At 47.1% G+C, this 144,179-nt stretch overlaps 1 protein-coding gene across 1 annotated transcript; it reads left to right on the top strand.

Moving 5' to 3' along the window:
* Positions 1 to 65,123: 65,123 nt before the first annotated feature.
* Positions 65,124 to 129,033, top strand: LOC145337367 (atypical chemokine receptor 3-like). Its single transcript, XM_080182159.1, has 2 exons — positions 65,124 to 65,778; positions 128,138 to 129,033. The coding sequence occupies exons 1-2, from the start codon at positions 65,124 to 65,126 to the stop codon at positions 129,031 to 129,033; spliced, it is 1,551 nt and encodes a 516-aa protein (XP_080038285.1).
* The last annotated feature ends 15,146 nt before the right edge of the window (positions 129,034 to 144,179 follow it).

Here is a 144,179-nt window from a genome sequence, read left to right as displayed (position 1 = left end):
GAAGATTTTCTAACAGAGAATTTTACCTCGGCACACCAACCATGCTTTCCCATGGCTAATCAATCTAACCTGGTCACCTTGAGAAAGTAAGGGACAATTTAGCATGGACAATCGACTGAACGTGCACATCGTTGGCTTTTGAGAGGAGACCAAAAGGGGAGTTAGAAGGAGGAAAAGGGGGCATGAAAAGGCTTTGGCTGGTAGGATTTAGGGAAACCCAAAGGCATTTTACTCATATTAGGAACAAGAGGTTCGAGGGAAAATTGGTCCTCTTAGGGACAAAGGAGGGGAACTATGCATTGAGTCTGAGGGAATGGGGGAGATCCTGAATGAATGCTTTGCGTCGGAATTCTCAAAGGAGACGGGCTTGGTGTCTTGTAATGTCTTGGAGGGAGCTGTAGACCAGTTGAAGGAAATATCCATTACGAGGGAGGAAGTATTAGGGTTTTTAGGTAGCATAAAAACTGATAAAACTCCGGGGCCTGATGGCATTTATCCCAGGCTGCTGAGGGAGGTGAGAGATGAAATTGCTGAGCCTCTGACGCAAATCTTTGTGTCTTCTTTAGACACAGGTGAGGTCCCAGAGGACTGGAGGATAGCGAATGTGGTACCGCTGTTTAAAAAGGGCAGTAGGGATAACTCTGGTAATCATAGGCCAGTGAGTTTGACATTGGTGGTAGGAAAATTATTGGAAAAAATTCTTCGGTATAGGATGTATAAGTATTTGGAGCGTTGCGATCTGATTAGGGATACGCAGCATGGTTTTGTTCAGGGGAGGTCTCACCTTACGAAGCTGGTAGAATTTTTTGAGGAGGTGACAAAAACGGTTGACGATGGACGAGCCATTGGTGTCATCTATATGGATTTCAGTAAGACGTTTGACAAAGTCCCTCACGGTAGGCTGGTAGAAAAGGTTAAGGCACATGGGATACAGGGACAGGTATCTAGATGGATTGAAAACTGGCTACGCAACAGGAGACAGAGGGTAGTAGTGGAAGGGTCCTTTTCTAGCTGGAGGTCAGTGACCAGTGGTGTGCCGCAGGGCTCAGTACTGGGACCTCTTCTCTTCGTAATATATATAAACGACTTGGAAGAGGGCGTACATGGTGTGATCAGCAAGTTTGCAGATGACACCAAAATGGCAGGATTGGCGGATAGCAAGGAGGATTGTCAGGTGACACAGCAGGATATAGATAGGCTTGTATATTGGGCAGATAGATGGCAGATGGGATTTCATCCTGACAAATGCGAGGTGATGCATTTTGGAAGGAATAATGCAGGGAGGAGTTACATAAAAGGTAGACCAATTAAGAGTGTAGAAATGCGAAGGGACCTGGGAGTGCAAGTGCACAAGTCTCTGAAGGTGGCAACCCAGGTGGAGAAGGTTGGGCAGAAAGCTTACGGAATGCTAGCCTTCATAGGAAAGGGTATAGAGTATAAGAGCTGGCGTCTAATGCTTCAGTTGTACAGAATGTTGGTTAAACCGCATTTGGAGTACTGCATCCAGTTCTGGTCACCTTACTACCGGAAGGACGTGGAGACTCTGGAGAGAGTGCAGAGGAGGTTTACCAGGATGCTGCTTGGTATGGAAGGACTGGGTTATGAGGAAAGATTGGATAAACTGGGGCTCTTCTCCTTAGAAAGACGGAGATTAAGGGGTGATCTGATAGAGGTGTATAAAATAATGAAGGGTATCGATAGAGTCAACAGTGGCAGGCTTTTTCCAAGATTGGAGACAAATATCACGAGGGGTCACGAGCTAAGGGTGAGGGGGGAGAGGTATAATTTGGATACTAGAGGGAGGTTTTTCACACAGAGGGTCGTGGGGGTATGGAATGCACTCCCAAGTAAGGTGGTGGAGGCAGGCACGCTGGACTTGTTTAAGGTTTACTTAGATAGGCACATGAGTGAAACAGAGATGGAGGGTTATAGGAGACGGTTTTAAAAAGGGTCAGAGCCTCGGGACGATACTGGAAATCTAATGCTGCATGTTAATGTTTTGTCTCTTTTAATCCGCAGGTGTGTCGGTCCACCTTGTTGTCTAACGAGGGGCATGCACACAGTGGGTCGTGCATGGGCTGCTCTTGGATGTTTCGAGAGTGGCCTAGTACTTCACGTCGTTGTGTGTGCTTAAAACTGGACCAGCAGATGGGCACCACAACAGCTCAGTGACTATCACTGCTAGCTGTGCAGATACATGGATTTGAGCCTGTGTCTGTGGGAGTTTGCACATTCTCCCTGTGGTTGCGTGGGTTTCCTCTGGGTGCTCCGGTTTCCTCCCACACCCCAAAGATGTGCTCTTAGGCTGATTGGTGTAACAAATTGTCCCTAAACTATTCTCCCCTGAATCTGGTTACAATAGGGGTACCATACGCATACACACGGGTCAAGGTAGGTGTAGGAAAATGCTTTGTTACGATGGCGGCGAGGGCTCGTTGGGCCGGAGGGCCTGTTTCCCGTGTTGGGTTGTTCTTTGTTCTTTGTTTTGTTTTTGTTCTAAGCACCCAGAGGAAAAACATGCAAACACGGAGAGAATGTCAAGCTCTACACAGTCACCCACAACAGCAACTAAATGCAGGTCCTCACGCAGGGAGACTGCTGTGCTATTAACTGTGCCACCACACGGCCCTCTCTGTCACCTCAGCAACTGTGTTATTGCACCGTGAGACATGATACACAGGCCAAACGGTCCCTTGTTTCTGGGCCCGATGACCTCACAACCTTAGTTAAAAGGACACGTGTTCTATGTCCTGCATGTTCATGGGAAGGAAGGGGAGGAGGGTTGTGTTGGCTGGAGTTCGGTGGACGTCTGCAAATAATCCTATCCTGGGTGTGATTGAAGACTCTCTATTGTTTTGAAATTGAGGAGGAACAGGGACAGACCCGAGCTTTTTTTCCGCTCACCGCCAGGTTTGGGAAAATGGTCAACGTACCAAAGACCCGGAGGACATGTTGCAAAAAAAAATCGGAGGCACCAGCCCCACAAGGTTCCCCAGTACAAGAAGGGGAAGGATTCCGAATACACACAGGGTAAGAGATGTTATGACAGAAAGCAGAGAGGTTATGATGGACTGACAAAACCTAAATTTGGGGAAAAGGCTCAGACCACAAAGAAGATTGTGCTGAGATTGGAGTGTGTGGAGCCCAACTGTGGGTCAGAGAGAATGCTGGCCATGAAGAGATGCAAGCACTTTGAGCTGGGAGGAGATAAGCAGAGGAAGGGCCAAGTCATCCAGTTCTAAGCTGCATTCTTTGTTTGTTGGAGAACCAATTCACAATAAAACGTCTCCAAAGTTAAAAAAAAACACAGGGAGAGGCCCGAAAAGAAAATGTTGTTTGTTTGGTCAAGCCTGTGCCGACAAATGATACTTTTCTAAATTAATGATTTTGTTTTGCATCTACGCAGCCTGTATCTCTGTATTCCCTGCTTATTCATGTATCTATCTGTCAAGATGTTTTTTTGTAAACATTGCTATTGTATTTGCTTCTAACATCCCCTCCGTCAGCGAAATACTCTCTGTGAAGAAAAATCTTGCCTCTCACATCTCTTTTAAAGTTTCCCCGTTGTGACATTAAAATATGTCCTGTAGCAATTGGCATTTATACCCTGAGATAAAAAAACTCTGACAAGACATTCTGCCGACTGGTCTCATAATTGTGTAAACATCTATCAGGTCGATTCTCAGCTTTTACCAAAAATAATCTAGTGGTTGGTGAGTGAAGTTGAACATTTTGAGATTGGAGCTTCAGATGTGTTGCATGTGGTGGAGTTGAGGTTTGAAGGAACGAATGAGTGAAATGCTAGATTCCTTTCTGGAGGGCAAGGGATGAAGACAGTATTCTGGGAAATGCAGCATAACGGCATCATCTTTTCAAACTATAGTGCGGGGAGTCAACTTCTGAGGTTGAGAAATCAATGTCAGAAGCTCAGACGTTGCATCATCCAAACACACACACAGGTTAAGGGAACATTATTCAAAGGCTGTATAGAAGCAGACTAAGAGGAAGTTCGGTCAATGTCCATTTGGAATTCTGGTTTATAGTAAGTATCCATCCGAGTCTATTCACCGATATTGAGATGGAGAATTCAGGAAAGGGAAGTGTCATACCTGAAAAGTGCAAATGTGACGGGGGGACATCAATTTGATTTTAAAAAACTGACCGAAATGTGCAGCCTTGCCAGAAAGATGGAATGATAGAAACTGAATTTTTAACGTTTCTAATAAAGAGATGAAACGGCGACATCATCAGACCAGAGACTGCTAAGAATAGAGGGCAATTTAAAATCAAACTATTTGAGTTCAGTGGAAATGCAAGGATAATATGTGTCTTGGAATGTTTCCTCAGGGGGACTCAGGAGATTTTTAAAATGAGTTTCAGATTTCACAGTCCATTATCCTAGAATTGTGCAATTATAGAATGTGTGCAGAGCGAAAAGAGTCTAAGAATCTGAATAACTTATTGAAATCGACGTATCTGCAGGGACATTTTGAATCAGACAGGGGAACGTATCCCGTGGTATGATGAATCACGCTACTGTGTCGGGCAGATTTATTTTCATTTAATGGAGGGCGGGTCACTTCAGAAAAAAAAAGGCTGATATGGAATATTCACACGAGGACAAAACATGATCAAACTGTCGTTTTGCGGTAGAAAGATTCTATTCGAACCTCTATAGTTATTCGTTCACCCTATAAACAGACCACAAGTCATTGGGAAATCTTTTCTGTGAGTCCAAATACATTCTTCCCATTGCCAGCTAATCAGGACCATATTGTGCACAGAACAGGGGAAAACAACGAGACTGTGAATGTGTTGAGTCATCTCCCTTTCTTGGATTTGCCATTCAAGGCATTGTGTCTTCCCATGGTATCTCTTTTTACTGGAAACATTTTCCATTCTCCAAAACAGATTCAGCAGTTGAGGGACAGAGACTCTGTTCTGTCAAAAGTTAATCCATTTGTGTTGCAAAGATAGGCAACTATCATAGAGGATGAGTTATGTATGCAGGATTGATGCATACTGTGGGGATCATGGATGGCCGCTTCGACCCTGTTTGGGAGCAGAATTCATGATTAATATAACAGCTCTTGTTAAAGTGAAAATCTACATCAAATATTTGCAATTCATGGGCAACCTGATGCGTCTGTTTTGGATAATGGAGCTGCGTACACAATGTTTTTTTTCAAGAATTTATGCAAAACAATGGCATATACTATTTCTGTACTGCACCATTTCATGTGATTTCAAATGGTTTGGCAGAGCCCTGAAGTAGGGATTGAAAAAAAACTGGTAGATGATTTGTTGAGTACAAAGATCTGAAGATTTTTGTTCCAGTATTGTTTCACGCTACAAACGACAACTGGGCTATTTCCAGCGGAACTGCTGCTATGTGGATGGTCAAGTGTCACGTGGATCTGTACCATCGAAATCTCATAGCAAAAGAGAACAAGAGACAAGAGAAGCCGGAACAGTTCAGGAGGGCAAAGTATTACTGATTCTCCATTTAAGTTCAGTATGTTCCTGAGTGGTTTTATTGGATGATAATTGTTTTAACGGTGTTGAGGGACTTAAGCATCTGTGAGTTTTGACTTTCTTTTTTGGTTTTGATCTACAAGAGCGTGATCTGGAAACAAAGAGAGAGAGGGATGGAGAGAAAAAAATAATTGCAGATTTATAGAGGGACAGACAGATAGGTAGAGGAATGGATACAGAGATAGATAAACAAAAAGGTAGACAGACAGACAGACTGGCATACACGCAGACAGACAGTCAGGTTGACAGATAGATAGATGGATAGATAAATAGACAGATAACCAGATGGACGGGTGCATGGGTGGGCAGACGGATGGACGGACGTGTGATGGATGGACAGATGGATGTTAGAAAGACAGACAGACAGACAAAAAGAGCTCCCGTTATTTCCTTCTCATAATCTGCATGCGACCACTAGCCATTTTGCTGCGTCACTTTGGTGTGTCCGATTCCACCTGCTACCAATTTGTAGTTGCTACAAATCATTCAAACTTTTCCCGTGTGTTTATCGATCTGTTTATTGTTTTGCCTGCGTTTTTCCACTCATTGCTTTTTTTCCCAGTCCTTGAATTGGTTGCTGTTTGTCCGAGGTCATGGACTGATCCTGTGTACGTTACCGACTGCGATTTTGTTTCTCATCCTGCCTCTCTCTATTGCCCCCTGACCCATCGTTAATAGTACTTCCACGTTTTTGCCCTTCCAAATGTTTTACTTCTGGTTCACTGAAGATCACCTATTGCAGCACACCAATGCTGGGAGCTGTTTTCATTGTTTGCATTTATTAATTAATTTAATAATTGATGTAGCAGGATATATCACTGCTCCCTTGAACTGTTCTCTGAATTTCGACAGAGTTGCTACATAAATAAATGTGTTTGTGCAGCAACTTAAATTGCGCAGCATATATGCAATCTTTTCAAATATATAAAATGAAAGATCATCTAAGCTAATTGGAACATTAAAGAAGTATAAAACGTACAGCAGCCACAGAAAGATAAAGCTCCCGGATATGGTGAATAGTATAACTATAGATTTCCTTCTGCTCTCCATTTCTGGATCATTGCAATTATCTGTCTTTTTCTGACCCCTTAATTCCTTGCGGACTCGACTGGCCACTAAAATGTGTCTGACAGTCAGAGCGTTGAGCAACAGAATTAACCCGAATGGCATCAACGGGTTTAAAATCTTTTCAAAATTTCTGAACCCAATCCATCTAGGGTCAGTGAAATAGCTTCGCTTATTGAAACAGTACCATGGTACATTGTCAACAATTATTCTGGGTTCAAATCTAAAATAGATAGGAATATTTTTCAAAACAAACAAAGTGCTGGCTGTCCATAGAACTACGGACGCAGTTTTCTTGGTGCAATATTTTGATGCTAACCTTTGGCAACAAATGGCAACAAATCTATCAAAAGTGAAAGCGACTGTGAACCAGACAGAACAGTCTGTGGCTGCACGGAGCAGGACATAGCGAACACTACACACAGGCGTTATTGCGAGGAAATTCCGTGGTAAATAATAATAATTGATTCGATAGAGAATGACCTCAGTAATAATGACCAGTAGATCCGCTATGGCCATTGCCATCAGGTAGCACGTGGTACAACTGGAAAGGCCGCATTTCCCATTGGCCAGAATGATGATTGCCACTGAGTTAACTGCAAATAAAAACAAGGAACATACATTATAAGCCACCAATAAGCATCTTCCCTTTCTGCACAGAGCATACTTTTCTTTTTGCAGCAATGAAGCGTGCATGGGGATTCCGACGTTTCCAGATTCCCTTGCAAACTCAAAACACTCCCTCAATCAGAGAAAACGATTCGTTTTGGGCCATTCCCTGGATTCTGGAACGGAGCTGTTGAAGTTTCAGTGTTTTATATTCAGAAGAATAATAATGTTAGTATTCAGGCATGATCAAAGTTCAGCATTATTTTCCACATGGGAGATTACTAAATTAAGAGAAGTTGTGTTCTTTTTGGTTCGAAACCCTTTGCCTATTGTTTGTGTTCCTATCTTCAGGTGATTTTTTTTGCGGCGCAGTTGTATTATTACGGAAGTCACGCCAAAACTGTGGAGGTGTGGATTAGCTAAAAATAACGCGTCTCTATAATATGGAGACGAGGAGGATAAGGGGTGACTCAACAGAAGAAATTCAAATTTTCGAGGGGTTTGAGATTTTGAATGTGGATAAAATACCTGTAACTCTTATGAGGCTGTGCAAACCTAAATTTCATCAAAACTAGGCAAAACTATTTATGAATCCACAAAGATATATATTTCACAGGCAATCTTTTATTCCATGAGTGGAGTAAAAGTACATTTGCTACGACATAGAATCATAGAGTACTGAAAGTATGGAAGGAAGCCTTTCGGCCCATTATATTGCAACTGGCTCTCTGAAAGAATATTCAACCTCGTATCAGAGCCATGACCTAGCCCCGTAACTTTACACTTTACTGCTTTTAGTTTGCATGCCGATTTCCTATTCCATGCCTTGAAAGGATATTCCTCTATCATTTGTTTCATGGAAATTCAATCCAGATTCCAGCAACAGTCTGAGTGAAAATAAACTCACATTCTCTTTCGAACTCTGTGCCCATTATGTTGCATCTCTAGTTTTTGCTGCTCTCTCAGTTGGGAACAATTTCTCATTATTTTGTTCTATCTGTGTCCCTCGGCATCTTGAACAACCAGATCAAGTGGCGCCTCAGCCTTATTTCCTCCGCAGATGATAGACCACTCTCTCCAATCCATCAAAATAGCTACAGTTCGTTTGGCTTGGAATCAGGCTTCTGAATTTCCTCTATACACTTTCCAAAGCCTTCACATCCTTCTCAAGTATTGTACACATACATGGACGGAGTGTATTTCAAATGCTTATGAAATGTGAAAAAATGTTCACGGAGTGAGTTTGAACCACGGTGAGGAAGGAATGGAGATTAGACCAGCTGTAATAAAGATAGACTGAGGACAAAATAAAGATTGAAGTAAATCAGTTGGGGCGAGTTTCCATGTTTTAACATCCGAAACTTGAGTATTACATGGTCAGAGATATTAATGTTTATTTCATGACATTTGTAGAGATAACCTCTTAAAAACACTGCGCCCAGGACCACACTTGGAGAAGAAGATCAATCGTTACAAGGCAATTCAGTCATTGACTTTCCTTAGTATGAGTGAAGTTTCTTCCCAGATTGAATTGTATTGTCCATTGACAAGTCTTTATCTGCTATCCAGTTACCACCCCAAAAACAAGATTATTTTAACTTGACAAACATTTTTTTTTCTCATTACTGAAGCCAGATGCCACATTCTAATTGCTTGCCATATTCAGTATAACTTTTGTCAACTCGTCACCTTGGAAATTCATGTTCCTGATGATTTTTTTCCCCCTACTTCGATGTTTGGATCAACAGAAACAATATTCCACTGAATCCAACAACTGAAAGTCATGGGTGAGATGGAAATAGTTCGTCCAACACAACACGACTACAAGAATAATTCAGGAAATTTATTTTCTCCAGATTATTTATTTCATTAGAATCCAACTAATTATGTCACTTCAATGCAATGCAACATGACAAGAAACAGATTTATAGCAGAAACAAGCTTATGCATAGTTACAGTATATAATGTGTTTTAGCTACGTACCAGGAACACCAACTAAGGCAAGCAACAGACAGAATATTTTCCAGACCAATTCAATAGGTCGATGCATTTTCTGCGTGGAATGGCCCTCTTCCTTTGCTGAGCAAGTTATTCCTCTGAATTAAAATCTGTAGTGACACGTCCCTGTGCATTCACCTTTATGCGTTCCCTCGATCTCCATGGAGATACAGCTGTTGCAAAAGTGTTCTAAAAATTGTTGTCTTTATATTAGAACAAACACATTAGGACAACGGGATAAATTCCCTGTGGATTGAATACACGAGATGCTGAGACTAAATTGAATCAATGTTTTTTTTTCATTTACTAAGCAACCGCCATTATATGCAATGCTTATTCATAATTGTAGACTATATTTAACAGCAAACGAAAGTGATATCATTACCCTCCAACCACCATGATCCCATGCCTTGACCTCATGTCAGGAGTGCAAGGACTGGGAGTTGAATGTCCAAAGCTACTCAGTATTCTAAAAGAATATACATGGTAGAACACGAGCTGGGGTTGCTTTACTGGTTAAATATAACATCAAAGCTCCATGAAGAAATTATATTGACATTAAAGACAAAAATGTTGTTTCTATCACGGTGGAAATAAAAAAAGAAAGAACATTCTGGTAGGAGTAAGTTGAGGGCCCCGAGCTTTAATTCCAAAGTAGGGTACAGTATATAACAATAAAAAAAATGCTCCTGAGAAAAGTGCAGCAGTAATCACGGGTGATTTAAATATGCATCTTGACAGGATTAGTGAAATTTGCAAAGAAAATCTCCCTCTTAATGCCAGCAGTTATTCAGACAATATCTCCCACCTAACTTGCATTGCAGGTGTTCTGCGCCAAATGTCTTCTCATTCTATCATTAGAGTTCACTAATCATGATTGGAATCATCCCTTGTCCTCCCGAATTATCAACATCAACCTAATGATACAACATTGCTGTCTTTCACATTTTCCGTATACTCAGCTCGGCTCACCTCATCCAGGAATGTTTCCTTTCTCTTTAGATGATACGGTTCTTGCCGTAAACTTATCCTGAACGAACTCTGGAAACTCTTGCCCACTTCTGCCCTTTACAGTAGTATTAACACTCACGTGTAATCAAATAAATGAAATCTCAAAATATAACGATCAGTCAAGCCTCTTACGAACGTGTAAATTCCTCATAAATGTGTTCATCTTTGTATTTCATACCATCGGGTGACATGGACAGCGCACTGGGGGAAATGGAAGGTGGAAATTGAAAAGGAGAGAAAAGGGCCTGAAATATACTTGTGCCAAATAATCCAAGTTTCATGCATCTGAGGCCTGCAGTCGAGAGGGTGCAGAGGTACAGTCCATATTATTGATTTCAGAATCGCGATTCTGAAAAATTCAATGTTTTGGAAAATGGCACCGTCACATGTCTGTCCATGAAATGAGGAAGACAAAACACAGAAAATTCCACGACAATTGGCCTCATATCTGTCAGTGGGCAAATACCTGAATTCATAAGAAGATAAGAACATAAGAAATAGGAGCAGGAGTTGGCCATCTAGCCCTTCGAGCCTGCCCCGCCATTCAATAAGATTATGGCTGATCTGTCGCTGCTCAGTTCCACTTTCCCGCTTTCTCCCCATAACCCTTAATCCCCTCTCTTATCAAAAACCCATCAACCCGCTTCTTAAAAATATTTAGCGAGGCAGCCTCCACCACTTCAACGGGCAGAGAATTCCAGAGATTCACCACCCTTTGAGTGAAGAAGTTCCTCCTCAACTCCGTTCTAAACCGCCCCCCTTTTATCTTGAGGCTCTGCCCCCTAGTCCTACTGTCTTTTTTGAGCGGGAAGAGTCTCTCCACCTCTATCCTATCCATCCCATTCATCATCTTATATGTCTCAATGAGATCTCCCCTCATTCTTCTAAACTCTAACGAGTACAAGCCCAGTTTATTCAGCCTCTCCTCATAGCTGAACCCCCTCAACTCCGGTATCAGCCTAGTAAACCTCCTCTGCACTCCCTCCAAGGCCAAAATATCTTTGCGCAGGTGCGGTGCCCAAAACTGCACACAGTACTCCAGCTGCGGCCTCACCAATGCCCTATACAGCTGCAGCAAGACCTCCCTACTTTTATATTCAATCCCCCTCGCTATGAAGGCCAGCATCCCATTCGCCTTCCTGACCACCTGCTGCACCTGCAGGCTGGGTTTTTGCGACTCATGCACAAGGACCCCGAGGTCCCTCTGCACCGTCGCCTGCTGCAGTTTTTCGCCCCGTAAGTAATAATCCTTCCTACCATTCTTCCTACCAAAGTGGACCACCTCGCACTTGCCAACATTAAATTCCATTTGCCATTTCCTGGCCCATTCGCCCAGCCTATCTAGATCCTTCTGCAGACTCTCCACACCCTCCGCACAATTTGCCGTTCCCCCAAATTGTTTCCCCCAATTCATTAAAGGAAAGAGCAGCAGGAAACTTAGAAAATTAGAACACCATCCAGATTTGGAAATGTGGTTTCACAGAGGAGATTTACAAGGATGTTGCCTGGACTTGGAGGCATGCCTTATGAAGTTAGGTTGAGGGAGCTGGGACTCTTTTCCCTGGAGAGACGAAGGTTGAGAGGCAACCTGATAGAAGTTTATAAAATGTTGAGAGGAATAGATAGGGTGGATTCTCAGAGGCTATATCCCCGGGTTGAAATGGTCGCTACGAGAGGACACAGATTTAAGGTGCGGGGAGGAAAGTACAGAAGTGATGTTAGGGGTAAGTTTTTCACCCAGAGGGTGGTGAGTGAATGGAATCGGCTGCCGTCAGTGGTGGTGGAGGCGAACTCGCTGGGGTCTTTTAAAAGACTTCTGGATGAGTATATGGGGTTTTATGGGATTGGGGGTTATAGATAGCTGTTGATGTGATCGGCGCAACTCGTGGGCCGAAGGGCCTGTTTGTGCTGTAGTGTTCTATGTTCTATGTTCTATGTTCTGAGGATTTAGCAGAAAGATTCGGTCATGGACATCAAGTGAAGTAATGTATTACTATTATGAAACAAACAAGAATTCATTACTGTGATACATAAAAGGTTGCAGGTCTTTGTGGTAATAGATTAGCATGGATATCGGATTAGTTCACAAACAGGAATCATAGAATTGGGATAAACAGTTCATTTTAAGGTTAGTATAAAGTAAGTACTGATTTCACAGAGATTAATCCTTGTGGATCACTGACTTGCAATCAATATGAATTAATTCAATGCAGTCAACTCTTCTGAAAATTCCAAGATAGGTAGAAAAGTACATCGTTATGAGGAGACACAAAGTTCCCGTGTAGATTAAATGAAGAGGTAAAACTTGGACATGTTACATACAATGTGGGAAAATTGAGGTTGCCACATGGTTCAGAAGAATACAAAAGCAGAGCATATTTCATATTGAAAGCCACTGCAGAATGTTGTGATATAGAGGGGCAAGGATGTCCTGGTACACGAATGACAAAGTCATAGAAACATAGAGGCACACGGTGCAGATCATGGTAATTCGGCCCATTGAGTCTGCAAAGATTTTCTAACAGAGAATTTTACCTCGGCACACCAACCATGCTTCCCCATGGCTAATCAATCTAACCTGGTCACCTTGAGAAAATAAGGGACAATTTAGCATGGACAATCGACTGAACCTGCACATCGTTGGCTTTTGAGAGGAGACCTAACACACCCAGAGGAAAAACATGCAAACACAGAGAGAATGTCTCGCTCCACACAGTCAGTCACCCACGACAGCAACTAAATCCCGGTCCTCACGCGGGGAGACTGCTGTGCTAATCCCTGTGCCACCACACGGCCCTCTCTGTCGTATCAGCAACTATATTATCTCATCGTAAAATATGATACCCAGGCCGAATGGTCCCTTGTTTCTGGGCCCGATGACCTCATAACCTTATTTAAAAGGACACGTGTTCTATGTCCTGCATGTTCATGGGAAGGAAGGAGAGGAGGGTTGTGTTGGCTGGAGTTCGGTGGACATCTGCAAATAATCCTATACTGGGTGTGATTGAAGACTCTCTATTGTTTTGAAATTGAAGAGGAACAGGGAGAGACCCGAAAAAAAATGTCGTTTGTCCGGTCAAGTCTGTTCCGAGAAACGATGTTTTGCTAAAGTAATGATTTTGTTTTGCATCCACGCAGCCTGTATCCCCCTATTCCCTGTTTATTCATGTATCGACCTGTCGAGATTTTTTTTTAACCATTGCTATTGTATCTGCTTCTGTCATCCCCTCCGTCAGCGAAATACAGGTACTTACCACCCTCTCTGTTAAGAAAAATCTTGCCTCTCTCATCTCTTTTAAAGTTTCCCCGTTATGCCATAAAAAATATGTCCTGTAGCAATTGGCATTTATACCCTGAGATAAAAAGACTCTGACAAGACATTCTGCCGATTGGTCTCATAATTGTGTAAACATCTATCAGGTCGATCCTCAGCTTTTATCAAAAATAATCTAGTGGTTGGTGAGTAAAGTGGAATATTTTGAGATTGGAGCATCAGATGTGTTGCATGTGGTGGAGTTGAGGTTTGAAGGAAGGAATGAGTGAAATGCTAGATTCCTTTCTGGAGGGCAAGGGATGAAGACAGTATTCTGGGAAATGCAGCATAACGGCATCATCTTTTCAAACTATAGTGCGGGGAGTCAACTTCTGAGGTTGAGAAATCAATGTCAGAAGCTCAGACGTTGCATCATCCAAACAAACACACAGGTTAAGGGAACATTATTCAAAGGCTGTATAGAAGCAGACTAAGAGGAAGTTTGGTCAATGTCCATTTGGAATTCTGGTTTATAGTAAGTACTCATCCTGAGTCTGGTGTAACTATTGGAATCAACAGGACCATCCCTACTCCCGTACTCTTGCTAACCTCGCAGTCGGGGATCACTGGACATCCCCGAGTCATTCCTTTCAAGGTTCGCCTATCCAGCACCCACTTCTGATCTCCGAGTTGTGCTCGCTGGGTGCTGTCAATCCAATCGGGCACCTCCCCCCTGTGTACCTGGTCCAAATTATGTCTTAATTGACCTACCATCCACTGAGCGTACGTATGGTACAGCTGTCCCTGTTGTACCCGGGCAGTGTTTTCTCTCTCTCTATCAATAAGGTGGTGAATGGTCCGGGCGTGTGTTTCTAATATTGTGATTCCATCTAGTTGAGTGTGGGCACCCCTCTCCCCTAAAAGAGCCTGCTCGGCTTGTTGGGCTAGTGACCGCTGCAGGATATCTTTCATCACCCCCTTCAACTGTTCGATCTTATTATTGAGTCCCTGGATGTCAATTGAGTTAAACAGGCTGGATCCGGTGTTTATCCCTGGGAGGGTGTCATTGACTATCCCCCTTTTTGCGTGTGTGTGTGTGTGTGTTTGTGTGTGTGTGTGTGTGTGTGTGTGTGTTTGTGTGTGTGTGTGTGTGTGTGTGTGTTGTCTCTGTAGTGTGTTGCTCCCATCACATCGATAGCCCGCTTTATAGTTTCCCCGCCCAGCATTTGGGACATGTCTGGCGTCTGTTCTGAACAGTGTCCCGGTACCTGGGTCCCTGAGATATTGATCAGAACAGGCACGGTTTTGTGTTTCACATTGTCATATCCAATTTCCCCCTCGTTCCACAACACCAGTCCTCCCTCCGGACCCCCGCTCAGCAAGGGGCAGGGTAAGATTTCGGGCATCGTGGTCTTGGGGGGGGGCACGCGTTGTAGGAAGTGCAGAACATACAAATATCGAGACTACTGGAGCCTCGACTAGTCCATAGTCCCCGCAAATATCAGTGTCCGGTTTCAAAATGTCTCTTTGTGGCTGGTTTTGTGGGTCTTCGGGAAGGGCGTAGATCGTTCCAAAGGTGCAGCCAGAGTCGCTCAGTGAGTCTGGCCATTGGATACGTGTTTGGATCTTATCCAATGTGCAGGTGAAGCAGGTCACATCCAGACCTGGGTGGACTTGGAGCCATGCATTGGAATACATTCTGTTGTTCTCGGGGTATGGTGCGGCACGCACAACGCCTCAGACGTATTGAATATTATTCCCTGGGATTGTTGAGAGGTGGTGTATCCCTGGATGGCGAACCTTGACAAGAAGATCACGGATAGGGCCATCCTCAAAGTGGTTAACATTATCCTGGAGAGGGGTAGGAAGGGTACACAAAGCCTGGTGGCCCCAGGTATTAGAATCTTAGTATTAACTAATCTCTGCCCACTAATCTCGTTAGGCTTGCCTCTACATCTATATCCATATATCCACATATTAGAGCCATGGCTGGTGTGTGGCTCTCCTCCGTCCGAGAGATGAAGGTTGTTAATTCGATCTCCGCTGTGTGGATAGAGGTGGTTAGTTCTGGGTCGATACGTGGGCCGTTTATATCGATGGACTATCCTTGTCTTTACAGTCGGTCTGTCCCGTCTCCACCCACCCCACCTCCCCCACACCCCCCCGGGGTGATGTGCCTTAAGCTGTGACCAGTGTTTCCAGCGGCCTTTCCCTTTGATGTCAACACAGGCACATGTGTCGCTGGTGAGGATAATCTCATGGGGTCCGACCCATTTCGGTGCGAACCCTGTTTGATCAGGGGGCAACTCGGATCAAAACCCTGTCCCGTACCTGGGGAAGTGTGGGGGTATGGCAGATGTCATGTTTCCGAACCTGGTCTTTTATAGCCTGTTGGTCTCTGGCTGTGTGGTGTAGCTCTCTGAGTTGGTGGTCTAACTGTTGCACATATCTTCTCATTTTATCCCAGATGGGTGCCAGTTCTTCTCCTCCTACCGTTATGTTTTCTGGGAGTCTCATTGCCCTCCCCGTCATGAATTCAAATGGTGTAAGTCCTATGGTGCGTCCTGGGGTGGCTCATAGGCGCATTCAAATACAGGGAAGGACATCTACCCACCCCTGAGCTGTCTCAGCAATTGACTTGGCAATTGCGTTTTTAAGTGTGCGGTTCATTCTCTCGACCATCCCAGAACTCTGAGGGTGGGATGGGATATGGAATCGGTGTCGGATTCCCAGGGTCTTACAAGCCTGTTTCATTATCTTGCCTGTGAAGTGTGTCTCTTGGTCGGAGTTGAGTTGTAGTGGGACTCCCCACCTCGGGATGATTCCGTATGCTGGGATGGGGCTCCGGTGGTGTCTTCGCAATCCCGAGTTGGGAATGCTTCCACCCAGCGGGTGAATTGATCGATTCAGACTAAACAATATTTCTTCCCTCGGCGAGTGGGTAGGGGGCCTCTGAAGTCGATCTGCAGGTTTCCCCAGGATCCCTTTGGTCGGGGTTGGTGGGCCAGTTTGACTCTCAGGGGTCGGCCTGGGTTGTGCTGGGTGCGTATGATACAGCGCTGGCAATGTTTGGCTCCACCACGTCCCATCCCTGGCCACCACCAATCAGCTGATAGTGGGGCCAGGGTCCCATCCCGGCCGGAGTGGTGGGGCTCGTGGTGGACTCGGAGTAGTTTGGTGGGTAGACATGAGGGGGCGACGACTTGGTGCCCTCTGCGCCATACTCCATCTTTGTCCCTGGACGCCCCTGCCTGTTCCCACTGTGCCACCTCATGTGGGCTGGTGTTACCCTGCAGCTTATAAAGATCCACTTCCTCCAAGGGTGCTGTTGTGGTGGGGGCTGTGTGCGGGAGGGCTTCCCCAGCTACAGCCTTGGCTGCAGTGTCTGCGAGTTGGTTCCCTTTCTGTTCCGCTGTCTTTACCCTTTGGTGGGCTTTTATCTTCATTACGGCTGCTTCTGAGGGCAGCCTGGCTGCAGCTACCAGGTCTCGGGTTATATTTTCATGCCTTATGCACCCCCCCACCCCCCAACTCCCCGCCCCCAACCGTGCTGATAAACCCGCGCCTTTTCCAGTCCATCATGGAATCGTGGACCACCCCAAATGCATATCGGCTGTCAGTATACACATTTACTCGCTTTTCCCTTCCTGTCTTGAGGGCTTCTGTGTAGGGACATTTTGGATAAGTGTAGGAAGAATAAGGTTGTTGTAGTGGGAGATTTTAATCTCCCTGGGGTGGATTGGAAGGTGCCTAGAGCTGGGGGGTCGGATGGGGAGGAATTCGTAAGATGTGTATTGGAAGGATCCTTGCAACAGTATGTAGATAGCCCGACTAGAGAGGGGGCGATACTGGATTTAGTTCTGGGAAATGAGCCGGGTCAGGTGGTTGAGGTTGCGGTAGGCGAACATGTGGCTAATAGTGACCACAACTCCGTCTACTTTAGGATACGAATGGAAAAAGGTAAGAGCTGTCCTAAGGGGAGGGTGCTAAATGGGGGGAAGGCTAGATACAGCCAGATTAGGCAGGAGCTTAGGGATACAGACTGGGATAGGCTATTGGAAGGCAAGACCACGTTAGGCATGTGGGAGTCTTTCAAGGGAAAACTGCAAAGGGTGCAGGAAAGGCATGTGCCGGTTAGGAGAAAGGATGGGAAAGGTAGGATTAGGGAACCCTGGATTACTAGAGATATAGAAGACCTGGTTAGGAAGAAATGAGAGGCGTATATCAGGTCTAAGCAGCTGGGAACGGAGAGAGCGTTGGAGGAATACAGAGAGAGTAGGAGGGATCTCAAACGGGGAGTTAGGAGAGCAAAGAGGGGGCATGAGATGGCTTTGGCAGGTAGGGTTAAGGAGAATCCAAAGGCGTTTTACTCCTATCTTAAGAACAAAAGGATGGTTAGGGGTAAAATCGGTCCTCTCAGGGACAGACGTGGGGAATTGTGCTTAGAGGCAGAGGGAATGGGGGAGATCCTGAATGAATACTTTGCGTCGGTATTCACGAAGGAGAGGGGCTTGATGTCTGGTATGGTCATTGAGGGAGCGGTAGACCGATTGAAAGATCTATTGATTACGAGGGAAGAAGTGTGAGGGCTTTTAGAGGGCATTAAGACTGATAAATCTCCAGGGCCTGATTGCATTTATCCTAGGCTGCTTAGAGAGGTGAGGGATGAGATTGCTGGGCCTCTGACGCAAATCTTTGTCTCTTCTTTGGATACAGGTGAGGTCCCAGAGGACGGGAGGATAGCGAACGTGGTACCGTTGTTTAAAAAGGGTAGGAGGGATAGCCCGGGTAACTATAGGCCGGTGAGCTTAACGTCAGTGGTAGGTAAGTTGATGGAGAGGATTCTTAGGGATAGGATGTATGCGCACTTGGAGCGTTACGATCTGATTAAGGATACGCAGCATGGCTTTGTCAAGGGGAAGTCTTGCCTTACGAATCTGGTAGAATTCTTTGAGGAGGTGACAAAAACGGTTGACGAAGGACGAGCCGTTGATGTCGTCTATATGGATTTCAATAAGGCGTTTGACAAAGTCCCTCATGGTAGGTTGGTACAGAAGATTAAAGCTCATGGGATATGTGGTCAGGTATCTAGATGGGTAGAGAACTGGCTTGCAGAGAGGAGTCAGAGAGTAGTTGTGGAGGGGTCTTTTTCTAGCTGGAGGTCTGTCACTAGTGGTGTGCCGCAGGGCTCGGTACTGGGACCCCTTCTCTTTGTAGTGTATATAAATGATTTGGAAGAGGGAGTAGGTGGTGTGATCAACAAATGTGCTGATGACACCAAGATGGCTGGATTGGCGGGCAGTGAGGAGCAGTGTCTGGCAATACAACAGGATATTGATAGGCTGGTTGATTGGGCAGATATGTGGCAAATGGAGTTTAATCCAGATAAATGTGAGGCGATGCATTTTGGTCGGAATAATGTAGGGGGAAGTTATATGATAAAGGGTAAGCCCGTAAGGAGTATAGAGTCGCAGCGAGACCTGGGGGTGCAAGTGCACAAGTCTTTGAAGGTGGCAGTGCAAGTGGAGAGTGTGGTGAAGAAAGCCTATGGTATGTTAGCCTTTATAGGAAGGGGTATAGAATATAAGAGCTGGAGTCTAATGTTGCAGTTGTATAGAACGTTGGTTAGGCTGCATTTGGAGTACTGCGTACAGTTCTGGTCGCCTTACTACCAGAAGGATGTGGAGACTCTGGAGAGAGTGCAGAGGAGGTTTACCAGGATGTTGCCTGGTATGGAAGGACTGGGGTATGAGGAAAGATTGAAGAAATTGGGGCTCTTTTCCCTTGAAAGAAGCCGACTGAGGGAGGGGATCTAATAGAGGTATATAAGATTATGAAGGGTATAGATGGAGTAAACAGAGGTAAGCTATTTCCTATAATAGAGTCACGTAGGACAAGGGGCCATGGACTTAAGGTGAGGGGGGAGAGGTACAACACAGATATTAGAGGGAGGTTTTTCTCACAGAGGGTAGTTGGGGTATGGAATGCTCTGCCAAGTAAGGTGGTGGAAGCAAACACGTTAGAGTCCTTTAAGAGTAACTTAGACAGGCACATGACTGAGCTGGAGATGGGTGGATATAGGAGAACCTTTAATTAAGGGTCATTAGCATTGGGGTGTCCGTAGAAATGTAAATGGGTATAGTATGATAATAATGTTTTTCTCTGTTTTCATTCACAGGTTTGAAGTCGGTCCACCTCGTGTCCAATGAGGGGCATACACGCGATGGGTCGTACTGGGGCTGCTCTTCGTTGTTCGAGATTGGCCTCGTGCTTCATGTCGTTAGTGTGTGCCTAAACTGGACAAGATACTGGGCAAGACGACAGCTCAGTGACTATCGCTGATTGCTGTGCAGACACATGGATTTGGGCCGGTGTCTGTGGGAGTTTGCGCATTCTCCCCGTGCTTGCGTGGGTTTTCTCCGGGTGCTCCGGTTTCCTCCCACACCCCAAAGATGTGCTGTTAGGCTGACTGGCAGGAATAAATTGTCCCCAAATCAGATTTCCCTCAATCTGGATGGCCATAAAACATTAGATAGGGGTCATGGGTAGAGAGGTGGAGTTGAGAGGGCAGCGTGGGCTCGTTGGGCCGAAGGGCCTGTTTCCCAGGCTGATTTTGTTCTTTGACTGGTTAATGTTTTCCCCGACTGGTCAATGTTTTCCCCTCGGTTGGTTAATGTTGTGCCCCTGCTTCTCCAGGGACTGTGCCCGACTGGTTAAAGTTTTCCCCTCGGTTCTTCAGGGACCAGGTCCGACTGGTTCATGTTTTCCCCCTGCTTCTCCAGGCACCTAGTCCAAGTGGTTAATGTTTTCCCCGGTTGGTTAATGTTTTCCCCACGGTTGGTTAATATTCCGCCCACCGTTGGTTAATGTTTTGCCCCTGCTTCTCCAGTGACCACGTCTGACTGGTTAATGTTTTCCCCTCGCTTCTCCAGGGATTCAGTACACCTGGTTCATGTTTTGCCCCTGCTTGTCCAGAGGGTACAATAAAAGGGGGACTGCCATTGCCCACACCGCAGCAGCAGCAGCTGGTTAATGTTTTCCCCTGGCAAGTGGAAGCCTCCCTTCCCCCATCTGGCTGACACACTGACTTTCCCATTCCCTCAACATCTTTACAAACACTGCCTGCCATTTCTTCAAAGCTTTGTTGACAGCTGCCTGCACCGGCTTCAATACTCACCTCTCCCCCGCTCTCACTCGAACACTCAACCTGTGCCTGAACTGAGAGAGGCAGAGAGTGAGTTTTTAAAGTTTCTTAAGTGTCAGAAGTCAGGCTTACATTAACACTGCAGTGAAGTTACTGAGAGAGAGTGACAGTGAGAGAGCGAGAGACTGACAGACAGACAGACAGAGAGAGGGGGGATCGATATTTAAAGTTGTCAACTTGAATGGTTCGTACTGACAAGCAAGGCCGACATTCACACTGAATCAGCTTAATGGGACACAGAGATACAGAGGGAGAGGTGAAAGTTTTCCCCAACTGGTTAATGTTTTCCCCCCTGCTTCTCCAGGCTCCAAGTCCCACTGGTTAATGGCTTCCCCCACTGGTTCATGTTTTCCCCATGGTTGGTTAATGTTTTACATAAGAACATAAGAACATAAGAAATAGGGGCAGGAGTAGCCACCTAGCCCTTCGAGCCTGCCCCGCCATTCAATAAGATCATGGCTGATCTGTCGTGGGTCAGTTCCACATTCCCGCCCTCTCCCCATAACCCTTAATCCCCTCTCTTATCAAAAACCCATCAACCCGCGTCTTAAAAATATTTAGCGAGGTAGCCTCCACCACTTCAACGGGCAGAGAATTCCAGAGATTCACAACCCTTTGAGTGAAGAAGTTCCTCCTCAACTCCATTCTAAACCGCACCCCCTTTATCTTGAGGCTGTGCCCCCTAGTCCTACTGTCCTTTCTGAGCGGGAAGAGTGTCTCCACCTCTATCCTATCCATCCCATTCATCATCTTATACGTCTCAATGAGATCTCCCCTCATTCTTCTAAACTCTAACGAGTACAAGCCTAGTTTATTCAGCCTCTCCTCATAGCTCAACCCCATCAACTCTGGTATCAGCCTGGTAATCCTCTTCTGGACTCCCTCCAAGGCCAAAGTATCCTTGCGTAAGTGCGGCGACCAAAACTGCTCACAGTACTCCAGCTGCGGCCTCACCAATGCCCTATACAGCTGCAGCAAGACCTCCCTACTTTTATGTTCAATCCCCCTCGCTATGAAGGCCAGCATCCCATTAGCCTTCCTGACCACCTGCTGCACCTGCAAGCTGGGTTTTTGCGACTCATGCACAAGGACCCTGAGGTTCCTCTGCACCGTCGCCTGCTGCAGTTTTTCGCCACGTAAGTAATAGTCCTTCCAAACATTTACCAGGCAGGAATAGTCCCTGGAGAACCGAGGGGAAAACATTAACCAGTTGGACTTGGTCCCTGGAGAAGCAGGGGGAAAACATGAACCAGTCGGAACTGGTCCCTGGAGAACCGAGGGGAAAACATTAACCAGTCGGGCATACTCCCTGGAGAAGCAGGGGCACAACATTAACCAACCGTGGGGAAAACATTAACCAGTCGGGCAAAACATTAACCAGTCGGGGAAAACATTAACCAACCGTGGGGAAAGCATGAACCAACCATGGGGAAAACATTTGCCAGTGGGACTTGGGCCCTGGAGAAGCAGGGGGAAAACATTAACCAGTTGGACTTGGTGCCTGGAGAAGCTTGGGGAAAGCATTAACCAGTCGGACTTAGTCTCTGGAGAAGCAGGGGCAAAGCATTAACAAAATTTGGGAAAACATTAACCAACCAGGGAAAACATGAACCAACCATGGGGAAAACATTAACCAGTGGGACTTGGTCGCTGGAGAAGCAGGGGGAAATCATTAACCAGTTGGACTTGGAGCCTGGAGAAGCGAGGGGAAAACATGAACCAGTCGGACATAGACCCTCGAGAACCGAGGGGAAAACATTAACCAGTTGCACATAATCTCTGGAGAAGCAGGGGCAAAACATTAACCAGTCAGGGAAGACATTAACCAGTAGAGGAAAACATTAACCAGTAGTGGAAAACATTAACCAACCAGGGAAAACATTAACCAACCGGGGAAAACATTAACCAGCCAGGGAAAACATTAACCAGTTGGACATTGTCCCTGGAGAAGCAAGGGGAAAACATGAACCAACAGGGGAAAACATTAACCAGCCGGGGAAAACATTAACCAGTTGGACATTGTCCCTGGAGAAGCGAGGGGAAAACATGAACCAACAGGGGGAAACATTAACCAGCCGGGGAAAACATTAACCAGTTGGACATTGTCCCTGGAGAAGCGAGGGGAAAGCATGAACCATTTACAAAGAACAAAGAACAACCCAGCACGGGAAACAGGCCCTTCGGCCCAATGAGCCCGCGCCGCCATATCCTCCTACACCTACCCTGCCCTGCGTGTCTGCAAGTGGAACCGCTAACTTAGCCAGATTCAGGGAGAATAGTGTCAATTTGGTAAACCAATCAGCCTAATAGCACATCTTTGGGGTGTGGGAGGAAACTGGAGTGCCCGGAGGAAACCCACACAACCACAGGGAGACTGTGCAAACTCCCACAGACACAGGCCCAAATCCATGTATCTGCACAGCTAGCAGTGCTCGTCACTGAGCTGTTGCGGCGCCCGTCTACTGGTCCAGGATCAAGCACACACACCGACACAAAGTACTAGGCCACTCCCGGAACCTCCAAGAGCAGCCCACGCACGACCCACCGTGTGCATGCCCCTCGTTTGACAACAAGGTGGACCTCCACCTGCGGAATAAAAGACAAAAACGTTAACATATAAGTCCTCATTTCCGGTGTCTCCTGAGGCTCTGACCCTATTTAATACCCCCTACTATAACCCTCCATCCTCGTTTCGCTCATGTGTCTCTCTAAGTAAACCTTAAACAAGTCCAACGTTCCTGCCTCCACCACCCTACTCGGTAGTGCGTTCCACACCCCCACGACCCTCTGCGTGAAGAACCTTCCTCTCATATCCAAATTATACTTCTCCCCCCTCACCCTTAGATCATGACCTCTCGTAATTGTACCCAGTCTAGGTAGCAGCCTCTCACTATTGACTCTATCTATTCCCTTCAGTATCTTATATACCTCTATCATGTCTCCCCTCAATCTCCGTCTTTCCAAGGAGAAAAGTCCCAGTTTCTCCAACCTTTCCTCGTAACTCAGTCCCTCCATGCCAGGCAACATCCTGGTAAACCTCCTCTGCACCCTCTCCAGGGTCTCCACGTCCTTCCAGTAGTAAGGTGACCAGAACTGGACGCAGTACTCCAAATGCGGTCTAACCAATGTTCTGTACCACTGAAGCATTAGACGGCAGCTCCTATACTCTATACCCCTTCCTATAAAGGCTAGCATTCCATAAGCTTTCCTCACAACCTTCTCCACTTGTGTCGCAACCTTCATAGACTTGTGAACCTGCACTCCCAGGTCCCTCTGTATTTCTATACTCCTAATCGGTCTACCTTTTATCACGTAGCTCCTCTCTGCATTATTCCTTCCAAAATGCATCACCTCGCATTTGTCAGGATTAAATTGCATCTGCCACCTATCTGCCCAATGTACCAGCCTATTTATATTCTGCTGTATCACCTGACATTCCACCTCAGTATCTGCCAACCCTGCCATCTTGGTGTTATCCTCAAACTTGCTGATCACACCACCTACGCTCTCTTCCAAGTCGTTTATATATACTACAAAGAGGAGAGGTCCCAGTACTGAGCCCTGCGGCACACCACTGGTCACTGGCCTCCAGCCCGAAAAGGTCCCCTCAACAACTACCCTCTGTCTCCTATTGCCCAGCCAGTTCTTAATCCACCGAGCTACCTGTCCTTGTATCCCATGCGTCTTAACCTTTTCTACCAGCCTACTATGAGGGACTTTGTCAAACGCCTTACTGAAATCCATATCGATGACATCAACAGCTCTCCCATCGTCAACCATTTTTGTCACCTCCTCAAAGAATTCTACCAGATTCGTAAGGCAAGACCTCCCTCTAACAAAGCCATGTTGCCTATCCCTAATCAGATCGCAATGCTCCAAATGCTCATACATCCTACCCCGAAGTATTTTTTCCATTAATTTCCCTACCACCGATGTCAAACTCACCAGTCTATAATTAACAGGGTTATGCCTACTACCTTTTTTAAACAGCGGTACCACATTTGCTACCCTCCAGTCTTCTGGGACCTCACCTGTGTCCAAAGAAGAGACAAAGATTTGTGCCAGAGGCCCAGCAATTTCAACTTTCACCTCCCTAAGCAGCCTGGGATAAATACCATCAGGCCCCAGAGCTTTATCCGTCCTTACGCTACCTAAAAGCCCTAGCACTTCCTCCCTCGTAATAGATATTTCCTGCCACTGATCCACAGCTCCCTCCAGGACACCGCACGACACCGAACCCCTCTCCTTCGTGAATACCGACGCAAAGTATTCATTCAGGAGCTCCCCCATTCCTTCCGACTCAATACATAACTCCCCACTTTTGTCCCTAAGAGGACCAATTTTCCCTCTAACTACTCTCTTGCTCCTAATATAGGAATAAAATGCCTTTGGATTTTCCTTAATCCTATCAGCAAAAGCCATTTTATGCCCTCTCTTCGCCCTTCTAATTCCTCTTTTTAGCTCCCTCCTACTCTCTCTATATTCCTCCAGTGCACTCTCCGTACCCAGTTGTTTCGACCTAACATACGCATCCCTCTTCTTCCTCACCAAGTCTTCGATACCCCCTGTAATCCACGGGTCTCTAATCCTACCTTTCCCTTCCTTCCGCTTAACCGGAACATGCCTCTCCTGCAACATTTTCAGTTTGCCCTTAAAAGCTTCCCACTTGCCGACCGTGGACTTGCCAGCTAACAGTCCCTCCCAATCAGTGTCCTTCAGCTCCCTCCTAATCCGGCTATAGCTCGCCTTTCCCCAGTTCAGCACCCTCCCGTTTGGCCGGCACTCATCCCTTTCCATTTTTATCCTAAAGTAGACCGACTTGTGGTCACTGTTAGCCACATGTTCGCCTACCTCAACCTCAACCACCTGCCCCGGCTCATTACCCAACACTAAATCCAGTATAACCCCTTCCCTAGTCGGGCTAGTTACATACTGCTCTAGAGACCCTTCCAAAACACATTTTACAAACTCCTCTCCCTCCGTACCCCCAGCTCTAGGCCCCTTCCTATCCACTCCAGGAAGATTAAATTCACCCACTACAACCACCCTATTCTTCCTGCACCTATCCAAGATGCCCCTGCAAATGCCTTCCTCCACTGACCTCGGGCTGTTGGGTGGCCTATAGTATACCCCTAGCATCGTAATCTCTCCCTTTTTATTTCTCAACTCCACCCACAGCGACTCAATCCCTAACTCCTCCATATTGTCCTCCCTCTGCACTACTGTGATGTTTTCCTTTACTAACAGTGCCACCCCTCCACCTCTCTTTAACCCTCCTCTGTCACACCTATAACACTTATACTAGGAAGGTGTTTGTCTGGAGTAAGGGGAAATACGAAGAAGTCAGGAAGTTACTTGGACAAATAAACTGGAAGGAGGCGTTCTTAGGGAAAAGTACCGAAGGAAGGTGACGGATATTCAAGGAATGTGTGTCTGGAGCTCTGCACGACAACGTTCCGATGAGACAAGGGGGTTTTGGTAGGTCGCGGGAACCGTGGTGCACGAAGGCTGTGGTGAACCTAGTCAGGAGGAAAAGGAAGGTGTACAAAAGGTTCAGGGAGCTAGGAGATGTTAAGGATCTTGAGGAGTATAAGGATTGTAGAAAGGAGCTTAAAAGGGAAATTAGGAGAGCCAGAAGGGGTCATGAGAAGACCTTGGCGGGTAAGATTAAGGAGAATCCCAAGGCCTTCTATAAATATGTGAAAAGTAAAAGGATGAGAAGAGAAGGGATAGGACCCATAAAAGGTGAAGGGGGAAAGGTCTGTGTGGAACCAGAAGAAATGGCAGAGGTGCTTAATGAGTACTTTGCCTCAGTATTCACAGTGGAAACTGATCTGGGAGATTTTGCTACGGATTTGCAGCAGATGGAAAAGATTGAGTATGTGGATATTAAGGAGGAGCATGTGTTAGGACTTTTGAATGCTATCAAGATAGATAAGTCGCCGGGACCAGATGGGATGTACCCCAGGATACTGTGGGAGGTGAGGGAAGTGATTGCAGAGCCCCTGGCGATGACCTTTGCGTCGTCAATGGAGACGGGAGAGGTTCCGTAGGATTGGAGGATTGCGGATGTGGTTCCTATTTTCAAGAAAGGGAACAGAGATAGCCTGGGAAATTACCGACCGGTGTGTCTGACCTCAGTGGTTGGTAAGCTGATGGAGAGGCTTCTGAGGGACAAGATTTACGAGCATTTGGAGAGGTTTAGCATGATCAGAAATAGTCAGCATGGTTTTGTCAAGGGCAGGTCGTGCCTTACGAGCCTAGTTGAGTTCTTCAAAAATGTGACTGAACACATTGACGAAGGAAGTGCAGTGGACGTGGTGTACATGGACTTCAGCAAGGCGTTTGATAAGGTCCCCCATGCAAGACTTCTTGAGAAGGTGAGAGGGCATGGGATCCAAGGGGCTTTGGCCTTGTGGATCCAGAACTGGCTTGCAGGCAGACAGTGGTTGTGGATGGGTCTTTTTCTGCATGGAGGTCAGTCACCAGTGGAGTGCCCCAGGGATCTTGTACTCAGGCTTGTACTCGTTAGAGTTTAGAAGAATGAGGGGAGATCTCATTGAGACGTATAAGATGATGAATGGGATGGATAGGATAGAGGTGGAGAGACTCTTCCCGCTCAAAAAAGACAGTCGGACTAGGGGGCACAGCCTCAAGATAAAGGGGAGGCGGTTTAGAACGGAGTTGAGGAGGAACTTCTTCACTCAAAGGGTGGTGAATCTCTGGAATTCTCTGCCCGTTGAAGTGGTGGAGGCTGCCTCGCTAAATATTTTTAAGACACGGGTTGATGGGTTTTTGATAAGAGAGGGGATTAAGGGTTATGGGGAGAGGGCAGGAATGTGGAACTGAGCCGCGACAGATCAGCCATGATCTTATTGAATGGCGGGGCAGGCTCGAAGGGCTAGATGGCCTACTCCTGCTCCTATTTCTTATGTTCTTATGTTCTTATGATCTGTTCTAGGACCCTTGCTGTTTGTCATTTTCATAAATGACCTAGATGAGGAAGTGGAGGGATGGGTTAGTAAGTTCGCCGATGACACGAAGGTCGGTGGTGTTGTGGATGGTCTGGAAGGATGTCAGAAGTTGCCGCAGGGCATAAATAGGATGCAGGACTGGGCGGAGAAGTGGCAGATGGACTTCAACGCGGATAAATGTGTAGTCGTCCATTTTGGCAGAACCAAAGGGATGAACGAGTACACTATCAAGGGCAGGAGTCTTAGTAGTGTTGAACAGCAGAAGGATCTTGGGGTCCGGGTCCACAGGACTCTTAAGTCGGCCTCGCAGGTGGAGGATGTGGTCAAGAAGGCGTATGGTGTACTGGCCTTCATTCATCAAGGGATTGAGTTTAGGAATCGGGAGGTAATGCTGCAACTTTATAAGACCCTTGTCAGGCCTCACTTGGAGTACTGTGCGCAGTCCTGGTCGCCTCACTATAGGAAGGATGTAGAAGGTATTGAAAGGGTACAGAGGAGATTTACAAGGATGTTGCCTGGACTGGGAGGCATGCCTTATGAAGTTGGGTTGAGGGAGCTGGGACTCTTTTCCCTGGAGAGACGAAGGTTGAGAGGCGACCTGATAGAAGTTTATAAAATGTTGAGAGGAATAGATAGGGTGGATTCTCAGAGGCTATTTCCCCGGGTTGAAATGGTCGCTACGAGAGGACACAGATTTAAGGTGCGGGGAGGCAAGTACAGAAGTTATGTTTGGGGTAAGTTTTTCACTCAGAGGGTGGTGAGTGAATGGAATCGGCTGCCGTCAGTGGTGGTGGAGGCGAACTCGCTGGGGTCTTTTAAAAGACTTCTGGATGAGTATATGGGATTTAATGGGATTGGGGGTTATAGATAGGTCTATGGATTGGTAGGTGTTGATGTGATCGGCGCAACTCGTGGGCCGAAGGGCCTGTTTGTGCTGTAGTGTTCTATGTTCTATGAAATATCAGAATATATATTTAAAATATGAAATTCTGCAGAAGTCTCACTGAGACATCAAAACCATGCTTAATTGGAGAGAATAATTGAACAACATTCAATGGGCTGAATGGCCTTCTATGAATGTGCACTGTAATAATTCAATGATTAAAGTGAATTCCACAGATTCGTAACATTTGAGAGAAGTATTTTCTTCTCATCTGTTTTAAATCAGCTACCTTCCATCCGAAAGTTATGACCTCTCATTCTAAATTGCCCCAAAAGAGGAAATGTCCATTATTAACTTATTTTGTCAAAACTTTTTCTTATCTTACTTGCAAAAGATAAATTCGTCATAGTCCCAGCTAAATATAAGTTGTGACTGATGGTGATTTAACCCAATGATCACCAACCGTCAGGAATATTTGAGAAGGTGGGACTTAATGAATAATTTTAGTCAGTACGGGAATTAAATCTACGTTTTTGGTATCACTTTTTAAAATCGCTATCCAGCAGTCCAGCCAACTGAGATAAGTCAAATGGCTTATTCAGTAAGACATCTGATTATCCTGTAATTCGTACTATAATCAGAATATTGCAGTTTCCATTTCTGTGGAGATAATTTTACAGACAAATCAGGTCCAAATTAATTAAACCAAATATTCTTTACCATATTGTATACTTCATCTCCACTCATGATTCTCAATTCTAAAGAACATCAGCCTAAACTTCTCAACTTATCTTCGTAAAAGAACTCCTTGTCTCTGGAATCAATGCAGTGAATTGCCTCTGAACTGACTCTAATGTCTCTGCATCCTTCTTCAAATAAGAGAAACAAAACTTTGCATAGTATTCTGACTTGGTCTCACCAATGCCCCATGTAGTAGCAGCAACTCTTTGTTATTTTTATACTCAATTCTTTCAGCTATAAATGCCAAAGTTCCATTGGCTGTCCTTATTATCTTTTATACCAGCATACTAGTTGCCCGCAAATTGCGCACAACGATACCCAGATCCCACTGCATTTCAATTGAGAAAGAGAAATGCTACCTTTCTACTTTTCTGGTCAAAATAGGTAAGCTTACACATATCCACGTAAAACTCTATCTGCCACATTTTGGCACACTCACCTAGCCTAGTTACATCCATCTTCTAAGTTTCATATTCCCTCACTGCAAATTAGTATCCCATCTACTTCTGTGTCATCTGCAGACTTGGCTATAATACCTTCTATCCCTGTATCTAAGACATTATATATATTGCAAATAGTTTAGGTTCACTGTTTGGGAGCTCATGATATTAATCATGGGAACATGACAACATATTTTCCCATCTAAACAAATTGGTAAGGCCGATATCATGAAAGTTATTTTACCTTGACAAGAATCAGCTGAAGTAACAAACAAACTTTAATTAGTGGGATCGTCCCACAGGTAATTGATAATGTCGAGCGGTCAGGGAACAATGATGGGTCGTACGAGGGCTGCTGTTGGTTGTTTCGAGAATAGCCTAGTACTTCACGTCGTTAGTGTACGCTTAAACTGAACCAGATGATGGGCAACGCGACAGATCAGTGACTATCACTGCTGTGCAGATACATGGATTTGGGCCAGTGTCTGCAGGAGTTTGCACATTCTCCCCGTGCTTGCGTCAGTTTTCTCCTGGTGCTCCGGTTTCCTCTCACACCCCAAAGATGTGCTGTTAGGCTGATTGGTGGAACAAATTGTCCCTAAATTAGTCTTCCCTCAATCTGGAATGCCATCAGCATAGACAAGGGTCATGGGTGGAGAGGGGACTCAATGTTAAAATGGCGGTGCGGGCTCGTTGGGCCGAAGGGCCTGTTTCCCGTGCTTTTTTCTTTGACTGTCATCAAAACTTGACCATCACTCTTGAGGAACCAGTTCAAACCTCGTCATGTCCACCGACCCAATCACAGACCCATAACCGTTAAGACAATTATCTTCCAATCTAATATGACCTTCCCCAAAACTATGGACTTCGGAAAACTAAAAGCAATGCATCAATCATTTCACCAGCAACTTCATTTAAGACTCAAGAATGATGCTTCTCAGGAGGAAGCATATGCCAGCCCGTAGCTGCAACATTTTTTTCTTAACTAGCACCTTCCTGATGCAATTTTGCTGATTTCCTCCCTGCCTTCCATTCCTAGTTCATGACTGCTTCTGAGATGCTACTTGTGTCCTCTATAATGATTCATGTTGCAAAATGAATTTCAAGTTTATTCAGTTTAAGGGAAACTGCTGATGAGAATTTGAAGCCAGGTTGCTGGGTTGGAGTAGACATCCACTTTCTGGATGCAATTACCTTACTGATGTCATGGAGGGAGTTGGCAATATTGATTAGGACTGGAAGCAAAAGAAAGTGGCCAGGAACCCTGTGAAGATCGACATTGTTCAATTGAGTTGCACGTTGATCCATTTGATTTGGGCAGCTGGGCACCATCCACTTTTTTTTTATTATTAATTCATAAGATGTAGTGCTTGCTGCCTTAGCCAGCATTTATTGTCCAATTCCATGAGATGGCGGTGGTGATCTTCCTTTTTGAACTCCTGCAGTCCATGTAATATATGTAAACACGCTGTGTTGTTTGGGAAACAGTTCCAGGATTCCTCTCTAATGGCAGTGAAGGATTGGCAATGTATTTCCCGATCAGTATGTTGAGTGACTTCGAGGAAAATTTCCAGGCGGTGATTTTCCCATGTGTCAACTGCCTTTTTCTTTCTAGATGACAGTGGTTGTGGGTTTGGAATTTGCTACTTCAGAAGGCTTGATAAGATTCTGTAGTGCAACTGTTAGATTGCACAAACTGCTACCAATGCGCATTGATGATGGAGGGAGTGGGTATTTTTTGATGAGGTGCCAATCAAATGGGTTACTATGTCCTGGACGGCATAACGTGTCTTGAGCCTTGTTGAAGCTGTACTCATCCCAAAAGAAATTACAGAGTACTCCATCAAACACCTGATTCCTTGGTTTTTGAAAGTCAGGAGATGAGATTTTGCCATTGGTTATTTCTAATCATGGGATCTGAGCATCGTTGGCTGGGTCAGTATTTATTGTTCCTCTCCCATTTCCGTTGAACTGATTGGCTTGTTAGGTTATTTCAGAAGGCATTTTCAGAGACAACAATATTGTTTTTAGTCTGAGGTTACATAAAGGCCAGCCCAGGCAAGGATCATAGATTTACTTGAGTAAAGGACATCAGTGAACCAGATGGGTTTTCACAACAATTGACAACGGTTTCATAGGGTTTGAACACGGGTCTTCAGTTCAACAGCCTGGCCCTATGTCTTTGGATTATTGCACTGATGACAATACGACTGTATACTACCTCCCCTCCCACATGACCTGCTGATGTAGCAATAGTATGCATATGAGTAATCCAGTTCAGTTTCAGGCCAACAGTAAACCCCAGGGTGTCGGTAATGGACAATTCGGCGATGGTAATGCAATTGAATATCAAAGGAGGAATGATCAGATTTTCTCTTATTGGAGATAGTCATTGCCTGACACTTGTGTGGCGCTAACACTACTTGTCATTTGTCAACCCAAAAGTGGATATTGTCTATTTCTTACTACATTTGAACATGGTCGACTTCAGTATCTGAGGGTTTGCGAATGGTGTTGTGCATTGTTCAGTTATTAGTGAATGTCCCCACTTGGAAGAATAGCTAAAGGCGGGTAGGCCTCAGAAACGCACATGAGAAACTCCAGCAGTAGTGCCATGGAACGGAGATGGCTGACCTCCAACAATTACATGTGCTCGCAAAAACAGAGGTCCTGAGGATGTTGGCATGTGATCCCAATGAGGAAGGAACCAGTTTACAGAGGAGTGTTTTGGAGGTTTCCTCTGCAGTCCTGAGGAGGTGATGCTTTTAGCCGAGGGTTCGATCAAGAAATACATCTGGGTGAACAAGTTTGGGGCCTTGATACTGTTGTGACCACCAGGGTGATATCCAATTCCATCTTGGCGCTGGTAGTGTGAAGGTGAAATATATTGTTGACTGCTTTCCTGGGTTCCTATATGTGAAGACATGTCTCGTGACTGGCAGGCAGCTCTTCAATATCTAAGCCTGCATGCTAATGTAGATGATGACATCTGTGTTGATAAATCTACCAGGACCAAGTTGAAAGTCGTAATGTGATGTACAAGTGAAGATGTGTGGGGTAAATCCGAGGTAAATATTCTGTGAAGGATCTGGTTTTGTCACCCAGAAGTACCGTGAAACATCTGGACAGCAATTCAATGGTTGAGGAAAGAAAAAAACTCTTGACTGTGACAAACAGATTTAACCTGCCAGGATGTACAGCAGCGTTCAGTAAAGGAAAGGAATTGTATCCCCGACTTCCAGTTCTTTTGAAAGCCATTTTTCAGCCAATGTGAGTGTTATTAGGAGCTGAGCACCAATTGCTAATTCTTCCTTGTTTAAAGTCTGCTCCATCCACACTGATGAGAACCTTTCACTGGGGTCAAGACAGCACACTGATGAGAAGGACCTTCCTATTGGCTGGGAGCAGGTGATTGATAGCCGCTACAACAAATGGGGAGAGGGTGTAGATTGCAGCCCCGCCCTCTTCATTGTCCAGGCAGAGGCGCGCTCGGGTTGTAACCGTCTGTGCGCGAGACGGACAGCACGGAAGGAACTCCAAGACTCGCGCACTGCGCAGGCCCTTTGTCTGTGAGCGGGGGAGGGCGGGGAAACGAAGACCCAGCTCGCCGTATGCGCATGCGCCGGGCTCTTTGAGCGCGTGCAGTTTTACCTCACAAACAACGACGCGCAGTCGCAGAGTTGCTTCTTTCCCGAAGTTTCGGCGGTAGAAAGTCCGGGTGAGAAAGCGATGCAAATATTTATACTCGGTTCTGAGCAGGGAGGATTTTCAGCTTTTTTAATCGTGTTTAAGAAGCGGCCTGGTTCCTGGACCAATTCTGGGGAGAAAATGGCGAATTCCGACTTTCCCAGAAAGCAAAGAGAGTGAAGATGGAGATAGTGAAATCAGAGAGAGTAATCCCAGGGAGATAGAGATAGTGAGATCAGAGAGTGTAATCCCAGGGAGATAGAGATAGTGAAATCAGAGAGAGTAATCCCAGGGAGATAGAGATAGTGAAATCAGAGAGAGTAATCCCAGGGAGATAGAGATAGTGAAATCAGAGAGAGTAATCCCAGGGAGATAGAGATAGTGAGATCAGAGAGAGTAATCCCAGGGAGATAGAGATAGTGAGATCAGAGAGAGTAATCCCAGGGAGATAGAGATAGTGAAATCAGAGAGAGTAATCCCAGGGAGATAGAGATAGTGAGATCAGAGAGAGTAATCCCAGGGAGATAGAGATAGTGAGATCAGAGAGAGTAATCCCAGGGAGATAGAGATAGTGAAATCAGAGAGAGTAATCCCAGGGAGATAGAGATAGTGAAATCAGAGAGAGTAATCCCAGGGAGATAGAGATAGTGAAATCAGAGAGTGTAATCCCAGGGAGATAGAGATAGTGAGATCAGAGAGAGTAATCCCAGGGAGATAGAGATAGTGAAATCAGAGAGAGTAATCCCAGGGAGATAGAGATAGTGAAATCAGAGAGAGTAATCCCAGGGAGATAGAGATAGTGAAATCAGAGAGAGTAATCCCAGGGAGATAGAGATAGTGAAATCAGAGAGTGTAATCCCAGGGAGATAGAGATAGTGAAATCAGAGAGAGTAATCCCAGGGAGATAGAGATAGTGAGATCAGAGAGAGTAATCCCAGGGAGATAGAGATAGTGAAATCAGAGAGAGTAATCCCAGGGAGATAGAGATAGTGAAATCAGAGAGTGTAATCCCAGGGAGATAGAGATAGTGAAATCAGAGAGTGTAATCCCAGGGAGATAGAGATAGTGAGATCAGAGAGTGTAATCCCAGGGAGATAGAGATAGTGAAATCAGAGAGTGTAATCCCAGGGAGATAGAGATAGTGAAATCAGAGAGTGTAATCCCAGGGAGATAGAGATAGTGAAATCAGAGAGTGTAATCCCAGGGAGATAGAGATAGTGAAATCAGAGAGAGTAATCCCAGGGAGATAGAGATAGTGAGATCAGAGAGAGTAATCCCAGGGAGATAGAGATAGTGAGATCAGACAGTGTAATCCCAGGGAGATAGAGATAGTGAAATCAGAGAGTGTAATCCCAGGGAGATAGAGATAGTGAAATCAGAGAGAGTAATCCCAGGGAGATAGAGATAGTGAAATCAGAGAGAGTAATCCCAGGGAGATAGAGATAGTGAAATCAGAGAGAGTAATCCCAGGGAGATAGAGATAGTGAGATCAGACCGTGTAATCCCAGGGAGATAGAGATAGTGAAATCAGAGAGAGTAATCCCAGGGAGATAGAGATAGTGAGATCAGACAGTGTAATCCCAGGGAGATAGAGATAGTGAGATCAGAGAGAGTAATCCCAGGGAGATAGAGATAGTGAGATCAGAGACAGTAATCCCAGGGAGATAGAGATAGTGAAATCAGAGAGAGTAATCCCAGGGAGATAGAGATAGTGAAATCAGAGAGAGTAATCCCAGGGAGAAAGAGATAGTGAGATCAGACAGTGTAATCCCAGGGAGATAGAGATAGTGAGATCAGAGAGAGTAATACCAGGGAGATAGAGATAGTGAAATCAGAGAGTGTAATCCCAGGGAGATAGAGATAGTGAGATCAGAGAGAGTAATCCCAGGGAGATAGAGATAGTGAGATCAGACAGTGTAATCCCAGGGAGATAGAGATAGTGAGATCAGAGACAGTAATCCCAGGGAGATAGAGATAGTGAAATCAGAGAAAGTAATCCCAGGGAGATAGAGATAGTGAAATCAGAGAGAGTAATCCCAGGGAGATAGAGATAGTGAGATCAGACAGTGTAATCCCAGGGAGATAGAGATAGTGAGATCAGAGAGAGTAATCCCAGGGAGATAGAGATAGTGAAATCAGAGAGTGTAATCCCAGGGAGATAGAGATAGTGAGATCAGAGAGTGTAATCCCAGGGAGATAGAGATAGTGAGATCACAGAGAGTAATCCCAGGGAGATTGAGATAGGGAAATCAGAGAGTGTAATCCCAGGGAGATAGAGATAGTGAGATCAGAGAGTGTAATCCCAGGGAGGTAGAGATAGTGAGATCAGAGAGTGTAATCCCAGGGAGATAGAGATAGTGAAATCAGAGAGAGTAATCCCAGGGAGATAGAGATAGTGAAATCAGAGAGAATAATCCCAGGGAGATAGAGATAGTGAGATCAGAGAGTGCAATCCCAGGGAGATAGAGATAGTGAAATCAGAGAGAGTAATCCCAGGGAGATAGAGATAGTGAGATCAGAGAGTGTAATCCCAGGGAGATAGAGATAGTGAGATCAGAGAGTGTAATCCCAGGGAGATAGAGATAGTGAAATCAGAGAGTGTAATCCCAGGGAGATAGAGATAGTGAAATCAGAGGGTGTAATCCCAGGGAGATAGAGATAGTGAGATCAGAGAGAGTCATCCCAGGGAGATAGAGATAGTGAGATCAGAGAGTGTAATCCCAGGGAGATAGAGATAGTGAGATCAGAGAGTGTAATCCCAGGGAGATAGAGATAGTGAGATCAGAGAGTGTAATCCCAGGGAGATAGAGATAGTGAAATCAGAGAGAGTAATCCCAGGGAGATAGAGATAGTGAGATCAGAGAGTGCAATCCCAGGGAGATAGAGATAGTGAAATCGGAGAGAGTAATCCCAGGGAGATAGAGATAGTGAAATCAGAGAGTGTAATCCCAGGGAGATAGAGATAGTGAGATCAGAGAGTGTAATCCCAGGGAGATGGAGATAGTGAAATCAGAGAGAGTAATCCCAGGGAGAAAGAGATAGTGAGATCAGAGAGAGTAATCCCAGGGAGATAGAGATAGTGAAATCAGAGAGAGTAATCCCAGGGAGATAGAGATAGTGAGATCAGAGAGTGTAATCCCAGGGAGATAGAGATAGTGAAATCAGAGAGAGTAATCCCAGGGAGATAGAGATAGTGAGATCAGAGAGTGTAATCCCAGGGAGATAGAGATAGTGAAATCAGAGAGAGTAATCCCAGGGAGATAGAGATAGTGAAACCAGAGAGAGTAATCCCAGGGAGATAGGGATAGTGAAATCAGAGAGAGTAATCCCAGGGAGATAGAGATAGTGAAATCAGAGAGAGTAATCCCAGGGAGATAGAGATAGTGAAATCAGAGAGAGTAATCCCAGGGAGATAGAGATAGTGAAATTAGAGAGTGTAATCCCAGGGAGATAGAGATAGTGAGATCAGAGAGAGTAATCCCAGGGAGATAGAGATAGTGAAATCAGAGAGAGTAATCCCAGGGAGATAGAGATAGTGAAATCAGAGAGAGTAATCCCAGGGAGATAGAGATAGTGAAATCAGAGAGTGTAATCCCAGGGAGATAGAGATAGTGAGATCAGAGAGAGTAATCCCAGGGAGATAGAGATAGTGAAATCAGAGAGTGTAATCCCAGGGAGATAGAGATGGTGAGATCAGAGAGAGTAATCCCAGGGAGATAGAAATAGTGAAATCAGAGAGAGTAATCCCAGGGAGATAGAGATAGTGAAATCAGAGAGTGTAATCCCAGGGAGATAGAGATAGTGAAATCAGAGAGTGTAATCCCAGGGAGATAGAGATAGTGAGATCAGAGAGAGTAATCCCAGGGAGATAGAGATAGTGAAATCAGAGAGAGTAATCCCAGGGAGATAGAGATAGTGAAATCAGAGAGAGTAATCCCAGGGAGATAGAGATAGTGAAATCAGAGAGTGTAATCCCAGGGAGATAGAGATAGAGATAGTGAGATCAGAGAGAGTAATCCCAGGGAGATAGAGATAGTGAAATCAGAGAGAGTAATCCCAGGGAGATAGAGATAGTTAAATCAGAGAGTGTAATCCCAGGGAGATAGAGATAGTGAAATCAGAGAGTGTAATCCCAGGGAGATAGAGATAGTGAGATCAGAGAGAGTAATCCCAGGGAGATAGAGATAGTGAGATGAGAGAGAGTAATCCCAGGGAGATAGAGATAGTGAGATCAGACAGTGTAATCCCAGGGAGATAGAGATAGTGAGATCAGAGAGTGTAATCCCAGGGAGATAGAGATAGTGAGATCAGAGAGTGTAATCCCAGGGAGATAGAGATAGTGAGATCAGAGAGTGTAATCCCAGGGAGATAGAGATAGTGAGATCAGACAGTGTAATCCCAGGGAGATAGAGATAAGAACATAAGAACATAAGAAATAGGAGCAGGAGTAGGCCATCTAGCCCTTCGAGCCTGCCCCGCCATTCAATAAGATCATGGCTGATCTGTCGTGGCTCAGTTCCACTTTCCCGCCCTCTCCCCATAATCCTTAATCCCCTCTCTTATCAAGAACCCATCAACCCGCTTCTTAAAAATATTTAGCGAGGCAGCCTCCACCAGTTCAACGGGCAGAGAATTCCAGAGATTCACCACCCTTTGAGTGAAGAAGTTCCTCCTCAACTCCGTTCTAAACTGCCTCCCGTTTATCTTGAGGCTGTGCCCCCTAGTCCTACTGTCTTTTTTGAGCAGGAAGAGTCTCTCCACCTCTATCCTATCCATCCCATTCATCATCTTATACGTCTCAATGAGATCTCCCCTCATTCTTCTAAACTCTAACGAGTACAAGCCTAGTTTATTCAGCCTCTCCTCATAGCTCAATCCCCTCAACTCCGGTATCAGCCTAGTAAACCTCCTCTGCACTCCCTCCAGGGCCAAAATATCCTTGCGCAGGTGCGGCGCCCAAAACTGCACACAGTACTCCAGCTGCGGCCTCACCAATGCCCTATACAACTGCAGCAAGACCTCCCTACTTTTATATTCAATCCCCCTCGCTATGAAGGCCAGCATCCCATTCGCCTTCCTGACCACCTGCTGCACCTGCAAGCTGGGTTTTTGCGACTCATGCACAAGGACCCCGAGGTCCCTCTGCACCGTCGCCTGCTGCAGTTTTTCGCCACGTAAGTAATAATCCTTCCTACCATTCTTCCTACCAAAGTAGACCACCTCACACTTGCCAACATTAAATTCCATTTGCCATTTCCTGGCCCATTCGCCCAGCCCAGCTGGGCGAATGGGCCAGAGATAGTGAGATCAGAGAGAGTAATCCCAGGGAGATAGAGATAGTGAAATCAGAGAGTGTAATCCCCGGGAGATAGAGATAGTGAGATCAGAGAGTGTAATCCCAGGGAGATAGAGATAGTGAGATCAGAGAGTGTAATCCCAGGGAGATAGAGATAGTGAGATCAGAGAGTGTAATCCCAGGGAGATAGAGATAGTGAGATCAGAGAGTGTAATCCCAGGGAGATTGAGATAGTGAGATCAGAGAGAGTAATCCCAGGGAGATAGAGATAGTGAAATCAGAGAGAGTAATCCCAGGGAGATAGAGATAGTGTGATCAGAGAGTGTAATCCCAGGGAGATAGAGATAGTGAAATCAGAGAGAGTAATCCCACGGAGATAGAGATAGTGAGATCAGAGTGTGTAATCCCAGGGAGATAGAGATAATGAAATCAGAGAGTGTAATCCCAGGGAGATAGAGATAGTGAAATCAGAGAGAGTAATCCCAGGGAGATAGAGATAGTGAAATCAGAGAGAGTAATCCCAGGGAGATAGTGAGATCAGAGAGAGTAATCCCAGGGAGATAGAGATAGTGAAATCAGAGAGAGTAATCCCAGGGAGATAGAGATAGTGAAATCAGAGAGAGTAATCCCAGGGAGATAGTGAGATCAGAGAGAGTAATCCCAGGGAGATAGAGATAGTGAAATCAGAGAGAGTAATCCCAGGGAGATAGAGATAGTGAGATCAGACAGTGTAATCCCAGGGAGATAGAGATAGTGAGATCAGAGAGTGTAATCCCAGGGAGATAGAGATAGTGAGATCCGACAGTGTAATCCCAGGGAGATAGAGATAGCGAAATCAGACAGCGTAATCCCAGGGAGATAGAGCTAGCGAAATCAGACAGCGTAATCCCAGGGAGATAGAGCTAGCGAAATCAGACAGCGTAATCCCAGGGAGATAGAGCTAGCGAAATCAGACAGCGTAATCCCAGGGAGATAGAGCTAGCGAAATCAGACAGTGTAATCCCAGGGAGATAGAGCTAGTGAAATCAGTAAGTGTAATCCCAGGGAGATAGAGATAGTGAGATCAGATAATGTGTAATGGGGGGAGGGTGGGAATGGAGGCAGTGAGATCTGTCTGTAAACACAAGAGGATGGTACCAATATGAACAGACAGTGTCCAATCCGGGCAGGATGGAGACATGGCGATCAGACAGTGTGTAAACTGGAGAAAATGGAGGCAGCGAGTTCAGACAGTGCGTAACCCGGGAAGGATGGAAACTGAGTTCGGGGGCATGGAGCCAGTGAGATCAGACGGTGTGTAACCCGGAAGGAATGGCCGCAGTGTGTAGCCTGGGGAGGATGGAGGGTGATGCTAACGGGTAAGGCCATAAGAACATAAGAAATAGGAGCAGGAGTAGGCCATCTAGCCCTTCCAGCCTGCCCCGCCATTCAATAAGATCATGGCTGATCTGAAGTGGCTCAGTTCCACCTTCCCGCTTTCTCCCCGTAACCCTTAATTCCCTTGTCTATCAGAAATCTATCTACCCGTGTTTTAAAAGTATTTAGCGAGGTAGCCTCAACCACTTCAACGGGCAGAGAATTCCAGAGATTCACCACCCTTTGAGTGAAGAAGTTCCTCCTCAACTCCATTCTAAACCGCGCCCCCCCCCACCCCCCTTATGTTGAGGCTGTGCCCTCTAGTCCTGCTGTCCTTTCTGAGCAGGAAGAATCTCTCTACTTCTTACCCTATCCATCCCTTTCATTATCTTGTACATCTCTATAAGATCCCCCCTCATCGTTCTAAACTCCAACGAGTACAGACCCAGTCTATTTAGTCTCCCTTCATAGTCTAACCCCCTCATCTCCAGTATCAGCAGTGAACCTCCTCTGCACTCCCTCCAAGGCCAAAATATCCTTGCGCAAGTACGGCGACCAAAACTTCACACAGTACTCCAGCTGCAGCCTCACCAATGCCCTGTACAGTTGCAGCAAGACCTCCCTACTTTTATATTCTATCCCCCTCGCCATAAAGGCCAGCATCCCATTCGCCTTCTTGATCACCTGCTGCACCTGCAGACTGGGTTTTAGCGACTCATGCACAAGGACCTCCAGGTCCCTCTGCACCGTAGCATGCTGCAGCTTTTCGCCCTTTAAATAGTAATCCCTCCTACTATTATTTCTGCCAAAGTGGATAACCTCACACTTGCTAACATTGTACTCCATCTGCCAGGTCCTCGCCCACTCGCTCAGCCTATCCAGATCCCTCTGCAGACTTTCCACACCCTCCACGCAATTTGCTTTTCCACTCATCTTCGTGTCACCAGCAAATGTCGTCACCCTAAACTCAGCCCCCTCCTCCAGATCATCTGTATAAATGGTAAATATCTGAGGCCCCAGCACTGATCCCGGTGGCACTCCACAAGTCACCAACCGCCAATCAGAATAGCACCCATCGATACCAACTCTCTGCCTCCTGTTGGACAACCAATCCTCTATCCACACTAACACCTTACCCCCAACTCCATTTTTAGTCATTTATTTTTCATCAAATTGATTTTCCCCAGCTACATTTGCACTTTTCATGTGTGACACTTCCCTTCCTTTTCTGGAATTCTCCATCTGAATATCAGCGAATAGACACGGATGAACACTTACAATAAACCAGAATTCCAGAGTGAGATTGACCGTACTTCCTCTAAGCCTTTGAATAATGTTCCCTTAACCTGTGTATTTGTTTGGATGATGCAACGTCTGAGCATCTGACATTGTTTTCTCAACTTCAGAAGTTGACTACCCGCACTATAGTTTGAAAAAATTATGCCGTTTTGCTGCATTTCCCAAAATAATGTCTTCATTCGTTGGCGCCCAGAAAGGAATCTAGCATTTCACTCATTCGTTCCTTCAAACGAGGGGAGAAGTGTTAGGGCTTTTAGAGGGCATTAAAACCAATAAATCTCCGGGGCCTGATTGCATTTATCCTAGGCTGCTTAGAGAGGTGAGGGATGAGATTGCTGGGCCTCTGGCGCAAATCTTTGTCTCTTCTTTGGACACAGGTGAGGTCCCAGAGGACTGGAGGATAGCGAACGTGGTACTGTTGTTTAAAAAGGGTAGGAGGGATACCCAGGTAACTATAGGCCAGTGAGCTTAACATCAGTGGTAGGTAAGTTGATGGAGAGGATTCTTAGGGATAGGATGTATGCGCACTTGGAGCATTGCGATCTGATTAAGGATACGCAGCATGGCTTTGTCAAGGGGAAGTCTTGCCTTACGAATCTGGTAGAATTCTTTGAGGAGGTGACAAAAACGGTTGACGAAGGACAAGCCGTTGATGTCGTCTATATGGATTTCAGTAAGGCGTTTGACAAAGTCCCTCATGGTAGGTTGGTACAGAAGATTAAAGCTCATGGGATATGTGGTCAGGTATCTAGATGGGTAGAGAACTGGCTTGCAAAGAGGAGTCAGAGAGGAATTGTGGAGGGGTCTTTTTCTAGCTGGAGGTCTGTCACTAGTGGTGTGCCGCAGGGCTCGGTACTGGGACCCCTTCTCTTTGTAGTGTATATAAATGATTTGGAAGGGGGAGTCAGTGGTGTGATCAGCAAATTTGCTGATGACACCAAGATGGCTGGATTGGCGGGCAGTGAGGAGCAGTGTCTGGCAACACAGCGGGATATTGATAGGCTGGTTGATTGGGCAGATACGTGGCAAATGGAGTTTAATCTACATAAATGTGAGGCGGTGCATTTTGGCCGGAATAATGTAGGGGGAAGTTATATGAAAAAGGGTAAGCCTGTAAGGAGTATAGAGTCGAAGCGAGACCTGGGGGTGCAAGTGCACAAGCCTTTGAAGGTGGCAGTGCAAGTGGAGAGTGTGGTGAAGAAAGCCTATGGTATGTTAGCCTTTATAGGAAGGGGTATAGAATATAAGAGCTGGAGTCTAATGTTGCAGATGTGTAGAACGTTGGTTCGGCTGCATTTGGAGTACTGCGTACAGTTCTGGTCGCCTTACTACCAGAAGGACGTGGAGACTCTGGAGAGAGTGCAGAGGAGATTTACCAGGATGTTGCCTGGTATGGAAGGACTGGGGTATGAGGAAAGATTGAAGAAATTGGGGCGCTTTTCCCTTGAACGACGCCGACTGAGGGGGGGATCTAATAGAGGTATATAAGATTATGAAGGGTATAGATAGAGTAAACAGAGGTAAGCTATTTCCTATAATAGAGTCACGTAGGACAAGGGGCCATGGACTTAAAGTGAGGGGGGAGAGGTTCAACACAGATATTAGAGGGAGGTTTTTCACTCAGAGGGTAGTGGGGGTATGGAATGCTCTGCCAAGTAAGGTGGTGGAGGCAAACATGCTAGAGTCCTTTAAGAGTAACTTAGACAGGCACATGACTGAGCTGGAGATGGGTGGATATAGGAGAACCTTTAATTAAGGGTCATTAGCATTGGGGTGTCCGTAGAAATGTAAATGGGTATAGTATGATAATAATGTTTTTCTCTGTTTTCATTCACAGGTTTGAAGTCGGTCCACCTCGTGTCCAACGAGGGGCATACACGCGATGGGTCGTACTGGGGCTGCTCTTGGTTGTTCGAGATTGGCCTAGTGCTTCATGTCGTTAGTGTGTGCCTAAACTGGACAAGATACTGGGCAAGACGACAGCTCAGTGACTATCGCTGATTGCTGTGCAGACACATGGATTTGGGCCGGTGTCTGTGGGAGTTTGCGCATTCTCCCCGTGCTTGCGTGGGTTTTCTCCGGGTGCTCCGGTTTCCTCCCACACCCCAAAGATGTGGTGTTAGGCTGATTGGCAGGAATAAATTGTCCCGAAATCAGTTTTCCCTCAATCTGGATGGCCATAAAACATTAGATAGGGGTCATGGGTAGAGAGGTGGAGTTGAGATGGCAGCATGGGCTCGTTGGGCCGAAGGACCTGTTTCCCAGGCTGATTTTGTTCTTTGTTCTTTGACTGGTTAATGTTTTCCCCGACTGGTCAATGTTTTCCCCTCGGTTGGTTAATGTTGTGCCCCTGCTTCTCCAGGGACTGTGCCCGACTGGTTAATGTTTTCCCCTCACTTCTCCAGGCACCAAGTCCAGCTGGTTAATGTTTTCCCCGACTGGTTAATGCTTTGCCCTGCTTCTCTGGAGACTAAGTCCAACTGGTTAATGTTTTCCCTTCTACTCCAGGGACTTTGTCCGACTGGTTAATGACTTCCACAATGCTCCAGTGGCTTTGGCTTTCTGATTAATGTTTTCCCCAACTGGTTAATGTTTTGCCCGACTGGATAATGTTTTGCCTCTGCTTCTACAGGGACGAAGTCCAAGTGGTTAATGTTTTCCCCTCGCTTCTCCAGGGATTCAGTACACCTGGTTCATGTTTTGCCCCTGCTTGTCCAGAGGGTACAATAAAAGGGGGACTGCCATTGCCCACACCGCAGCAGCAGCAGCTGGTTAATGTTTTCCCCTCGCAAGTGGAAGCCTCCCTTCCCCCATCTGGCTGACACACTGACTTTCCCATTCCCTCAGCATCTTTACAAACACTGCCTGCCATTTCTTCAAAGCTTTGTTGACAGCTGCCTGCACCGGCATCAATACTCACCTCTCCCCCGCTCTCACTCGAACACTCAACCTGTGCCTGAACTGAGAGAGGCAGGGAGTGAGTTTTTAAAGTTTATTAAGTGTCCGAAGTCAGGCTGACATTAACACTGCAGTGAAGTTACTGAGAGAGAGAGAGAGGGACAGTGAGAGAGAGACAGACAGACCGACAGAGAGAGGGGGGATCGATATTTAAAGGTGTCACCTTGAATGGTTCGTACTGACAAGCAAGGCCTACATTCACACTGAATCAGCTTACTGGGACACAGAGATACAGAGGGAGAGGTGAAAGTTTTCCCCAACTGGTTAATGTTTTCCCCCCTGCTTCTCCAGGTTCCAACTCCCACTGGATAATGTTTTCCCCGGTTGGTTAATGTTTTCCCCACGGTTGCTTAATGTTTTGCCCATCCAGCCGGAGACTAAGGCCCACTGGTTAATGTTTTCCCCAGTTGATTCATGTTTTCCCCACGGTTGGTTTATGTTTTGCCCATCCATCCAGAGCCCCAATCCCACTGGTTGATGTTTTGCCCGGTTGGTTAATGTTTTGCCCCTGCTTCCTCAGGGACCAAGTCCAACTGGTTAATGTTTTCCCCTCGGTTCTCCAGGGGTTAGGTCCGACAGGTTAATTATTTCCCCGACTGGTTAACGTTTTCCCCGGTTGGTTAATGTTTTCTCCGACTGGTTAATGTTTTCCCCCTGCTTCTCCATGCACCAAGTCCCACTGGTTAATGTTTTCCCCGACTGGTTCATGTTTTCCCCACGGTAGGTTAATGCTGTGCCTCTGCTTCTCCAGGGACTATATCCAACTGGTTCATGGTCTCCCCAAGCTCCTCCTGGGACTATGTCCGACTGGTTAATGTTTCCCCTTCTGTTTCTCCAGGGACTAAGTCCCACTGGTTAATGTTTTCCCCATGGTTGGTTCATGCTTTCCCCACCGTTGCTTAATGTTTTGCCCATCCAGGCAGAGCCTAAGTCCCACTGGTTAATGTTTTCCCCGGTTGGTTAATGTTTTCCCCAACTGGTTAATGTTTTCCCCACGGTTGCTTAATGTTGTGCCTCTGCTTCTCCAGGGTCTATGCCCAACTGGTTCATGTTTTCCCCTCGCTTCTCCAGGCACCCAGCCCAACTGGTTAATTTTTTCCCCCTGCGTCTCCAGGGACCATGTCCCACTGGTGGATGTTTTCCCCGGTTGATTAATATTTTCCCCAACTGGTTAATGTTTTGCCCGACTGGTTAATGTTTTCCCCACGGTTGGTTAATGTTGTGCCCCTGCTTCTCCGGGGAGTATGCCCGACTGGTTAATGTTTCCCCCTCGGTTATCCAGGGACCAGGTTCCACGGTTCATGTTTTCACCGTGCTTCTCCAGGCACCCAGCCCGACCGGTTAATGTTTTCCCCTGCTTCTCCAGGAACCGAGTCCCACTGGTTAATGTTTTCCCCATGGTTGGTTCATGCTTTCCCCATGGTTGGTTCATGCTTTCCCCATGGTTGGTTCATGCTTTCCCCATGGTTGGTTCATGCTTTCCCCATGGTTGGTTCATGCTTTCCCCTGGTTGGTTCATGCTTTCCCCTGGTTGGTTCATGCTTTCCCCTGGTTGGTTCATGCTTTCCCCTGGTTGGTTAATCTTTTCCCCACGGTTGGTTAATGCTTTGCCCCTGCTTCTCCTGAGACTAAGTCCGACTGGTTAATGCTCTCTGCAAGCTTCTCCAGGCACCATGTCCAACTGGTTAATGCTTTCCCTTCTGGTCCAGGCACCCAGCCCAACTGGTTAATGTTTTCCCCCTGCTTCTCCAGGGCCCAAGTCCCACTGGTAAATGTTTTCCCCGTGGTTGGTTCATGCTTTCTCCTTGGTTGGTTAATGTTTTGCCCATCCAGCCAGGGCTTAAGTCCCACTGGTTAATGTTTTCCCCGACTGGTTAATGTTTTCCCTGACTGGTTAATGTTTTCCCCCCCGGTTGGTTAATGTTGTGCCCCTGCTTCTCGAGGGAGTATGACCAACTGGTTCATATTTTCCCCTCGCTTCTCCAGGCACTAAGTCCAAGTGGTTAATATTTTCCCCCTGCGTCTCCAGGCACATGTCCCACTGGTTAATGTTTTCCCTTCTGCTCCAGGCACCCAGCCCAACTGGTTAATGTTTTCCCCCTGCATCTCCAGGGACCCATGTCCCACTGGTTAATGTTTTCCCCGTAGTTGGTTAATGTTTTGCCCGCTCCAGCCAGAGACTAAGTCCCACTGGTTAATGCTTTCCCCGTTTGGTTAATGTTTTCCCCGACTGGTTAATGCTTTGCCCCTGCTTCTCTGGAGACTAAGTGCAACTGGTTTAATGTTTTCCCTTCTACTCCACGGACCAGAGTCTAACTGGTTAATGTTTTCCCTTCTGCTCCAGGCACCACGTCCAACTGGTTCATGTTTTGCCCCTGCTTGTCCAGTGGGTACAATAAAAGGGGGACTGCCATTGCCCACACCGCAGCAGCAGCAGCTGGTTAATGGTTTCCCCTTGCAAGTGGAAGCTTCCCTTCCCCCATCTGGCTGACACACTGACTTTCCCATTCCCTCAGCATCTTTACAAACACTGCCTGCCATTTCTTCAAAGCTTTGTTGACAGCTGCCTGCACCGGCTTCAACACTCACCTCTCCCCGGCTCTCACTCGAACACTCAACCTGTGCCTGAACTGAGAGAGGCAGAGAGTGAGTTTTTAAAGTTTCTTAAGTGTCAGAAGTCAGGCTGACATTAACACTGCAGTGAAGTTACTGAGAGAGAGGGACAGTGAGAGAGAGGGAGAGACAGACAGACAGAGAGTGGGGGATCGATATTTAAAGGTGTCAACTTGAATGGTTCGTCCTGACAAGCAAGGCCTACGTGCACACTGGATCAGCTTACTGGGACACAGAGATACAGAGGGAGAGGTGAAAGTTTTCCCCGACCGGTTAATGTTTTCCCTCCTGCTTCTCCAGGCTCCAAGTCCCACTGGTTAATGTTTTCCGGTTGGTTAATATTTTCCCCCACGGTTGGTTCATGTTTTGCCCATCCAGCCATAGCCTAAGGACCAGTGGTTCATGTTTTGCCCGGTTGGTTCATGTTTTGCCCAGTTGGTTAATGTTTTGCCCCTGCTTCTATAGGTACCAAGTCCAACTGGTTAATGTTTTCCCCTCGGTTCTGCAGGGATTAGGTCCGACTGGTTAATGTTTTCCCCTTGCTTCTCCAGGGACCATCTCCAACTGGTTAATTACTTTCCCCTCGCTTCTCCAGGGACTATGCCCAACTGGTTAATGTTTTCCCCCTGCTTCTCCAGGCACCAAGTACGACTTGTTCATGTTTTCCCCCGCTTCTCCTGGGACCAAGTGCCACTGGTTCCTGTTTCCCCCGACTGGTTAATGTTTCCCCCGGTTGGTTAATGTTTTCCCCGACTGGTTAATGATTTGCCCACAGTTGGTTAATGTTTTGCCCCTGCTTCTTCAGAGACCAAGACCAACTGGTTAATGTTTTCCCCCTGCTTCTCCAGGCACCAAGCCCAACTGGTTAATGTTTTCCCCTCGGTTCTCCAGGGACCAGGTCCGACTGGTTCATGTTTTCCCCTCGCTTCTCCAGGCACCAAGTCCAAGTGGTTTATGTTTTCCCCCTGCTTCTCCAGGCACCCAGACCGACTGGTTAATGTTGTCCCCCTGCTTCTCCAAGGATCAAGTCCCACTGGTTAGTGATTTCCCCATGGTTGGTTCATGCTTTCCCCACCGTTGTTTCATGTTTTGCCCAACCAGCCAGACCCTAAGTTCCACTGGTTAATGTTTTCCCCAGTTGGTTAATGTTTTCCCCGACTGGTTAATGTTTTCCCCACGGTTGGTTAATGTTGTGCCCCTGCTTCTCCAGGGACTATGTCCAACTGGTTAATGTTTTCCCCTCGCTTCTCCAGGGACTCTGTCCGCCTGGTTAATGTTTTCCCTTCTGCTCCAGGCACCAAGTCCAAATGTTTCAGCTTTCCCTGGCTTCTCCAGGGACAAGGTCCAACTGGTTACTGCATTCCCCACGGTTGGTTAATGTTTTGCCCACTCCAGCCAGCGCCTAAGTCCCACTGGTTAATGTTTTCCCCGACTGGTTAATGTTTTCCCCGACTGGTTAATGTTTTGCCCGACTGGTTAATGTTTTCCCCATGGTTTGTTAATGCTTTGCCCCTGCTTCTCCAGAGACTACGTCCGACTAGTTAATGTTTTCCCCCTGCTTCTCCAGGGATTATGTCCAACTGGTTGTTTTCCCCAAGCTTCTCCAGGGGCTCTGTCTGACTGGTTCATGTTCTCCCCAAGCTCCTCCAGGGACTATGTCCGACTGGTTAATGTTTTCCCTTCTGCTTCTCCAGGGACTAAGTCCCACTGGTTAATGTTTTCCCCATGGTTGCTTCATGCTTTCCCCACCGTTGCTTAATGTTTTGCCCATCCAGCCAGAGCCTAAGTGCCACTGGTTAATGTTTTCCCCGACTGGTTAATGTTTTCCCCATGGTAGGTTAATGTTTTCCCCCTGCTTCTCCAGGGACTATGTCCAACTGGTGAATGTTTTCCCCTCGCTTCTCCAGGGACTCTGTCCGCCTGGTTAATGTTTTCCCTTCTGCTCCAGGCACCAAGTCCAAATGTTTCAGCTTTCCCCGGCTTCTCCAGGGACAAGGTCCGACTGGTTACTGATTTCCCCACGGTTGGTTAATGTTTTGTCCATCCAGCCAGAGCCTACGTCGCGCTGGTTAATGTTTTCCCCGGTTGGTTAATGTTTTCCCTACGGCTGGTTAATGTTTTGCCTCTGCTTCTCCAGGGATTATGTCCAACTGGTTAATGTTTTGCCCACGGTTAGTTAATGTTTTCCCCCTGCTTCTCCAGGGATCAAGTCCCAGTGGTTTGTGATTTCCCCATGGTTGGTTCATGCTTTCCCCACCGTTGCTTAATGTTTTGCCCATCCAGGCAGAGCATAAGTCGCACTGGTTAATGTTTTCCCCGACTGGTTAATGTTTTCCCCGACTGGTTAATGTTTTCCCCTCGGCTGGTTCATGTTTTGCCCATCCAGCCAGAGCTTTCGTCCCACTGGTTAATGTTTTCCGCAACTGGTTGGATAATGCTTTCCGCAACTGGTTAATGTTTTCCCCGACTGGTTAATGTTTTCCCTGTGGTTGGTTAATGTTTTGCCCCTGCTTCTCCAGGGACTATGTCCAACTGGTTAATGTTTTCCCCTCGGTTCTCCAGGGGCCAAGCCCAACTGGTTAATGTTTTCCCCCTGCTTCTCCAGGCACCCAGCCTAACCGGTTAATGTTTTCGCCCTGCTTCTCCAGGGATCAAGTCCCACTGGTTAGTGATTTCCCCATGGTTGGTTCATGCTTTCCCCACCGTTGCTTAATGTTTTGCCCATCCAGGCAGAGCATAAGTCGCACTGGTTAATGTTTTGCCCGACTGGTTAATGTTTTCCCCAGTTGGTAAAAGTTTTCCCCGACTGGTTAATGTTTTGCCCGACTGGTTAATGTTTTCCCCACAGTTGGTGAATGTTCTGCCCCTGCTTCTCCAGGGAGTATGCCCGACTGGTGCATGTTTTCCCCTCGGTTCTCCAGGGACCAGGTCCAACTGGTTAATGTTTTCCCCCTGCTTCTCCATGGATCAAGTCCCACTGGTTAGTGATTTCCCCATGGTTGGTTCATGCTTTCCCCACCGTTGTTTCATGTTTTGCCCAACCAGCCAGACCCTAAGTTCCACTGGTTAATGTTTTCCCCAGTTGGTTAATGTTTTCCCCACGGTTGGTTAATGCTGTGCCCCTGCTTCTCTAGGGACTATGTCCAACTGGTTAATGTTTTCCCCTCGCTTCTCCAGGGACTCTGTCCGCCTGGTTAATGTTTTCCCTTCTGCTCCAGGCACCAAGTCCAAATGTTTCAGCTTTCCCCGGCTTCTCCAGGGACAAGGTCCGACTGGTTACTGCATTCCCCACGGTTGGTTAATGTTTTGCCCACTCCAGCCAGCGCCTACGTCCCGCTGGTTAATGTTTTCCCTGGTTGGTTAATGGTTTTCCCTGGTTGGTTAATGTTTTGCCTGACTGGTTAATGTTTTCCCTATGGTTGTTAATGCTTTGCCCCTGCTTCTCCAGAGACTAAGTCCGACTGGTTAATGCTTTCCCCAAGCTTCTCCAGGCACCAAGTCCAACTGGTTAATGCTTTCCTTTCTGCTCCAGGCACCCAGCCCAACTGGTTAATGCTTTCCTTTCTGCTCCAGGCACCCAGCTCAACTGGTTAATATTTTCCCCCTGCTTCTCCAGGGCCCAAGTCCCACTGGTAAATGTTTTCCCCATGGTTGGTTCATGCTTTCTGCACGGTTGGTTAATGTTTTGCCCATCCAACCAGAGCCTAAGTCCCACTGGTTAACGTTTTCCCCGGGTGGTTAATGTTTTCCCCGACTGGTTAATGTTTTGCCCTACTGGTTAATGTTTTCCCCACGGTTGGTTAATGTTGTGCCCCTGATTCTCCAGGGATTGTGTCCAACTGGTTCATATTTTCCCCATTTGGTTCATGTTTTCCCCACGGTTGGTTCATGTTTTGCCCATCCAGCCGAAGACTAAGTCCCCCTGGTTAATGTTTTCCCCCGTTGGTTAATGTTTTCCCATCCAGCCAGTTCCTAAGTCCCACTGGTTAATGTTTTCCCCCGTTGGCTAATGTTTTCCCCACAGTTGGTTAATGTGTTGCCCATCCAGCAAGAGCCCAAGGCCCATTGGTTAATGTTTTCCCTGGTTGGTTCATGCTTTCCCCACGGTTGGTTAATGATTTGCCCGGTTGGTTAATGTTTTGCCCTTGTTCCTACAGGGACCAAGTCCAACTGGTTAATGTTTTCCCCTCGCTTCTCCAGGGACCATCTGCAACTGGTTAATGTTTTCCCCTCGCTTCTCCAGGGACCATCTCCAATTGGTTAATGTTTTCCCCTCCCTTCTCCAGGGACTTTGCCCAACTGGTTAATGTTTTTCCCTCACTTCTCCAGGGACAATGTCCAACTAGTTAATGTTTTCCCCAGCTGGTTAATGTTTTCCCTGGTTGGTTAATGTTTTCCACAACTGGTTAATGTTTTCCCCGACTGGTTAATGTTTTCCCCATTTGGTTAATGTTTTCCCTACGGTTTGTTAATGTTTTGCCCCTGCTTCTCCAGGGGCTATGACCAACTGGTTAATGTTTTCCCCTCGGTTGTCCAGGGGCAAGGTCCGACTGGTTAATGTTTTGTCCCTGCTTCTCCAGGGGCTATGTCCAACTGGTTAATGTTTTCTCCTCGGTTCTCCAGGGGCCAAGCCCAACTCATTAATGTTTTCCCCCTGCTTCTCAAGGCACCATGTCCAACTGGCTAATGCTTTCCCTTCTATTCCAGGCACCCAGGCCAACTCATTAATGTTTTCCCCCTGCTTCTCCAGGCACCCAGTCCAACTGGTTAATGTTTTCCTTCTGCTTCTCCAGTGATCAAGACCCACTGGTTATTGATTTCTCCATGGTTGGTTCATGCTTTCCCCACCGTTGTTTCATGTTTTGCCCATCCAGCCAGACCCTAAGTCCCACTGGTTAATGTTTTCCCCGGTTGGTTAAAGTTTTCCCCGACTGGTTAATGTTTTCCCCAAATGGTTAATGTTTTCTCCACGGTTGGTTAATGTTGTGCCCCTGCTTCTCCAGGGATCATGTCCAACTGGTTAATGTTTTCCCCAAGCTTCTCCAGGGGCTCTGTCCAACTGGTTCATGTTCTCCCCAAGCTCCTCCAGGGACTATGTCCGACTGGTTAATGTTTTCCCTTCTGCCTCTCCAGGGACTAAGTCCCACTGGTTAATGATTTCCCCATGGTTGGTTCATGCTTTCCCCACCGTTGCTTAATGTTTTGCCCATCCAGACAGAGCCTAAGTCCCACTGGTTAATGTTTTGCCCGACTGGTTAATGTTTTCCCCAGTTGGTAAATGTTTGCCCCAACTGGTTAATGTTTTGCCCAACTGGTTAATGTTTTCCCCATGGTTGGTTAATGTTGTGCCCCTGCTTCTCCAGGGACTATGTGCAACTGGTTAATGTTTTCCCCTCGCTTCTCCAGGGACTCTGTCTGCCTGGTTAATGTTTTCCCTTCTGCTCCAGGCAACAAGTCCAAATGTTTCAGCTTTCCCCGGCTTCTCCAGGGACAAGGTCTGACTGGTTACTGCTTTCCCCACGGTTGGTTAATGTTTTGCCCACTCCAGCCAGTGCCTAAGTCCCACTGGTTAATGTTTTCCCCGGGTGGTTAATGTTTTCCCCACTGGTTAATGTTTTCCCCATGGTTTGTTAATGCTTTGCCCCGATTTCTCCGGAGACTAAGTCCGACTGGTTAATGCTTTCCCCAAGCTTCTCCAGGCATCAAGTCCAACTGGTTAATGCTTTCCCTTCTGCTCCAGGCACCCAGTCCAACTGGTTAATGTTTTCCCCCTGCTTCTCCAGGGCCCAAGTCCCACTGGTAAATGTTTTCCCCGTGGTTGGTTCAGGCTTTCCGCACGGTTGGTTAATGTTTTGCCCATCCAGCCAGAGCCTAAGACCCACTGGTTAATGTTTTCCCCGGTTGGTTAATGTTTTCCCCGACTGGTTAACGTTTTCCCCACGGTTGGTTAATGTTCTGCCCCTCCTTCTCCAGGGATTACGTCCAAATGGTTCATATTTTCCCCTCGCTTCTCCAGGCACCAAGTCCAATTGGTTAATGTTTTCCCCCTGCTTCTCCAGGGACCATGTCCCACTGGTTAATGTTTTCCCCATGGTTGGTTCATGCTTTCCGCACGGTTGGTTAATGTTTTGCCCACTCCAGCCAGAGCCTAAGTCCCACTGGTGAATGTTTTCCCCGGTTGGTTAATGTTTTCCCCACGGTTGGTTAATGTTGTGCCCCTGCTTCTCCGGGGAGTATACACGACTGGTTACTGTTTTCCCCTCAGTTATCCAGGGACCGGGTCCGACTGGTTCATGTTTTCCCCTCGCTTCTCCAGGCACCAAGTCCAAGTGGTTAATGTTTTCCCCCTGCTTCTCCAGGGACCGTTTCCCACTGGTGTATGTTTTCCCCATGGTTGGTTCATGCTTTCCCCCGGTTGGTTAACCTTTTCCCCACGGTTTGTTAATGCTTTGCCCCTGCTTCTCCAGAGACTAAGTCCGACTGGTTAATGCTTTCCCCAAGCTTCTCCAGGCACCATGTCCCACTGGTTAATGCTTTCCCTTCTGCTCCAGGCACCCAGCCCAACTGGTTAATGTTTTCCCCCTGCATCTCCAGGGCCCAAGTCCCACTGGTAAATGTTTTCCCCATGGTTGGTTCATGCTTTCCCCACGGTTGGTTAATGTTTTGACCATCCAGCCAGAGCCTAAGTCCCACTGGTTAATGTTTTCCCCGTTTGGCTAATGTTTTCCCCGACTGGTTAATGTTTCCACCGACTGGTTAATGTTTCCACCGACTGGTTAATGTTTTCCCCGACTGGTTAATGTTTTCCCCACGGTTGGTTAATGTTTTCCCCGACTGGTTAATGTTTTGCTCACGGTTGGTTAATGTTTTGACCCTGCTTCTCCAGAGACCAAGACCAACCGGTTAATGTTTTCCCCCTGCTTCTCCAGGCACCAAGTCCCACTGGTTCATTTTTTCCCCGACTGGTTAATGTTTTTCCCGGTTGGTTAATGTTTCCCTCGACTGGTTAATGTTTTGCCCGACTGGTTAATGTTTTCCCCCTCCTTCTCCAGGCACCAGGCGCAACTGGTCAATGTTTCCCCCTCTGTTCTCCAGGGACCAGGTCCGACTGGTTAATGTTTTCCCCTCGCTTCTCCAGGGACTCTGTCCGCCTGGTTAATGTTTTCCCTTCTGCTCCAGGCACCAAGTCCAAATGTTTCAGCTTTCCCCGGCTTCTCCAGGGACAAGGTCCAACTGGTTACTGCTTTCCCCACGGTTGGTTAATGTTTTGCCCACTGCAGCCAGCGCCTAAGTCCCACTGGTTAATGTTTTCCCCGACTGGTTAATGTTTCGCCCGACTGGTTAAAGTTTTCCCCACGGTTTGTTAATGCTTTGCCCCTGCTTCTCCAGAGACTAAGTCCGACTGGTAAAAGCTTTTCTCAAGCTTCTCCAGGCACCCAGCCCAACAGGGTAATGTTTTCCCCCTGCTTCTCCAGGGCCCAAGTCCCACTGGTAAATGTTTTCCCCGTGGTTGGTTCATGCTTTCCGCACGGTTGGTTAATGTTTTGCCTGTCCAGCCAGAGCCTAAGTCCCACTGGTTAATGTTTTCCACAGTTGTTAATGTTTTCCCCGGTTGGTTAATGTTTTCCCCGGTTGGTTAATGTTTTCCCCACGGTTGGTTAATGTTGTGCCCGTCCTTCTCTAGGGACTATGTCCAAATGGTTCATATTTTCCCCTCGCTTCTCCAGGCACCAAGTCCAACTGGTTAATGTTTTCTCCGACTGGTTAATGTTTTGCCCCTGCTTCTCCGGAGACCACGTCCGACTGGTTAATGTTTTCCCCTCGCTTCTACAGGGACTCAGTACACCAGGTTCATGTTTTGCCCCTGCTTGTCCAGAGGGTACAATAAAAGGGGGACTGCCATTGCCCACACCGCAGCAGCAGCAGCTGGTTAATCTTTTCCCCTCGCAAGTGGAAGCCTCCCTTCCCCCATCTGGCTGACACACTGACTTTCCCATTCCCTCAGCATCTTTACAAACACTGCCTGCCATTTCTTCAAAGCTTTGTTGACAGCTGCCTGCACCGGCTTCAATACTCACCTCTCCCCCGCTCTCACTCGAACACTCAACCTGTGCCTGAACTGAGAGAGGCAGAGAGGGAGTTTTTAAAGTTTATTAAGTGTCAGAAGTCAGGCTGACATTAACACTGCAGTGAAGTTACTGAGAGAGAGGGACAGTGTGAGAGAGGGAGAGACAGACAGACAGAGAGTGGGGGATCAATATTTGAAGGTGTCAACTTGAATGGTTCGTACTGACAAGCAAGGCCTACATTCACACTGAATCGGCTTACTGGGACACAGAGATACAGAGGGAGAGGTGAAAGTTTTCCCCGACCGGTTAATGTTTTGCCCCTGGTCTATGTTTTCCCCTCGCTTCTCCATGCACCAAGTCCAACTGGTTAATGCTTTCCCCCTGCTTCTCCAGGGACCAAGCCCCACTGGTTAATGCTGTCCCCATGATTGGTTCATGTTTTCCCCACGGTTGTTTCACGTTTTGCCCTTCCAGCCACAGACTAAGTCCCACTGGTTAATGTTTTCCCCGTTTGGTTAATGTTTTCCCCTACTGGTTAATGTTTTCATCGGTTGGTTAATGCTTTGCTCATAGTTGGTTAATGTTTTCCCCTGCTTCTCCAGGCACCAAGTACAACTGGTTAATGTTTTCCCTGGTTGGTTAATGTTTTCCCCAGTTGGTTAATGTTTTCCCAGACTGGTTAATGTTTTCCCCTGTTAGAAGGTTGAGAGGCGACCTGATAGAGGTTTATAAGATGTTGAGAGGAATAGATAGGGTGGATTCTCAGAGGCTGAAATGGTCGCTACGAGAGGACACAGATTTAAGGTGCGGGGAAGCAAGTACAGAGGTGATGTTAGGGGTAAGTTTTTCACTCAGAGGATGGTGAGTGAATGGAATCGGCTGCCGTCAGTGGTGGTGGATGCAAACTCGCTGGGGACTTTTAAAAGACTTCTGGATGAGTATACGGGATTTAATGGGATTGGGGGATATAGATAGGTCTATGGATTGGTAGGTATTGATGAGATCGGCGCAACTTGTGGGCCGAAGGGCCTGTTTGTGCTGTAGTGTTCTATGTTCTAACCGTGAGCAAAACATTAACCAGTCGGGGAAAACATTAACTAAACGGGGATAACGTTAACCAGTAGGACTTAGTCTGTGGCTGGAAGGGCAAAACGTGAAACAACGGTGGGGAAAACATGAACCAACCATGGGGAAAACATTAACCAGTGGGACTTGGTCCCTGGAGAAGCAGGGGGAAAGCATTAACCAGTAGGGGAAAACATTAACCAACCAGGGAAAACTGTAACCAACCGCGGAAAACATTAACCAGCCGGGGAAAACATTAACCAGTTGGACATTGTACCTGGAGAAGCGAGGGGAAAACATGAACCAGTTTGGCATAGTCCCTGGAGAAGCGAAGGGAAAACATTAACCAGTGGGACCTGGTCCCTGGAGAACTGAGGGGAAAACATTAACCAGTTGGAGATGGTCCCTGGAGAAGTGATGGGGAAACATTAACCAGTCGGACCTAATCCCTGGAGAACCGAGGGGAAAACATTAACCATTTGGACTTAGTCCCTGTAGAAGCAGGGGCAAAACATTCACCAACTAGGCAAAACATTAACCAAGTGGGCAAAACATTAATCAACTGGGCAAAACATTAACCAGTGGGACTTGGGCTCTGGCTGGATGGGCAAAACATTAACTAACGGGGGAAAACATTAACCAGGGGGACTTAGTCTCCCGCTGGATGGGCAAAACATTAACAAACTGTGGGGGAAAACATGAACCAGTGGTCCTTAGGCTCTGGCTGGATGGGCAAAACATGAACCAACCATGGGGAAAACATTAACCAACCGGGGAAAACATTAACCAGTGGGTCTTGGAGTCTGGAGAAGCAGGGGGGAAAACATTAACCAGTCAGGGAAAACTTTCACCTCTCCCTCTGTATCTCTGTGTCCCAGTAAGCTGATTCAGTGTGAATGTAGGCCTTGCTTGTCAGTACGAACCATTCAAGTTGACACCTTTAAATATCGATCCCCCCATCTCTGTCTGTCTGTCTCTCCCTCTCTCTCACTGTCCCTCTCTCTCAGTAACTTCACTGCAGTGTTAATGTCAGCCTGACTTCTGACACTTAATAAACTTTAAAAACTCACTCTCTGCCTCTCTCAGTTCAGGCACAGGTTGAGTGTTCGAGTGAGAGCAGGGGAGAGGTGAGTATTGAAGCCGGTGCAGGCAGCTGTCAACAAAGCTTTGAAGAAATGGCAGGCAGTGTTTGTAAAGATGCTGAGGGAATGGGAAAGTCAGTGTGTCAGCCAGATGGGGGAAGGGAGGCTTCCACTTGCGAGGGGAAAACATTAACCAGCTGCTGCTGCTGCGGTGTGGGCAATGGCAGTCCCCCTTTTATTGTACCCTCTGGAAAAGCAGGGGCAAAACATGAACCAGTTGGACGTGGTGCCTGGAGCAGAAGGGAAAACATTAACCAGTTAGACTCTGGTCCCTGGAGTAGAAGGGAAAACATTAAACCAGTTGCACTTAGTCTCCAGAGAAGCAGGGGCAAAGCATTAACCAGTCGAGGAAAACATTAACCAGTCGGACAGAGTCCCTGGAGAAGCGAGGGGAAAACATTAACCAGTCGGAGAAAACATTAACCAGTTGGACTTGGTGCCTAGAGAAGCGAAGGGAAAACATTAACCAGGCAGGAATAGTCCCTGGAGAACGGAGGGCAAAACAATAACCAGTTAGACTTGGTTCCTGTAGAAGCAGAGGCAAAATATTAACCAGTCGGGGAAATCATTAACCAGTCGGGGAAAACATTAACCAGGAAGCCAAAGCCGCTGGAGCATCGTGGAAGTCATTAACCAGTCGGACAGAGTCCCTGGAGAAGCGAGGGAAAAACATTAACCAGTTGGATCTGCTCCCTGGAGTAGAAGGGAAAACATTAACCAGTCGCACTTAGTCTCCAGAGAAGCAGGGGCAAAGCATTAACCAGTCGGGGAAAACATTAACCAGTGGGGCTTGGTCCCTGGAGAAGTGAGGGGAAAACATTAACCAGTCGGGCACAGTCCCTGGAGAAGCAGGGGCACAACATTAACCAACCGAGGGGAAAACATTGACCAGTCGGGGAAAACATTAACCAGTCAAAGAACAAAATCAGCCTGGGAAACAGGCCCTTCGGCCCAACGAGCCCACGCTGCCATCTCAACTCCCCCTCTCTACCCATGACTCCTATCTAATGTTTTATGGCCATCCAGATTGAGGGAAAACTGATTTAGGGATAATTTATTCCTTCCAATCAGCCTAACAGCACATCTTTGGGGTGTGGGAGGGAACCGGAGCACCCGGAGAAAACCCACGCAAGCACGGGGAGAATGCAGAGCATTCCATACCCCAACTACCCTCTGCGTGGAAAAATCTCCCTCTAATATCTGTGTTGTACCTCTCCCCCCTCACCTTAAGTCCATGGCCCCTTGTCCTACGTGACTCTATTATAGGAAATAGCTTACCTCTATTTACTCCATCTATACCCTTCATAATCTTATATACCTCTATTAGATCCCCCCTCAGTCGGCGTCTTTCAAGGGAAAAGAGCCCCAATTTCTTCAATCTTTCCTCATACCCCAGTCCTTCCATACCAGGCAACATCCTGGTAAACCTCCTCTGCACTCTCTCCAGAGTCTCCACGACCTTCTGGTAGTAAGGCGACCAGAACTGTACGCAGTACTCCAAATGCGGCCTAACCAACGTTCTATACAACTGCAACATTAGACTCCAGCTCTTATATTCTATACCCCTTCCTATAAAGGCTAACATACCATAGGCTTTCTTCACCACACTCTCCACTTGCACTGCCACCTTCAAAGACTTGTGCACTTGCACCCCCAGGTCTCGCTGCGACTCTATACTCCTTACAGGCTTACCCTTTTTCATATAACTTCCCCCTACATTATTCCGGCCAAAATGCATCGCCTCACATTTATGTAGATTAAACTCCATTTGCCACGTATCTGCCCAGTCAACCAGCCTATCAATATCCTGCTGTATTGCCAGACACTGCTCCTCACTGCCCGCCAATCCAGCCATCTTGGTGTCATCAGCAAATTTGCTGATCACACCACCGACTCCCTCTTCCAAATCATTTATGTACACTACAAAGAGAAGGGGTCCCAGTACCGAGTCCTGCGGGACACCACTAGTGACAGACCTCCAGCTAGAAAAAGACCCCTCCACAACTTCTCTCTGACTCCTCTTTGCAAGCCAGTTCTCTACCCATCTAGAAACCTGACCACATATCCCATGAGCTTTAATCTTCTGTACCAACTTACCATGAGGGACTTTGTCAAACGCCTTACTGAAATCCATATAGACGACATCAACGGCTCGTCTTTCGTCAACCGTTATTGCCACCTCCTCAAAGAATTCTACCAGATTCGTAAATCAAGACTTCCCCTTGACAAAGCCATGCTGCGTATCCTTAATCAGATCGCAATGCTCCAAGTGCACATACATCCTATCCCTAAGAATCCTCTCCATCAACTTACCTACCACTGACGTTAAGCTCATCGGCCTATAGTTACCCGGGCTATCCCTCCTACCCTTTTTAAACAACGGTACCACGTTCGCTATCCTCCAGTCCTCTGGGACCTCACCTGTGTCCCAAGAAGAGACAAAGATTTGCATCAGAGGCCCAGCAATCTCATCCCTCACCTCTCTAAGCAGCCTAGGACAAATGCAATCAGGCCCCGGAGATTTATCGGTTTTAATGCCCTCTAAAAGCCCTAACACTTCTTCCCTCGTAATCAACAGATCTTTCAATCAGTCTACTGCTCCCTCAATGACCGTACTTGACATCAAGCCCCTCTCCTTCGTGAATACCGATGCAAAGTATTCATTCAGAATCTCCCCCATTCCCTCTGCCTCTAAGCACAATTCCCCACGTCCGTCCCTGAGAGGACTGATTTCACCCCTAACCACCCTTTTGTGAGACGACCTCAAATATTACCGAGAGCCAGAACCGGTCCCCATCCCACACTTAGCAGAAGTACTGAGAGAGTTACGTCTCTAAGTGGGACACTCTGTTCGATTATACCACCAGTTCCAATCACATATCAAAACCCTAGAGCATGACACAGAGTCAGCCTTACAGAGCCAGACATGGGTTCGGAGGGTGTGGGACTGGGGTCTAAGTGTGGACATTCACCCCTGGATCCGGATAGTCTCGCACATACCGGTTACCATCCAACTCATACTGGCAATATCCTGGGGGGGGTCATAATGTGCTATACATCCCACCAGCACAAGAAAAATAAAACTAGGAGGGAACTAATCGGAATGGTTGGCAACATGGGACAATGAACATCTCGGGAAGACTTCTCCCACATACACCTAATTTGACAAACCCGGGGCTCCCCTAAACTGTACGACTGCAGCGTGCAAATGCAGGGAGCACCGGACATAGCATTTGTGAAGGAAATCGGTCTGAGGGAGGAGGAACAAGCCCGCTCCCGACCCACACGGGGGAACTGTTATGGGACAACAAATTTTATGAAATTGGGCTCACAAAATGGAAGCAAACTAAAGCTCCCCTCAGAGCCCCTCCACCAAGAATCACAAAGTAACAGACACCGATCTGTGGGCAAGAGCATGCTTTTACAATGCAGGTGAGGGCTGGCACATAAGGGAAGCTGGACAGGATGGCACCGACAGGAACTAAATCTCCACCCCATCAAAATCAACACCTTTAAAACAGTCAACCAACCCATGGAGACACCTAAAATTAGCACAGTTAAGGAAACATTCCTGGCCCCTCAAAACCTCTTTTGAGATCAATGACACACCTATGGTTCACACCCCGGAGATTCCAGACTACTAAATAACCAATCAGACAAAACAATTAACACACACTGAAAACAATTTCCTCAACACTTGGAAACATCGAGACAGGGTGGCTAAGGTTGAATACTGTAAATAAAGTATTAGCATTTGAATCGCACACTGCCCCGAAGTTCAGGTATAACTATAGCCTGCTGCCAGGGACGGGCAGAGCGCTTTCGGGACAGTCCGATTGGATGTCCTGACTGTGCTTTTCCGTCGACGGAAATGAAAATAAAGCTGTGCCGTTATTGAACTTCACCCTGAGTCCGTAGTGGTCGTTTCGCCCACTGGTGCTAACAATTGGGGGCTCGTCTGGGATCGCGACCGTCGCTGGAACGCCGTCCCCCGGCACTGGGTGAGTATCTTTACTCATTTCATCAAACCGGCGGAATATGAGTGTCCCAGTGTCAGAGCGGTGTTTCACGGCTGCCTCGATCTGCACTTGTGAACAGGGTACGTTCAGTAGCTGCACAGCGGGAACGTGGGTTTAAGTTTCTTTTTGGGCGGGGGGCTGGGATCGTGTTATTTTTACATTCCCGCTGAACCCCCCGACCACAGACTGACTGCCCACTAGGGGAGCCGACAGAACAGGTCTTACAGAGTAGGGATATTCCTCTGGGATTTATGGTTCAGGGACAGCACCCTGGGATTTAAGGTTAAGGAGGACGTCCAAGGTTTCGGGCCACTGGGATCGGACTCACGGAGTTCGGGACACGTCCGGAAGCTGCAAGTCGGTGAGGACCTCTGCAGGGGCGAGAGATCGGGCCACTGGGGGCAAAATCCCTCAGGAATTTGCTCCACGTCCGGGCGCTCCTAAGTCTGGAGCCTCTGTGAGTGTCTCCACCACTACAAGCAGGAGACCTCTGGTAGCGTGAAAAAACCACTACACATCAGGGGAACTCCGACCCGCGGTCGACTACACGCCAGTCTGCACCCAGGTCTCGGTGTCTCCCTGGGAGATCGGGAAACGGCTGCCCTCTGAGAGTCGATTTAGCGATAGGAGTTTGGGTAGGAGCTAGTGGCCCCGGTCACTGTAGTCGGGAGTCTCTCCGTACACTGCGGCCCCTGCGGAGAGGCTGTACAGAGCTCACCTGCCTCTGAGAGCGGCAATCTCCCCGCTACATGCAGGTCGGGCTCTGCGGGTTGTCACTGAAGGGACAAACGTACTAACAGTGGGAACATGAGACCGTAACCCAATCAGATACACACACAAGTATCTGTGAAAGCATTAGAGCCAGGGTTAGTTACACTACTGACCCCAGTAAAGGAAACTAACACGGAGAGCAACAGTACCACCTTTGAATGGGGACCAGAAGGGTCCCTCACCCGCTATCTAGCAGAGGAAAAAAACAAGAATCTAATTAAAAGCACGATGAAGGCAGGGTGGAAACCCCACGACCCTCTCGAAACCCAACGGGAGTGGTGGGTGAAAGAGAAAAGGAGCAAGGATGAGAAGGCTTGGATGCTAATATTAAAGGCTGATCTCACCCTTGCAGGACAAGTTCATAAATATGTACAAGGCAAGCAGGAACAAGCTGCACAGGGACAACACGCCGCTGTGATGGACGCTAACCCTGTGCTGCCAGCGCTGTCCGACTTCTCACACCAACCTCCCAGTGAGGAGTGTCCCGACTGGGAATGTTTAGTGGATGAGACGGGTCCATTAGGCCCAACAGGAGGGAGCATTCCACCTCCCACCGACCCCCCCATCCCAGAGCGTTATGGCAGCCCCCCCGTTAAAATTGAGTGTGTCCCTGGGGGGGGCAAGGGGGAGACGGGCGAGGGCAATCTGCCCAGGCTCGGAGAAAGATGACCCATGTATCCCTTACCCCGGGGGTGGGGGGGGACACCGTGAAACTGCTGGACAAACTCCCGACCCTCCAGCCCACACACAGTAACGCGATCTTCTGGCAAAAACACTTAAAGAGATGCAAATGTGTCCCAATTTATATCATCGGGAGATAGCAGGGCTCCTAAGAGCCAAAATGCCGGGGAATTATTGGACCCGGCTTCAGGGAGAGCACCAGAACGGGACCTGGTGCGCCAACCTGAACCAGAACCGCCCAGAGCAAGACCGAGCTCTGAGGGATTTTAAAGATGATATTACCCAAACCATGGGGCGAGTCCCCGTGAGCTGGAATGCAATCGTAGGGTTAGTGCAGGGGAAGGAGGAGAAAGCCCAGGAATACGGGCGATGGAAATTTGATGCCTTTTTGGGCCCACGGGGGAATGCCCGATGTCGATAGACAGAACCCCGTGTTCCTCCAGCTATATAAGGACGGCCTGAGCCCAGCGCACCGAGCAATCCTAAAGACTGGGTTGGTAAACTTTAACACCTTTGACGAGCGAGAGAACTGGGCTATTACTGTAGACAACCAACAGAGAAAGATCCAAAGCGCTGGGGCAAGGGTATCTTCCCTGGGAACTGACGGAGGGAGCTGCTACAAGTGTGGGAAACCTGGTCATTATAGAAAGGACGGCCCAGCCCAGGCGTCCCAACCCTCCCACATTTGCCCCAATTGCAGCAGGACTGGACACAGCGATTCAGCTTGCTGAAGCAGGAGGTTCCCAAGGAGAGAGAGAGAGAGCCCCCCCCAGGTACGACCAAACCCCGGCAAGCGCCCCCCGACCTGAAAGGGAACGAAGTCATTCCCAATCCTGCACACCTCAGCCACCAGCAGCTGCTGGATATTATCCAGACTCTGGCGGAGCGAAAGACCGCATGAATCGCGTCGGCCCCCCCCCCACCCCGGGAGCTCACCCCCACATCTGGGTTAACGCATCGTTAGGGGGGGCCGGCGATGCAAAATATTAATAGATGGGGGGGGGGGTGCGCAATATCCCTCACCAACATGGCACTTCCTACAACCCACCGTTCCATCGTAGTAGTGGGGGGGTCGGGGGAAATAGAACTACAGCTTACCAGAGCCAGGCAGTCCTACTAGAGATTGAGGACATCTTACTCCCAGTACACTTCTGGGTCTGCCCCAATCTGGAGGGAACAATCTTGGGAATACACCTCCTGGGGGGGAGTTCGGGGGCGGTGGTGGGTGCCTTTAACAAGTGCCTGCTGTGGACTGCGAGAAAGGAACACAAAAGTGGGATTCGGGGATATTGGGTCCCGAACACAAACGTGGATGCAATCCGGGCAGGAGACCACACACCCACAGCCCGAGATTGGAGAAGGGAAGGGATAGTAGGGCTTCTATGTCCATCATTACCCCAAGTCTGGGCAGCAGGGAAACAAGACTGCGGCCTGGTAAAAACCCCTCCCCTACACATACACGGGCCCATCCACACCCCTCACATACAATACCCCATAAAGCCCCAGGCACTACAGGACACTGAGAAAACCATTCAGGCTTTGGTTGCCCAGGGTATTTGAAGACCTACAGTGTCTAACACCAACTCCCCGATACGGCCAGTCCGTGAGCCAGACGGAAGTTACTGACTGGCCATAGACTACACTGCCCTCAACAAAATTACCCCAAAAGAACACCCCATAGTCGCGAGTCCATCCACTATTTTTAACGGACTCGGATCTGAACATGGTATTTTCTCCGTGTTAGACACAGCAAACGGATTCTCGTCCATCCTGCTTCACACGGACTCCCAGGAAAGGTTGGCCTTTCCCTGTGGAGGGAAACAGTACACACGGACACGCCTCCCCCAAGGGCTCCACAACATTCCCAACATTTTCCACCCAGTTATGAGTGAGGCCCTTGAGGACTGCGATCTGTCCCCATATGGAAGCACCTTCCTCCAATATGTGGACCACATCTTCATTGCCTCCACCAACCGCACAGCACATATCGGAGCCCTGTCCACAATCCTACGCGCCTCGCAGGCTGCGGGGTTTAAAATCAACCCAACCAAGGCACAGATTGCACAACAGGAGCTCCGGGATTTAGGAAACAACATAAGTCAAGGAAAGACAGCCCTCTCCTCCGATCGGAAGACCGGGATTATAAATATGCCCTGTCCAAACACAGTTAAAGGGGTGTGTAGAGTTATGGGACTATTTCACGACTGCCGGGATTGCATTGACCAGTTCGCATCTCTGTCTGAACCAATTCAGCGGCTGGTCAAAGGGGGAAAGCCAGGAGCAGGAACGATCGAGTGGGGACCCGAACAGGAGGTAGCATTCACCCGCCTAAAATCAGAACTATTAGCAGCTCCAGCCCTACGCCCGCCCAATATAATCAAACCCTTCCACCTCTTCTATGACCCAGAAGAGGGATTTTATCGCTCCGTGGGAACCCAAGAATACGGGGGGACCATGCGACCGGTGGCATATTATTCCACCCGACAATCCCCGGGAGCCCAGGGACTGCACAAGTGTGTGGCAGCTCTAGATTGCCCCTCCTGGGCAGTCAGGGTACGGGAACCGATCACTGTGTCAGGACAAATCATTTCACACGCGAAACACACCATCGCTGAGCTCCTGAATACAGGCCGACTCCGGACTGTTTCGGACGCCCGAAGGGCCAATAGGGAAGCGGTACTCCTCCCCCGAGACCGGTCAGTCCAGACAGTGCGGGACACTGGGAAAAACCCCGCTGAGGGACTCCTATCAGAGGGAAGTCCGCACTACTGCCCGATTAACCCAGACACTGAAGCGGAGGGAGGCATTAATGACCAACCCCGAGATAACCCCGACCTCATACTGTATGTAGATGGGTCCCGAAGACAAGTAGAGGGACATTACCACACAGGCTGGGCAATAGTAGACCAGGAAGGGACACTGGGAGCAAAGGACACTATGAGTGGGGAGACCTCAGCCCAAATGGCCGAACTCATAGCCCTCACGGAAGCCCTCAAGACAGGAAGGGAAAAGCGAGTAAATGTGTATACTGACAGCCGATATGCATTTGGGGTGGTCCACGATTCCATGATGACCTGGAAAAGGCGCGGGTTTATCAGCACAGTTGGAGGTGGGGGGTGCATAAGGCATGAAAATATAACCCGAGACCTGGTAGCTGCAGCCAGGCTGCCCTCAGAAGCAGCCGTAATGAAGATAAAAGCCCACCAAAGGGTAAAGACAGCGGAACAGAAAAGGAACCAACTCGCAGACACTGCAGCCAAGGCTGTAGCTGGGGAAGCCCTCCCGCACACAGCCCCCACCACAACAGCACCCTTGGAGGAAGTGGATCTTTATAAGCTGCAGGGTAACACCAGCCCACATGAGGTGGCACAGTGGGAACAGGCAGGGGCGTCCAGGGACAAAGATGGAGTGTGGTCATGTATTCGCTTGTATTCATGTATTCATATATGTATTCATATATATATATATGTATTCATATATGGTCATGTATTCAGCTTGGTCATGTATTCGCCGACTGGTTAATGTTTTGCCCGACTGGTTCATGTTTTCCCCTTGGTTCTCCAGGGACCAGGTCCGACTGGTTATTGTTTTCCCCGGTTGGTTAATGTTTTCCCCACGGTTGGTTAATGTTTTCCCCCTGCTTCTCCCGGGACCAAGTCCCACTGGGTAATGTTTTCCCTGACTGTTTAATGCTTTGCCCCTGCTTCTCTGGAGACTAAGTGCGACTGGTTAATTTTTTCCCCTCGCTTCTCCAGGGACTCTGTCTGACTGGTTAATGACTTCCACGATGCTCCAGCGGCTTTGGCTGTCTGGTTAATGTTTTCCCCGACTGGTTAATGTTTTCCCCTCGCAAGTGGAAGCCTCCCTTCCCCCATCTGGCTGACACACTGACTTTCCCATTCCCTCAGCATCTTTACAAACACTGCCTGCCATTTCTTCAAAGCTTTGTTGGCAGCTGCCTGCACCGGCTTCAATACTCACCTCTCCCCCGCTCTCACTCGAACACTCAACCTGTGCCTGAACTGAGAGAGGCAGAGAGTGAGTTTTTAAAGTTTCTTAAGTGTCCGAAGTCAGGCTGACATTAACACTGCAGTGAAGTTACTGAGAGAGAGGGACAGTGAGAGAGAGGGAGAGACAGACAGACAGGCAGAGAGAGGGGGGATCGCTATTTAAAGGTGTCAACTTGAATGATTCGCCTCACAAGCAAGGCCTACATTCACACTGGATCAGCTTACTGGGACACAGAGATACAGAGGGAGAGGTGAAAGTTTTCCCCGACTGGTTAATGTTTTCCCCTCTGCTTCTCCAGGCTCCAAGTCCCACTGGTGAATGTTTTCCCCGGTTGGTTAATGTTTTCCCCACGGTTGGTTCATGTTTTGCCCATCCAGCCAGAGCCTAAGGACCACTGGTTCATGTTTTCCCCACGGTTGGTTAATGTTTTGCCTATCCAGCAGGAGTCTTCGTAGTGTTGAAGAGCAGAAGGATCTTGGGGTCCGGGTCCACAGGACTCTTAAACCGGCCTCGCAGGTGGAGGATGTGGTCAAGAAGGCGTATGGTGTACTGGCCTTCATTAATCAAGGGATTGAGTTTAGGAATCGGGAGGTAATGCTGCAACTTTATAAGACCCTTGTCAGGCCTCACTTGGAGTACTGTGCGCAGTTCTGGTCACCTCACTATAGGAAGGATGTAGAAGCTATTGAAAGGGTACAGAGGAGATTTACAAGGATGTTGCCTGGACTGGGAGGCATGCCTTATGAAGTTAGGTTGAGGGACTCTTTTCCCTGGAGAGACGAAGGTTGAGAAGTGACCTGATAGAAGTTTATAAAATGTTGAGAGGAATAGATAGGGTGGATTCTCAGAGGCTATTTCCCCGGGTTGAAATGGTCGCTACGAGAGGACACAGATTTAAGGTGCGGGGAGGCAAGTACAGAAGTGATGTTAGGGGTAAGTTTTTCACTCAGAGGGTGGTGAGTGAATGGAATCGGCTGCCGTCAGTGGTGGTGGAGGCGAACTCGCTGGGGTCTTTTAAAAGACTTCTGGATGAGTATATGGGATTTAATGGGATTGGGGGTTATAGATAGGTCTATGGATTGGTAGGTGTTGATGTGATCGGCGCAACTCGTGGGCCGAAGGGCCTGTTTATGCTGTAGTGTTCTATGTTCTATGTTCTATCAAATATCAGAATATATATTTAAAATATGAAATTCTGCAGAAGTCTCACTGAGACATCAAAACCATGCTTAATTGGAGAGAATAACTGAACAACATTCAATGGGCTGAATGGCCTTCTATGAATGTGCACTGTAATAATTCAATGATTAAAGTGAATTCCACAGATTCATAACATTTGAGAGAAGTATTTTCTTCTCATCTGTTTTAAATCAGCTACCTTCCATCCTAAAGTTATGACCTCTCATTCTAAATTGCCCCAAAAGAGGAAATGTCCATTTTTCACTTATTTTGTCAAAACTTTTTCTTATCTTACTTGCAAAAGGTAAATTCGTCATCGTCCCAGCTAAATGTAAGTTGTGACTGATGGTGATTTAACCCAATGATCACCAACCGTCAGGAATATTTGAGAAGGTGGGACTTAATGAATAATTTTAGTCAGTACGGGAATTAAATCTACGTTGTTGGTATCACTTTTTAAAATCGCTATCCAGCAGTCCAGCCAACTGAGATAAGTCAAATGGCTTATTCAGTAAGACATCTGATTATCCTGTAATTCGTACTATAATCAGAATATTGCAGTTTCCATTTCTGTGGCGATAATTTTACAGACAAATCAGGTCCAAATTAATTAAACCAAATATTCTTTATCATATTGTATACTTCATCTCCACTCATGATTCTCAATTCTAAAGAGTATCAGCCTAAACTTCTCAACTTATCTTCGTAAAAGAACTCCCTGTCTCTGGAATCAATGCAGTGAATTGCCTCTGAACTGACTCTAATGTCTCTGCATCCTTCTTCAAATAAGAGAAACAAAACTTTGCATAGTATTCTGACTTGGTCTCACCAATGCCCCATGTAGTAGCAGCAACACTTTGTTATTTTTATACTCAATTCTTTCAGCTATAAATGCCAAAGTTCCATTTGCTGTCCTTATTATCTTCTATACCAGCATACTAGTTGCCCGCAAATTGCGCACAACGATACCCAGATCCCACTGCATTTCAATTGAGAAAGAGAAATGCTACCTTTCTACTTTTCTGGTCAAAATAGATAAGCTTACACATATCCACGTAAAACTCTATCTGCCACATTTTGGCACACTCACCTAGCCTAGTTACATCCATCTTTTAAGTTTCATATTCCCTCACTGCAAATTAGTATCCCATCTACTTTTGTGTCATCTGCAGACTTGGCTATAATACCTTCTATCCCTGTATCTAAGACATTATATATATTGCAAATAGTTTAGGTTCACTGTTTGGGAGCTCACGATATTAATCATGGGAACATGACAACATATTTTCCCATCTAAACAAATTGGTAAGGCCGATATCATGAAAATTATTTTACCTTGACAAGAATCAGCTGAAGTAACAAACAAACTTTAATTAGTGGGATCGTCCCACAGGTAATTGATAATGTCGAGCGGTCAGGGAACAATGACGGGTCGTACGAGGGCTGCTGTTGGTTGTTTCGAGAATAGCCTAGTACTTCACGTCGTTAGTGTACGCTTAAACTGAACCAGATGATGGGCAACGCGACAGATCAGTGACTATCACTGCTGTGCAGATACATGGATTTGGGCCAGTGTCTGCAGGAGTTTGCACATTCTCCCCGTGCTTGCGTCAGTTTTCTCCTGGTGCTCCGGTTTCCTCTCACACCCCAAAGATGTGCTGTTAGGCTGATTGGTGTAACAAATTGTCCCTAAATTAGTCTTCCCTCAATCTGGAACGCCATAAGCATAGACAAGGGTCATGGGTGGAGAGGGGACTCAATGTTAAAATGGCGGTGCGGGCTCGTTGGGCCGAAGGGCCTGTTTCCCGTGCTTTTTTCTTTGACTGTCATCAAAACTTGACCATCACTCTTGAGGAACCAGTTCGAACCTCGTCATGCCCACCTACCCAATCACAGACCCATAACCGTTAAGACAATTATCTTCCAATCTAATATGGCCTTCCCCAAAACTATGGACTTCGGAAAACTAAAAGCAATGCATCAATCATTTCACCAGCAACTTCATTTAAGACTCAAGAATGATGCTTCTCAGGAGGAAGCATATGCCAGCCCGTAGCTGCAACATTTTTTTCTTAAGTAGCACCTTCCTGATGCAATTTTGCTGATTTCCCCCCTGCCTTCCATTCCTAGTTCATGACTGCTTCTGATATGCTACTTGTGTCCTCTATAATGATTCATGTTGCAAAATGAATTTCAAGTTAATTCAGTTTAAGGGAAACTGCTGATGAGAATTTGAAGCCAGGTAGCTGGGTTGGAGTAGACATCCACTTTCTGGATGCAATTACCTTACTGATGTCATGGAGGGAGTTGGCAATATTGATTAGGACTGGAAGCAAAAGAAAGTGGCCAGGAACCCTGTGAAGATCGACATTGTTCAATTGAGTTGCATGTTGATCCATTTGATTTGGGCAGCTGGACACCATCCACTTTTTTTTATTATTATTAATTCATAAGATGTAGTGCTTGTTGCCTTAGCCAGCATTTATTGTCCAATTCCATGAGATGGCGGTGGTGATCTTCCTTTTTGAACTGCTGCAGTCCATGTAATATATGTAAACACATTGTGTTGTTTGGGAAACAGTTCCAGGATTCCTCTCTAATGGCAGTGAAGGAATGGCAATGTATTTCCTGATCAGTATGTTGAGTGACTTCGAGGGAAATTTCCAGGCGGTGATTTTCCCATGTGTCAACTGCCTTTTTCTTTCTAGATGACAGTGGTTGTGGGTTTGGAATTTGCTACTTCAGAAGGCTTGATAAGATTCTGTAGTACAACTGTTAGATTGCACATACTGCTACCAATGCGCATTGATGATGGAGGGAGTGGGTATTTTTTGATGAGATGCCAATCAAATGGGTTACTATGTCCTGGACGGCATAACGTGTCTTGAGCATTGTTGAAGCTGTACTCATCCCAAAAGAAATAACAGAGTACTCCATCAAACACCTGATTCCTTGGTTTTCGAAAGTCAGGAGATGAGATTTTGCCATTGGTTATTTCTAATCATGGGATCTGAGCATCGTTGGCTGGGCCAGCATTTATTGTTCCTCTCCCATTTTCGTTGAACTGAATGGCTTGTTAGGTTATTTCAGAAGGCATTTTCAGAGACAACAATATTGTTTTTAGTCTGAGGTTACATAAAGGCCAGCCCAGGCAAGGATCATAGATTTACTTGAGTAAAGGACATCAGTGAACCAGATGGGTTTTCACAACAATTGACAACGGTTTCATAGGGTTTGAACACGGGTCTTCAGTTCAACAGCCTGGCCCTATGTCTTTGGATTATTGCACTGATTACAATACGACTGTATACTACCTCCCCTCCCACCTGACCTGCTGTTGGAACAATAGTATGCATATGAGTAATCCAGTTCAGTTTCAGGCCAACAGTAAACCCCAGGATGTCGGTAACGGAGAATTCAGCGAAATCTTGCAGCCGGAGACACACAGAGCCTGTTGTGCCCAGTAGGTAGTCTGCTCAAGTCTCCGCCCCTCCACCCCAAGTGTTTATAGTGTCAGTGTTTCCTTCTAGGAAGGGGTCAGTTGGTTACTGGCAGCCTCCTGGCTGTCCCAGTCTCCCATGTCTTTAGACTGTCTTCTGCCTAAGAGAGGGGACATTTCCTGCGTTCTTGGTGCCCACTCATCATTGGACACCTGGAAGGTGATGATGAAATGAGCACTCAGCCTAACCCCTTGGAGCTGAGGTCACTCATTTTGTAAGTCAGTGTTGGCCCATAATTTACTGAGGGGACAGTAAGCCAATGGAATGCTTCACAAATCAGAAGCTAACACAGTTAATAACATATAAAAACTTTAACATTCCTGATGTTTTTGGGTGGGAAACTTGGTATGTCACAGCTGAGGGACACGGAAAATTGTGAAATGGGATCTCGCCTGTGAGCATTCTGTTCCCTGATTCAGATTTTGCAGCTTTCTCATTTTTAAGCTAATGTCTAACGTGGGCTCAGAATTCCATCTGTGGAAAAATTTTCATGAACTAATAGAAAATTAGCCATTGTTTCCAGTTAACAAATTCAGATCTTACTAATAAACTTACTAATAAATGCCATAAATATTATTATCTTACAGATAAGAGGAAAATCATAGAATCTACGGTGCAGAAGGGGGCGATTTTGCTCATTGAGTCTGCACAGTCCACAATCCCACCCAGGCCCTGTCCTGTAACTCCTGCTATTTACCCTGCTAATCCCCCTGACACTAAAGGGCAATTTAGCATGGTCAATCAGCGTAACCGGCAGCATCACACTGGCTCCATCGTTCCTGGGTTACACACTGTATGATTTTACTGGTTCAATCCGCCCCGGATTACACACAGTCTGATCTCACTAGATCCATCAACACCAGTTTACATGCTGTATGATCTCACTGGCACCATTCTCCCAGGGTTACACAGTCTAGATCACTGGCTCAATTCTACCTGGGTCATACACTGTTTGAAATCAAAGGCTCTATCCTCCCCAGGATAAGCAATATCTAGCTCCAATTTCCCTAGGTTACATACTATCTAATCTTACTGGCTCAATCCACATTGGCTTCCACCCTGACTACTTCAATCCTCCATGGACCTGCTCTTGGGAAAGGAGGTTCATTGGCTTTTTGGTCTTGGTCTGGCTCCAAAAATAAGAACATCCATTTATGATTAACCATGCATTGCAGGTTGAACTATTTAATCTGAACTGCAATGAGAGGTTAGATTTTGGACTACAGTGCCATGATTCTGTTGGAAACTGGTTTGTTATCTTCAAATTGGATAACAAAGGAAAGGAAGTAACTGTGTTATGACGAATGGGAGTAGGAATGGAAGTATGAGCATTGTTGTCTTAGAAAGCCAGCACAGATTTGATAAGCCGAGTGGCTGTTTTTTTTTCTCTCTCTGGAAACATTCCAGTATTCGAAAATTGGAAAATATTCCCTAACTAATACAGCAAAACCATAACGGATCTGTTTGAAATACTAAAAATGGTAATACTGGTCACAATTTTCTAGCTCCCTACGTTACGCTGTTTCTTCTGAGTCTGAGAAAATGGGTAGTGTTATGGATTCTGTAGTACCCTGGGAAAAATCAACTAAACGTCATAATCATACAGATAACTTTCAATTGTGGAGTACAATCGTTTTCACCTTGTTCTCTGGTGTAAAGCTCGATCTGAATTGCAAGTATTGTTTATTCTGAACTGTTTGGATACATTAATGATATTTTCAGAAAAAAAACACATTAGTCCTGTATGTGGTACCAGTGATATTACATCTTTCCCTTCAATTTGCAGTTCAGAGGACCCAATAGAGAAATCAAGTCTAGTGGGCAAGTGTGGTTGTGTAACCTCGGTTTAGTTTTAAAGTAATCTGATTTATATCAAAATAAAAAAAGACACCAGGAGGTAACGATTACCAATCAAAAGCAAAAATAATGCAGATAATGGAAACCTGAAATAGAAACGGAGAATATTGTAAATACTGACAACAGGTCAGGCAGCATCTGTAAAGAGGGAACACAATGGATTTTGATGAAAAATCATCCACCCGAAGCATTAACTCCACTCTCCAAAGAAGCTGCTTGACCTACTCAGCACTTTTTTTTTATTGCAAAGATCAATGTTTGTTTGTTGGGTTCAGACATAATCAGAAACAGTAGTGAGTTCTGAGTTCAGAGAGAGATGTCTTTGAACTTGGATCACTACCTGTTCTCACCTTTCTTAATATTAACTCTGTGCTAACATAATAGTTTTGAACATTTGTTTATTCATCTCAGGAGCCAGATTCCTGTGCCTTGAATTTGGATAACTTCCATCATTGGTTATTTTCCAATTGGCAGGAGATCACTGATTATAGTCTCCTTGATTAATCCTTAGTTAGTGTTTAGCTGCCTGGGCTGAACTAGAATGTTCGCATCAATGAACTAGTTGAAAAACTATAGAAATCTAATGGAATTAGAAAATGCTGGAAATATTCAAGTCAGCAATTTGCAACGTCTGCAGCATTTTGCAATTGTGTTGTTTCTTGGTTCCACTTCCTGGAACTGAACTAGAAAATAGGTTATGCGAATAAGGGGCATGTTTTTGTTCCCAGTTTGTTCATTTTCAGTCTGTAACGTTTCTCCCACTATTATGCAATCTTTTTCTTCACAGCCTGTCACTGGATTCAAATTGGGCAGCACGGTAGCACAGTGGTTAGCACTGCTGCTGCACAGCTCTAGGGACCTGGGTTCGAATCCTGGCTTGGGACACTGTCTGTGTGGAGATTGCACATTCTCCCTGTGTCTGCGTGGGTTTCCTCAGGGTTCTCCAGTTTCCTCCCACAGTCCAGAGATGTATGGGCTAGGTTGGTTGGCCATTCTAAATTGTCCCTTAGTGTGCCCTGTGATGCATAGGTTAGAGAGACTGAGTTCGGAGAGTGTGTAATTCGGGGGCATGGAGCCAGTGAGATCAGATGGTGTGTAACCCGGAGGGTAAATATGTAGGGATATGGGGATAGGCCTGGGTGGGATTCTGGTTGGTGCTGAATGGCCAGGAACCCTGTGAAGATTGACATTGTTCAATTGAGTTGCATGTTGATCCATTTGATTTGGGCAGCTGGGCACCATCCACTTTTTTTTATTATTAATTCATAAGATGTAGTGCTTGCTGCCTTAGCCAGCATTTATTGTCCAATTCCATGTGATTGCGGTGGTGATCTTCCTTTTTGAACTGCTGCAGTCCATGTAATATATGTAAACACACTGTGTTGTTTGGGAAACAGTTCCAGGATTCCTCTCTAATGGCAATGAAGGAATGGCAATGTGTTTCCTGATCAGTATGTTGAGTGGCTTCAAGGAAAATTTCCAGGCGGTGATTTTCCCATGTGTCAACTGCCTTTTTCTTTCTAGATGACAGTGGTTGTGGGTTTGGAATTTGCTACTTCAGAAGGCTTGATTGGTGCGAGGTTTAAAGACTCGTTGACCGTAGGGCGGTCCGGTCTCCTGCGGTCTCGTACCAGTGTCCTCAGCTACCAATGCGCATTGATGATGGAAGGAGTGGATATTTTTTGATGAGATGCCAATCAAATGGGTTACTATGTCCTGGACGGCATAACGTGAGCATTGTTGAAGCTGTACTCATCCCGAAAGAAATAACAGAGTACTCCATCAAATGCCCGATTCCTTGGCTTTCGAAAGTCAGGAGATGAGATTTTGCCATCAATTATTTCTAATCATGGGATCTGAGCATCGTTGGCTGGGCCAGCATTTATTGTTCCTCTCCCATTTCCATTGAACTGAATGGCTTGTTAGGTTATTTCAGAAGGCATTTTCAGAGACAACAATATTGTTTTTAGTCTGAGGTTACATAAAGGCCAGCCCAGGCAAGGATCATAGATTTACTTGAGTAAAGGACATCAGTGAACCAGATGGGTTTTCACAACAATTGACAACGGTTTCATAGGGTTTGAACACAGGTCTTCAGTTCAACAGCCTGGCCCTATGTCTTTGGATTATTGCACTGATTACAATACGACTGTATACTACCTCCCCTCCCATCTGACTTGCTGTTGGAGCAATAGTATGCATATGAGTAATCCAGTTCAGTTTCAGGCCAACAGTAAACCCCAGGGTGTCGGTAACGGACAATTCGGCGATGGTAATGCAATTGAATTTCAAAGGAGGAATGATCAGATTTTCTCTTATTGGAGATTGTCATTGCCTGACACTTGTGTGGCGCTAACACTACTTGTCATTTGTCAACCCAAAAGTGGATATTGTCTATTTCTTACTACATTTGAACATGGTCGACTTCAGTATCTGTGGGTTTGCGAATGGTGTTGTGCATTGTTCAATTATTAGTGAATGTCCCCACTTCTGACAGTATTTTGGAAGAATAGCTCAAGGCGGGTAGGCCTCAGAAACACACATGAGAAACTCCAGCAGTAGTGGCATGGAACGGAGATGGCTGACCTCCAACAATTACATGTGCTCGCAAAAACAGAGGTCCTGAGGGTGTTGGCATGAGATCCCAATGAGGAAGGAACCAGTTTACAGAGGAGTGTTTTGGAGGTTTCCTCTGCAGTCCTGAGGAGGTGATGCTTTTAGCCAAGGGTTCTATCAAGAAATACATCTGGGTGAACAAGTTTGGGGCCTTGATACTGTTGTGACCACCAGGGTGATATCCAATTTCATCTTGGCGCTGGTACTGTGAAGGTGAAATATATTGTTGACTGCTTTCCTGGGTTCCTATATGTGAAGACATGTCTCGTGACTGGCAGGCAGCTCTTCAATATCTAAGCCTGCACGCTAATGTAGATGATGACATCTGTGTCGATAAATCTACCAGGACCAAGTTGAAAGTCGTAATGTGACGTACAAGTGAAGGTGTGTGGGGTAAATCCGAGGTAAATATTCTGTGAAGGATCTGGTTTTGTCACCCAGAAGTACCGTGAAACATCTGGACAGCAATTCAATGGTTGAGGAAAGAAAAAAACTCTTGACTGTGACAAACAGATTTAACCTGCCAGGATGGACAGCAGCGTTCAGTAAAGGAAAGGAATTGTATCCCCGACTTCCAGTTCTTTTGAAAGCCATTTTTCAGCCAATGTGAGTGTTATTAGGAGCTGAGCACCAATTGCTAATTCTTCCTTGTTTAAAGTCTGCTCCATCCACACTGATGAGAACCTTTCACTGGGGTCAAGACAGCACACTGATGAGAAGGACCTTCCTATTGGCTGGGAGCAGGTGATTGATAGCCGCTACAACAAATGGGGAGAGGGTGTAGATTGCAGCCCCGCCCTCTTCATTGTCCAGGCAGCGGCGCGCTCGGGTTGTAACCGTCTGTGCGCGAGACGGACAGCACGGAAGGAACTCCAAGACTCGCGCACTGCGCAGGCCCTTTGTGTGTTGTGATCTTGGGAGGGGTGGAGGTGGGGAGACGGGGAAGGAAGACGCAGTTCTCCGTATGCGCATGCGCCGGGCACTTTGAGCGCGTGCAGTTTCACCTCACAAACAACGACGCGCAGTCGCAGAGTTGCTTCTTTCCAGAAGTTTCGGCGGTAGAAAGTCCGGGTGAGAAAGCGATGCAAATATTTATACTCGGTTCTGAGCAGGGAGGATTTTCAGCTTTTTTAATCGTGTTTAAGAAGCGGCCTGGTTCCTGGACCAATTCTGGGGAGAAAATGGCGAATTCCGACTTTCCCAGAAAGCAAAGAGAGTGAAGATGGAGATAGTGAAATCAGAGAGAGTAATCCCAGGGAGATAGAGATAGTGAAATCAGAGAGAGTAATCCCAGGGAGATAGAGATAGTGAGATCAGAGAGAGTAATCCCAGGGAGATAGAGATAGTGAAATCAGAGAGAGTAATCCCAGGGAGATAGAGATAGTGAAATCAGAGAGTGTAATCCCAGGGAGATAGAGATAGTGAAATCAGAGAGAGTAATCCCAGGGAGATAGAGATAGTGAGATCAGAGAGAGTAATCCCAGGGAGATAGAGATAGTGAAATCAGAGAGAGTAATCCCAGGGAGATAGAGATAGTGAAATCAGAGAGAGTAATCCCAGGGAGATAGAGATAGTGAAATCAGAGAGAGTAATCCCAGGGAGATAGAGATAGTGAGATCAGAGAGAGTAATCCCAGGGAGATAGAGATAGTGAAATCAGAGAGAGTAATCCCAGGGAGATAGAGATAGTGAAATCAGAGAGAGTAATCCCAGGGAGATAGAGATAGTGAAATCAGAGAGAGTAATCCCAGGGAGATAGAGATAGTGAGATCAGAGAGAGTAATCCCAGGGAGATAGAGATAGTGAGATCAGAGAGAGTAATCCCAGGGAGATAGAGATAGTGAAATCAGAGAGAGTAATCCCAGGGAGATAGAGATAGTGAGATCAGAGAGAGTAATCCCAGGGAGATAGAGATAGTGAAATCAGAGAGAGTAATCCCAGGGAGATAGAGATAGTGAAATCAGAGAGAGTAATCCCAGGGAGATAGAGATAGTGAAATCAGAGAGAGTAATCCCAGGGAGATAGAGATAGTGAGATCAGAGAGAGTAATCCCAGGGAGATAGAGATAGTGAGATCAGAGAGAGTAATCCCAGGGAGATAGAGATAGTGAGATCAGAGAGAGTAATCCCAGGGAGATAGAGATAGTGAAATCAGAGAGAGTAATCCCAGGGAGATAGAGATAGTGAAATCAGAGAGGGTAATCCCAGGGAGATGGAGATAGTGAGATCAGAGAGAGTAATCCCAGGGAGATAGAGATAGTGAGATCAGAGAGAGTAATCCCAGGGAGATAGAGATAGTGAGATCAGAGAGAGTAATCCCAGGGAGATAGAGATAGTGAGATCAGAGAGAGTAATCCCAGGGAGATAGAGATAGTGAAATCAGAGAGGGTAATCCCAGGGAGATAGAGATAGTGAAATCAGAGAGAGTAATCCCAGGGAGATAGAGATAGTGAAATCAGAGAGAGTAATCCCAGGGAGATAGAGATAGTGAAATCAGAGAGAGTAATCCCAGGGAGATAGAGATAGTGAAATCAGAGAGTGTAATACCAGGGAGATAGAGATAGTGAGATCAGAGAGAGTAATCCCAGGGAGATAGAGATAGTGAAATCAGAGAGAGTAATCACAGGGAGATAGAGATAGTGAAATCAGAGAGAGTAATCCCAGGGAGATAGAGATAGTGAAATCAGAGAGAGTAATCCCAGGGAGATAGAGATAGTGAAATCAGAGAGAGTAATCCCAGGGAGATAGAGATAGTGAAATCAGAGAGAGTAATCCCAGGGAGATAGAGATAGTGAAATCAGAGAGAGTAATCCCAGGGAGATAGAGATAGTGAAATCAGAGACAGTAATCCCAGGGAGATAGAGATAGTGAAATCAGAGAGAGTAAACCCAAGGAGATAGAGATAGTGAAATCAGAGAGAGTAATCCCAGGGAGATAGAGATAGTGAAATCAGAGAGAGTAATCACAGGGAGATAGAGATAGTGAAATCAGAGAGTGTAATCCCAGGGAGATAGAGATAGTGAAATCAGAGAGAGTAATCCCAGGGAGATAGAGATAGTGAGATCAGAGAGAGTAATCCCAGGGAGATAGAGATAGTGAAATCAGAGAGAGTAATCCCAGGGAGATAGAGATAGTGAAATCAGAGAGAGTAATCCCAGGGAGATAGAGATAGTGAGATCAGAGAGAGTAATCCCAGGGAGATAGAGATAGTGAAATCAGAGAGAGTAATCCCAGGGAGATAGAGATAGTGAGATCAGAGAGAGTAATCCCAGGGAGATAGAGATAGTGAGATCAGAGAGAGTAATCCCAGGGAGATAGAGATAGATCAGACAGAGTAATCCCAGGGAGATAGAGATAGTGAAATCAGAGAGAGTAATCCCAGGGAGATAGAGATAGTGAGATCAGAGAGAGTAATCCCAGGGAGATAGAGATAGTGAAATCAGAGAGAGTAATCCCAGGGAGATAGAGATAGTGAGATCAGACAGTGTAATCCCAGGGAGATAGAGATAGTGAGATCAGAGAGAGTAATCCCAGGGAGATAGAGATAGTGAGATCAGAGAGAGTAATCCCAGGGAGATAGAGATAGTGAAATCAGGGAGAGTAATCCCAGGGAGATAGAGATAGTGAGATCAGAGAGAGTAATCCCAGGGAGATAGAGATAGTGAGATCAGAGAGTGTAATCCCAGGGAGATAGAGATAGTGAGATCAGAGAGAGTAATCCCAGGGAGATAGAGATAGTGAAATCAGAGAGTGTAATCCCAGGGAGATAGAGATAGTGAGATCAGACAGTGTAATCCCAGGGAGATAGAGATAGTGAAATCAGAGAGAGTCATCCCAGGGAGATAGAGATAGTGAAATCAGAGAGAGTAATCCCAGGGAGATAGAGATAGTGAAATCAGAGAGAGTAATCCCAGGGAGATAGAGATAGTGAGATCAGAGAGAGTAATCCCAGGGAGATAGAGATAGTGAGATCAGACAGTGTAATCCCAGGGAGATAGAGATAGTGAAATCAGAGAGAGTAATCCCAGGGAGATAGAGATAGTGAAATCAGAGAGTGTAATCCCAGGGAGATAGAGATAGTGAGATCAGAGTGTGTAATCCCAGGGAGATAGAGATAGTGAAATCAGAGAGTGTAATCCCAGGGAGATAGAGATAGTGAGATCAGAGAGTGTAATCCCAGGGAGATAGAGATAGTGAAATCAGAGAGAGTAATCCCAGGGTGATAGAGATAGTGAAATCAGAGAGAGTAATCCCAGGGAGATAGAGATAGTGAAATCAGAGAGAGTAATCCCAGGGAGATAGAGATAGTGAAATCAGAGAGAGTAATCCCAGGGAGATAGAGATAGTGAAATCAGAGAGTGTAATCCCAGGGAGATAGAGATAGTGAGATCAGAGAGAGTAATCCCAGGGAGATAGAGATAGTGAAATCAGAGAGAGTAATCCCAGGGAGATAGAGATAGTGAGATCAGAGAGAGTAATCCCAGGGAGATAGAGATAGTGAAATCAGAGAGAGTAATCCCAGGGAGATAGAGATAGTGAAATCAGACAGTGTAATCCCTGGGAGATAGAGATAGTGAAATCAGAGAGTGTAATCCCAGGGAGATAGAGATAGTGAAATCAGAGAGAGTAATCCCAGGGAGATAGAGATAGTGAGATCAGAGAGAGTAATCCCAGGGAGATAGAGATAGTGAGATCAGAGAGTGTAATCCCAGGGAGATAGGAATAGTGAGATCAGATAATGTGTAATGGGGGGAGGGGGGGAATGGAGGCAGTGAGATCTGTCTGTAAACACAAGAGGATGGTACCAATATGAACAGTCAGTGTCCAGTCCAGGCAGGATGGAGACATGGCGATCAGACAGTGTGTAAGCTGGAGAAAACGGAGGCAGCGAGTTCAGACAGTGCGTAACCCGGGAAGGATGGAAATTGAGTTCGGGGGCATGGAGCCAGTGAGATCAGACGGTGTGTAACCCGGAAGGGATGGCCGCAGTGTGTAGCCTGGGGAGGATGGAGGGTGATGCTAATGGGTAAGGCCATAAGAACATAAGAAATAGGAGCAGGAGTAGGCCATCTAACCCTTCCAGGCTGCCCCGCCATTCAGTGAGATCATGGCTGATCTGAAGTGGCTCAGTTCCACTTTCCCGCTTTCTCCCCATAACACTTAATTCCCTTGTCTATCAGAAATCTATCTACCCGTGTTTTAAAAATATTTAGCGAGGTAGCCTCAACCAGTTCAACGGGCAGAGAATTCCAGAGATTCACCACCCTTTGAGTGAAGAAGTTCCTCCTCAACTCCATTCTAAACCGCACCCCCCCCCGTTATGTTGAGGCTGTGCCCTCTAGTCCTGCTGTCCTTTCTGAGCGGGAAGAGTCTCTCTACTTCTACCCTATCCATCCCTTTCATTATCTTGTACATCTCTATAAGATCCCCCCTCATCGTTCTAAACTCCAACGAGTACAGACCCAGTCTATTTAGTCTCCCTTCATAGTCTAACCCCCTCATCTCCAGTATCAGCAGTGAACCCCCTCTGTACTCCCTCCAAGGCCAAAATATCCTTGCGCAAGTACGGCGACCAAAACTTCACACAGTACTCCAGCTGCAGCCTCACCAATGCCCTGTACAGTTGCAGCAAGACCTCCCTACTTTTATATTCTATCCCCCTCGCTATAAAGGCCAGCATACCATTCGCCTTCTTGATCACCTGCTGCACCTGCAGACTGGGTTTTAGCGACTCATGCACAAGGACCTCCAGGTCCCTCTGCACCGTAGCATGCTGCAGCTTTTCGCCCTTTAAATAGTAATCCCTCCTACTATTATTTCTGCCAAAGTGGATAACCTCACACTTGCTAACATTGTACTCCATCTGCCAGGTCCTCGCCCACTCGCTCAGCCTATCCAGATCCTTCTGCAGACTTTCCACACCCTCCACACAATTTGCTTTTCCACTCATCTTCGTGTCACCAGCAAATGTCGTCACCCTAAACTCAGATCCCCTCCTCCAGATCATCGATATAAATGGTAAATAGCTGAGGCCCCAGCACCGATCCCTGTGGCACTCCACAAGTCACCAACCGCCAATCAGAATAGCACCCATCGATACCAACTCTCTGCCTCCTATTGGACAACCGATCCTCTATCCACACTAACACCTTACCCCCAACTCCATTTTTAGTCATTTATTTTTCATCAAATTGATTTTCCCCAGCTACATTTGCACTTTTCATGTGTGACACTTCCCTTCCTTTTCTGGAATTCTCCATCTGAATATCAGCGAATAGACACGGATGAACACTTAACAATAAACCAGAATTCCAGAGTGAGATTGACCGTACTTCCTCTAAGCCTTTGAATAATGTTCCCTTAACCTGTGTATTTGTTTGGATGATGCAACGTCTGAGCATCTGACATTGTTTTCTCAACTTCAGAAGTTGACTACCCGCAGTATAGTTTGAAAAAATTATGCCGTTTTGCTGCATTTCCCAAAATAATGTCTTCATTCGTTGGCGCCCAGAAAGGAATCTAGCATTTCACTCATTCGTTCCTTCAAACGAGGGGAGAAGTGTTAGGGCTTTTCGAGGGCATTAAAACCAATAAATCTCCGGGCCTGATTGCATTTATCCTAGGCTGCTTAGAGAGGCGAGGGATGAGATTGCTGGGCCTCTGACGCAAATCTTTGTCTCTTCTTTGGACACAGGTGAGGTCCCAGAGGACTGGAGGATAGCGAACGTGGTACTGTTGTTTAAAAAGGGTAGGAGGGATAGCCCAGGTAACTATAGGCCAGTGAGCTTAACATCAGTGGTAGGTAAGTTGATGGAGAGGATTCTTAGGGATAGGATGTATGCGCACTTGGAGCATTGCGATCTGATTAAGGATACGCAGCATGGCTTTGTCAAGGGGAAGTCTTGCCTTTCGAATCTGGTAGAATTCTTTGAGGAGGTGACAAAAACAGTTGACGAAGGACGAGCCGTTGATGTCGTCTATATGGATTTCAGTAAGGCATTTGACAAAGTCCCTCATGGTAGGTTGGTACAGAAGATTAAAGCTCATGGGATATGTGGTCAGGTATCTAGATGGGTAGAGAACTGGCTTGCAAAGAGGAGTCAGAGAGGAATTGTGGAGGGGTCTTTTTCTAGGTGGAGGTCTGTCACTAGTGGTGTGCCGCAGGGCTCGGTACTGGGACCCCTTCTCTTTGTAGTGTATATAAATGATTTGGAAGGGGGAGTCGGTGGTGTGATCAGCAAATTTGCTGATGACACCAAGATGGCTGGATTGGCGGGCAGTGAGGAGCAGTGTCTGGCAACACAGCGGGATATTGATAGGCTGGTTGATTGGGCAGATACGTGGCAAATGGAGTTTAATCCGGATAAATGTGAGGCGATGCATTTTGGCCGGAATAATGTAGGGGGAAGTTATATGATAAAGGGTAAGCCTGTAAGGAGTATAGAGTCGAAGCGAGACCTCGGGGTGCAAGTGCACAAGTCTTTGAAGGTGGCAGTGCAAGTGGAGAGTGTGGTGAAGAAAGCCTATGGTATGTTAGCCTTTATAGGAAGGGGTATAGAATATAAGAGCTGGAGTCTAATGTTGCAGATGTATAGAACGTTGGTTTGGCTGCATTTGGAGTACTGCGTACAGTTCTGGTCGCCTTACTACCAGCAGGACGTGGAGACTCTGGAGAGAGTGCAGAGGAGATTTACCAGGATGTTGCCTGGTATGGAAGGACTTGGGTATGAGGAAAGATTGAAGAAATTGGGGCGCTTTTCCCTTGAACGACGCCGACTGAGGGGGGGATCTAATAGAGGTATATAAGATTATGAAGGGTATATATAGAGTAAACAGAGGTAGGCTATTTCCTATAATAGAGTCACGTAGGACAAGGGGCCATGGACTTAAGGTGAGGGGGGAGAGGTACAACACAGATATTAGAGGGAGGTTTTTCACTCAGAGGGTAGTGGGGGTATGGAATGCTCTGCCACGTAAGGTGGTGGAGGCAAACACGCTAGAGTCCTTTAAGAGTAACTTAGACAGGCATATGACTGAGTTGGAGATGGGTGGATATAGGAGAACCTTTAATTAAGAGTCATTAGCATTGGGGTGTCCCTAGAAATGTAAATGGGTATAGTATGATAATAATGTTTTTCTCTGTTTTCATTCACAGGTTTGAAGTCGGTCCACCTCGTGTCCAACGAGGGGCATACACGCGATGGGTCGTACTGGGGCTGCTCTTGGTTGTTCGAGATTGGCCTAGTGCTTCATGTCGTTAGTGTGTGCCTAAACTGGACAAGATTCTGGGCAAGACGACAGCTCAGTGACTATTGCTGATTGCTGTGCAGACACATGGATTTGGGCCGGTGTCTGTGGGAGTTTGCGCATTCTCCCCGTGCTTGCGTGGGTTTTCTCCGGGTGCTCCGGTTTCCTCCCACACCCCAAAGATGTGGTGTTAGGCTGATTGGCAGGAATAAATTGTCCCGAAATCAGTTTTCCCTCAATCTGGATGGCCATAAAACATTAGATAGGGGTCATGGGTAGAGAGCTGGAGTTGAGATGGCAGCGTGGGCTCGTTGGGCCGAAGGGCCTGTTTCCCAGGCTGATTTTGTTCTTTGACTGGTTAATGTTTTCCCCAACTGGTCAGTGTTTTCCCCTCAGTTGGTTAATGTTGTGCCCCTGCTTCTCCAGGGACTGTGCCCGACTGGTTAATGTTTTCCCCTCACTTCTCCAGGCACCAATTCCAGCTGGTTAATGTTTTCCCCGACTGGTTAATGCTTTGCCCCTGCTTCTCTGGAGACTAAGTGCAACTGGTTAATGTTTTCCCTTCTACTCCAGGGAGCAGATCCAACTGGTTAATGTTTTCCCCTCGCTTCTCCAGGGACTTTGTCCGACTGGTTAATGACTTCCACAATGCTCCAGTGGCTTTGGCTTTCTGATTAATGTTTTCCCTGACTGGTTAATGTTTTGCCCGACTGGATAATGTTTTGCCTCTGCTTCTACAGGGACGAAGTCCAACTGGTTAATGTTTTCCCCTCGCTTCTCCAGGGATTCAGTACACCTGGTTCATGTTTTGCCCCTGCTTGTCCAGAGGGTACAATAAAAGGGGGACTGCCATTGCCCACACCGCAGCAGCAGCAGCTGGTTAATGTTTTCCCCTGGCAAGTGGAAGCCTCCCTTCCCCCATCTGGCTGATACACTGACTTTACCATTCCCTCAGCATCTTTACAAACACTGCCTGCCGTTTCTTCAAAGCTTTGTTGACAGCTGCCTGCACCAGCTTCAATACTCACCTCTCCCCCTCTCTCACTCAAACACTCAACCTGTGCCTGAACTGAGAGAGGCAGAGAGTGAGTTTTTAAAGTTTATTAAGTGTCCGAATTCAGGCTGACATTAACACTGCAGTGAAGTTACTGAGAGAGAGAGAGGGACAGTGAGAGACAGACAGACAGAGAGTGGGGGGATCGATATTTAAAGGTGTCACCTTGAATGGTTCGTACTGACAAGCAAGGCCTACATTCACACTGAATCAGCTTACTGGGACACAGAGATACAGAGGGAGAGGTGAAAGTTTTCCCCGACTGGTTAATGTTTTCCCCCCTGCTTCTCCAGGTTCCAACTCCCACTGGATAATGTTTTCCCCGGTTGGTTAATGTTTTCCCCACGGTTGCTTAATGTTTTGCCCATCCAGCCGGAGACTAAGGCCCACTGGTTAATGTTTTCCCCAGTTGGTTAATGTTTTCCCCACGGTTGGTTTATGTTTTGCCCATCCATCCAGAGCCCCAATCCCACTGGTTGATGTTTTGCCCGGCTGGTTAATGTTTTGCCCCTGCTTCCTCAGGGACCAAGTCCAAATGGTTAATGTTTTCCCCTCGGTTCTCCAGGGGTTAGGTCCGACTGGTTCATGTTTTCCCCAACAGGTTAATTATTTCCCCGACTGGTTAACGTTTTCCCCGGTTGGTTAATGTTTTCCCTGACTGGTTAATGTTTTCCCTGACTGGTTAATGTTTTCCCCACGGTTGGTTAATGTTGTGCCCCTGCTTCTCCAGGGATTATGTCCAACTGGTTCATATTTTCCCCTTGCTTCTCCAGGCACCATATCCCATTGGTTAATGTTTTCCCCGGTTGGTTAATGTTTTCCCCAGTTGGTTAATGTTTTCCCTGACTGGTTAATGTTTTCCCTACGGTTGGTTAATGTTTTCTCCCTGCTTCTCCAGGGACAAGGTCCGACTGGTTAATGTTTTCCCCCTGCTTCTCCAGTCACCATGTCCAACTGGCTAATGCTTTCCCTTCTGCTCCAGGCACCCAGGCCAACTCGTTAATGTTTTCCCCCTGCTTCTTCAGGGATCAAGTCCCACTGGTTAGTGATTTCCCCATGGTTGGTTCATGCTTTCCCCACCGTTGTTTCATGTTTTGCCCATCCAGCCAGACCCTAAGTCCCACTGGTTAATGTTTTCCCCAGTTGGTTAATGTTTTCCCTGACTGGTTAATGTTTTCCCCACGGTTGGTTAATGTTGTGCCCCTGCTTCTCCAGGGATTATGTCCGACTGGTTCATATTTTCCCCTTGCTTCTCCAGGCACCAAGTCCAAGTGGTTAATGTTTTCCCCCTGCTTCTCCAGGCACCAGATCCCACTGGTTAATGTTTTCCCTTCTGCTCCAGGCACCCAGCCCAACTGGTTAATGTTTTCCCCCTGCTTCTCCAGGGCCCAAGTCCCACTGGTAAATGTTTTCCCCGTGGTTGGTGCCTGGAGAAGCAGGGTCAAAGTATTAACCAACCGTGGGCAAAACATTAACCAGTCGGGGAAAACATTAACCAACCGGGGAAAACATTAACCAATCGGGGAAAACATTAACCAGTGGGACTTGGTCTCTGGAGAAGCAGGGGGAAAACATTAACCAGTCGCACTTGGCGCCTGGAGAAGCGAGGGGAAAACATTAACCAACTGTGAACAAAACATTAACCAGTTGGGGAAAACATGAACCAACCGGTGAAAACATGAACCAGTAGGGAAAAACATTAACCAATCAGGGAAAACATTAACCAAACGGGCAAAACATTAACCAGTGGGACTTGGTCTCTGGAGAAGCAGGGGGAAAGCATTGTACAGTTGGACTTGAAGCCTGGAGAAGCGAGGGGAAAACATTAACCAGTCGGACATAGTCCCTGGAGAACCAAGGGGAAAACATTAACCAGTTGCACATAATCCCTGCAGAAGCAGGGGCAATACATGAACCAGTCGGGGAAAACAGTAACCAACGGGGGAAAACATTAACCAGTGGGACTTGGAGCTTGGAGAAGCAGGGGGGAAAACATTAACCAGTCAGGGAAAACTTTCACCTCTCCCTCTGTATCTCTGTGTCCCAGTAAGCTGATCCAGTGTGAATGTAGGCCTTGCTTGTCAGTACGAACCATTCAAGTTGACAACTTTAAATATTGATCCCCCACTCTCTGTCTGTCTGTCTCTCCCTCTCTCTCACTGTCCCTCTCTCTCAGTAACTTCACTGCAGTGTTAATGTCAGCCTGACTTCTGACACTTAAGAAACTTTAAAAACTCACTCTCTGCCTCTCTCTGTTCAGGCAAACAACTGCAACATTAGACTCCAGCTGTTATTATCAATACCCCTTCCTATAAAGGCTAACAAACCATTGGCTTTCTTCACAACCTTCTCCACTTGTACTGCCGCCTTCAAAGACTTGTGCACTTGCACCCCCAGGTCTCACTGTGTTTCTATACTCTTTATAGGCTTACCCTTTGTCATATAACTGCCCCCTACATTATTCTAGCCAAAATGCATCACCTCACATTTATCCGGATTAAACTCCATTTGCCATTTATCTGCCCAATATCCCAGCCTATCAATATCCCGTTGTATTGCCAGACACTGCTCCTCACTGCCCGCCAATCCAGCCATCTTCGTGTCATCAGCAAATTTGCTGATCACACCACCGACTCCCTCTTCCAAATCATTTATATACACTACAAAGAGAAGAGGTCCCAATACCGAGCCCTGCGGCACACCACTAGTGACAGACCTCCAGCTAGAAAAGGACCCCTCCACAACTCCTCTCTGACTCCTCTTAGCAAGCCAGTTCTCTACCCATCGAGATACCTGGCCTTGTATCCCATGAGCCTTAATCTTTTCCACCAACCTACCATGAGGGACTTTGTCAAACGCCTCACTGAAATCCTTGGTCGGAGTCGAGTTGTAGTGGGGCTCCCCACCTCGGGATGATTCCGTATGCTGGGATGGGGCTCCGGTGGTGTCTTCGCAATCCGGAGTTGGGAATGCTTCCACCCAGCGGGTGAATTGATCGATTCAGACTAAACAATATTTCTTCCCTCGGCGAGTGGGTAGGGGGCCTCTGAAGTCGATCTGCAGGTTTTCCCAGGATGCCTTTGGTCAGGGTTGGTGGGTCAGTTTGACTCTCAGGGGTGGGCCCGGGTTGTGCTGGGCGCGTATGATACAGCGCTGGCAATGTTTGGCTCCATCCCGTCCCATCCCTGGCCACCACCAATCAGCTGATAGTGGGGCCAGGGTCCCATCCTGGCCGGAGTGGTGGGGCTCGTGGTGGAGTCGGAGTAGTTCGGTGGGTAGAAATGAGGGGGCGACGACTTGGTGCCCTCTGCGCCACACTCCATCTTTGTCCCTGGACGCCCCTGCCTGTTCCCACTGTGCCACCTCATGTGGGCTGGTGTTACCCTGCAGCTTATAAAGATCCACTTCCTCCAAGGGTGCTGTTGTGGTGGGGGCTGTGTGCGGGAGGGCTTCCCCAGCTACAGCCTTGGCTGCAGTGTCTGCGAGTTGGTTCCCTTTCTGTTCCGCTGTCTTTACCCTTTGGTGGGCTTTTATCTTCATTACGGCTGCTTCTGAGGGCAGCCTGGCTGCAGCTACCAGGTCTCGGGTTATATTTTCATGCCTTATGCACCCCCTACCCCCCCTCCCCCCACCCCCAACCGTGCTGATAAACCCGCGCCTTTTCCAGTCCATCATGGAATCGTGGACCACCCCAAATGCATATCGGCTGTCAGTATACACATTTACTCGCTTTTCCCTTCCTGTCTTGAGGGCTTCCATGAGGGCTATGAGTTCAGCCATTTGGGCTGAGGTCTCCCCACTCATTGTGTCCTTTGCTCCCAGTGTCCCTTCCTGGTCTACTACTGCCCAGCCTGTGTGGTATTGTCCCTCTACTTGTCTTCGGGACCCGTCTACATACAGTATGAGGTCGGGGTTATCTCGGGGTTGGTCATTAATGCCTCCCTCCGCTTCAGTGTCTGGGTTAATCAGGCAGTAGTGCGGACTTCCCTCTGATAGGAGTCCCTCAGCGGGGTTCTTCCCAGTGTCCCGCACTATCTGGACTGACCGGTCTCGGGGGAGGAGTACCGCTTCCCAATTGGCCCTTCGGGCGTCCAAAACAGTCTGGAGTCGGCCTGTGTTCAGGAGCTCAGCGATGGTGTGTTTCGTGTGTGAAATGATTTGTCCTGACACAGTGATCGGTTCGCGTACCCTGACTGCCCAGGAGGGGCAATCTAGAGCTGCCACACACTTGTGCAGTCCCTGGGCTCCCGGGGATTGTCGGGTGGAATAATATGCCACCGGTCGCATGGTCCCCCCGTATTCTTGGGTTACCACGGAGCGATAAAATCCCTCTTCTGAGTCATAGAAGAGGTGGAAGGGTTTGATTAGATTGGGCGGGCGTAGGGCTGGAGCTGCTAATAGTTCTGATTTTAGGCGGGTGAATGCTACCTCCTGTTCGGGTCCCCACTCGATCGTTCCTGCTCCTGGCTTTCCCCCTTTGACCAGCCGCTGAATTGGTTCAGACAGAGATGCGAACTGGTCAATGAAATCCCGGCAGTCGTTAAATAGTCCCATAGCTCTACACACCCCTTTGACTGTGTTTGGACGGGGCATATTTATAATCCCGGTCTTCCGATCGGAGGGAAGGGCTGTCTTTTCTTGACTTATGTTGTTTCCTAAATCCCGGAGCTCCTGTTGTGCAATCTGTGCCTTGGTTGGGTTGATTTTAAACCTCGCAGCCTGCAAGGCGTGTAGGATTGTGGACAGGGCTCCGATATGTGCTGTGCGGTTGGTGGAGGCAATGAAGATGTGGTCCAGATATTGGAGGAAGGTCCTTCCATATGGGGACAGATCGCAGTCCTCAAGGGCCTCACTCATAACTGGGTGGAAAATGTTGGGAATGTTGTGGAGCCCTTGGGGGAGGCGTGTCCGTGTGTACTGTTTCCCTCCACAGGGAAAGGCCAACCTTTCCTGGGAGTCCGTGTGAAGCGGGATGGACGAGAATCCGTTTGCTGTGTCTAACACAGAGAAAATACCATGTTCAGATCCGAGTCCGTTAAAAATAGTGGATGGACTGGCGACTATGGGGTGTTCTTTCGGGGTTATTTTGTTGAGGGCAGTGTAGTCTATGGCCAGTCGGTAACTTCCGTCTGGCTTACGGACTGGCCGTATCGGGGAGTTGGTGTTAGACACTGTAGGTCTTCAAATACCCTGGGCAACCAAAGCCTGAATGGTTTTCTCAGTGTCCTGTAGTGCCTGGGGCTTTATGGGGTATTGTATGTGAGGGGTGTGGATGGGCCCGTGTATGTGTAGGGGAGGGGTTTTTACCAGGCCGCAGTCTTGTTTCCCTGCTGCCCAGACTTGGGGTAATGATGGACATAGAAGCCCTACTATCCCTTCCCTTCTCCAATCTCGGGCTGTGGGTGTGTGGTCTCCTGCCCGGATTGCATCCACGTTTGTGTTCGGGACCCAATATCCCTGAATCCCACTTTTGTGTTCCTTTCTCGCAGTCCACAGCAGGCGCTTGTTAAAGGCACCCACCACCGCCCCCGGACTCCCCCCAGGAGGTCTATTCCCAAGATTGTTCCCTCCAGATTCGGAAAAAAGTCCCACTGGTTAATGTTTTCCCCAGTTGGTTAATGTTTTCCGCGACTGGTTTATGTTTTGCTGTACTGGTTAATGTTTTCCCCAGGGTTGGTTAATGTTGTGCCCCTGCTTCTCCAGGGACTGTGTCCAACTGGTTAATGTTTTCCCCTCGCTTCTCCAGTGACTCTGTCTGCCTGGTTAATGCTTTCCCTTCTGCTCCTGGCAACAAGTCCAAACGTTTCAGCTTTCCCCGGCTTCTCCAGGGACAAGGTCCGACTGGTTACTGCTTTCCCCATGGTTGGTTAATGTTTTGCCCACTCCAGCTAGCGCCTAAGTCCCACTGGTTAATGTTTTCCCTGGTTGGTTAATGTTTTCCCCGACTGGTTAATGTTTTGCCTCTGCTTCTACAGGAACCAAGTCGAACTGTTTTCCCCTCGGTTCTCCAAGGACTATTCCTGCCTGGTTAATGTTTTCCCCTCGGTTCTCCAGGGACTATTCCTGCCTGGTTAATGTTTTCCCCTCGCTTCTCCAGGGACTCTGTCCGACTGGTTAATGTTTTCCCCGACTGGTGAATGCTTTGCCCCTGCTTCTCTGGAGACTAAGTGCAACTGGTTTAATGTTTTCCCTTCTACTCCAGGGACCAGAGTCTAACTGGTTAATGTTTTCCCTTCTGCTCCAGGCACCACGTCCAACTGGTTCATGTTTTGCCCCTGCTTGTCCAGAGGGTACAATAAAAGGGGGACTGCCATTGCCCACACTGCAGCAGCAGCAGCAGCTGGTTAATGTTTTCCCCTCGCAAGTGGAAGCCTCCCTTCCCCCATCTGGCTGACACACTGACTTTCCCATTCCCTCAGCATCTTTACAAACACTGCCTGCCATTTCTTCAAAGCTTTGTTGGCAGCTGCCTGCACCGGCTTCAACACTCACTTCTCCCCCGCTCTCACTCGAACACTCAACCTGTGCCTGAACTGAGAGAGGCAGAGAGTGAGTTTTTAAAGTTTCTTCAGTGTCCGAAGTCAGGCTGACATTAACACTGCAGTGAAGTTACTGAGAGAGAGGGACAGTGAGAGAGAGGGAGAGACAGACAGACAGACAGACAGAGAGTGGGGGGATCGATATTTAAAGGTGTCAACTTGAATGGTTCGTACTGACAAGCAAGGCCTACATTCACACTGAATCAGCTTACTGGGACACAGAGATACAGAGGGAGAGGTGAAAGTTTTCCCCGACTGGTTAATGTTTTCCCCGCTGCTTCTCCAGGCTCCAAGTCCCACTGGTTAATGTTTTTCCCGGTTGGTTAATGTTTTCCCCACAGTTGGTTCATGATTTGCCCATCCAACCAGAGCCTATGGACCACTGGTTCATGTTTTCCCCACGGTTGGTTAATGTTTTACAAAAGAACATAAGAAATAGGAGCAGGAGTAGGCCATCTAGCCCTTCGAGCCTGCCCTGCTATTCAATAAGATCATGGCTGATCTGTCGTGGTTCAGTTCCACATTCCCGCCCTCTCCCCATAACCCTTAATCCCCTCGCTTATCAAAAACCCATCAACCCGCGTCTTAAAAATATTTAGCGAGGCAGCCTCCACCACTTCAACGGGCAGAGAATTCCAGAGATTCACCACCCTTTGAGTGAAGAAGTTCCTCCTCAACTCCATTCTAAACCACCCCCCCTTTATCTTGAGGCTGTGCCCTCTAGTCCTACTGTCCTTTCTGAGCAGGAAGAGTCTCTCCACCTCTATCCTATCCATCCCATTCATCATCTTATACGTCTCAATGAGATCTCCCCACGGTTAACATTAACCAGTGGGACTTGGTCCCTGGAGAAGCAGGGGGAAAACATTAACCAGTCGGTCTGGGTGCCTGGAGAAGCAGGGGAAAATCATTCACCACTTGGACTTGGTCCCTGGAGAAGCAGGGGGAAAACATGAACCAGTTGGGCATACTCCCTGGAGAAGCAGGGGCACAACATTAACCAACCGTGGGGAAAACATTAACCAGTCGGGGAAAGCATTAACCAACCGGGGAAAGCATTAACCAACCGGGGAAAGCATTAACCAACCGGGGAAAGCATTAACCAACGGGGAAAGCATTCAGCAGTGGGACTTAGTCTCTGGTTGGAGTGGGGCAAAACATTAACCAACTGCAGGGAAAACATTAACCAGTGGGACTTAGGCACTGGCTGGAGAGGGCAAAACATTTACCAACCGTGGGGAAAGCAGTAACCAGTCGGACCTTGTCCCTGGAGAAGCCGGGGAAAGCTGAAACATTTGGACTTGGTGCCTGGAACAGAAGGGAAAACGTTAACCAGTCGGACAGAGTCCCTGGAGAAGCAGGGGCACAACATTAACCAACCGTGGGGAAAACATTAACCAGTCGGGCAAAACATTAACCAGTCAGGGAAAACATTAACCAACTGGGGAAAACATTAACCAGTCGGGCAAAACATTAAACAGTGGGACTTAGGCTCTGCCTGGATGGGCAAAACATTAAGCAACGGTGGGGAAAGCATGAACCAACCATGGGGAAAACATTAACCAGTGGGACTTGGTCCCTGGAGAAGCAGAAGGGAAAACATTAAGCAGTCGGACATAGTCCCTGGAGGAGCTTGGGGAAAACATCAACCAGTTGGACATAGTCCCTGGAGAAGCAGGGGCACAACATTAACCAACTGTGGGGAAAACATTAACCAACCGGGGAAAACATTAACCAGTGGGTCATAGGCTCTGGCTGGATGGGCAAAACATGAACCAACCGAGGGGAAAACATGAACCAGGACAGCAAAACATAAACCAATCGGGGAAAACATTAACCAACTGGGGAAAACATTAACCAGTGGGACTTAGGCTCTGGCTGGATGGGCAAAACATTAACCAACCGTGGGGAAAGCATGAACCAACCATGGGGAAAACTTTTACCAGTGGGACTTGGGCCCTGGCGAAGCAGGGGGAAAACATTAACAAGTTGGGCTGGGTGCCTGGAGCAGAAGGGAAAGCATTAACCGGTCGGACTTGGTGCCTGGAGAAGCAGGGGCAAAGCAGTAACAAACTATGCGGAAAACATTAACCAGTCGGGGAAAGCATTAACCAACCGGGGGAAACATTAACCAACCGGGGGAAACATTAACCAGAGGGACTTAGGCGCTGGCTGGAGTGGGCAAAACATTAACCAACCGTGGGGAAAGCAGTAACCAGTCGGACCTTGTCCCTGGAGAAGCCGGGGGAAGCTGAAACATTTGGACTTGGTGCCTGGAGCAGAAGGGAAAACATTAACCAGTCGGACACAATCCCTGGAGAAGCAGGGGCACAACATTAACCAACCGTGGGGAAAACATTAACCAGTCGGGGAAAACATTAACCAACCGGGGAAAACATTAATCTGTCGGACCTGGTCCCGGGAGAACCGAGGGGAAAACATTAACCAGTGGGGCTTGGTCCCTGGAGAAGCAGGGGGAAAACATTAACCAGTCGGGCTGGGTGCCTGGAGAACCGAGGGGAAAACATTAACCCGTCAGGCAAAACATTAACCAACCGGGGAAAACATTCACCAGTGGGACTTAGTCTCTGGCTGGATGGGCAAAACATTAACCAACCGCGGGGAAAACATGAACCAGTGGGACACGGTCCCTGGAGACGCAGGGGGAAAAAATTAACCAGTTGGGCTGGTTGCCTGGAGCAGAAGGGAAAGCATTAACCAGTTGGACTTGGTGCCTGGAGAAGCGAGGGGATAAATGAACCAATTGGACATACTCCCTGGAGAAGCAGGGGCACAACGTTAACCAACCGGGGGGAAATCATTAACCAGTTGGGGAAAACATTTACCAGTGGGACTTGGGCTCTGGAGAAGCGGGGGAAAACATTAACCAGTTGGGCTGGGTGCCTGGAGCAGAAGGGAAAGCATTAACCAGTTGGACATGGTCCCTGGAGAAGCTTGGGGAAAGCATTAGCCAGTCGGACTTAGTCTCTGGAGAAGCAGGGGCAAAGCATTAACAAACCGTGGAGAAAACATTAACCAGTCGGGGAAAACATTAACCAACCGAGAAAACATTAAGAACGGGGGAAAACATTAACCAGTGGGTCTTCGGCGCTAGCTGGAGTGGGCAAAACATTAACCAACCGTGGGGAAAGCAGTAAACAGTCGGACCTTGTCCCTGGAGAAGCCGGGGAAAGCTGAAACATTTGGACTTGTTGCCTGGAGCAGAAGGGAAAACGTTAACCAGGCAGACAGAGTCCCTGGAGAAGCGAGGGGAAAACATTAACCAGTTGGACATAGTCCCTGGAGAAACAGGGGCACAACATGAAACAACGGTGGGGAAAACATTAACCAGTAGGGCAAAACATTAACCAGTTGGGGAAAGCATGAACCAACAGGGGAAAACCATGGGGAAATCACTAACCAGTGGGACTTGATCCCTGGAGAAGCAGGGGGAAAACATTAACCAGTTGGGCGGGGTGCCTGGAGAAGCAGGGGGAAAATATTAACGAGTTGGCCTGGGTGCCTGGGGCAGAAGGGAAAGCATTAGCCAGTTGGACATTGTGCCTGGAGAAGCACGGGGAAAACATTAACCAGTTGGTCTTGGCCCCTGGACAACCGAAGGGAAAACACTAACCGGTTGGACATAACCCCTGGAGGAGCAGGGGCAAAACATTAACCAGTCGGACCTTGTCCCTGGAGAACCAAGGGGAAAACATTAACCAGTTGGACTTAGTCCCTGGACAAGCAGGGGCAAAACATTAACCAACCGTAGGGAAAACATTAACCAACCGGGGAAAACATTAACCAGCTGGGGAAAACATTAACCAACTGGGGAAAACATTAATCAACCGGGGAAAACATTAACCAGTGGGACGTAGGCTCCGGCTGGATGGGCAAAACATGAACCAACCGAGGGGAAAACATTAACCAACCGGGGAAAACATGAACCAGTTGGAGTTGGTGCAAGGAGAAGCGAGGGGAAAACATTAACCAGTCGGACCTGGTCCCTGGAGAACCCAGGGGAAAACATTAACCAGTTGGGCTTGGTCTCTGGAGAAGCAGGGGCAAAACATTAACCAACCGTGGGCAAAACATTAACCAGTCGGGGAAAACATTAACCAACCGGGGAAAACATTAACCCGTAGGGAAAAACATTAACCAGTATCGGAAAACATTAACCAGTCGGGGAAAACATGAACCAGTCGTACTTGGTGCCTGGAGCAGAAGGGAAAACATTAACCAGTTGTACTTGGTGCCTGGAGAAGCAGGGGGAAAACATTAACCAGTCGAACTTGGTCCCTGGAGAAGCAGTGGGAAAACATTAACCAGTTGGTCTTGGTCTCTGGAGAAGCAGTATCAAAACATTAACCAAATGTGAGCAAAACATTAACCAACTGAGGAAAACATTAACCAGTGGGACTTAGGGTCTAGCTGGATGGGCAAAACATGAAACAACGGTGGGGAAAGCATGAACCAACCATGAGGAAATCACTAACCAGTGGGACTTGATCCCTGGAGAAGCAGAGCGAAAACATTAACCAGTTGGGCTGGGTGCCTGGAGAAGCAGGGGGAAAACATTAACGAGTTGGGCTTGGCCCCTGGAGAACCGAGGGGAAAACATTAACCAGTTGGACTTGGCCCCTGGAGAAGCAGGGGCACAACATTAACCAACCGTGGGGAAAACATTAACCAACCGGGGAAAACATTAACCAGTGGGACGTAGCCTCTGGCTGGATGGGCAAAACATGAACCAACCGAGGGGAAAACATTAACCAACCGGGGAAAACATGAACCAGTTGGACTTGGTGCATGGAGAAGCGAGGAGAAAACATTAACCTGTCGGACCTGGTACCTGGAGAACCGAGGGGAAAACATTAACCAGTTGGGCTTGGTGCCTGGAGAAGCAGGGGGAAAACATTAACCAGTTGGGCTTGGTGCCTGAAGAACCGAGGTGAAAACATTAACCAGTCGCACTTGGTGCTTGGAGAAGCATGGAGAAAACATTAACCGGTTGGTTTTGGTCACTGGAGAAGCAGCGGCAAAACATTAACAAACCGTGGGCAAAACATTAACCAGTTGGGGAAAACATTAACCAACCGGGGAAAACATTAACCCGTAGGGGAAAACATTAACCAGTCGGGGAAATCTTGAACCATTGGGAGTTGGTCCCAGGAGAAGCAGGGGAAAGCATGAACCAGTTGTACTTGGTGCCTGGAGAAGCAGGGGGAAAACATTAACCAGTTGGTCTTGGTCTCTGGAGAAGCGAGGGGAAAACATTAACCAGTTGGTCTTGGTCTCTGGAGAAGCAGTATCAAAACATTAACCAAACATGAGCAAAACATTAATCAGTCGGGGAAAACATTAAAAAGTAGGGGAAATTATTAACCTGTCGGGGAAAACATGAACCAGTGGGACTTGGTCCCTGGAGAAGCAGGGGGAAAACATGAACCAGTCGTACTTGGTAGCTGGAGCAGAAGAGAAAACATTAACCAGTTGGACTTGGTGCCTGGAGAAGCAGGGGCAAAACATTAACCAACCGTGAGCAAAACATTAACAGTCGGGGAAAACATTAACCAGTCGGGGAAAACATTAACCAAAAGGGGAAAACATTAACCAGTTGGGGAAAACATTAACCACTCGGGGATAACATTAACCAGTGGGACTTAGTCTGTGGCTGAAAGGGTAAAACGTGAAACAACCGTGGGTAAAACATGAACCAACCATGGGGAAAACATTAACCAGTGGGACTTGGTCCCTGGAGAAGCAGGGGGAAAGCATTAACCAGTTGTACTTGGTGCATGGAGAAGCAGGGGGAAATCATTAACCAGTCGGACATAGTCCCTGGAGAACCGAAGGGAAAACATTAACCAGTTGCACATAATCCCTGGAGAAGCAGGAGCAAAACATTAACCAGTCAGGGAAAACATTAACCAGTGAGGGAAAACATTAACCAGTGGGACTTGGGCTCTGCCTGGATGGGCCAAACATTCAGCAACGGTGGGGAAAGCACGAACCAAGCATGGGGTAAACATTAACCAACCGGGGAAAACATGAACCAGTGGGACTTGGAGCCTGGAGAAGCAGGGGGGAAAACATTAACCAGTCGGGGAAAACTTTCACCTCTCCCTCTGTATCTCTGTGTCCCAGTAAGCTGATTCAGTGTGAATGGAGGCCTTGCTTGTGAGGCAAATCATTCATGTTGACACCTTTAAATATCGATCCCCCCCTCTCTGCCTGTCTGTCTGTCTCTCCCTCTCTCTCACTGTCCCTCTCTCTCAGTAAATTCACTGCAGTGTTAATGTCAGCCTGACTAGGACACTTAATAAACTTTAAAAACTCCCTCTCTGCCTCTCTCAGTTCAGGCACAGGTTGAGTGTTCGAGTGAGAGCGGGGGAGAGGTGAGTATTGAAGCCGGTGCAGGCAGCTGTCAACAAAGCATTGAAGAAATGACATGTGTCAGAGGCCCAGCAATCTCATCCCTCGCCTCTCTAAGCAGCCTAGGATAAATGCAATCAGGCCCCGGAGATTTATCGGTCTTAATGCCCTCTAAAGGCCCGAACACTTCTTCCCTCGTAATCAATAGATCTTTCAATCGGTCTACCGCTCCCTCAATGACCGTACTAGACATCAAGCCCCTCTCCTTCGTGAATACTGATGCAAAGTATTCATTCAGGATCTCCCCCATTCCCTCTGCCTCTAAGCACAATTCCCCACGTCCGTCCCTGAGAGGACTGATTTTACCCCTAACCACCCTTTTGTGAGACGACCTCAAATATTACCGAGAGCCAGAACAGGTCCCCATCCCACACTTAGCAGAAGTACTGAGAGAGTTACGTCTCTAAGTGGGACACTCTGTTCGATTATACCACCAGTTCCAATCACATATCAAAACCCTAGAGCATGACACAGAGTCAGCCTTACAGAGCCAGACATGGGTTCGGAGGGTGTGGGACTGGGGTCTAAGTGTGGACATTTACCCCTGGATCCGGATAGTCTCGCACATACCGGTTACCTTCCAACTCATACTGGCAATATCCTGGGGGGGGTCATAATGTGCTATACATCCCACCAGCACAAGAAAAATAAAACTAGGAGGGAACTAATCGGAACGATTGGCAACACGGGACAATGAACATCTCAGGAAGACTTCTCCCGCATACACCTAATTTGACAAACCCGGGGCTCCCCTAAACTGTACGACTGCAGCGTGCAAATGCAGGGAGCACCGGACATAGCATTTGTGAAAGAAATCGGTCTGAGGGAGGAGGAACAAGCCCGCTCCCGACCCACACAGGGGGAACTGTTATGGGACAACAAATTTTATGAAATTGGGCTCACAAAATGGAAGCAAACTAAAGCTCCCCTCAGAGCCCCTCCACCAAGAATCACAAAGTAACAGACACCGATCTGTGGGCAAGAGCATGCTTTTAGAATGCAGGTGAGGGCTGGCACATCAGGGAAGCTGGACAGGATGGCACCGACAGGAACTAAATCTCCACCCCGTCAAAATCAGCACCTTTAAAACAGTCAACCAACCCATGGAGACACCTAAAATTAGCATAGTTAAGGAAACATGCCTGGCCCCTCAAAACCTCTTTTGAGATCAATGACACACCTATGGTTCAAACCCCGGAGATTTGAGACTATTAAATAACCAATCAGACAAAACAATTAACACACACCGAAAACAATTTCCTCAACACTTGGAAACATCAAGACAGGATGGCTAAGGTTGAATACTGTAAATAAAGTATTAGCATTTGAATCGCACACTGCCCCGAAGTTCAGGTATAACTATAGATCAGACAGTGTAATCTCCCTGGGATAACATTGTCTGATCGCACTCTCTCTATCTCCCTGGGATTACACTGTCTGATCGCACTCTCTCTATCTCCCTGGGATTACACTGTCTGATCGCACTCTCTCTATCTCCCTGGGATTACACTGTCTGATCTCACTATCTCTATCTCCCTGGGATTACACTGTCTGATCTCACTCTCTCTATCTCCCTGGGATTACACTGTCTGATCTCACTATCTGTATCTCCCTGGGATTACTCTCTCTGATCTCACTATCTCTATCTCCCTGGGATTACACTTTCTGATCTCACTATCTCTATCTCCCTGGGATTACTCTCTCTGATCTCACTATCTCTATCTCCCTGGGATTACACTCTCTGATCTCACTATCTCTATCTCCCTGGGATTACTCTCTCTGATTTCACTATCTCTATCTCCCTGGGATTACTCTCTCTGATTTCACTATCTCTATCTCCCTGGGATTACTCTCTCTGATCTCACTATCTCTATCTCCCTGGGATTACTCTCTCTGATCTCACTATCTCTATCTCCCTGGGATTACACTCTCTGATTTCACTATCTCTATCTCCCTGGGATTACTCTCTCTGATCTCACTATCTCTATCTCCCTGGGATTACTCTCTCTGATTTCACTATCTCTATCTCCCTGGGATTACTCTCTCTGATTTCACTATCTCTATCTCCCTGGGATTACTCTCTCTGATTTCACTATCTCTATCTCCCTGGGATTACACTCTCTGATTTCACTATCTCTATCTCCCTGGGATTACTCTCTCTGATTTCACTATCTCTATCTCCCTGGGATTACACTCTCTGATTTCACTATCTCTATCTCCCTGGGATTACTCTCTCTGATTTCACTATCTCTATCTCCCTGGGATTACTCTCTCTGATTTCACTATCTCTATCTCCCTGGGATTACACTCTCTGATCTCACTATCTCTATCTCCCTGGGATTACTCTCTCTGATTTCACTATCTCTATCTCCCTGGGATTACTCTCTCTGATTTCACTATCTCTATCTCCCTGGGATTACACTCTCTGATCTCACTGTCTCTATCTCCCTGGGATTACTCTCTCTGATCTCACTATCTCTATCTCCCTGGGATTACTCTCTCTGATTTCACTATCTCTATCTCCCTGGGATTACTCTCTCTGATTTCACTATCTCCATCTTCACTCTCTTTGCTTTCTGGGAAAGTCGGAATTCGCCATTTTCTCCCCAGAATTGGTCCAGGAACCAGGCCGCTTCTTAAACACGATTAAAAAAGCTGAAAATCCTCCGTGCTCAGAACCGAGTATAAATATTTGCATCGCTTTCTCACCCGGACTTTCTACCGCCGAAACTTCTGGAAAGAAGCAACTCTGCGACTGCGCGTCGTTGTTTGTGAGGTAAAACTGCACGCGCTCAAAGATCCCGGCGCATGCGCATACGGACAACTGCTTCTTCGTTCCCCCCGTCCCCTCCCCCCTCAACCTCCTTCCCCCGGCGCCCCCCTCCCCCCGCTCAAACCCACAAAGGGCCTGCGCAGTGCGCGAGTCTTGGAGTTCCTTCCGTGCTGTCCGTCTCGCGCACAGGCGGTTACAACCCGAGCGCGCCGCTGCCTGGACAACGAAGAGGGCGGGGCTGCAATCTACACCCTCTCCCCATTTGTTGTAGCGGCTATCAATCACCTGCTCCCAGCCAATAGGAAGGTCCTTCTCATCAGTGTGCTGTCTTGACCCCAGTGAAAGGTTCTCATCAGTGTGGATGGAGCAGACTTTAAACAAGGAAGAATTAGCAATTGGTGCTCAGCTCCTAATAACACTCACATTGGCTGAAAAATGGCTTTCAAAAGAACTGGAAGTCGGGGATATAATTCCTTTCCTTTACTGAACGCTGCTGTCCATCCTGGCAGGTTAAATCTGTTTGTCACAGTCAAGAGGTTTTTTCTTTCCTCAACCATTGAATTGCTGTCCAGATGTTTCACGGTACTTCTGGGTGACAAAACCAGATCCTTCACAGAATATTTACCTCGGATTTACCCCACACATCTTCACTTGTACATCACATTACGACTTTCAACTTGGTCCTGGTAGATTTATCAACACAGATGTCATCATCTACATTAGCGTGCAGGCTTAGATATTGAAGAGCTGCCTGCCAGTCACGAGACATGTCTTCACATATAGGAACCCAGGAAAGCAGTCAACAATATATTTCACCTTCACGCTACCAGCGCCAAGATGGAATTGGATATCACCCTGGTGGTCACAACAGTATCAAGGCCCCAAACTTGTTCACCCAGATGTATTTCTTGATAGAACCCTCGGCTAAAAGCATCACCTCCTCAGGACTGCAGAAGAAACCTCCAAAACACTCCTCTGTAAACTGGTTCCTTCCTCATTGGGATCACATGCCAACATCCTCAGGACCTCTGTTTTTGCGAGCACATGTGATTGTTGGAGGTCAGCCATCTCCGTTCCATGGCACTACAGCTGGAGTTTTTCATGTGCGTTTCTGAGGCCTCCCCGCCTTTAGCTATTCTTCCAAGTGGGGACATTCACTAATAACTGAACAATGCACAACACCATTCGCAAACCCTCAGATACTGAAGTCGACCATGTTCAAATGTAGTAAGAAATAGACAATATCCACTTTTGGGTTGACAAATGACAAGTAGTGTTAGCGCCACACAAGTGTCAGGCAACGACTATCTCCAATAAGAGAAAAACTGATCATTCCTCCTTTGACATTCAATTGCATTACCGTCGCCGAATTGTCCATTTCCGACACCCTGGGGTTTACTGTTGGCCTGAAACTGAACTGGATTACTCATATGCATACTATTGCTCCAACAGCAGGTCAGATGGGAGGGGAGATAGTATACAGTCGTATTGTAATCAGTGCAATAATCCAAAGACATAGGGCCAGGCTGTTGAACTGAAGACCTGTGTTCAAACCCTATGAAACCGTTGTCAATTGTTGTGAAAACCCATCTGGTTCACTGATGTCCTTTACTCAAGTAAATCTATGATCCTTGCCTGGGCTGGCCTTTATGTAACCTCAGACTAAAAACAATATTGTTGTCTCTGAAAATGCCTTCTGAAATAACCTAACAAGCCATTCAGTTCAACGGAAATGGGAGAGGAACAATAAATGCTGGCCCAGCCAACGATGCTCAGATCCCATGATTAGAAATAACCAATGGCAAAATCTCATCTCCTGACTTTCAAAAACCAAGGAATCAGGTGTTTGATGGAGTACTCTGTTATTTCTTCTGGGATGAGTACAGCTTCAACAATGCTCAAGACACGTTATGCCGTCCAGGACATAGTAACCCATTTGATTGGCACCTCATCAAAAAATACCCACTCCCTCCATCATCAATGCGCATTGGTAGCAGTATGTGCAATCTAACAGTTGCACTACAGAATCTTATCAAGCCTTCTGAAGTAGCAAATTCCAAACCCACAACCACTATCATCTAGAAAGAAAAAGGCAGTTGACACATGGGAAAATCACCGCCTGGAAATTTTCCTCGAAGTCACTCAACATACTGATCGGGAAATACATTGCCAATCCTTCACTGCCATTAGAGAGGAATCCTGGAACTGTTTCCCAAACAACACAATGTGTTTACATATATTACATGGACTGCAGCAGTTCAAAAAGGAAGATCACCACCGCCATCTCATGGAATTGGACAATAAATGCTGGCTAAGGCAGCAAGCACTACATCTTATGAATTAATAATAATAAAAAAAAAGTGGATGGTGTCCAGCTGCCCAAATCAAATGGATCAACATGCAACTCAATTGAAGAATGTCGATCTTCACAGGGTTCCTGGCCACTTTCTTTTGCTTCCAGTCCTAATCAATATTGCCAACTCCCTCCATGACATCAGTAAGGTAATTGCATCCAGAAAGTGGATGTCTACTCCAACCCAGCTACCTGGCTTCAAATTCTCATCAGCAGTTTCCCTTAAACTGAATTAACTTGAAATTAATTTTGCAACATGAATCACTATAGAGGACACAAGTGTCATCAACTTTATAAGACCCTTGTCAGGCCTCATTTGGAGTACTGTGCGCAGTTCTGGTCGCCTCACTATAGGAAAGACGTAGAAGCTATTGAAAGGGTACAGAGGAGATTTACAAGGATGTTGCCTGGACTGGGAGGCATGCCTTATGAGGATAGGTTGAGGGAACTGGGTCTCTTTTCCCTGGAGAGACGTAGGTTGAGAGGCGACCTGATAGAGGTTTATAAGATGTTGACAGGAATAGATAGGGTGGATTCTCAGAGGCTATTTCCCCGGGTTGAAATGGTCGCTACGAGAGGACACAGGTTTAAGGTGCGGGGAGGAAAGTACAGAAGTGATGTTAGGGGTAAGTTTTTCACTTAGAGGGTGGTGAGTGAATGGAATCGGCTGCTGTCAGTGGTGGTGGAGGCGAACTCGCTGGGGTCTTTTAAAAGACTTCTGGATGAGTATATGGGGTTTTATGGGATTGGGGGTTATAGATAGGTGTTGATGTGATCGGCGCAACTCGTGGGCCGAAGGGCCTGTTTGTGCTGTAGTGTTCTATGTTCTATATCATATCAGTAGCAGTGATGAACTAGGAATGGAAGGCAGGGAGGAAATCAGCAAAATTGCATCAGGAAGGTGCTACTTAAGCAAAAAATGTTGCAGCTATGGGCTGGCATCTGCTTCCTCCTGAGAAGCATCATTCTTGAGTCTTAAATGAAGTTGCTGGTGAAATGATGATGCATTGCTTTTAGTTTTCCGAAGTCCATAGTTTTGGGGAAGGTCATATTAGATTGGAAGATAATTGTCTTAACGGTTATGGGTCTGTGATTGGGTAGGTGGGCATGACGAGGTTCGAACTGGTTCCTCAAGAGTGATGGTCAAGTTTTGATGACAGTCAAAGAAAAAAGCACGGGAAACAGGCCCTTCGGCCCAACGAGCCCGCACCGCCATTTTAACATTGAGTCCCCTCTCCACCCATGACCCTTGTCTATGCTTATGGCATTCCAGATTGAGGGAAGACTAATTTAGGGACAATTTGTTACACCAATCAGCCTAACAGCACATCTTTGGGGTGTGAGAGGAAACCGGAGCACCAGGAGAAAACTGACGCAAGCACGGGGAGAATGTGCAAACTCCTGCAGACACTGGCCCAAATCCATGTATCTGCACAGCAGTGGTAGTCACTGATCTGTTTTGTTGCCCATCATCTGGTTCAGTCTGACAAATTTACTGGAGTTCTATGAGGATGTGTCTAGGGCGGTGGATAGAGGAGAGCCGGTGGATGTGGTCTTTCTGGATTTTCAGAAGGCGTTTGATAAGGTACCTCACAAGAGGTTACTGCAGAAGGTCAGAGGACATGGAGTTGGGGGTAGGGTGTTAGCGTGGATAGAGGATTGGTTGTCAAATAGGAGGCAGAGAGTGGGGGTCAATGGGTGCTATTCGGATTGGCGGTTGGTGACTAGTGGGGTGCCCCAGGGGTCGGTGCTGGGGCCTCAGCTATTTACCATTTATATAGATGATCTGGAGGAGGGAACCGAGTGTAGGGTGTCGAAATTTGCTGATGACACCAAGATTGGGGGAAAGGCAAATTGTACGGAGGGTGTGGAGAGTCTGCAGAAGGATCTAGATAGGCTGGGCAAATGGGCCAGGAAATGGCAAATGGAATTTAATGTTGGCAAGTGTGAGGTGGTCCACTTTGGTAGGAAGAATGGTAGGAAGGACTATTACTTACGTGGCGAAAAACTGCAGCAGGCGACGGTGCAGAGGGACCTCGGGGTCCTTGTGCATGAGTCGCAAAAACCCAGCCTGCAGGTGCAGCAGGTGGTCAGGAAGGTGAATGGGATGCTGGCCTTCATAGCGAGGGGGATTGAATATAAAAGTAGGGAGGTCTTGCTGCAGCTGTATAGGGCATTGGTGAGGCCGCAGCTGGAGTACTGTGTGCAGTTTTGGGCGCCGCCCCTGCGCAAGGATATTTTGGCCTTGGAGGGAGTGCAGAGGAGGTTTACTAGGCTGATACCGGAGTTGAGGGGGTTGAGCTATGAGGAGAGGCTGAATAAACTAGGCTTGTACTCGTTAGAGTTTAGAAGAATGAGGGGAGATCTCATTGAGACGTATAAGATGATGAATGGGATGGATAGGATAGAGGTGGAGAGACTCTTCCCGCTCAAAAAAGACAGTAGGACTAGGGGGCACAGCCTCAAGATAAAGGGGGGGCGGTTTAGAACGGAGTTGAGGAGGAACTTCTTCACTCAAAGGGTGGTGAATCTCTGGAATTCTCTGCCCGTTGAAGTGGTGGAGGCTGCCTCGCTAAATATTTTTAAGAAGCGGGTTGATGGGTTTTTGATAAGAGAGGGGATTAAGGGTTATGGGGAGAGGGCGGGAATGTGGAACTGAGCCACGACAGATCAGCCATGATCTTATTGAATGGCGGGGCAGGCTCGAAGGGCCAGATGGCCTACTCCTGCTCCTATTTCTTATGTTCTTATGTTCTTATGTTTAAGCGTACACTAACGACGTGAAGTACTAGGCTATTCTCGAAACAACCAACAGCAGCCCTCGTACGACCCGTCATTGTTCCCTGACCGCTCGACATTATCAATTACCTGTGGGACGATCCCACTCATTAAAGTTTGTTTGTTACTTCAGCTGATTCTTGTCAAGGTAAAATCACTTTCATGATATCGGCCTTACCAATTTGTTTAGATGGGAAAATATGTTGTCATGTTCCCATGATTAATATCGTGAGCTCCCAAACAGTGAACCTAAACTATTTGCAATATATATAATGTCTTAGATACAGGGATAGAAGGTATTATTGCCAAGTCTGCAGATGACACAAAAGTAGATGGGATACTAATTTGCAGTGAGGGAATATGAAACTTAAAAGATGGATGTAACTAGGCTGGGTGAGTGTGCCAAAATGTGGCAGATAGAGTTTTACGTGGATATGTGTAAGCTTATCTATTTTGACCAGAAAAGTAGAAAGGTAGCATTTCTCTTTCTCAATTGAAATGCAGTGGGATCTGGGTACCGTTGTGTGCAATTTGCGGGCAACTAGTATGCTGGTATAGAAAATAATAAGGACAGCAAATGGAACTTTGGCATTTATAGCTGAAAGAATTGAGTATAAAAATAACAAAGTGTTGCTGCTGCTACATGGGGCATTGGTGAGACCAAGTCAGAATACTATGCAAAGTTTTGTTTCTCTTATTTGAAGAAGGATGCAGAGACATTAGAGTCAGTTCAGAGGCAATTCACTGCATTGATTCCAGAGACAAGGAGTTCTTTTACGAAGATAAGTTGAGAAGTTTAGGCTGATACTCTTTAGAATTGAGAATCATGAGTGGAGATGAAGTATACAATATGATAAAGAATATTTGGTTTAATTAATTTGGACCTGATTTGTCTGTAAAATTATCGCCACAGAAATGGAAACTGCAATATTCTGATTATAGTACGAATTACAGGATAATCAGATGTCTTACTGAATAAGCCATTTGACTTATCTCAGTTGGCTGGACTGCTGGATAGCGATTTTAAAAAGTGATACCAACAACGTAGATTTAATTCCCGTACTGACTAAAATTATTCATTAAGTCCCACCTTCTCAAATATTCCTGACGGTTGGTGATCATTGGGTTAAATCACCATCAGTCACAACTTACATTTAGCTGGGACGATGACGAATTTACCTTTTGCAAGTAAGATAAGAAAAAGCTTTGACAACATAAGTGAAAAATGGACATTTCCTCTTTTGGGGCAATTTAGAATGAGAGGTCATAACTTTAGGCTGGAAGGTAGCTGATTTAAAACAGATGAGAAGAAAATACTTCTCTCAAATGTTACGAATCTGTGGAATTCACTTTAATCATTGAATTATTACAGTGCACATTCATAGAAGGCCATTCAGCCCATTGAATGTTGTTCAGTTATTCTCTCCAATTTAGCATGGTTTTGATGTCTCAGTGAGACTTCTGCAGAATTTCATATTTTAAATATATATTCTGATATTTCATAGAACATAGAACACTACAGCACAAACAGGCCCTTCGGCCCACGAGTTGCGCCGATCACATCAACACCTACCAATCCATAGACCTATCTATAACCCCCAATCCCATTAAATCCCATATACTCATCCAGAAGTCTTTTAAAAGACCCCAGCGAGTTCGCCTCCACCACCACTGACGGCAGCCGATTCCATTCACTCACCACCCTCTGAGTGAAAAACTTACCCCAAACATAACTTCTGTACTTGCCTCCCCGCACCTTAAATCTGTGTCCTCTCGTAGCGACCATTTCAACCTGGGGAAATAGCCTCTGAGAATCCACCCTATCTATTCCTCTCAACATTTTATAAACTTCTATCAGATCGCCTCTCAACCTTCGTCTCTCCAGGGAAAAGAGTCCCAGCTCCCTCAACCTAACTTCATAAGGCATGCTTCCCAGTCCAGGCAACATCCTTGTAAATCTCCTCTGTACCCTTTCAATAGCTTCTACATCCTTCCTATAGTGAGGCGACCAGGACTGCGCACAGTACTCCAAGTGAGGCCTGACAAGGGTCTTATAAAGGTGCAGCATTACCTCCCGATTCCTAAACTCAATCCCTTGATGAATGAAGGCCAGTACACCATACGCCTTCTTGACCACATCCTCCACCTGCGAGGCCGATTTAAAAGTCCTGTGGACCCGGACCCCAAGATCCTTCTGCTGTTCAACACTACTAAGACTCCTGCCCTTGATAGTGTACTCGTTCATCCCATTGGTTCTGCCAAAATGGACGACTACACATTTATCCGCGTTGAAGTCCATCTGCCACTTCTCCGCCCAGTCCTGCATCCTATTTATGTCCTGCTGCAACTTCTGACATCCTTCCAGACCATCCACAACACCACCGACCTTCGTGTCATCGGCGAACTTACTAACCCATCCCTCCACTTCCTCATCTAGGTCATTTATGAAAATGACAAACAGCAAGGGTCCTAGAACAGATCCCTGGGGCACTCCACTGGTGACTGACCTCCATGCAGAAAAAGACCCATCCACAACCACTCTCTGCCTTCTGCAGGCAAGCCAGTTCTGGATCCACAAGGCCAAAGCCCCTTGGATCCCATGCCCTCTCACCTTCTCAAGAAGTCTTGCATGGGGGACCTTATCAAACGCCTTGCTGAAGTCCATGTACACCACGTCCACTGCACTTCCTTCGTCAATGTGTTCAGTCACATTTTCGAAGAACTCAACTAGGCTCGTAAGGCACGACCTGCCCTTGACAAAACCATGCTGACTATTTCTGATCATGCTAAACCTCTCCAAATGCTCGTAAATCTTGTCCCTCAGAAGCCTCTCCATCAGCTTACCAACCACTGAGGTCAGACTCACCGGTCGGTAATTTCCCGGACTATCTCTGTTCCCTTTCTTGAAAATAGGAACCACATCCGCAATCCTCCAATCCGCCGGAACCTCTCCCGTCTCCACTGACGACGCAAAGGTCATCGCCAGGGGCTCTGCAATCACTTCCCTCACCTCCCACAGTATCCTGGGGTACATCCCATCTGGTCCCGGCGACTTATCTATCTTGATAGCATTCAAAAGTTCTAACACATCCTCCTCCTTAATATCCACATACTCAATCTTTTCCATCTGCTGCAAATCCGTAGCAAAATCTCCCAGATCAGTTTCCACTGTGAATACTGAGGCAAAGTACTCATGAAGCACCTCTGCCATTTCTTCTGGTTCCACACAGACCTTCTCCCCTTCCCCTTTTATAGGTCCTATCCCTTCTCTTCTCATCCTTTTACTTTTCACATATTTATAGAAGGCCTTGGGATTCTCCTTAATCTTACCCGCCAAGGTCTTCTCATGACCCCTTCTGGCTCTCCTAATTTCCCTTTTAAGCTCCTTTCTACAATCCTTATACTCCTCAAGATCCTTAACATCTCCTAGCTCCCTGAACCTTTTGTACACCTTCCTTTTCCTCCTGACTAGGTTCACCACAGCCTTCGTGCACCACGGTTCCTGCGACCTACCAAAACCCCCTTGTCTCATCGGAACGTTGTCATGCAGAGCTCCAGACAAACATTCCTTGAATATCCGCCACCTTCCTTCGGTACTTTTCCCTAAGAACGCCTCCTTCCAGTTTATTTGTCCAAGTAACTTCCTGACTTCTTCGTATTTCCCCTTACTCCAGACAAACACCTTCCTAGTATAAGTGTTATAGGTGTGACAGAGGAGGGTTAAAGAGAGGTGGAGGGGTGGCACTGTTAGTAAAGGAAAACATCACAGTAGTGCAGAGGGAGGACAATATGGAGGAGTTAGGGATTGAGTCGCTGTGGGTGGAGTTGAGAAATAAAAAGGGAGAGTTTACGATGCTAGGGGTATACTATAGGCCACCCAACAGCCCGAGGTCAGTGGAGGAAGGCATTTGCAGGGGCATTTTGGATAGGTGCAGGAAGAATAGGGTGGTTGTAGTGGGTGAATTTAATCTTCCTGGAGTGGATTGGAAGGGGCCTAGAGCTGGGGGTACGGAGGGAGAGGAGTTTGTAAAATGTGTTTTGGAAGGGTCTCTAGAGCAGTATGTAACTAGCCCGACTAGGGAAGGGGCTATACTGGATTTAGTGTTGGGTAATGAGCCAGGGCAGGTGGTTGAGGTTGAGGTAGGCGAACATGTGGCTAACAGTGACCACAAGTCCGTCTACTTTAGGATAAAAATGGAAAGGGATGAGTGCCGGCCAAACGGGAGGGTGCTGAACTGGGGAAAGGCGAGCTATAGCCGGATTAGGAGGGAGCTGAAGGACACTGACTGGGAGGGACTGTTAGCTGGCAAGTCCACAGTCGGCAAGTGGGAAGCTTTTAAGGGCAAACTGAAAATGTTGCAGGAGAGGCATGTTCCGGTTAAGCGGAAGGATGGGAAAGGTAGGATTAGAGACCCGTGGATTACAGGGGGTATCGAAGACTTGGTGAGGAAGAAGAGGGATGCGTATGTTAGGTCGAAACAACTGGGTACGGAGAGTGCGCTGGAGGAATATAGAGAGAGTAGGAGGGAGCTAAAAAGAGGAATTAGAAGGGCGAAGAGAGGGCATAAAATGGCTTTGGCTGATAGGATTAAGGAAAATCCAAAGGCATTTTATTCCTATATTAGGAGCAAGAGAGTAGTTAGAGGGAAAATTGGTCCTCTTAGGGACAAAAGTGGGGAGTTATGTATTGAGTCGGAGGGAATGGGGGAGATCCTGAATGAATACTTTGTGTCGGTATTCACGAAGGAGAGGGGTTCGGTGTCGTGCGGTGTCCTGGAGGGAGCTGTGGATCAGTGGCAGGAAATATCTATTACGAGGGAGGAAGTGCTAGGGCTTTTAGGTAGCGTGAGGACGGATAAAGCTCTGGGGCCTGATGGTATTTATCCCAGGCTGCTTAGGGAGGTGAAAGATGAAATTGCTGGGCCTCTGGCACAAATCTTTGTCTCTTCTTTGGACACAGGTGAGGTCCCAGAAGACTGGAGGGTAGCAAATGTGGTACTGCTGTTTAAAAAAGGTAGTAGGGATAACCCTGGTAATTATAGACTGGTGAGTTTGACATCGGTGGTAGGGAAATTAATGGAAAAAATACTTAGGGGTAGGATGTATGAGCATTTGGAGCGTTGTGATCTGATTAGGGATAGGCAACATGGCTTTGTTAGAGGGAGGTCTTGCCTTACGAATCTGGTAGAATTCTTTGAGGAGGTGACAAAACCGGTTGACGATGGGAGAGCTGTTGATGTCATCGATATGGATTTCAGTAAGGCGTTTGACGAAGTCCCTCATAGTAGGCTGGTAGAAAAGGTTAAGACGCATGGGATACAAGGACAGGTAGCTAGGTGGATTGAGAACTGGCTGGGCAATAGGAGACAGAGGGTAGTTGTTGAGGGGACCTTTTCGGGCTGGAGGCCAGTGACCAGTGGTGTGCCGCGGGGCTCAGTACTGGGACCTCTCCTCTTTGTAGTATATATAAATGACTTGGAAGAGAGCGTAGGTGGTGTGATCAGCAAGTTTGAGGATAACACCAAGATGGCAGGGTTGGTGGATACTGAGGTGGAATGTCAGGTGATACAGCAGAATATAAATAGGCTGGTACATTGGGCAGATAGGTGGCAGATGGAATTTAATCCTGACAAATGCAAGGTGATGCATTTTGGAAGGAATAATGCAGAGAGGAGCTACGTGATAAAAGGTAGACCGATTAGGAGTATAGAAATACAGAGGGACCTGGGAGTGCAGGTTCACAAGTCTATGAAGGTTGCGACACAAGTGGAGAAGGTTGTGAGGAAAGCTTATGGAATGCTAGCCTTTATAGGAAGGGGTATAGAGTATAGGAGCTGCCGTCTAATGCTTCAGTGGTACAGAACGTTGGTTAGACCGCATTTGGAGTACTGCGTCCAGTTCTGGTCACCTTACTACCGGAAGGACGTGGAGACCCTGGAGAGGGTGCAGAGGAGGTTTACCAGGATGTTGCCTGGCATGGAAGGACTGAGTTACGAGGAAAGGTTGGAGAAACTGGGACTTTTCTCCTTGGAAAGACGGAGATTGAGGGGAGACATGATAGAGGTATATAAGATACTGAAGGGAATAGATAGAGTCAATAGTGAGAGGCTGCTACCTAGACTGGGTACAATTACGAGAGGTCATGATCTAAGGGTGAGGGGGAAGAAGTATAATTTGGATATGAGAGGAAGGTTCTTCACGCAGAGGGTCGTGGGGGTGTGGAACGCACTACCGAGTAGGGTGGTGGAGGCAGGAACGTTGGACTCGTTTAAGGTTTACTTAGATAGACACATGAGCGAAACGAGGATGGAGGGTTATAGTAGGGGGTATTAAATAGGGTCAGAGCCTTGGGAGACACCGGAAATGCAGACTTATATGTTAACGTTTTTGTCTTTTTATTCCGCAGGTGGAGGTCCACCTTGTTGTCAAACGAGGGGCATGCACACGGTGGGTCGTGCGTGGGCTGCTCTTGGAGGTTCCGGGAGTGGCCTAGTACTTTGTGTTGGTGTGTGTGCTTGATCCTGGACCAGTAGACGGGCACCGCAACAGCTCAGTGATGAGCACTGCTAGCTGTGCAGATACATGGATTTGGGCCTGTGTCTGTGGGAGTTTGCGCAGTCTCCCTGTGGTTGTGTGGGTTTCCTCCGGGCGCTCCGGTTTCCTCCCACACCCCAAAGATGTGCTATTAGGCTGATTGGTTTACCAAATTGACACTATTCTCCCTGAATCTGGCTAAGTTAGCGGTTCCACTTGCAGACACGCAGGGCAGGGTAGGTGTAGGAGGATATGGCGGCGTGGGCTCGTTGGGCCGAAGGGCCTGTTTCCCGTGTTGGGTTGTTCTTTGTTCTTTGTAAATGGTTCATGCTTTCCCCTCGCTTCTCCAGGGACAATGTCCAACTGGTTAATGTTTTCCCTGGCTGGTTAATGTTTTCCCCGGTTGGTTAATGTTTTCCCTGGTTGGTTAATGTTTTCCACTACTGGTTAATGTTTTCCTCTACTGGTTAATGTCTTCCCCGACTGGTTAATGTTTTGCCCCTGCTTCTCCAGAGATTGTGTGCAACTGGTTAATGTTTTCCCCTCGGTTCTCGAGGGTCTATGTCCGACTGGTTCATGTTTTCCCCCTGCTTCTCCAGGCACCAAGTCCAACTGGTTAATGTTTTCCCCTCGGTTCTCCAGGGACTATTCCTGCCTGGTAAATGTTTGGAAGGACTATTACTTACGTGGCAAAAAACCGCAGCAGGCGACGGTGCAGAGGGACCTCAGGGTCCTTGTGCATGAGTCGCAAAAACCCAGCCTGCAGGTGCAGCAGGTGGTCAGGAAGGCTAATGGAATGCTGGCCTTCATAGCGAGGGGGATTGAACATAAAAGTAGGGAGGTCTTGCTGCAGCTGTACAGGGCATTGGTGAGGCCGCAGCTGGAGTACTGTGTGCAGTTTTGGTCGCCGCACTTACGCAAGGATACTTTGGCCTTGGAGGGAGTCCAGAAGAGGATTACCAGGCTGATACCAGAGTTGATGGGGTTGAGCTATGAGGAGAGGCTGAATAAACTAGGCTTGTACTCGTTAGAGTTTAGAAGAATGAGGGGAGATCTCATTGAGACGTATAAGATGATAAATGGGATGGATAGGATAGAGGTGGAGAGACTCTTCCCGCTCAGAAAGGACAGTAGGACTAGGGGGCACAGCCTCAAGATAAAGGGGGTGCGGTTTAGAACGGAGTTGAGGAGGAACTTCTTCACTCAAAGGGTGGTGAATCTCTGGAATTCTCTGCCCGTTGAAGTGGTGGAGGCTGCCTCGCTAAATATTTTTAAGACGCGGGTTGATGGGTTTTTGATAAGCGAGGGGATTAAGGGTTATGGGGAGAGGGCGGGAATGTGGAACTGAGCCATGACAGATCAGACATGATCTTATTGAATGGCGGGGCAGGCTCGAAGGACGAGGTGGCTACTCCTGCTCCTATTTCTTATGTTCTTATGTAAAACATTAACCAACCATGGGGAAAACATGAACCAGTGGGGGAAGCCATTAACCAGTGGGACTTGGAGCCTGGAGAAGCAGGGGGGAAAACATTAACCAGTCGGGGAAAACTTTCACCTCTCCCTCTGTATCTCTGTGTCCCATTAAGCTGATTCAGTGTGAATGTCGGCCTTGCTTGTGAGTACGAAACATTCAAGTTGACAACTTTAAATATCGATCCCCCCTCTCTCTGTCTGTCTGACTGTCAGTCTCTCGCTCTCTCACTGTCACTCTCTCTCTCTCAGTAATTTCACTGCAGTGTTAATGTAAGCCTGACTTCTGACACTTAAGAAACTTTAAAAACTCACTCTCTGCCTCTCTCAGTTCAGGCACAGGTTGAGTGTTCGAGTGAGAGCGGGGGAGAGGTGAGTATTGAAGCCGGTGCAGGCAGCTGTCAACAAAGCTTTGAAGAAATGGCAGGCAGTGTTTGTAAAGATGCTGAGGGAATGGGAAAGTCAGTGTGTCAGCCAGATGGGGGAAGGGAGGCTTCCACTTGCCAGGGGAAAACATTAACCAGCTGCTGCTGCTGCAGTGTGGGCAATGGCAGTCCCCCTTTTATTGTACCCTCTGGACAAGCAGGGGCAAAACATGAACCAGGTGTACTGAATCCCTGGAGAAGCGAGGGGAAATCATTAACCAGTCGGACATGGTCTCCGGAGAAGCAGGGGCAAAACATTATCCAGTCGGAGAAAACGTTAACCAGTTGGACTTGGTGCATGGAGAAGCGAGGGGAAAACATTAACCAGTCGGACATCGTCCCTGGAGAAGCCAGGGGACAACATTGACCAGTCAGACTTGGTCTCTGGAGAAACAGGGGCAAAACATTAACCAACCGTGCGCAAAACATTAACCAACCGTGGGGAAAACATTAACCAACCAGGGAAAACATTAACCAGTGGGGGAAAACATTTACCAACCGGGGAAAACATTAACCAGTGGGACTTAGGCGCTGGCTGGAGTGGGCAAAACATTAACCAACCGTGGGGAAAGCAGTAACCAGTCGGACCGTGTCCGTGGAGAAGCCTGGGAAAGCTGAAACATTTGGACTTGTTGCCTGGAGCAGAAGGGAAAACATTAACCAGGCGGACAGAGTCCCTGGAGAAGCGAGAGGACAACATTAACCAGTTGGACATAGTCCCTGGAGAAGCAGGGGCAAAACATTAACCAGTAGGGCAAAATATTAACCAGTCAGGGAAAACATTTACCAACTGGAGAAAACATTAACCAGTAGGGCAAAACATTAACCAACTGGGGAAAACATTAACCAGTCGGGCAAAACATTAACCAGTGGGACTTGGTCTCTGGAGAAGCGAGGGGAAAACATTAACCAGTCGGACATAGTCCCTGGAGAACCAAAGGGAAAACATTAACCAGTTGCACATAATCCCTGGAGAAGCAGGGGCAAAACATTAACCAGTAGGGGAAAACATTAACCAAACAGGGAAAACTGTAACCAACCGGGGAAAACATTAACCAGCTGGGGAAAACATGAACCAGTTCAACATTGTCCCTGGAGAAGCAAGGGGAGAACATGAACCAGTTGGGCATAGTCCCTGGAGAAGCGAGGGGAAAACATTAGCCAGTCGGACCTGGTCCCTGGAGAACTGAGGGGAAAACATTAACCAGTTGGAGATGGTCCCTGGAGAAGTGAGGGGAAAATATTAACCAGTCGGACCTAATCCCTGGAGAACCGAGGGGAAAACATTAACCAGTTGGACTCAGTCCCTGTAGAAGCAGGGGCAAAACATTAACCAAGTGGGCAAAACATTAACCAACCAGGCAAAACATTAACCAATCGGGCAAAACATTAACCAGTGGGACGTGGGCTCTGGCTGGATGGGCAACACATTAACCAACCATGGGCAAAACATTAACCAACGGGGGAAAACATTTACCTGGGGGGCTTAGTCTCCGGCTGGATGGGCAAAACATGAACCAACCATGGGGAAAACATAAACCAACTGGGGAAAACATTAACCAGTGGGACTTGGAGCCTGGAGACGCAGGGGAGAAAACATTAACCAGTCGGGGAAAACTTTCACCTCTCCCTCTGTATCTCTGTGTCCCAGTAAGCTGATCCAGTGTGCATGTAGGCCTTGCTTGTCAGTACGAACCATTCAAGTTGACACCTTTAAATATCGATCCCCCACTCTCTGTCTGTCTGTCTGTCTGTCTCTCCCTCTCTCTCAGTGTCCCTCTCTCTCAGTAACTTCACTGCAGTGTTAATGTAAGCCTGACTTCGGACACTGAAGAAACTTTAAAAACTCACTCTCTGCCTCTCTCAGTTCAGGCACAGGTTGAGTGTTCGAGTGAGAGCGGGGGAGAGGTGAGTATTGAAGCCGGTGCAGGCAGCTGTCAACAAAGCTTTGAAGAAATGGCAGGCAGTGTTTGTAAAGATGCTGAGGGAATGGGAAAGTCAGTGTGTCAGCCAGATGGGGGAAGGGAGGCTTCCACTTGCCAGGGGAAAACATTAACCAGCTGCTGCTGCTGCGGTGTGGGCAATGGCAGTCCCCCTTTTATTGTACCCTCTGGACAAGCAGGGGCAAAACATGAACCAGGTGTACTGAATCCCTGGAGAAGCGAGGGGAAATCATTAACCAGTCGGACGTGGTCTCTGGAGAAGCAGGGGCAAAACATTAACCAACGGTGGGCGAAATATTAACCAACCGGGGAAAACATTAACCACTTGGACTTGGTGCCTGGAGAAGCAGGGGGAAAACATGAACCAGTCGGACCTGGTCCCTGAAGAACCGAGGGGAAAACTTTAACCAGTCGGGCACAGTCCCTGGAGAAGCAGGGGCACAACATTAACCAACCGAGGGGAAAACATTGACCAGTCGGGGAAAACATTAACCAGTCAAAGAACAAAGAACAAAGAACAAAATCAGCCTGGGAAACAGGCCCTTCGGCCCAACGAGCCCACGCTGCCATCTCAACTCCACCTCTCTACCCATGACCCCTATCTAATGTTTTATGGCCATCCAGATTGAGGGAAAACTGATTTAGGGACAATTTATTCCTGCCAATCAGCCTAACAGCACATCTTTGGGGTGTGGGAGGAAACCGGAGCACCCGGAGAAAACCCACGCAAGCACGGGGAGAATGCGCAAACTCCCACAGACACCGGCCCAAATCCATGTGTCTGCACAGCAATCAGCGATAGTCACTGAGCTGTCGTCTTGCCCAGAATCTTGTCCAGTTTAGGCACACACTAACGACATGAAGCACGAGGCCAATCTCGAACAACCAAGAGCAGCCCCAGTACGACCCATCGCGTGTATGCCCCTCGTTGGACACGAGGTGGACCGACTTCAAACCTGTAAATGAAAACAGAGAAAAACATTATTATCATACTATACCCATTTACATTTCTAGGGACACCCCAATGCTAATGACCCTTCATTAAAGGTTCTCCTATATCCACCCATCTCCAGCTCAGTCATGTGCCTAAGTTACTCTTAAAGGACTCTAGCGTGTTTGCTTCCACCACCTTACTTGGCAGAGCATTCCATACCCCCACTACCCTCTGAGTGAAAAACCTCCCTCTAATATCTGTGTTGTACCTCTCCCCCCTCACCTTAAGTCCATGGCCCCTTGTCCTACGTGACTCTATTATAGGAAATAGCCTACCTCTGTTTACTCTATCTATACCCTTCATAATCTTATATACCTCTATTAGATCCCCCATCAGTCGGCGTCTTTCAAGGGAAAAGAGCCCCAATTTCTTCAATCTTTCCTCATACCCCAGTCCTTCCATACCAGTCAACATCCTGGTAAACCTCCTCTGCACTCTCTCCAGAGTCTCCACGTCCTTCTGGTAGTAAGGCGACCAGAACTGTACGCAGTACTCCAAATGCAGCCTAACCAACGTTCTATACAACTGCAACATTAGACTCCAGCTCTTATATTCTATACCCCTTCCTATAAAGGCTAACATACCATAGGCTTTCTTCACCACACTCTCCACTTGCACTGCCACCTTCAAAGACTTGTGCACTTGCACCCCCAGGTCTCGCTGCGACTCTATACTCCTTACAGGCTTACCCTTTTTCATATAACTTCCCCCTACATTATTCCGGCCAAAATGCATCGCCTCACATTTATCCGGATTAAACTCCATTTGCCACGTATCTGCCCAATCAACCAGCCTATCAATATCCCGCTGTGTTGCCAGACACTGCTCCTCACTGCCCGCCAATCCAGCCATCTTGGTGTCATCAGCAAATTTGCTGATCACACCACCTACTCCCTCTTCCAAATCATTTATGTACACTACAAAGAGAAGGGGTCCCAGTACCGAGCCCTACGGCACCCCACTAGTGACAGACCTCCACCTAGAAAAAGACCCCTCCACAATTCCTCTCTGACTCCTCTTTGCAAGCCAGTTCTCTACCCATCTAGATACCTGACCACATATCCCATGAGCTTTAATCTTCTGTACCAACCTACCATGAGGGACTTTGTCAAACGCCTGACTGAAATCCATATAGACGACATCAACGGCTCGTCCTTCGTCAACCGTTTTTGTCACCTCCTCAAAGAATTCTACCAGAATCGTAAGGCAAGACTTCCCCTTGACAAAGCCATGCTGCGTATCCTTAATCAGATCGCAATGCTCCAAGTGCGCATACATCCTATCCCTAAGAATCCTCTCCATCAACTTACCTACCACTGACGTTAAGCTCACTGGCCTATAGTTACCTGGGCTATCCCTCCAACCCTTTTTAAACAATGGTACTACGTTCGCTATCCTCCAGTCCTCTGGGACCTCACCTGTGTCCAAAGAAGAGACAAAGATTTGCGTCAGAGGCCCAGCAATCTCATCCCTCGCCTCTCTAAGCAGCCTAGGATAAATGCAATCAGGCCCCGGAGATTTATTGGTTTTAATGCCCTCTAAAAGCCCTAACACTTCTTCCCTCGTAATCAACAGATCTTTCAATCGGTCTACCGCTCCCTCAATGACCGTACTTGACATCAAGCCCCTCTCCTTTGTGAATACTGACGCAAAGTATTCATTCAGGATCTCCCCCATTCCCTCTGCCTCTAAGCACAATTCCCCACGTCTGTCCCTGAGAGGACTGATTTTACCCCTAACCACCCTTTTGTGAGACGACCTCAAATATTACCGAGAGCCAGAACAGGTCCCCATCCCACACTGAGCAGAAGTACTGAGAGAGTTACATCTCTAAGTGGGACACACTGTTCGATTATACCACCAGTTCCAATCACATATCAAAACCCTAGAGCATGACACAGAGTCAGCCTTACAGAGCCAGACATGGGTTCGGAGGGTGTGGGACTGGGGTCTAAGTGTGGACATTCACCCCTGGATCCGGATAGTCTCGCACATACCGGTTACCATCCAACTCGTACTGGCAATATCCTGGGGGGGGTCATAATGTGCTATACATCCCACCAGCACAAGAAAAATAAAACTAGGAGGGAACTAATCGGAATGATTGGCAACATGGGACAATGAACATCTCGGGAAGACTTCTCCCGCATACACCTAATTTGACAAACCCGGGGCTCCCCTAAACTGTACGACTGCAGCGTGCAAATGCAGGGAGCACCGGACATAGCATTTGTGAAGGAAATCGGTCTGAGGGAGGAGGAACAAGCCCGCTCCCGACCCACACGGGGGAACTGTTATGGGACAACAAATTTTATGAAATTGGGCTCACAAAATGGAAGCAAACTAAAGCTCCCCTCAGAGCCCCTCCACCAAGAATCACAAAGTAACAGACACCGATCTGTGGGCAAGAGCATGCTTTTAGAATGCAGGTGAGGGCTGGCACATAAGGGAAGCTGGACAGGATGGCACCGACAGGAACTAAATCTCCACCCCGTCAAAATCAGCACCTTTAAAACAGTCAACCAACCCATGGAGACACCTAAAATTAGCATAGTTAAGGAAACATTCCTGGCCCCTCAAAACCTCTTTTGAGATCAATGACACACCTATGGTTCAAACCCCGGAGATTCGAGACTATTAAATAACCAATCAGACAAAACAATTAACACACACCGAAAACAATTTCCTCAACACTTGGAAACATCGAGACAGGGTGGCTAAGGTCGAATACTGTAAATAAAGTATTAGCATTTGAATCGCACACTGCCCCGAAGTTCAGGTATAACTATAGCCTGCTGCCAGGGATGGGCAGAGCGCTTTCGGGACAGTCCGATTGGATGTCCTGACTGTGCTTCTCCGTCGACGGAAATGAAAATAAAGCTGTGCCATTATTGACCTTCACCCTGAGTCCGTCGTGGTCGTTTCGCCCACTCGCGCTAACACCCTCTATTCTTAGCAGTCTCTGGTCTGCTTATGTCGCCGATTCATCTCTTTATTAGAAACATTAAAGATTCAGTTTCTATCATTCCATCTTTCTGGCAAGGCTGTACACTACAGTCATTTTTTTTTCCATCAATTTGATGTTCCCCACTCACATTTCCACTTTTCATGTGTGACACTTCCCTTCCCTTTCCCAAATTCTCCATCTCAATATCAGCGAATAGACACGGATGAATACTTACTATAAACCAGAATTCCAAATGGACATTGACCGAACTTCCTCTTAGTCTGCTTCTATACAGCCTTTGAATAATGTTCCCTTAACCTGTGTGTTTGTTTGGATGATGCAACGTCTGAGCATCTGACATTGATTTCTCAACCTCAGAAGTTGACTCCCCGCACTATAGTTTGAAAAGATGATGCCGTTATGCTGCATTTCCCAGAATACTGTCTTCATCCCTTGCCCTCCAGAAAGGAATCTAGCATTTCACTCATTCCTTCCTTCAAACCTCAACTCCACCACATGCAACACATCTGATGCTCCAATCTCAAAATGTTCAACTTTACTCACCAACCACTAGATTATTTTTGGTAAAAGCTGAGGATCGACCTGATAGATGTTTACACAATTATGAGACCAGTCGGCAGAATGTCTTGTCAGAGTCTTTTTATCTCAGGGTATAAATGCCAATTGCTGCAGGACATATTTTTTATGGCATAACTGGGAAAGTTTAAAAGAGATGAGAGAGGCAAGATTTTTCTGAACAGAGAGGGTGGTAAGTACCTGTATTTCGCTGACGGAGGGGATGTCAGAAGCAGATACAATAGCAATGGCTAAAAAAAACTCAGTAAAAAGTCTGACAACACCAGGTTTTAGTCTAACCTATTTATTTGATAATATACTCACAAGCTTTCGGGGTTAGCCCCTTCGTCAGGTGAATGGAGAGTTCTGGCCTCAGACAGAGCGTATAAAGCACAGACAGTTTAGAGATTACTGATTAGAATGCGAATCCTTACACCTAACCTGCTGTTCAAGACCTGAAGTGGCTGATAATGTGAGTGGAAGGAGCACTGATCACAGGTTACAGAGATGTCTCCAGACAGTACAGTAAGTGAGGTTTTGCAAACCCTGTTCCCTTCCTGTTGGCGAACACTTCAGTGGTCACGGGCATTCAGCCTCTGACCTTCGGGTAAGCGTTCTCCAAGGCGGCCTTCACGACACACGACAGCGCAGAGTCGCTGAACAGAGACTGATAGCCAAGTTCCGCACACATGAGGACGGTCTCAACAGGGATCTTGGGTTCATGTCACACTATCTGTAACCCCCGTGACTTGCCTGGGTTTGCAAAACCTCACTTACTGTACTGTCTGGAGACAATACACATCTCTGTAACCTGTGATCAGTGCTCCTTCCACTCACATTATCAGCCACTTCAGGTCTTGAACAGCAGGTTAGGTGTAAGGATTCGCATTCTAATCAGTAATCTCTAAACTGTCTGTGCTTTATATGCTCTGTCTGAGGCCAGAACTCTCCATTCACCTGACGAAAGGACTAACCCGAAAGCTTGTGAGTATATTATCAAATAAATAGGTTGGACTAAAACCTGGTGTTGTCAGACTTTTCACTGTGTTTACGCCAGTCCAACGTCGGCATACCCAGGATATGATTATTTGCAGACGTCCACCGAACTCCAGCCAACACAACCCTCCTCCCCTTCCTTCCCATGAACATGCAGGACATAGAACACGTGTCCTTTTAAATAAGGTTATGAGGTCATCGGGCCCAGAAACAAGGGACCATTCGGCCTGGGTATCATATTTTACGATGAGATAATATAGTTGCTGATACGACAGAGAGGGCCGCGTGGTGGCACAGGGATTAGCACAGCAGTCTCCCCGCGTGAGGACCGGGATTTAGTTGCTGTCGTGGGTGACTGACTGTGTGGAGCGAGACATTCTCTCCGTGTTTGCATGTTTTTCCTCTGGGTGTTTTAGGTCTCCTCCCAAAAGCCAACGATGTGCAGGTTCAGTCGATTGTCCGTGCTAAATTGTCCCTTATTTTCTCAAGGAGACCAGGTTAGATTGATTAGCCATGGGAAAGCATGGTTGGTGTGCCGAGGTAAAATTCTCTGTCAGAAAATCTTTGCAGACTCAATGGGCCGAATTCCCATGATCTGCACCGTGTGCCTCTATGTTTCTATGACTTTGTCATTCGTGTACCAGGACATCCTTGCCCCTCTATATCACAACATTCTGCAGTGGCTTTCAATATGAAATATGCTCTGCTTTTGTATTCTTCCGAACCATGTGGCAATCTCAATTTTCCCACATTGTGTGTAACATGTCCAAGTTTTACCTCTTCATTTAATCTACACGGGAACTTTGTGTCTCCTCATAACGATGTACTTTTCTACCTGTCTTTGAACTTTCAGAAGAGTTGACTGGATTGAATAAATTCATATTGATTGCAAGTCAGTGATCCACAAGGATTAATCCCTGTGAATTCAACACTTACTTTCTACTAACCTTAAAATGAACTGTTTATCTCAATTCTATGATTCCTATTTGTGAACTAATCCGATATCCATGCTCATCTATTAACACGAAGACCTGCAACCTTTTATGTGGCACATTAACGAATTCTCGTTTGTTTCGTAGTACTAATACATTACTTCACTTGATGTCCATGACCGAATCTTTCTGCTAAATCCTCAGAACATTCTAGTAAATCCTTAAAACATCATTTTCTTTCATGAAACCACATTTCCTAATCTGGATGGTGTTCTGATTTTCAAAATTTCCTGCTGCTCTTTCCTTTAATGAATTCAGGTCTTTGCCCAATGACAGATATGAGGCCAATTGTAGTGGAATTTTCTGTTTTTTGTCTCCCTCATTTCATGGACAGACATGTGACGGTGCCATTTTCCAAAACATTGAATTTTTCAGAATCGTGATTCTGAAATAAATAATATGGACTGTATCTCTGCACCCTCTCGGCTGCAGGCCTCAGATGCATGAAACTTGGATTATTTGGCCCAAGTATATTTCAGGCCCTTTTCTCTCCTTTTCAATTTCCACCGTCCATTTCCCCCAGTGCGCTGTCCATGTCATCCGATGGTAGGAAATACAAAGATGAACACATTTAACGGGAATTTGCTCCTAAATAAGAGACTAGGCTGATTGTTATATTTTGAGATTTCATTTATTTGATTACATGTGAGTGTTAATACTACTGTAAAGGGCAGAAGTTGGAAAGAGTTTCCAGAGTTCGTTCAGGATAAGTTTACGGCAAGAACCGTATCATCTAAAGAGAATGGAAACATTCCTGGATGAGGTGAGCCATGCTGAGTATACGGAAAATGTGAAAGATAGCAATGTTGTATCATTAGGTTGATGTTGATAATTCGGGAGGACAAGGGATGATTTCAATCGTGATTAGTGAACTCTAATGATAGAATGAGAAGACATTTGGTGCAGAACACCTGCAATGCAAGTTCGGTGGGAGATATTGTCTGAATAACTGCTGGCGTTAAGAGGGAGATTTTCTTTGCGAATTTCACTAATCCTGTCAAGATGCATATTTAAATCACCCGTGATTACTGCTGCACTTTTCTCAGGAGCATTTTTTTTATTGTTATATACTGTACCCTACTTTGGAATTAATGCTCGGGGCCCTCAACTTACTCCTACCAGAATGTTCTTTCTTTTTTTATTTCCACCGTGATAGAAGCAACATTTTTGTCTTTAATGCCAATATAATTTCTTCATGGAGCTTTGACGTTATATTTAACCAGTAAAGCAACCCCAGCTCGTGTTCTACCATGTATATTCTTTTAGAATACTGAGTAGCTTTGGACATTCAACTCCCAGTCCTTGCACTCCTGACATGAGGTCAAGGCATGGGATCATGGTGGTTGGAGGGTAATGATATCACTTTCGTTTGCTGTTAAATATAGTCTCCAATTATGAATAAGCATTGCATATAATGGCGGTTGCTTAGTAAATGAAAAAAAACATTGGCGATGATCTTTGCGTCGTCAATGGAGACGGGAGAGGTTCCAGAGGATTGGAGGATTGCGGATGTAGTTCCTATTTTCAAGAAAGGGAACAGAGATAGCCCAGGAAATTACCGACCGGTGAGTCTGACCTCAGTGGTTGGTAAGCTGATGGAGAGGCTTCTGAGGGACAAGATTTACGAACATTTGGAGAGGTTTGACATGATCAGGAATAGTCAGCATGGATTTGTCAAGGGCAGGTCGTGCCTTACAAGCCTAGTTGAGTTCTTCGATAATGTGACTGAACACATTGATGAAGGAAGTGCCGTGGACGTAGTGTACATGGACTTCAGCAAGGTGTTTGATAAGGTCCCCCATGCAAGACTTCTTGAGAAGGTGAGAGGCCATGGGATCCAAGGGCCTTTGGCCTTGTGGATCCAGAACTGGCTTGCCTGCAGAAGGCAGAGAGTGGTTGTGGATGGGGCTTTTTCTGAATGGAGGTCAGTCACCAGCGGAGTGCCTCAAGGATCTGTTCTGGGACCCTTGTTGTTTGTCATTTTCATAAATGACCTGGATGAGGAAGTGGAGGGATGGGTAAGTAAGTTCGCTGATGACACGAAGGTCGGTGGTGTTGTGGATGATCTGGAAGGATGGCAAAAGTTGCAGCAGGACATAGATAGGATGCAGGACTGGGCGGAGAAGTGGCAGATGGACTTCAACGCGGATAAATGTGTAGTCGTCCATTTTGGCAGAACCAACGGGATGAACGAGTACACTATCAAGGGCAGAAGTCTGAGTAGTGTTGAGGAGCAGAAGGATCTTGGGGTCCGGGTCCACAGGACTCTTAAATCGGCCTCGGAGGTGGAGGAGGTGGTCAAGAAGGCATATGGTGTACTGGCCTTCATTAATCGAGGGATCGAGTTTAGGAATCGGGAGGTAATGCTGGAACTTTATAAGACCCTTGTCAGGCCTCATTTAGAGTATTGTGCGCAGTTCTGGTCGCCTCACTATAGGAAAGATGTAGAAGCTATTGAAAGGGTACAGAGGAGATTTACAAGGATGTTGCCTGGACTGGGAGGCATGCCTTATGAAGTTAGGTTGATGGAGCTGGGACTCTTTTCCCTGGAGAGACGAAGGTTGAGAGGCGACCTGATAGAAGTTTACAAAATGTTGAGAGGAATAGATAGGGTGGACTCTCAGAGGCTATTTCCCCGGGTTGAAATGGTCGCTACGAGAGGACACAGATTTAAGGTGCGGGGAGGGAGGTTCAGAAGTGATGTTAGGGGTAAGTTTTTCACTCACAGGGTGGTGAGTGAATGGAATCGGCTGCCGTCAGTGGTGGTGGAGGCGAACTCGCTGGGGTCTTTTAAAAGACTTCTGGATGAGTATATGGGGTTTAATGAGATTGAGGGTTATAGATAGGTCTGTAGGTTGGTAGGTGATGATGTGATCGGCGCAACTTGTGGGCCGAAGGGCCTGTTTGTGCTGTAGTGTTCTATGTTCTATGTTCTATGATTCAATTTAGTCTCAGTATCTCGTGTATTCAATCCACAGGGAATTTATCCCGTTCTCCTAATGTGTTTGTTCTAATATAAAGATAACAATTTTTAGAACACTTTTGCAACAGCTGTATCTCCATGGAGATCGAGGGAACGCATAAAGGTGAATGCACAGGGACGTGTCACGACAGATTTTAATTCAGAGGAATAACTTGCTCAGCAAAGGAAGAGGGCCATTCCACGCAGAAAATGCATCTACCTATTGATTTGGTCTGGAAAATATTCTATCTGTTGCTTGCCTTAGTTGGTGTTCCTGGTACGTAGCTAAAACACATTATATAGTGTAACTATGCATAAGCTTGTTTCTGCTATAAATCTGTTTCTTGTCATGTTGCATTGCATTGAATTGACATAATTAGTTGGATCCTAATGAAATAAATAATCTGGAGAAAATAAATTTCCTGAATTATTCTTGTAGTCATGTTGTGTTGGAAGTACTATTTCCATCTCACCCATGACTCTCAGTTGTTGGATCAGTGCAATATTGTTTCTGTTGATCCAAACATCGAAGTAGGTGGAAAAAATCATCAGGAACATGAATTTCCAAGGTGACGAGTTGACAAAAGTTATACTGAATATGATGACCAATTAGAATGTGGCATCTGGCTTCAGTAATGAGAAAAAATAATGTTTATCAAGTTAAAATAATCTTGTGTTTGGGGTGGTAACTGGAGGGCAGATAAAGACTTGTCAATGGACAATATAATTCAATCTGGGAAGAAACTTCACTCATACTAAGGAAAGTCAATGACTGAATTGTCTTGTAACGATTGATCTTCTTCCCCAAGTCTGGTCCTGATAATCATTAGGTCCTGGGCGCAGTGTTTTTAAGAGGTTATCTCTACAAATGTCATGAAATAAACATTAATATCTCTGACCATGTAATACTCAAGTTTCGGATGTTAAAACATGGAAACTCGCCCCAACTGATTTACTTCAATCTTTATTTTGTCCTCAGTCTATCTTTATTACAGCTGGTCTAATCTCCATTCCTTCCTCGCCGTGGTGAAAACTCACTCCGTGAACATTTTTTCACATTTCATAAACATTTGAAATACACTCCGTCCATGTACGTGTACAATACTTGAGAAGGATGTGAAGGCTTTGGAAAGTGTATAGAGGAAATTCAGAAGCCTGATTCCAAGCCAAACGAACTGTAGCTGTTTTGATGGATTGGAGAGAGTGGTCTATCATCTGCGGAGGAAATAAGGCTGAGGCGCCACTTGATCTGGTTGTTCAAGATGCCGAGGGACACAGATAGAACAAAATCATGAGAAATTGCTCCCAACTGAGAGAGCAGCAAAAACTAAAGAGATGCAACATAATGGGCACAAAGTTCGAAAGAGAATGTGAGTTTATTTTCACTCAGACTGTTGCTGGAATCTGGATTGAATTTCCATGTAACAAATGATAGAGGAATATCCTTTCAAGGTATGGAATAGGAAATCGGCATGCAATCTAAAAGCAGTAAAGTGTAAAGTTACAGGGATAGGTCATGGTTCTGATACGAGGTTGAATATTCTTTCAGAGAGCCAGTTGCTATATAATGGGCCGAAAGGCTTCCTTCCATACTTTCAGTACTCTATGATTCTATGTCGTAGCAAATGTACTTTTACTCCACTCATGGAATAGAAGATTGCCTGTGAAATATGTATCTTTGTGGATTCATAAATAGTTTCGCCTAGTTTTCATGAAATTTAGGTTTGCACAGCCTCACAAGTGTTACAGGTATTTTATCCACATTCAAAATCTCAAACCCCTCGGAAATTTGAATTTCTTCTGTTGAGTCACCCCTTATCCTCCTCGTCTCCATATTGTAGAGACGCATTATTTTTAGCTAATCCACACCTCCACAGTTTTGGTGTGACTTCCGTAACAATACAACTGCGCCACAAAAAAAAATCACCTGAAGATAGGAACACAAACAATAGGCAAAGGGTTTCGAACCAAAAAGAACACAACTTCTCTTAATTTAGTAATCTCCCATGTGGAAAATAATGCTGCACTTTGATCATGCCTGAATACTAACATTATTATTCTTCTGAATATAAAACACTGAAACATCAACAGCTCCGTTCCAGAATCCAGGGAATGGCCCGAAACAAATCGTTTTCTCTGACTGAGGGAGTGTTTTGAGTTTGCAAGGGAATCTGGAAACGTCGGAATCCCCATGCACGCTTCATTGCTGCAAAAAGTATGCTCTGTGCAGAAAGGGAAGATGCTTATTGGTGGTTTATAATGTCTGTTCCTTCTTTTTATTTGCAGTTAACTCAGTGGCAATCATCATTCTGTCCAACGGGAAATGCGGCCTTTCCAGTTGTACCACGTGCTACCTGATGGCAATGGCCATAGCGGATCTACTGGTCATTATTACTGAGGTCATTCTCTATCGAATCGATGATTATTATTTCCCACTGAATTTCCTCACAATAACGCCTGTGTGTAGTGTTCGCTATGTCCTACTCCGTGCAGCCACAGACTGTTCTGTCTGGTTCACAGTCGCTTTCACTTTTGATAGATTTGTTGCCATTTGTTGCCAAAAGCTAACATCAAAATATTGCACCAAGAAAACTGCGTCCACAGTTCTAGGGACAACGAGCACTTTGTTTGTTTTGAAAAATATTCCTATCTATTTTAGATTTGAACCCAGAAGAATTGTTGACAATGTACCATGGTACTGTTCCAATAAGCGAAGCTATTTCACTGACCCTAGATGGATTGGGTTCAGAAATTTTGAAAAGATTTTAAACCCGGTGATGCCATTCGGGTTAATTCTGTTACTCAACGCTCTGACTGTCAGACACATTTTAGTGGCCAGTCGAGTCCGCAAGGGATTAAGGGGTCAGAAAAAGGCAGATAATTGCAATGATCCAGAGATGGAGAGCAGAAGGAAATCTATAGTTTTACTGTTCACCATATCTGGGAGCTTTATATTTCTGTGGTTAGTGTACGTTTTATATTTCTTTAATGCTGCTAGTAGCTTAGATGATCTTTCATTTTATATCTTTGAAAACATTGCATATATGCTGCGCAATTTAAGTTGCTGCACAAACACATTTATTTATGTAGCAACTCAGTCGAAATTCAGAGAGCAGTTAAAGGGAGCAGTGAAATATCCTGCTACATCAATTATTAAATTAATTAATAAATGCAAACAATGAAAACAGCTCCCAGCATCAGTGTGGTGCAATAGGTGAAATTCAGTGAACCAGAAGTAAAATATTTGGAAGGGTAAAAACGTGGAAGTATTACTAAGGATGGGTCAGGAGGCAACAGCCCATGACCCAGGAGAAAGGGCAATCAATTCAAGGGCTGGAAAAAGAAACAATGAGTGGAAAATGCAGACAAAACAATAAACGGATTGATAAACACACGGGAGAAGTTTGAATGATTTGTAGCAACTACAAATTGGTAGCAGGTGGAATCGGACACACCAAAGTGACACAGCAAAATGGCGAGTGGTGGCATGCAGATTATTAGAAGGAAATAACGGGAGGTCTGTTTGTCTGTCTCTCTAATGTCCATCTATCCATCCATCACATGTCCGTCCGTCTGGCGACCCATCTGTCTGTCTGTCTGTCTATTTATCAATCCATCTGTCTGTCAACCTGACTGTCTGACAGTCTTCCTGCCTGTATGCCAGTCTGTTTGTCTGTCTACCTTTTTGTTTATCTATCTCTCCAAACATTCCTCTACCTATCTGTCTCTCTATAAATCTGCAATTATTTGTTTCCCTCTCCTTCCCTCTCTCTCTCTGTTTCCAGATCACGCTCTTGAAGATCAAAACCAAAAAAAAGTCAAAACTCACACATGCGTAAGTCCCTCAACACCGTTAAAACAATTGTCATCGAATAAAACCACTGAGGAACATACTGAACTTAAATGGAGAGTAAGTAATAAGAACATAAGAACATAAGAAATAGGAGCAGGAGTAGGCCATCCAGCCCTTCGAGCCTGCCCCGCCATTCAATAAGATCATGGCTGATCAGAAGAGGATCAGTTCCACTTTCCCGATTTCTCCCCATCACCCTTAATTCCCTTGTCTATCAAAAACCTATCTACCCGTGACTTAAATATATTTAGTGAGGCAGCCTCCACCACTTCAACGGGCAGAGAATTCCAGAGATTCACCACCGTTTGAGTGAAGACGTTCCTCCTCAACTCCGATCTAAACTGTCTCCCTGCCCCGCCCTTTTCTTGAGGCTGTGCCCTCTAGTCCTGCTATCCTTTCTAAGCGTCAGGAATATCTCTACCTCTTCCCTATCCATCCCTTTCATTATTTTCTACGTCTCTATAAGATCCCCCCTCATCCTTCTAATCTCCAACGAGTACAGACCCAGTCTATTTCGTCACTCTTCATAGTCCAACCCCCTCATCTCCGGTATCAGCCTAGTGAACCTCCTCTGTACTCCCTCCAAGGCCAATATATCCTTGCACAAGTGCCGCAACCAAAACTGCACATAGTACTCCAGCTGCGGCCTCACCAATGCCCTGTACAGTTGCAGCAAGACCTCCCTGCTTTTATATTCTATCCCCCTCGCTATAAAGGCCAGCATCCCATTCACCTTCTTGATCACCTGCTGCACCTGCAGACTGGGTTTTAGCGACTCATGCACAAGGACCCCCAGGTCCCTCTGCACCGTAGCATGCTGCAGCTTTTCACCCTTTAAATAGTAATCCCTCCTACTATTATTTCTGCCAAAGTGGATAACCTCACACTTGCTAACATTGTACTCCATCTGCCAGGTCCTCGCCCACTCGCTCAGCCTATCCAGATCCCTCTGCAGACTTTCCACACCCTCCACGCAATTTGCTTTTCCACTCATCTTCGTGTCACCAGCAAATGTCGTCACCCTAAACTCAGCCCCCTCCTCCAGATCATCGATATAAATGGTAAATAGCTGAGGTCCCAGCACTGATCCCTGTGGCACTCCACAAGTCACCAACCGCCAATCAGAATAGCACCCATCGATACCAACTCTCTGCCTCCTATTGGACAACCAATCCTCTATCCACGCTAACACCTTACAACCAACTCCGTGCACCCGAACATTCTGTAGCAACCTTTTATGAGGCACCTTATCAAACGCCTTCTAAAAATCTAAAAACACATCCACCGGTTCCCCTCTGTCTACCGCATGAGTCACATCCTCATAGAAATCCAAATTTGTCAAACACGACTTCCCCTGAACGAATCCGTGCTGCATCATTTGTAATATTTTGTCCTCCCGAACAACTCCTGCTTCTCTTCTCTCTTGCCCTTTTTTGCTATGAGATTTCGATGGTACAGATCCACGTGACACTTGACCATCCACATAGCAGCAGTTCCGCTGGAAATAGCCTAGTTCTCGTTTGTAGCGTGAAACAATACTGGAATAAAAATCTTCAGATCTTTGTACTCAACGAATCATCGACCAGTTTTTTTTTCAATCCCTACTTCAGAGCTCCGCCAAACCATTTGAAACCACATGAAATGGTGCAGTACGGAAATAGTATATGCCATTGTTTTGCATAAATTCTTGAAGAAAAAACATTGTGTACATAGTTCCATTATCCAAAACAGAAGAATCATGTGCCCCATGAGTTGCAAATATTTGATGTAGTTTCTCACTTTCATAGAAGTTGGAATATTAATCATGAATTCTGCTCCCAAACAGGGTCGAAACGGCCATCCGTGACCCCCACAGTATGCATCAATCCTGCAAACATAACTCATCCTCTATGATAGTTGCCCATCTTTGCAACACAAATGGATTAACTTTTGACAGAACAGAGTCTCTGTCCGTCAACTGCTTCGTCTGTTTTGGAGATTGGGAAATGTTTCCAATAAAAAGAGATACCATGGGAAGACACAATGCCTTGAATGGCAAATCCAAGAAAGGGAGATGACTCAACACATTCACAGTCTCGTTGTTTTCCCCTGTTCTGTGCACAATATGGTCCTGATCAGCTGGCAATGGGAAGAATTTATTCGGACTCACAGAAAAGATTTCCCAATGACCTGTGGTCTGTTTGTAGGGTGAACGAATGACTATAGAGGTTTGAATAGAATCTTTTGACCGCAAAACGACAGTTTGATGTCTTTTTGCCCTCGTGTGAGTATCCTTCATCAGCCTTTTTTATTCTGAAACCAATGGCCTTTCGGACCTGCCCTCCATTAAATGAAAATAAATCTGCCCAACACAGTAGCGCAATTCATCGTACCACGGGATACGTTCCCCTGTCTGATTCAAAATGTACTTGCAGATCTGTCGATTTCAACAAGTTATTCACATTCTTGGACTCTTTTCGCTCTGCACACATTCTATAATTGCACAATTCTAGGTTAATGGAATGTGAGATCTGAAACTGATTTTAAAAATCTCCTGAGACCCCCAGAGGAAACATTCCTATTACCTTTGCATTTCCACTGAACTCAAACAGTTTGATTTTAAATCGCCCTTGTTATCGGACAACAAATTTGATGAAATTGGGCTCACAAAATGGAAGCAAACTAAAGCTCCCCTCAGAGCCCCTCCACCAAGAATCACAAAGTAACAGACACCGATCTGTGGACAAGAGCATGCTTTTAGAATGCAGGTGTGGGCTGGCACATCAGGGAAGCTGGACAGGATGGCACCGACAGGAACTAAATCTCCACCCCGTCAAAATCAGCACCTTTAAAACAGTCAACCAACCCATGGAGACACCTAAAATTAGCATCGTTAAGGAAACATTCCTGGCCCCTCAAAACCTCTTTTGAGATCAATGACACACCTATGGTTCAAAACCCGGAGATTCGAGACTATTAAATAACCAATCAGACAAAACAATTAACACACACCGAAAACAATTTCCTCAACACTTGGAAACATCGAGACAGGGTGGCTAAGGTCGAATACTGGAAATAAAGTATTAGCATTTGAATCGCACACTGCCCTGAAGTTCAGGTATAACTATAGCCTGCTGCCAGGGACGGGCAGAGTGCTTTCGGGACAGTCCGATTGGATGTCCTGACTGTGCTTCTCCGTCGACGTAAATGAAAATAAAGCTGTGCCGTTATTGAACTTCACCCTGAGTCCGTCGTGGTCATTTCGCCCACTGGCGCTAACAATTGGGGGCTCGTCCGGGATCGCGACCGTCGCTGGAACGCCGTCTCCCGGCACTGGGTGAGTATCTTTACTCATTTCATCAAACCCGCGGAATATGAGTGTCCCAGTGTCAGAGCGGTGTTTCACGGCTGCCTCGATCTGTACTTGTGAACAGGGTCCGTTCAGTAGCTGCACAGCGGGAACGTGGGTTTAAGTTTCTTTTTGGGCGGGGGGCTGGGATCGTGTTATTTTTACATTCCCGCTGACCCCCCCCGACCAGCCCGACCACAGACTGACTGCCCACTAGGGGACCCGACAGAACAGGTCTTACAGAGTAGGGATATTCCTCTGGGATTTATGGTTCAGGGACAGCACCCTGGGATTTCAGGTTAAGGAGGACGTCCAAGGTTTCGGGCCACTGGGATCGGACTCACGGGGTTCGGGACACGTCCGGAAGCTGCAAGTCGGTGAGGACCTCTGCAGGGGCGAGAGATCGGGCCACTGGGGGCAAAATCCCCCAGGAATTTGCTCCATGTCCGGGCGCTCCTAAGTCTGGAGCCTCTGTGAGTGTCTCCACCACTACAAGCAGGAGACCTCTGGTAGCGTGAAAAAAACCACTACACATCGGGGGAACTCCGACCCGCGGTCGACTACACGCCAGTCTGCACCCAGCTCCGGGTGACTCCCTGGGAGATCGGGAAACGGCTGCCCTCTGAGAGTCGATTTAGCGATAGGAGTTTGGGTAGGAGCTAGTGGCCCCGGTCACTGTAGTCGGGAGTCTCTCCGTACACTGCGGCCCCTGCGGAGAGGCTGTACAGAGCTCACCTGCCTCTGAGAGCGGCAATCTCCCCGCTACACGCAGGTCGGGCTCTGCGGGTTGTCACTGAAGGGACAAACGTACTAACAGTGGGAACACGAGACCGTAACCCAATCAGACACACACACAAGTATCTGTGAAAGCATTAGAGCCAGGGTTAGTTACACTACTGACCCGAGTAAAGGAAACTAACACGGAGAGCAACAGTACCACCTTTGAATGGGGACCAGAAGGGTCCCTCACCCGCTATCTAGCAGAGAAAAAAAACAAGAATCTAATTAAAAGCACGATGAAGGCAGGGTGGAAACCCCACGACCCTCTCGAAACCCAACGGGAGTGGTGGGCGAAAGAGAAAAGGAGCAAGGATGAGAAGGCTTGGATGCTAATATTAAAGGCTGATCTCACCCTTGCAGGACGAGTTCATAAATATGTACAAGGCAAGCAGGAACAAACTGCACAGGGACAACACGCCGCTGTGATGGACACTAACCCTGTGCTGCCAGCGCTGTCCGACTTCTCACACCAACCTCCCAGTGAGGAGTGTCCCGACTGGGAATGTTTAGTGGATGAGACGGGTCCATTAGCCCCAACAGCAGGGAGCATTCCACCTCCCACCGACCCCCCCATCCCAGAGAGTTATGGCAGCCCCCCCGTTAAAATTGAGTGTGTCCCGGGGGGGGCAAGGGGGAGACGGGCGAGGGCGATCTGCCCAGGCTCGGAGAAAGATGACCCGTGTATCCCTTACCCCGGGGGGGACACCGTGAAACTGCTGGACAAACTCCCGACCCTCCAGCCCACACACAGTAACGCGATCTTCTGGCAAAAACACTTAAAGAGATGCAAATGTGTCCCAATTTCTATCATCGGGATATAGCAGGGCTCCTAAGAGCCAAAATGCCGGGGAATTATTGGACCCGGCTTCAGGGAGAGCACCAGAACGGGACCTGGTGTGTGAACCTGAACCAGAGCCGCCCAGAGCAAGACCGAGCTCTGAGGGATTTTAAAGATGATATTACCCAAACCATGGGGCGGGTCCCCGTGAGCTGGAACGCAATCGTAGGGTTAGTGCAGGGGAAGGAGGAGAAAGCCCAGGAATACGGGCGATGGAAATTTGATGCCTTTTTGGGCCCACGGGGGAATGCCCGATGCCGATAGACAGAACCCCGCGTTCCTCCAGCTATATAAGGACGGCCTGAGCCCAGCGCACCGAGCAATCCTAAAGACTGGGTTGGTAAACTTTAACACCTTTGACGAGCGAGAGAACTGGGCTATTACTGTAGACAACCAACAGAGAAAGATCCAAAGCGCTAGGGCAGGGGGATCTTCCCTGGGAACTGACGGAGGGAGCTGCTACAAGTGTGGGAAACCTGGTCATGATAGAAAGGACGGCCCAGCCCAGGCGTCCCAACCCTCCCACATTTGCCCCAATTGCAGCAGGACTGGACACAGCGATTCAGCTTGCTGAAGCAGGAGGTTCCCAAGGAGAGAGAGAGAGAGAGAGAGAGGGAGCCCCCCCCAGGTACGAACAAACCCCGGCAAGCCCCCCCCGACCTGAAAGGGAACGAAGTCATTCCCAATCCCGCACACCTCAGCCACCAGCAGCTGCTGGATATTATCCAGACTCTGGCGGAGAGAAAGACCGCATGAATCGCGTCGGCCCCCCCCCCACCCCGGGAGCCCACCCCCACATCTGGGTTAACGCATCGTTAGGGGGGGGCCGGCGATGCAAAATATTAATAGATACGGGGCGGGGGGGGCCGCGATATCCCTCACCAACATGGCACTTCCTACAACCCACCGTTCCATCGTAGTAGTGGGGGGGTCGGGGGAAATAGAACTACAGCTTACCAGAGCCAGGCAGTCCGACTAGAGATTGAGGACATCTTACTCCCAGTACACTTCTGGGTCTGCCCCAATCTGGAGGGAACAATCTTGGGAATAGACCTCCTGGGGGGGAGTCCGGGGGCGGTGGTGGGTGCCTTTAACAAGCGCCTGCTGTGGACTGTGAGAAAGGAACACAAAAGTGGGATTTGGGGATATTGGGTCCCGAACACAAACGTGGATGCAATCCGGGCAGGAGACCACACACCCACAGCCCGAGATTGGAGAAGGGAAGGGATAGTAGGGCTTCTATGTCCATCATTACCCCAAGTCTGGGCAGCAGGGAAACAAGACTGCGGCCTGGTAAAAACCCCTCCCCTACACATACACGGGCCCATCCACACCCCTCACATACAATACCCCATAAAGCCCCAGGCACTACAGGCCCCTGAGAAAACCGTTCAGGCTTTGGTTGCCCAGGGTATTTGAAGACCTACAGTGTCTAACACCAACTCCCCGATACGGCCAGTCCGTGAGCCAGACGGAAGTTACCGACTGGCCATAGACTACACTGCCCTCAACAAAATAACCCCCAAAGAACACCCCATAGTCGCCAGTCCATCCACTATTTTTAACGGACTCGGATCTGAACATGGTATTTTCTCTGTGTTAGACACAGCAAACGGATTCTCGTCCATCCCGCTTCACACAGACTCCCAGGAAAGGTTGGCCTTTCCCTGTGGAGGGAAACAGTACACACGGACACGCCTCCCCCAAGGGCTCCACAACATTCCCAACATTTTCCACCCAGTTATGAGTGAGGCCCTTGAGGACTGCGACCTGTCCCCATATGGAAGCACCTTCCTCCAATATGTGGACCACATCTTCATTGCCTCCACCAACCGCACAGCACATATCGGAGCCCTGTCCACAATCCTACGCGCCTCGCAGGCTGCGGGGTTTAAAATCAACCCAACCAAGGCACAGATTACACAACAGGAGCTCCGGGATTTGGGAAACAACATAAGTCAAGGAAAGACAGCCCTCCCCTCCGATCGGAAGACCGGGATTATAAATATGCCCTGTCCAAACACAGTTAAAGGGGTGTGTAGAGTTATGGGACTATTTAACGACTGCCGGGATTGCATTGACCAGTTCGCATCTCTGTCTGAACCAATTCAGCGGCTGGTCAAAGGGGGAAAGCCAGGAGCAGGAACGATCGAGTGGGGACCCGAACAGGAGGTAGCTTTCACCCGCCTAAAATCAGAACTATTAGCAGCTCCAGCCCTACGCCCACCCAATATAATCAAACCCTTCCACCTCTTCTATGACTCAGAAGAGGGATTTTATCGCTCCGTGGGAACCCAAGAATACGGGGGGCCATGCGACCGGTGGCATATTATTCCACCCGACAATCCCCGGGAGCCCAGGGACTGCACAAGTGTGTGGCAGCTCTAGATTGCCCCTCCTGGGCAGTCAGGGTACACGAACCGATCACTGTGTCAGGACAAATCATTTCACACACGAAACACACCATCGCTGAGCTCCTGAATACAGGCCGACTCCGGACTGTTTCGGACGCCCGAAGGGCCAATTGGGAAGCGGTACTCCTCCCCCGAGACTGGTCAGTCCAGATAGTGCGGGACACTGGGAAGAACCCCGCTGAGGGACTCCTATCAGAGGGAAGTCCGCACTACTGCCCGATTAACCCAGACACTGAAGCGGAGGGAGGCATTAATGACCAACCCCGAGATAACCCCGACCGCATACTGTATGTAGACGGATCCCGAAGACAAGTAGAGGAACAATACCACCCAGGCTGGGCAATAGTAGACCAGGAAGGGACACTGGGAGCAAAGGACACTATGAGTGGGAAGCCCTCAGCCCAAATGGCCAAACTCATAGCCCTCACGGAAGCCCTCAAGACAGGAAGGGAAAAGTGAGTAAATGTGTATACTGACAGCCGATATGCATTTGGGGTGGTCCACGATTACATGATGACCTGGAAAAGGCGCGGGTTTATCCGCACGGTTGGGGGTGGGGGGAGGGGGGGTGGGGGAGGGGTGCATAAGGCATGAAAATATAACCCGAGACCTGGTAGCTGCAGCCAGGCTGCCCTCAGAAGCAGCCGTAATGAAGATAAAAGCCCACCAAAGGGTAAAGACAGCGGAACAGAAAGGGAACCAACTCGCAGACACTGCAGCCAAGGCTGTAGCTGGGGATGCCCTCCCGCACACAGCCCCCACCACAACAGCACCCTTGGAGGAAGTGGATCTTTATAAGCTGCAGGGTAACACCAGCCCACATGAGGTGGCACAGTGGGAACAGGCAGGGGCGTCCAGGGACAAAGATGGAGTGTGGCGCAGAGGGCACCAAGTCGTCGCCCCCTCATTTCTACCCACCGAACTACTCCGAGTCCACCACGAGCCCCACCACTCCGGCCGGGATGGGACCCTGGCCCCACTATCAGCTGATTGGTGGTGGCCAGGGATGGGACGGGGTGGAGCCAAACATTGCCAGCGCTGTATCATACGCGCCCAGCACAACCCGGGCCCACCCCTGAGAGTCAAACTGACCCACCAACCCTGACCAAAGGGATCCTGGGAAAACCTGCAGATCGACTTCAGAGGCCCCCTACCCACTCGCCGAGGGAAGAAATATTGTTTAGTCTGAATCGATCAATTCACCCGCTGGGTGGAAGCATTCCCAACTCCGGATTGCGAAGACACCACCGGAGCCCCATCCCAGCATACGGAATCATCCCGAGGTGGGGAGCCCCACTACAACTCGACTCCGACCAAGGATTTCAGTGAGGCGTTTGACAAAGTCCCTCATGGTAGGTTGGTGGAAAAGATTAAGGCTCATGGGATACAAGGCCAGGTATCTCGATGGGTAGAGAACTGGCTTGCTAAGAGGAGTCAGAGAGGAGTTGTGGAGGGGTCCTTTTCTAGCTGGAGGTCTGTCACTAGTGGTGTGCCGTAGGGCTCGGTACTGGGACCCCTTCTCTTTGTAGTGTATATAAATGATTTGGAAGAGGGAGTCGGTGGTGTGATCAGCAAATTTGCTGATGACACGAAGATGGCTGGATTGGCGGGCAGTGAGGAGCAGTGTCTGGCAATACAGCAGGATATTGATAGGCTGGGATATTGGGCAGATATATGGCAAATGGAGTTTAATCCGGATAAATGTGAGGTGATGCATTTTGGCTAGAATAATGTAGGGGGCAGTTATATGATAAAGGGTAAGCCTATAAAGAGTATAGAAACACAGTGAGACCTGGGGGTGCAAGTGCACAAGTCTTTGAAGGCGGCAGTACAAGTGGAGAAGGTTGTGAAGAAAGCCAATGATTTGTTAGCCTTTATAGGAAGGGGTATTGATAATAACAGCTGGAGTCTAATGTTGCAGTTGTTTGCCTGAACAGAGAGAGGCAGAGAGTGAGTTTTTAAAGTTTCTTAAGTGTCCGAAGTCAGGCTGACATTAACACTGCAGTGAAGTTACTGAGAGAGAGGGACAGTGAGAGAGAGGGAGAGACAGACAGACAGACAGAGAGTGGGGGATCAATATTTAAAGTTGTCAACTTGAATGGTTCGTACTGACAAGCAAGGCCTACATTCACACTGGATCAGCTTACTGGGACACAGAGATACAGAGGGAGAGGTGAAAGTTTTCCCTGACTGGTTAGTGTTTTCCCCCCTGCTTCTCCAAGCTCCAAGTCCCACTGGTTAATGTTTTCCCCCGTTGGTTACTGTTTTCCCCGACTGGTTCATGTATTGCCCCTGCTTCTGCAGGGATTATGTGCAACTGGTTAATGTTTTCCCCTTGGTTCTCCAGGGACTATGTCCGACTGGTTAATGTTTTCCCCTCGCTTCTCCAGGCTTCAAGTCCAACTGTACAATGCTTTCCCCCTGCTTCTCCAGAGACCAAGTCCCACTGGTTAATGTTTTGCCCGTTTGGTTAATGTTTTCCCTGATTGGTTAATGTTTTTCCCTACTGGTTCATGTTTTCACCGGTTGGTTCATGTTTTCCCCAACTGGTTAATGTTTTGTTCACAGTTGGTTAATGTTTTCCCCTCGCTTCTCCAGGCGCCAAGTGCGACTGGTTAATGTTTTCCCCCTGCTTCTCCAGAGACCAAGTCCCACTGGTTAATGTTTTCCCCGATTGGTTAATGTTTTCCCCGGTTGGTTAATGTTTTCCCCGACTGGTTAATGTTTTGCCCACGGTTGGTTAATACTTTGACCCTGCTTCTCCAGGCACCAACCACGGGGAAAACATTTACCAGTGGGACTTGGGCCCTGGAGAAGCAGGGGGAAAACATTAACCAGTTGGACTGGGTGCCTGGAGCAGAAGGGAAAACATTAACCAGTGGGATCTGGTGCCTGGAGAAGCAGGGGGAAAACATTAACCACTTGGACTTGGTGCCTGGAGAAGCAAGGGGAAAATATGAACCAGTCGGACATAATCCCTGGAGAAGCAGGGGCACAACATTAACCAACCGTGGGGAAAACATTAACCAGTCAGGGAAAACATTAACCAACTGGGGAAAACATTAACCAGTGGGACTTAGGGTCTGGCTGGATGGGCAAAACATGAAACAACGGTGGGGAAAGCATGAACCAACCATAGGGAAATCACTAACCAGTGGGACTTGATCCCTGAAGAAGCAGGGGGAAAACATTAACCAGTTGGGCTGGGTGCCTGAAGAAGCAGGGGGAAAACATTAACGAGTTGGCCTGGGTGCCTGGAGCAGAAGGGAAAGCATTAGCCAGTTGGACATGGTGACTGGAGAAGCAGGGGGAAAACATTAACCAGTCGGGCCTTGTCCCTGGAGAAGCAGGGAGAAAACATTAACCAACCGTAGGGAAAACATTAACCAGTCAGGGAAAACATTAACCAACTGGGGAAAACATTAACCAACCGGGGAAAACATTAACCAGTGGGATATGGTGCCTGGAGAAGCAAGGGGAAAACATTAACCACTTGGACTTGGTGCCTGGAGAAGCAAGGGGAAAATATGAACCAGTTGGACATAATCCCTGGAGAAGCAGGGGCACAACATTAACCAACCGTGGAGAAAACATTAACCAGTCAGGGAAAACATTAACCAGTCAGGGAAAACATTAACCAACCGGGGAAAACGTTAACCAGTCGGGGAAATAATTAACCAGTTGGGGAAAACATGAACCAGTCGGACCTAACCCCTGGAGAACCGAGGGGAAAACATTAACCAGTTGGACTTGGTCCCTGAGGAAGCAGGGGCAAAACATTAACCAGCCGGGCAAAACATCAACCAGTGGGATTGGGGCTCTGGATGGATGGGCAAAACATAAACCAACCGTGGGGAAAACATTAACCAACTGGGGAAAACATTAACCAGTGGGCCTTAGTCTCCGGCTGGATGGGCAAAACATTAAGCAACCGTGGGGAAAACATTAACCAACCGGGGAAAACATTATCCAGTGGGAGTTGGAACCTGGAGAAGCAGGGGGGAAAACATTAACCAGTCGGGGAAAACTTTCACCTCTCCCTCTGTATCTCTGTGTCCCAGTAAGCTGATTCAGTGTGAATGTAGGCCTTGCTTGTCAGTACGAACCATTCAAGGTGACACCTTTAAATATCGATCCCCCCTCTCTCTGTCTGTCTGTCTGTCTGTCTCTCACTGTCCCTCTCTCTCTCTCAGTAACTTCACTGCAGTGTTAATGTCAGCCTGACTTCGGACACTTAATAAACTTTAAAAACTCACTCTCTGCCTCTCTCAGTTCAGGCACAGGTTGAGTGTTTGAGTGAGAGCGGGGGAGAGGTGAGTATTGAAGCCGGCGCAGGCAGCTGCCAACAAAGCTTTGAAGAAATGGCAGGCAGTGTTTGTAAAGATGCTGAGGGAATGGGAAAGTCAGTGTGTCAGCCAGATGGGGGAAGGGAGGCTTCCACTTGCGAGGGGAAAACATTAACCAGCTGCTGCTGCTGCCGTGTGGGCAATGGCAGTCCCCCTTTTATTGTACCCTCTGGACAAGCAGGGGCAAAACATGAACCAGGTGTACTGAATCCCTGGAGAAGCGAGGGGAAAACATTAACCAGTTGGACTTCGTCCCTGTAGAAGCAGAGGCAAAACATTATCCAGTCGGGCAAAACATTAACCAGTCGGGGAAAACATTAACCAGAAAGCCAAAGCCACTGGAGCATTGTGGAAGTCATTAACCAGTCGGACAAAGTCCCTGGAGAAGCGAGGGGAAAACATTAACCAGTTGGATCTGCTCCCTGGAGTAGAAGGGAAAACATTAACCAGTTGCACTTAGTCTCCAGAGAAGCAGGGGCAAAGCATTAACCAGTCGGGGAAAACATTAACCAGCTGGACTTGGTGCCTGGAGAAGTGAGGGGAAAACATTAACCAGTCGGGCACAGTCCCTGGAGAAGCAGGGGCACAACATTAACCAACTGAGGGGAAAACATTGACCAGTTGGGGAAAACATTAACCAGTCAAAGAACAAAGAACAAAATCAGCCTGGGAAACAGGCCCTTCGGCCCAACGAGCCCATGCTGCCATCTCAACTCCACCTCTCTACCCATGACCCCTATCTAATGTTTTATGGCCATCCAGATTGAGGAAAAACTGATTTCGGGACAATTTATTCCTGCCAATCAGCCTAACACCACATCTTTGGGGTGTGGGAGGAAACCGGAGCACCCGGAGAAAACCCACGCAAGCACGGGGAGAATGCGCAAACTCCCACAGACACCGGCCCAAATCCATGTGTCTGCACAGCAATCAGTGATAGTCACTGAGCTGTCGTCTTGCCCAGAATCTTGTCCAGTTTAGGCACACACTAACGACATGAAGCACTAGGCCAATCTCGAACAACCAAGAGCAGCCCCAGTACGACCCATCGCGTGTATGCCCCTCGTTGGACACGAGGTGGACCGACTTCAAACCTGTGAATGAAAACAGAGAAAAACATTATTATCATACTATAGGCTTTCTTCACCACACTCTCCACTTGCACTGCCACCTTCAAAGACTTGTGCACTTGCACCCCGAGGTCTCGCTTCGACTCTATACTCCTTACAGGCTTACCCTTTATCATATAACTTCCCCCTACATTATTCCAGCCAAAATGCATCGCCTCACATTTATCCGGATTAAACTCCATTTGCCACGTATCTGCCCAATCAACCAGCCTATCAATATCCCGCTGTGTTGCCAGACACTGCTCCTCACTGCCCGCCAATCCAGCCATCTTGGTGTCATCAGCAAATTTGCTGATCACACCACCGACTCCCCCTTCCAAATCATTTATATACACTACAAAGAGAAGGGGTCCCAGTACCGAGCCCTACGGCACACCACTAGTGACAGACCTCCAGCTAGAAAAAGACCCCTCCACAATTCCTCTCTGACTCCTCTTTGCAAGCCAGTTCTCTACCCATCTAGATACCTGACCACATATCCCATGAGCTTTAATCTTCTGTACCAACCTACCATGAGGGACTTTGTCAAATGCCTTACTGAAATCCATATAGACGACATCAACGGCTCGTCCTTCGTCAACCGTTTTTGTCACCTCCTCAAAGAATTCTACCAGATTCGTAAGTCAAGACTTCCCCTTGACAAAGCCATGCTGCGTATCCTTAATCAGATCGCAATGCTCCAAGTGCGCAAACATCCTATCCCTAAGAATCCTCTCCATCAACTTACCTACCACTGACGTTAAGCTCACTGGCCTATAGTTACCTGGGCTATCCCTCCTACCCTTTTTAAACAACAGTACCACGTTCGCTATCCTCCAGTCCTCTGGGACCTCACCTGTGTCCAAAGAAGAGACAAAGATTTGCGCCAGAGGCCCAGCAATCTCATCCCTCGCCTCTCTAAGCAGCCTAGGATAAATGCAATCAGGCCCCGGAGATTTATTGGTTTTAATGCCCTCGAAAAGCCCTAACACTTCTCCCCTCGTTTGAAGGAACGAATGAGTGAAATGCTAGATTCCTTTCTGGGCGCCAACGAATGAAGACATTATTTTGGGAAATGCAGTAAAACGGCATAATTTTTTCAAACTATAGTGCGGGTAGTCAACTTCTGAAGTTGAGAAAACAATGTCAGATGCTCAGATGTTGCATCATCCAAACAAATACACAGGTTAAGGGAACATTATTCAAAGGCTCAGAGGAAGTACGGTCAATCTCACTCTGGAATTCTGGTTTATTGTAAGTGTTCATCCGTGTCTATTCGCTGATATTCAGATGGAGAATTCCAGAAAAGGAAGGGAAGTGTCACACATGAAAAGTGCAAATGTAGCTGGGGAAAATCAATTTGATGAAAAATAAATGACTAAAAATGGAGTTGGGGGTAAGGTGTTAGTGTGGATAGAGGATTGGTTGTCCAATAGGAGGCAGAGAGTTGGTATCGATGGGTGCTATTCTGATTGGCGGTTGGTGACTTGTGGAGTGCCACAGGGATCAGTGCTGGGGCCTCAGCTATTTACCATTTATACAGATGATCTGGAGGAGGGGGCTGAGTTTAGGGTGACGACATTTGCTGGTGACACGAAGATGAGTGGAAAAGCAAATTGCATGGAGGGTGTGGAAAGTCTGCAGAGGGATCTGGATAGGC

Source organism: Carcharhinus amblyrhynchos, unplaced genomic scaffold, assembly GCF_965287045.1.
Source record: "Carcharhinus amblyrhynchos unplaced genomic scaffold, sCarAmb.v2.hapA scaffold_47, whole genome shotgun sequence".
NCBI lineage: Eukaryota > Metazoa > Chordata > Chondrichthyes > Carcharhiniformes > Carcharhinidae > Carcharhinus > Carcharhinus amblyrhynchos.
This window is presented reverse-complemented; position numbering and strand designations above follow the sequence as displayed.

Coding starts and splice junctions, on each gene's coding strand:
- LOC145337367 (XM_080182159.1), top strand. CDS start 65,124: ATGCGACCGGTGGCATATTATTCCACCCGACAATCCCCGGGAGCCCAG. Junction 65,779..128,137: donor GTTTATCAGCACAGTTGGAG/GTGGGGGGTGCA, acceptor TTTTATTTGCAG/TTAACTCAGTGGCAATCATC.